The sequence below is a fragment of the Mus musculus genome, chromosome 8, assembly GCF_000001635.26.
Source record: "Mus musculus strain C57BL/6J chromosome 8, GRCm38.p6 C57BL/6J".
NCBI classification, from domain to species: Eukaryota; Metazoa; Chordata; class Mammalia; order Rodentia; family Muridae; genus Mus; species Mus musculus.
Genome location: NC_000074.6, coordinates 88488148 through 88630745, shown reverse-complemented (window position 1 = coordinate 88630745; position 142598 = coordinate 88488148). Strand labels below are relative to the sequence as shown.

At 50.5% G+C, this 142598-nt stretch overlaps 2 protein-coding genes and 2 long non-coding RNA genes across 10 annotated transcripts in view; 2 read left to right on the top strand and 2 right to left on the bottom strand.

The window, feature by feature from the left end:
• Positions 1 to 4185, top strand: part of Snx20 (sorting nexin 20) — a 9573-nt gene extending 5388 nt beyond the window's left edge. Inside the window, exons 3-5 of one of the 3 annotated variants that reach the window (XM_011248503.3) lie at positions 681 to 832; positions 2919 to 3319; positions 3392 to 4185. In XM_011248503.3, coding sequence (XP_011246805.1) covers positions 681 to 832; positions 2919 to 3319; positions 3392 to 3587 — 749 coding nt within the window. In that variant the 3' untranslated portion in view covers positions 3588 to 4185. Of the gene's footprint in view, positions 1 to 680; positions 833 to 2918 lie in introns of all 3 variants that reach the window. The other 2 variants (XM_006531371.3, NM_027840.3) reach the window with 2 other exon arrangements.
• A 31673-nt stretch (positions 4186 to 35858) lies between these two features.
• Nkd1 (naked cuticle 1) lies at positions 35859 to 109404 on the bottom strand. 3 transcript variants are annotated; one of them, NM_027280.3, is made up of 10 exons: positions 109215 to 109402; positions 109067 to 109099; positions 108326 to 108459; positions 56482 to 56548; positions 47437 to 47543; positions 45497 to 45592; positions 41445 to 41592; positions 40934 to 41018; positions 39896 to 40023; positions 35859 to 39186 (listed from the first exon to the last, which is right to left on the bottom strand). In NM_027280.3, exons 1-10 carry the CDS (start codon positions 109237 to 109239, stop codon positions 38594 to 38596), a joined length of 1416 nt encoding a protein of 471 aa, NP_081556.3. In that variant the 5' UTR covers positions 109240 to 109402; the 3' UTR covers positions 35859 to 38593. The 3 variants fall into 3 exon arrangements, with proteins under 3 accessions (NP_081556.3, NP_001157132.1, XP_030099733.1); XM_030243873.1 differs by lacking the exon at positions 56482 to 56548 and having other exon boundaries at positions 37694 to 39186; positions 109215 to 109404; NM_001163660.1 differs by lacking the exons at positions 108326 to 108459; positions 109067 to 109099; positions 109215 to 109402 and adding an exon at positions 102969 to 103113.
• Positions 109405 to 109624: 220 nt separating this feature from the next.
• Positions 109625 to 111175, top strand: Gm35162 (predicted gene, 35162). The gene is made up of 2 exons (NR_168470.1): positions 109625 to 109776; positions 110948 to 111175. It is a non-coding gene; the product is annotated as a predicted gene, 35162 (long non-coding RNA).
• A 25-nt stretch (positions 111176 to 111200) lies between these two features.
• Positions 111201 to 118188, bottom strand: Gm35076. Of its 3 annotated transcripts, XR_387886.4 has the most exons (6): positions 118005 to 118188; positions 117355 to 117402; positions 114370 to 114456; positions 112608 to 112641; positions 111831 to 111951; positions 111201 to 111624 (listed from the first exon to the last, which is right to left on the bottom strand). It is a non-coding gene; the product is annotated as a predicted gene, 35076 (long non-coding RNA). The 3 variants fall into 3 exon arrangements; XR_879058.3 differs by lacking the exon at positions 111831 to 111951 and having other exon boundaries at positions 117964 to 118188; XR_387885.4 differs by lacking the exon at positions 111831 to 111951.
• Positions 118189 to 142598: the final 24410 nt, after the last annotated feature.

The following is a 142598-nucleotide window of genomic DNA, read 5'->3' as shown; positions in this document are numbered from 1 at the left end:
AAGACAAGACAAGACAAGACAAGACAAGACAAGACAAGACAAGACAAGACAAGACAAGACAAGACAAGACAAGACAAGACAAGACAGAACAGAACAGAACAGAACAGAACAAAACAAAACAAAACAAAACAAAACAAAACAAAACAAAACAAAACAAAACAAAACAAAACACCACTGTTGGTTTTCAGACAAGGAATCAGGAATTCAGAGCCGAGAAAGGCAGCTGCACCCTGAGATAAAGTGTTTGTGTAGTCAGAGCCTCCCAGGCTCAGGCTGAAATACGACTTCCTCAGGGCTTCCCCTGCACACTGATGTGCCCTAAGGAGCTCCATGGCCCCAAGTCAGTGCCCTAGGGAGTACATGGGTGTGGGCCCTGCTTGGCAGGAGCACATGATTACAAAATGGTCCATCAGCAGGCCGGATGTGTACAGACTGGATCCTACCCCACAGTGCACTTCATAATAATAAGAAGCAGTCGGAGTGTTGGATTGAGGTCAATACACAAGGTAGTTTCACAGGGGTCTAGCTGATGTCCCCACAGGGAGGGTGGCAGGAAGGGATAGATAAACTCTTCCAGAACTCTGATATCCATTCCATCCCACGCCTCCAGTCATCTCCTTCCATCCCTGGCCTGCAGGGCACTTCAGAATACAGATTCTTTAAAGGCAATGTCTTTCCAGAAGCCCAAGATGGCCCCAGCTCTAACTCCAGCATGACCACAAGGGAACTCCAGGAACACTGGCAGAAGGAGAAGAGCCGCTGGAAACATGTCAGGCTGCTCTTTGAGATCGCCTCAGCCCGCATAGAGGAGAGGAAAGTCTCCAAGTTTGTGGTAAGCAGAGCTTAGAATGATGGGGCTCCTCCCATCAGTCACCTCCTGCGTGGTCGGGGAAGGCCTTGGGAGATCACAGCTTTCCACTTCTAATATGGCACACTAACTCACAGTCTTCCAGAGAAAGGGAGGTTGCACGGTCCCACATGAAGGTAGGGTGCCACGAGGACTGTGAGTCATGTTCCCATGATGCCAGGTGTCAGTCATCTGCACCCCTTCACACCCCTTCTCTGCTGATTCTGAAATCTCCTTTAATTGTTAATATGTTTCTGGCTTTTTATTTGACTTGCTTTTAAAATACATGTCAGGGAAAGATCAGTTTCACAGGACATTAAGAAAAAAAAAAAAACAATTACAAAAGTAAACCCAAAAGAAAGCTGAGCTCTGTTATTTAATTCTAGCTGCTAGTCCTGGTTTGTGGGGAGTTCCCAATGGGAGTGCCGTCTGAGTGAGATTGGCCTGTTCTAGGAAGATGGACGAGTAATACCAAGTATTCCCACCTCACTGGGACCTGTGAGGTCCCACTCACCACTCCTCCTTACTGGGACCAGTACAGTTACCATAGCTACCAGCTTGTACTGGGTACAGCTCTCCCTCGAATCAATGAGTTCACTCAGCTATTTAACCCTCGTGCAGAAGACAGGAACTATTCCTATCCTGTTGTGTTGTATAAACCGGAGGTACAGTGCAGCAGCAGGAGGGAGGACCTCCGTGGGCCCATGTTCAGGAGTCTCCTGAACAATCAGCTGTTTGACAGGCCTAATACAAAAGCAAGTTTGTTGAGGGAAGGGGATATGGAAAAGGGGTAGAGGTAGGGAAAGGAGGGGGACAGAGAAGGACAGAAAGTGAGAGAGACTGAGAGACATAGAGAAAGACAATGAAAAAGAGGGGGGAGAGCAAGGGAGCTGGGGTGCAAGAAATCTTCTTATAGCCTGGCTGGTACCTGGCTTGCAGCCCCCACAAGCTGTTACTAGGTAGCTGTTTGGACGGAGCCTAGAAGAATTGCCAACACATCCTCAAGTTAAAGATGAGACAACTGAAGCTCAAGGAGGTTAAATTCCCAATCTAAGACCAATGCGTTATGCCTGAAACAAATGCTCAGGTGTTCCAGATGGGCCCTTCCTGACTCCAGCCCACGCTTCCCAATTTAGGACACGGAGCCCCAGTTTTTGATGATAAAAAGCCAAGAGAGACACCAGCCCCATCAGCAACTCCCGGTGCCTTTTCTTCCAAGGTGCATCTAAGCACTGCTATTCTAGAGCCAACATTTGCCAGGGACCGCCTTTCTACCTTTACTCATAGTACAGCAGGAGAGTAGGTGTGCCTGTGTGTGCGCGTATGTGTGTGTGTGTGCGCGTGTGTGAGAGTGTGAGATGAACTTCAAAGTATGCTATGTGTATGCGTGAAAATGGCAGAGGGCCAGCCAGATGGCTCAGCCTGTACAAGCACCTACTGCCAAGCCTGTCCACCTGACTTTGACACCCAGAAGCCACATGCTGGAAAATGAGAACCAACTCTCACAAGTTGTCCTCTGATCTACACAAACCACACACACACACCGCAGACACATGTAAAAATGTTTTTTAAAGAAAATGTAAAAGGTAATATTATTACTTCGTACAAAATGTGACTTTAAAAATGGCACAGGGGCAGGTGTGTAGAGGGAGAGGGGGAAAGGAGACACTGTTGCCAAGCAGGGCACGCCTACAACCGCAGAATTTGCAAGACTAAGGCTGGAATATCAGGGTCCATCTGTAAACTACAAGGCTAGTTCATATTTCAAAAACAGATGGCCTGGGACAGGGGAGGGGAAAGGATTGTGGGAGAGGGTACAAGGAGGGGGCGGTGAGCGGGATTTAAAGTGAGTAATTAAAAAGGAAAAAAAATTAAATTAAATTTAAAATAACCAAATGACCTGGGGCGAGGCTGTATAGCTCAATGGCAGACCACTTGCCAGACTTGTGCACGGTCCCTGGGTTCCAGCCCCAGCAGGGTTGAGCGCGTGCGCGTGCACACAGCCGCGGGGGTGCGGGTGCGGCGCGCACTCAGGCTGTCCTGAGGCTCATCCTCTCCGGTCTGCCTGCAGATGTACCAAGTCGTGGTCATCCAGACCGGGAGCTTCGACAGCGACAAGGCGGTGGTGGAACGGCGCTACTCGGACTTCGAGAGGCTGCAGAAGGCCCTCCTCAAGCGCTTCGGGCCGGAGCTGGAGGACGTGGCGTTCCCGCGGAAGCGCCTGACCGGGAACCTGTCGGCCGAGACCATCTGCGAGCGGCGCCGGGAGCTGCGCGAGTACCTGCGGCTGCTTTACGCCGTGCGCGCCGTGCGCCGCTCGCGCGAGTTCCTCGACTTCCTCACGCGGCCCGAGCTGCGCGAGGCCTTCGGCTGCCTGCGCGCCGGCCAGTACGCGCGCGCGCTCGAGCTGCTGGGCCGCGCGCTGCCGCTGCAGGAGAAGCTGACGGCGCACTGCCCGAGCGCCGCCGTGCCCGCGCTTTGCGCCGCGCTCGTCTGCTTGCGCGACCTCGAGCGGCCGGCCGAGGCCTTCGCAGTCGGCGAGCGCGCGCTGCGATGCCTGCGGACGCGCGAGAACCACCGCTACTACGCGCCACTGCTGGACGCCATGGTGCGCCTGGCCTACGCGCTGGGCAAGGACTTCGCGGCGCTGCAGAGCCGCCTGGACGAGAACCAGCTCCGGAGGCCCACGCACAGGGACGCCACCCTGAAGGAGCTCACGGTGCGGGAGTATCTGTCCTGAGGCGGCCCGACAGGTGCCCTGGCATCCAGGCTGCGCAGACAGTGTCGTGGGTCGCCATCGCCTGGGGGCTTTGCTGGACGGCTTTGGACAAGCCTGGCTTGAGGGGCTCCTGGGACCTCTGGAAGAGCCATCTTGTGACCCTTGAGTGCCAGGTTCTCTAAATCCTAAGCCGACAAGCTCAGCTATCAAAACTTTGCAAGTACTATGGACCTTACGTGCCATCTCGGAATGGGAAGGACTTGCCTACCGCACAGAATGTGTTCAAGGCCAGCCTAAAAAGTTTGCTGAGACTGGCTCCAAATAAAGAGGTCTGAGGATGTGACTTAATGGCACAGTGCTTGTGAGACTCCATTGCTTCAATCTAAAGTACTACCAAAAAAGAAAAAGAAGCACCTATTTTTGTAGACAGCCAGAGGAGAAATTTACACAAACATGCAATGCACTTCCTTAAAGACTACCCCCTCCTATAGCCCCAGATCTTCCCTTCGCTCCTGTACCCCACCCCCCAATCAGTTGCAAGTATTTGCATCCATTAACCCACAGACCTAGTTCCTCCTTTTGGTGTCACGCTTTCAGTAAAACAAGCTCTTCAGGGGAAGCCTGCAGGATGGAGAGTATATGATTCTTTGAAGTTACAAGGATGCTGGGAAGTCAGGTGTGGTAGACGAGGAGGGGAGGGTAGAAACTTACTATATCCAAATATGGTGTCTGCAGGCAGCCCCTTTGGGAAGTACTTATTATTACACCAGAGCATGAGGAGACCATATAACTGCACTGGTGACCTCGTTCGAGGAGCCTACCTGTTGTGTCTTGCCTTGTGATTCCCTGCTCAGCCTTGGGACTCTTGAGTCCCACCATTTAGAAGGCTCTTATCCTGCACAGGCCCTTAACTTTGGACTTCCAGAACCAAGTGCTGAATAAGCCCCTGTTCTTTAGGAATGATGCGGTCCATAGTATCCAGCTATGAAACAGAAAATGGGCCAAGTCTTAGACATGCCACGCCCTGCAGCTGAGGACAATTCCAAACACCAGTGATGTTGGAAACCTCTGAGAATTTGGGCTGCAGACGAGCACTCAGCCACACCTGAGGGCTGAGGAAGCACAGTTTGGTCTAAATGGCTCAAGCAAAGAGGCTGGGCTCAAGTGCTCTGCGATGAAGGTGTCCTTGGTGCTGTAAAGCAAATAAATAAGGACCTCATTCAAAAAGCGAGCTCAGCATCTCAAAACTCGAGTGGGGAGTTTGTGGATGAGCAGATATGATGCTGGGGGATATTCAGTGTGTACACCAGGAAGAGCTACAGCGTCTCGGGGGAGGGGGGAGGGGAGTTCCCCTCGGTGCCCCTGACGAAGGGAGGTCCAGTCCCACATACTGTGCAGGGAAGGATGTGTCCTGCTTACTGGAAGAGGGACTGATAACAGTTCAGCTTTGGGACCCTGCACCCATCTTCTTAATGGTGCCCTCCTACAGTGTGCACCTTTGGGAGACATTTGAACGAACATCTGTCACAGTACATAGCGCTCCACCAAGAGACCAAAGTTTGATCCCACCCAAGTTCAGTTTGAGGAGCCAATGAATGAATTTATTGAGCTTCCTCAACACGGGTGAGAGGTTACTTCCAGGGTGTGTGACCCCAAAGCAGTGGCTCCAGAATAGATGGAATCCTCCTTCACTTGACTCAGACACACTGCATGTGTCTATGCTCTGGTACCTTCTGAGACCACAAGACCATCTGCAAGCCTGGGCAGAAGTACATACCATACAGCTGGGAGGGAGGCATGGGAAGAGTGTCTGGAACCTCGGGTGAGGGTCTAACCACCCTTCCTACCCACTTCTATGAGGAAAGGTCCTTGGACAGGGCTGGATCTTGAGGGTCTGTTGCTTCTGAGTTCAGCTGCTCTGATGGAGATGGTAATAGCTACTATGCTTGAAAGACTGTACTGTACAGTACCTGCCCAGGTCTTTCAGTAGCTACAGCCATTGTAGTGTCTGCTGCTCATGCTGTGTTCGGCCTCTGTGATAGCTCAGAGGTCTGGCCTGTGATAACTGCCATGTCAGGCATCTCTTCCCAGCAGCTGGAGTCAAAGACCTTGTTCTGTGGATTCCTGGAAGAGACCCGTGAGTCTCTAGGTGACTCCTCAAGGCCCAGTACGGCACTGCAGAGGCAGCCTACTCCCACTGTGACCCCACACAGCATTCCACTTCTGGGCTTCCAGAGTCCCCCATTTTACCTGCCTTATTTAGTCCTTGTTCCACAGGACATTAGGAATGGTAGCAACTGGGACTCTACTTTCTCAAACCGGCTCCCAAGGAGGGTCACAGAAGAGAATGAGAGGAGCAGATTTACTCCACCACACCCCCTACACCATCGTGTCCTCACCACAGCCTGGAAATAGAGCCAGAATGCCATACACTGGCAGTACCAGGAGAGAGGCATGCCGTACAGCCTCCATGGTCACAGGACCCAGTGAGATGCCCAACCTCACCCAAAGAGATACATAGACTATGGCCTTCTCAAACCCTGAGCCAAACCCAATTCTTTCTTCCTTGTTTCTCTCGGGTGTTCATCAGTGAGACAAACACATCAGCATGCAGGCCCATAGCTATGCTCAGGAGCTGGCTCTGGCTAGTTGGCCCGAAGCCTGGGGTATCCCCTTTGGATGGAGATGGGCAGTCCCATTACACCCTGCGTCCATGGATGCTATGCTCCAGGCTACTCTCCTGTTCCTGCCAGCCCTACCCTGCCCAGGCCACACTCTCATCCCATTTACAGCTGAGGACAGACACCCTGAGGTGACTTTCCTAGGGTCACATGACTCCCATTCAGTCACAGCTTAGACCATCTGTCTGGCCCAAGCAAGCCATAGAATTTGTTACCTACTGTTCATTCCTGAGCACTGGTCTCGGCCCCGTTGACTGTCTCTGAGATTTTATTTTTACTCTGGCTTTGATTGGCTGTCCTTGGCCCTCGGTGAAGCTTAGGCTGTTTGGCCCTCACCTTCCTCATGGGATCCCATGCTAGGTGACAGAGGTTGGGTATTTACAGATGGGGAAACCACTCAAGTGCATTGCATGGTGTCTGAATGAGACTTGGATGCCCATAGCATGGTGGCATCCTCCAACAAGCAAGGCAGATGGAAAAATCCTGCTTTCAAATTCTAGATGCACTTGGTGGTCACCTCACTGGACTTGGGAGGTGCTGTGTTGAGGTGGGTGCCTGGCCTCTGGGCTCCAGGTTGCAGGTTTCATTGGGGGTGGGTCCCCAACCATGCTCCCCAATGCTCCTGTGACTCTCTGCCCCTGCTGATTCTGTCCCGGTTGGACAAGAGCTGGGCTACACTGGCCCACTGTCACCCTCAGGTTTGCCACCTCCTATGTGCTGTTTTCCTTCTTGCAGCCTGTCTTAAGTATGCAAATTTGTTTGCAAAAGAAACTTCCAAGTGGAACATCAGAATCCCTTGCTCTAATTAGAAGCAACTCTAAGGATAAACACAGCGGCACCTGCCAACCTCATTACACATCCAACAGGCCTTGCCCCGAGGCAGGTTGGCCTCTGTGGATGAGCTCCATCTGTGATGATAGACTGGGGACCAGCAAGCACTGCTCAGTGGCTAGGAGTGTCCACCATGTGGTCCCTCCTGCCAGTGCTGTCCTAGGCCATCTGGGTCTGGCCTACATTATCCTAAGCCATCTGTCTGGCCCAAGCAAGCGGTAGAAATTGCTGCCTACTGTTCATTCCTGAGCCCTGGTCTCAGCCCTGTGTACTGTCTGCAAGATTTAGTTTTTGCTCTGACTTTGATCAGATGTCCTTGGCCCTCAGCGTCCTGTTAGGAGCTGGTATTCAAGTTGTGGTGCCTGATTTCAAGCTGATTCCAGATAAAAGCACCCACGGGATGAAGTGATCATATGGGAAGTGAAGCATCATGGGAGAAGCGATCTGGGCTGGCCAAAGCCTGATTGACCCTGCAGTGTGTCCTCTGAGAAAGGTCTTGGCCCAGCTAGCCGTGCTCCACAATGAGAGGAAAAACTTCCTCCTCCATAAATACCAGTCTCTATCAGACTCACACAGCCCACTTGCTAGCCAGGTACCTATGCACACGTCTTCTCACATCAGGAATATCCAAGACACTTTATATCTTTGGAACCTGAGAGCTGAATGCAGCTGTGACAGGACCAGTGCCTTTGCTAGTGCTGGCATGACAGGCAGCCAGTCACAGAGCAAGCAGAAAGATGTGTCTCAGCCAGGTGGCTGGAGGAGGAAGTCCTCAGAGGAAGCCCAGAGTCTCCAAGGGTGCAAAGGAACCAGGGTGGGTCCTAGAAGATCGAGGGAAAGCAGAAGGCCAGCGCACAGGCCAGAATCTACGCAACACGCATCAGCAGATAAAAGCCATCTCTCGTGATTGGCTCGATGAAAGTAAAGGGGCTGAAGAGCTCGGGTTTGGAGATGTGGATCCATCCTTTCAGGCACAGGAGCAAAACCACAAGTTAACCTGACAGGGAAAGAATCTCCTGTCTGACAGTCCCAGCAGAGGACTGGCTGCCGGTCATACTGGATCTGATCACAGGCACACATGCTTATTCGCTCAGCTCAGTCCTGCTGCTCTCTGCTTCATCTTCTCTCCTCTCCAGAGGACTGCAGCCTCTCCGAGATCACATACTCTTTCCTTGCAACTCCAGATGACTGTCTCATGCAGGCTTCTTCCGAGGTCTCTGCCTGTAGGATCTGTAGGAAAGCACACACCTGTTCCTTCCTGAGAAAGCCAAAGAGGATACCTCTCTCACACAGTATACAGCCTCGAACCTCTAGATACCTCTCTCACACAGTATACAGCCTAGAACCTCTAGATACCTCTCTCACACAATATACAGCCTAGAACCTCTAGATACCTCTCTCATACAGCCTAGAATGGGCGCCTGGCAGACTTGACATGAAAGTTCTGCTGTATATGGCTCTGCGATCTACTTTGTAAGGCGCAGTTGAACATAACTAGCATTTCTCTATAGTGTATAACATGATGACAGTCTGGTTTTCATGGTTCCACTGTACTCTGACACAAATGCCACATCTTACCACCTCTTACTATGGCATGCTTTCTTTTGGCAGAGGATTAAGCCAAATAGATCTTTCTGCAACTGGTGCACCCTCCCATTGGTCTCTTACAGTGGCATTTATGAGTTTTTAGACACTTCTTTAGACTCTTTTTAAAAACACTGTCTTTTATTTTACTTTTATCCTGACCAAAGCTGCCTGTTTTATGAAGCACTCACACTTGCAATGGTTTTAATAATCCCATTTCATTTCTCCTCATAAAGGCTCCTCCAATACTCTTCCACTTGGTAATCGGGAGAGCTATCCCATGGACCTGCCATGGTGCTGTCGTATTATATTGATTAAGCTAGCTCTCTGACAACTTCATACATGTAACTAACACTGTCATTCTAAACCAGCATTAAGTTCAAAGTTTGTTCCTTTTCTGGCAGGCTTGATCCGGCCGTTCACTAGATGACCAGCAGAGGTCGCTCAAAACCCAGTGCTCTGTGCTGAAAGAGACCATGGAAAAAGACAGCAATCCAGGAGGTTGGGGAGAGTGAGGCACACCGCGACTTGGCAAAGCTTTTAAAAGAGACAATACTAGAAACACGGTTGCTATGTTGCCTCCGTCACTGTCCCTCATGTTTGTTAGGGTGCCCCCAGGTGAGTCCCAGAGCTCTGGGGTCCCTGTCTCTCTGCCTGCTGTGCTGGGGAAAGGAAAGAGTTTGTGCTCCCAGGAAAGCACACCTGACCTCCCAGGGCCCAGTCCAGACACTCTACTACAAACTGGAAAGAAAGAGGTGTGGATATGAGATAGTCCTTCCTCACTTGTTAGTTAGGCCTCTTAAGAAATGTACTTATCTTCCCCCTCCGACCCCCAAACATAAACTGTGAGGCATGGACCTAAAATTCCACTGGAGGAACAGACTGTAAAGACAGTTGAGACACTCCCCTGGTGACCAGCTGGAATCGCCCAGCAAGACGGTCTTCAACCCCCTCCTGGAGAGCATCCAGATGCCCACTCCAACACTGTTACAGCCAACAGCCATGGAAAGGGCCCTCCATTTGTCACTGGGATATTTTACAACCATGCAAGCAGACACTGTGATAAAACACAGCGGACAAGTGTCACATCTCTAGACACACACAGTCTTTGGCACCCTCCGGGTGATGGGAAGCCAAGGTGGCAGGTAAAACATTTTGAGAAGCAACTGTGAGACCCAGCTCCACTGGGCTATGCAGAGGTAAAGGCAGTGGACACAGCAGGTAACCCCCAACAGAAGAGGGTGCAGGAACACAGCTCTTCTAGAAAAGGGGTTTGTTCAAAGGTTTGGACTCACAAACTTATGGCAGTTAAGAAGTCCCACAGCCTTTGCAAACTGGAGGCCCAGAAAATAAGGGACACAAGGCAGGGGAAGATGGGGACCCTGCTTAGTAGTCAGGCAGAGGGAGGTCAATGCAGCCTTCTTTACTTTTCTTTGTTGGGCTCTAGCAGGACTGGATGCTGCCACCCCCTTCCTCATGTGGTCCACAAAACTCTGCTGTTTCTTCTGAAATGGCCCTCGAAGACACGGATTAGTTAGTTATCTGGGCATCCCAGGACCCAGGCAAGTGCACATAGAAAGTTGGCCACCACGAATTCTGAGATTATAAGGGTAACAATAGAAGTTGAAGTGGTGGTTTTCCCTTTTAGAGAGTAAAGAGCCTTTCACTGGAGGGAGACATTGAGAGGTCTCAGAGGGTTGAGGGTGTCCTGGCTCTTCATCTTAGGGCTTGTGTCCGAGGACTATTGTGTAGTTTTGCCTTTAGGTTTCATGCCCTTACCTTCCTGTGTGCATGGGTAGATGCAGGAAATGTGATTTGGTCTATATAAGCACCTCCCAAGGACCCTGTTGTCCCCATCACAACTGGGAGGTGGAAAAATCTTTAAGAGGTGGGGTCTAGGGCTGGAGAGGTGGCTCAGTGGTTAAGAGCACTTGCTGTTTTTGCAGAGAACCCAGATTTAGTTCCCAGGTCTAGGGACTCTGATGCCCTCTTCAAACCAGGCATGTACATGGTGCACAGGTCTTTGTACAGGCAAACACTCGCACACATAAAATAAAAATAAAAGTTTTTAAAATAAAGGAAGTGATGTCATTGGGATGAGCCTTTAAAGAGGGTCCTGGCACTCCAGCCCTGTTCTTTCTCATCTCATCTGTGAGGTGAACAGTTTTGTCACCTACTGCCACCATGATTTTCCTCAAATCACCAGAGGAAATTCACCACGGAATGAAGTGTCCAGAATCGTGAGCCAAAATAAATAAACATCCCCTTTTGTTGTTGTTGCTGCTGTTGTTGTTTCCTTTTTAAAAAAATTATTTATTTACTGTATGAGTGCTGTGTTGCATATACATCTGCCTGCCAGAAGAGGGCACCAGATCCTCTGATAGATGGTTGTGAGCCACTGTGTGGTTGCTGGGACTTGAACTCAGGACCTCTGGAAGGGTAGCCAATGCTCTTAACTGCTGAGCCATCTCACTAGCTCCCTACTATTTCTTTTTCGTTTGTTTTTGTTATTGCATTTGTTTTATTATTGTTATTTCTTTTCTTTTGCTGTTGTTGTTGTTATTATTATTATTTTCTCTTTTTTCCCTCTTGAAACATGACCTTGCTATGTCGCTAAGGCTGACCCCTAGCTGGAGGTTCCCCTTCCTTCTGAGTGATGTATTACGGGGAAGTGGCATCATCTCCAACCCCTTTCCTCTTTGTAAGCTGATTACCTGACATATTCCTTACAGAAGCAAAAAGCTACCGAGTGATGTACTGGGCACCCTGAGGTTTTAACCTGAGGCTCCTGCCCTCTCTGAGGTGCCTCAGGGCTGAGGTGGTGATGGGGCACAGGGCTGATTCAGTGAGCGTGAAGCTATAGGGAACAAATCAGGCCAGCAGTTCCAGTGGGATGAACCCATCACCGTCATGGTGGAGTAGTGTACATGCCAGCAAGCAGGCGCCAAGAGGAACAGCGAGCTGAGCGCTGGCCTCCTAAACTGAGAGCACAAAGCGACAGCAAACGGGGGCTGTTGAAACCTCAAAGCTGCCTCCCAGGGACACAGTTCCTCCTGCAAGGCCACATTGCTAAGCCTCCCAGAAACTGACCTGAGCATTCAAATATCACCTCATTCAAATCACCATTCAACTACCCATGCTGACTCTTCTGCCCCAAGTTCTCTAAGCCACCGGTGATGTGTGAACACACCCTAAATTATTGGTTTAAGCCACAGATTTGTAGTGTTGGAACAGAAGAGCCAATTGACAGCTGTAAGCTCTTAGCTGTGGGGACCTGTTGGGGTTTGTCAAACAGGTCAGGAAGTGGCCGGCACCCTCTATTCTTGTTCTTGGTGATAACCCCTGGCCACATCCTCTCTGCAGAGACACCGGATTCTCCACACAAGGACTGGACTCCTGGCATGGTGTCCAGAGTCTGATGGTGTCTGTAGGTAAAGGAGAGGTGTTTGCAGGAGACGGGCGGGAAAGCAGCTTCACACAAGCTTGCAGAAAGGCACAGTGGACCGGATGGCATCTGTCATTCCGACAGAAAGCCCAGGGGAGGGGGAGTGCGGCATTCAGTGCACATTTCCAACCTTTTGGAAGCCAGAGGCTTCCCTTCAAGTGAGATGTGGTACAACACAGAGGCCAAGGCTGAGATTCTGGGACAGGCACGATACCATGGAACCCGACCCCAGGGCGACCCAGCCCAGTAACTCTGCTTATAGGAAGAATCCCAAAGTCACAGAAGACATGAATAGAACTTGAACTCAGTCCTCCGATATCTTAGCCTCCCAATCTGGGCTTATTCTGTTCCAAGTGCACGGGGTGGGAGTGGGATATTAAACACTCATTTTTTTCCCCTTCAAAATGGCACACTGGTCTCTAGCTTGTCATGAGGACAGAATCAACCAGTCATCGTATTTCAGGGCCACATTCACAGCATTACCATGTCTAGTTTTGGGTCCCCTGGGACCCTGTGCCCTTCTCCTTGGGGTCATCACTGGCTCTATTGCTGTCATCTCTCTGCACAGGTCTGCACGGCTGGATTCTTCAGGGCAGCTGCCTCTTGGAATGCTTTCTTTGTTTGACCTCTTGAGTTCCTGCCAATGGAGTGACAGAGGCTGCATGGGGCTACAGGTGGGGTAAGATGCTTCTGGAATGTTCTCTGGGTCCGTGAGGAGGCAGAGAAGGTAGCTCCATTCCAAAGATGTGTGCGCGTGTGGCTGCTGTGGCCCACCCATCTCTTTCTGGAGTTAGCACCTGGCTATTTCCCTCTGGTGAATCACCTCTCCTGGTGGGTGTCCTTTGGGTGGGAAGGGACACTGAAGGCTTCACAGCTGCCACAGCCTCCACTCACTTCACCTCAGTTTCCCTGTTTGTAGGGGATATTCTTTCCCTAGAACAAATGACCACAAATGAGGAGATTTGAGGCAGGTTCTGGGGACTGAAGTCTGGCACCCGGATACAGTAAGGTTATGTTTCTTCTGAGGTCAGGAAGGGGTCTGTCCCCTGCCTTTCTCCTCCCCCAGCTTCTGAGGGATTTCAGCAAGCCTCAGCTTTCTTTATAGGAGTGGATATTCCCACTGGATTCTCTTAGATGCAGTATCTTGCCCTCAGAAGCCCTCCATGCCTGTCACCTTCCCATCTTCAAGACTTCCTCTTTCTGGCCATCCCTCTGCCTGTCTCCCTCCTTGATTAATTGTTTGTTTGTTTGTTTGTCAAGACAGGGTTTCTCTGTGTAACCCTGGATGTCCTGTAACTCACTCTGTAGACCAAGCTAGTCTCAAACTCACAAAGATCTGCCTGCCTCTGCTTCCCGAGTGCTGGGACTAAAAGCGTGCACCACGGTCAGACTTCCCTTCTTGCTTTCTCCATCCTGACATTCCCCCCTCCCCTCTCCCCCCTCTCCCCCCTGTGTGTGTGTGTGTGTGTGTGTATGTGTGTGTGTGTGTGTATGTGTGTGTGTATATGTGTGTGTGTGAGTGTATGTGTGTATGTATCTGTGTGTGTGTATGTGTGTGTATGTGTGTGTATATATGTGTGTGTGTGTGTGTGTATGTATGTGTGTATGTGTGTGTGTATGTGTGTGTATGTATCTGTGTGTGTATGTATCTGTGTGTATGTATCTGTGTGTATGTGTGTGTGTATGTGTGTGTGTATGTGTGTGTATGTATGTGTGTGTATGTGTGTGTGTATGTGTGTGTATGTATCTGTGTGTATGTGTGTGTGTATGTGTGTGTGTATGTGTGTGTATGTATCTGTGTGTATGTGTGTGTGTGTGTGTGCATTCTCTCTCCACTTCTTGCTGGATTTGCTTTGATATGTGCTGTGACAGAGCCCAGGGCATCACCCGGGCTAATGCTCTGACCCTGAGGTACACTCCACCCAGACCTGCTTATTTTTAATAGCCTGTGCTCTAGGTGGCCTATTAGGAGGTGACAGAAGCTTCTAGTGTGGGGTCTGGGAGGGGACTGTGGGACCCCAGTCACTTTCTTTTTCCTGATTCGTGGCCGTGCTCTGAATGACTTCCTCCACTGTTTCCCCACACACCTTTGGACCCCAAAAGAAGCTGAGAGGAATGAGTTGTCCTGTCTGCAGGCGCCTGTAACCTCTAATGTATGAATTTTTCTTCCTTATAAAGTAAATTTTCTTTCCTTATAAGTTGGTCATCTTGGATGTTTGTTATACTGATGGAAGGCTGACTGGCAGCCATATCCCATGGAAATAATCTAGGGGCGCCTTTGGGGTACCTACCTTACCTCTGCACTCCTACCTCTGTTCCTAAATAACTAAGGACACCTCAGAATCAGAGGCCAGGAGCCAAAGGGGCCCTGGGAACTCAGCCGCTGCCAGGTGAGGTCTTAGGCCCTTAGCTCTTAGGATTAGATTTGTGCTGCCCTCCATACACGGCTCACCCCCACCCTTCACCCTCACCCCTTCCCGTGCACACTTGGATGCTAGCACGAGGAGGGCCTGTAGCTTTTCTGGTCCAGGCTGTTTCAGGACGGAAGTTCAGTCTACCCAGTGGCTGGTCCCTAAATGCCCTGGGCCCTAACGCACCCCAAAATGCACCAAGAAAAGCTTCCGAGACTCTCCTCAAACTTGCCAGATTCTAGTTTGGATTTGGCTTTTGTACTGGTTGTGTTTCATACCACTATTCTGGGGTGCTCGAGCAGAGGGCCACGAACATGTCAGTCAGGGACTCCTCACCACAGCCTCCCAAGGAGAGCGGAAACTTCTGCATCTTTTCATCTACAGAAAATTCTAGAGCTGCGGTTCTCAACCTGTGGGGTGCGACCCCTTTGGGGGTCAGACGACCTTTCACAGGGGTCGCCTAAGACCGTCAGGAAACACAACAGCAATTTACATTAGGATTCCTAACAGTAGCAAAATCACAGTTATGAAGTAGCAAAGCACATAATTTTATAGTTGGGGGTCACTACAACATGAGGAACTGTATTAAAGGGTCACAGCACTGGGATCTAGAAAGACGCAGCAAGGCAGGTGGCTCTCCAATATGTCTATTTGCATGGCTTCTCTTACTGTCTCATGGGTGATGTTCTCTCTGTGGTGGGAAGACAAGACCCTCACTACCATAATGAACGCAATGTATTTGTTTGGAAAGGCGATTTCTGTAAATACTGGACAGGTGGATGGCAATTGTGAAGGAAACCATGACGGAGGTCCCAAGGACAGTTCTGTCCCAAGACCTGCTGCAGAATGGACACTGAGTCTCAGAGGGGAAGGGACAGTAGAGTCAGGGAGGGTGGGAATCTGCACACAGGAGAACTTCAGCTCCAAGCCTAGGGTTCTATTCCCACTGGACGCAGCCTTTTCAGGCTGCGATTCCTGATGCATCAAAGGCTCTGACTTCTGTCATTATGGAAATCCCTTTGGCCAGGACCCATCCCTGGCTCCTTTAGCCAACCAAAGCAGCTGCAGGGCTGAGAGGTGAGGGGCTCCCTCCTTGGAACGGAACTCAGATATACAAGCAAGGCTGCAGCTGCAAATTCATGTTTCTACCCAGAAGCTGCCAGCGACTGCCTTGGCAGAGGCTCTGCCAGGAGAATCTTCCTGGCTGCGTTTTAAACATTCTCTCCTTTTGCTGTGATCAAAGGAGTTGCTTGTTCCCCTGATAGGTGACATAAGATGTCGAAGAGATTAATGAGATAACACGGGCACCACCCTTTCTTTTTGCCTAGAGGGGAGAGACTGAGGACTGGGTGGCTTTTAGGACATGGGGTGGGTGTGGGTGGGCATGGTGCAGATGTAAGGGTCACCAGGGGTACAGAGAAGAGTATCCCCACCTAGCAGGCTATAGCAGGCGGCAGCTATATAGTTGGGTGGTCTTGAACTAATTTTTTACATCCTCTTGTAAAAGCATCTTGGTTTGTTGTTTGTAACACGTTCTCTATCACAGCTCTGAGGCAGCCTTTGTGACTCAGGACTGCCTTCCAGTGCACACTTCTGGCCTTAGTGGCTGACTCTGAAGTGATTTATTCAGAACCAAAGAGAAGTGGTCTTGGGGCTCCTTTGGACTGGCTGTTGGGGGATGCCTTTTTTTCTGTTGATCTTGGGGTGGCAAGGCAAGGCTGGAGCCCCTCCAGAAGCTTGACCAAGAACAATTAAAGAAACAAGAGCTCTACGCAGAAGGAGAAAGACACTGAGCTCAGCTGATTTTAGCACCTAGCTCAAGCTGCACCTGACCGGAAGGTTTTCTCATTACTTCGTTTGCTTAGGCAGTTGAGATTTTTTTTTTCCGTTCATGATTGTAAAACAACAGTCATTTCATTACCTTTTATCACAGGAGCATCCAGACACCACACCTGTATGGCATGTGCCTTCTGCAAGTTCCCTAAGAACTTAGCAAATAGATCCACTCATCTATCTACACTTCTAGACATTGTGTTTTTAATGATTTAATTTCTCTATTCATCTATCTATCTATCTATCTATCTATCTATCTATCTATCTATCTATCTATTTATATGGGCATACTGTAGCTGTCTCCAGACACACCAGAAGAGGGCATCATTGGATCCCATTACAGATGGTTGTGAGCCACCATGTAGTTGCTGGGAATTGAACTCAAGACCTCTGGACGAGCAGTCAGTGCTCTTAACCGCTGAGCCATCTCTCTGGCCCTCTAGAGATTGTTTTAACCCTCTCTGGGCTCATCACACACCAACATAATAGACCTCCTGCAGCTGAATATGACACTACAAGCCTGTAATCCTATTACAAGGAAGGTTAAAGCAGAAGAATTGGACGTTCAAGGCCAACCTGGGGCTCCATAGTGAGACTCAGTCCCCTCCTCAAAAGGACCATCGCGATAACTCATAGGGGAAGGTTGGCTACCAGGCTTGAAACCTGAGTATGTTCCCCAGGACCCACATGGTAGAAGGAGAGAACCGACTCATGTAAGCTGTCCTCTGGCCTCTACATGTGTGCTGTGGTTCATGTGCAGGAATCTATGCATACATATACATAAATATAATAAATGTGATTTTTAAAAAAAATCTCTGTTAGCAGTTCCATGTCTAGATAAGGGAACTGAGCCGTGCTCAGTCAGGTGCACAGGACAAGCTCCTGGCAGAGGCCACATCTGTGTAGTCCTCCCGGTCTAAAGTCTTCCTACAGAAAGAGACCCAGGAGAGTGGACCCGAAGTCCTGAAAGTCTGTAGCTGCTACGATCTCTGTCTCTCTTGAACTTCATAGCTCCATCCAGAAACAGAGGTAGCAGAGATGTTTGACATTCCTACTGTTTTAAGCAAGATTCCCTAGATGAAAAGAGCTGAGTGTGTGTGTGTGTGTGTGTGAGTGAGTGAGAGAGAGAGAGAGAGAGAGAGAGAGAGAGAGAGAGAGAGAACAAGATAGAGACATAACATATATGGTCTATATTTTCATTATAATCATATATACATTAAATTCAATGCTATTTTATATATACAATAAAAAGGTATCTTTTAGCCTGACTTACATGAATTGGGTCTGGGCAGTCCAAATACCATTTGCACACTGAGCGGGGAGTGGCTTAGAACATGATAGCTGCCCACCCCCTAAAGCCCCAACCTGGTGCGAAGGCTTGGAGGATTCCTGAAAAGCCACTGGCCTTCAGTCTGAATTCTGATGTCAGCAAAGGACAGTCGCAGGAGTGGTGGTGTCAGAGTGGCATGCTCTCCATGAAGGGTAAAGGCAGGCAACCCTGCCTCCCACTGGGGTGGGGTGGGGTGGGGGGGATTCTTTATATCCAGGTCACCCCGGTGGAAGGTGCCAGACACTAGGAGGAAGGGTTGAGTCTCACAGTGGCTCTCACTGGGAAGGCTCTTCACTGGGAACCAGTTAGTTCCTCAGGCCACAAGGTTGTAAGCATAGGCAGTCCCAGTCTTCTGATGTCGAAAACCTGGGTGTTGTTTCCTGGAGAGCTGCTGGTCCCTAGTCCATGATGGGAGCCTGGAAACACAGGCTCTGAAATCAGTGATGGGATTATCATCATCATCATCATCATCATCATCATCATCATCACCATCATCATCTTTGTCTGCAGCAGCAGCAGCAGCAGCAATGGGGTAAGTCAGCTCCAGGGCAAGAGGGGGGCCCAGCTATCAAAGGCAGCGTCTTCCTTCTGCCTTGCCTTGCTGTCTAGACTGCTACCAGAAGGGCCACTCAGACAGAGTTCAGGTGTGTGTGTGCGTGTGTGCGTGTGTGTGTGTGTGTGTGTGTTTCCACAACAGTGTAAGCAATCAGGACAGGTCTTCAGGTGTTACTTCCCACTCAGGTAATTCTACTCTGTGGCAGGTTGACATTAACATCAACTGTGATAGGTATGGTGGTAAATCCTGGCTGTCAGCTTAACACGATTTGAAATCAACTGAGACACCATATTTGAAACCTGGGCCCATGACCAAATGGATGCTTACTGCTGCAATTTGCTTCCCTGTCGCTGTGACAAAACACTAACCAAAAGTGGGAGAGGAGAGTTTCAGTTTACAGCTTATATGATGCAGTTCTTGTTGGCATTCCTTCTAGGCTCCACCCAACAGTTACCTAGCAACAGCCAGGTAGGCCTGGCTTGCTATAAAAGGGGCTGTTTGGCCTCCCCGCCCCACACTCTTTCTCTGACCTCCTCGCTCTCCCTGATCCATTTCTCTCCTTTCTCCCCCTCTCCTCTTCTCTCCCCCTCACCCCCATGTTCCTGGTCAGTCTCTTCTCTCCTATTCCTTCTCTCTGTCTGTCTGTCTGTCTGTCTGTCTGTCTCCTTCTCTGTCTCCTTTCTTTCTCTGCCTCCACTCCCTTCTCAACTCCCCTTCCCATGTCCCCAAATAAATTCTCTCCTATACTAGACCCATGGTATGGCTGGTACCTCAGGGGGAAGGAATGCCTCAGCATGGGCTCACCAAGGCACCCCTTCTACCACACCATACCATGCTTTGTAAAACATCTTCGGCTTTTTAAAAACACATTTGGCACCCAGACACAACAGTCGTCATCCAGGGAGCCAGAGTTTTTGCTGCTGCTATTGTGTGCTTGTGTTTGTGTTGGAGTGTGTGGGGGGGAGCAGGCTCCGGTTGTTTTGCTTAGGCTAGCCTTATACTCTTGATCCTCTTGTCTCAGCCTCTCACTGAGGGCTGGAATCAGGAGCCTGAGCCGTCACACCTGACCATGGCCCCATCCTTAGGGAGGACGTCACAGTAGGGAAGAAGAGGACCAGGCAGATCCTCACTGAACCCTTCCCCAGATTTCTGTACTGCTTTTTCTTGGCAGTCCTTCTATTCTTCCTGTCAGACAGGCTCAGCTCTCACTCATCAAGCCAGCCTCAGTCTTCTTGTCTGTTTAATGGGGATGATAAGAGTCTCATAGGGTGCAGCTGATAATGAGGCAAGAGAATCTCACATAGGTGAGGGTCGTAGGATCTGAGCACACTTAGCACTCAGCCTCCACCATCTGCATTTGGCCCTACAGTGACTGTTCCCCCCTGATCCCAGGGAGAGGTGTACCTTACAGTGCTTCCTTCAGACTTTCAAAGTTTCTACCAGCAAGAAGCCTCCAAGCCACAAAATTTAGCTGGGCCTTGCTTTCGGCCAGTTTAGGTGACCAAGGAGGCAACCCTGGACCTTCTTTCCAGCTCGTGTGGTTCAAGGAAAGCTGCTTAGGTAATTTTGTATCCCAGGTCCCAGGTTAGCCACCTAAGTAAGCTTGTATTCCGGAACACAGACAGGGCCGGCTCCCTGGCCCACTGATGTTTGTCCATACACAGATATGGTTGCAAAGCTTACCATAGGACAAGCCAGGCCACCATGAGAAAGCTGAGCTGAGTGACTGACTGGTTAAAACCTGTAAGGGTTGTAACTGCCAGGCTGGACACTATTTAAGCAAGAATGAAGGCACAGACAGCAAGCATCATCATCTCCCAGAAGATGTCTCAGACAGATGAGCAAAGCAATAATTGGTTTCTTTTCTCCTAGCCTCGCTCAACCCCTCACCAGGTTCTCATCAGGCTGTGAGCCTCGTCTACTGCATGAGCTATTGGACAGGATTTGGGATGCTGCTGTGTTGGACTCTGGCTCCTCAGCCTGTGTCGTATTAGACGTCTAAATAGACGAGTGCTTATTAATTACAGTTTGCAAATCAGCAAAGTGAGCCCTCATTAGCTTAATTGCCTCTCTGAGTCTATCAGGAAGTTGCATTCCTCGGTTCTTAACCCCCATTTCTGATGCTGCCAGCTGTTAGCATGTGATGCTTGCAGACTGTTTAAAAGGATGCTGTCTGTCCTGCCATCCCCACATCCTCCCTACTTACCTTCTTCAGAAAGGAGCTGGCAGCATCCATGCCCGGTGCGGGGCAATCTGGCCTCCAGGTCAGAAAGAACTGGATCTAGATTAACCTGTGTTAGAAGACAGAGAGGAGACGCTGAGGTCATGGCCTTCGGCATCACTGTGGACTGTGGACACCCACGTTCTTGCCAATGGCAGTGTGGGGGTGGTCCTCCCTGCTCACAATGGCCAGTGGCTTATATGTTATCATTGAATAGTAGAAAGACACTAAGATTTGCAAAAGAAGAAAAGGACTACATAGCCAACGGGTGGCCATGGAAGGTCTCTATCAAGCAGGGTGTCACCCAGAACATGCCTACATGTGAGGCAGAGGCAGGAGGCACTGCTCTTTGATGTCACCCTTCACCTCCTCCACTGTGGGCTGGGTCATGTGACTTGCTTCGACCCAAGTCACAGGAGCCATTGAGATGACCATAATAGCGCTACGTCTAAGTGGTCAAAAGATACTCAGAGAGGGGAAGGATGGGAGAAGACCTGAGAAAGGAGGCTGGGGTGTGGGAGCAAATGCAAGCACATATCACAGGGCAAGAGCTTTTGAACTGACTGGGCAACTACTGTAGGCAAGTGATATCATCTCCTGGCCTTACATTCCTCATCTGTAAAATGGACATGATAGAAAACCTGCCCAACTATAGCAGCTTCAAGGATCAAATGGCAGGTTTCCCAAGGGCTGCTTTATCTCCGACAGGCATTGGGCACCAGAGGAAGGAAGGGCCAAATAGCAGGATCACAAACCTGTCTGCCCACTCTCAGGCCTGGAATAGGGCATCTGCCTGAGCTTAGCTGGGGTTCACCCAGAAGAGTTGAGTGTTCAGTGAAGCGCACCCCAGACCCATAGAGCTGCAACAGCTGAAGGCAAGTTAACACCCTGCTATAGCCAACTTGCATCTAATCTTCCCACTAATTCTTCTTCGAAGCTGCCTTCTTCCCAGCAGGAAGTGAGCGGGCCACACCCCTAGCAGCACACAAGTCACAGGCCAGAACAACAGGTACCTACAGTTACCCTGCTTCCAACCGCTGAGCATCCAGAAATAGCTAGTCCTGGTCTGAGAAGGCCACCGTCCCCAGCGGGGGCCCTCCGCAGCACATCCTCACACTGACTGGTTACCTCCGACCTCACTCTCTGTTCAGTCTGCATCTTGGAGAACTCAAGCTAAGACCAGGGGTGGGAAAGGCAGGACAAGAGTAGGCAGCACAGGGCGGACCCCATGTGCTGGGATGAGGGTGTATGGTACCAGAGGATGCCAGAAGGTGCAAGTGAGAGAGATGAGCTGGGAGAAGGCAAGGGAGTTACCCTTAGGCCCAGCCTGCTGTGTGAGGAGCTGAGCCCCCATCCCCAGGGCCATGGGAAGAGTCTATGTGGGGAAACATGATCATATTGGTGTTCGGAACATGCTTTCTGTCTGTAATGTGGGTGAAGAGGTCAGCTCAGGGCATTTAGAAAATTCCACCAGACCCCTCCCCTCCTGGAAGAGAAAGGTCATGAAGCACTTTGGCACCCCCCTCCCAGAAGGGAAAGGCTTAATTACATTCATCAGACCACTGGAGGAGGCAGTGGCCCGACCATTAGCCACCTGTGGGTGGAGGAGGCCCAGAGTGCGGAGACACATTCTGTGACCTTTGGCCACCTACAGACAAGGGAAGTTCTTGCCACTTCATTCCCTAAAGGCCAATCAGTTTAAAAATCACACTGTTCTGCCAATCACATTGCGCCTAATGGCTTCTGCTCTGAAAACTGTATAAATACTCGCCAAATGTGCTTCGTCGAGGAGTCGTTCTATCCCACCTTCATGTGTGGGATGACCCCAAAGCTTTGGAACAATAAATTCCTCTTGCTTTTTGCATTGATTCCCAGAAGCTCCACATCATTCACTCAGGGAGTCCCTGGTGGGCTAAGGCTTGCCAGAATCTTACATGGGAACCGAGAGAAGGGAGCTAGTCTTTAATGTAGCTGTCCCCAGGCTGAGAGACAAGGGAGGAATTGGGGATAGGCTACTAGGAGGACTGTCTTTGTCACTTGCTAAAGTGGGAACAAGTTTTAGTCTAAGAGAGTGAGTTCAAGGCACATGTTATTAGAACTCTTTGTTAGCCTGAAGTTGGTTGCCGGAGTCATGGACAAGGTGAGACCCAGGAAGTGGCGTCTGTGGGAAAACCAAGGGCAGCCTGGCCTGGAGTCTGAATGGTATCTCTATGCTAAGAGTTTTCTATTTATAAATAATTATATGGGTACAGGAACCAGCAAAGATACTACAGACAGGTGCCATGTGCCTGTGGTAGTTTGAATATGCTTGACCCATGGGAAATGACACTATTTCCCAGTAAGTGTGGCCTTGTTAGAGGAAGTGCTTTACAATGGGGGTGGGTTTTGAAGTCCTATGCTTAAACTCTGCCCAGTATACAAGAGACATCTCTCCTGGTTGCCTTCAGACAAAGATGTAACTCCTTCTCCTGCACCATGTCTGCCTTCATGATGCCATACTTTCTACTATGATGATAATGGACTGAAGCTCTAAAATTGGAAACTAGCCCCAATTAAATGTTTGCCTTTGTGAGAGTTGCCTTGGTCATGGTGTCTCTTCATAGCAATGGAAACCCTAACTAAGATAGCACCCATATATGACATCATGTCGTAAGGAAGTCTAGGTAAAGTCAAATGCTACATACCCCGGATTGGAAGAAATGGAATAGCCTATGATATCAAAAAAGCAATTTCAGTTGGGATTTGGTTTGGCTGCAAGTGAGTGTTCAAGCAAGAATGGAGCTGATTTCTTCCTCACAGAATAGTCTAAACACAGACACCCACCGCTGACATCGAGGCCTTGCTCCTCCATGTCCTTAGAGACACAGCCTTCTTCCCACCACCCCAGCATCTCCATATAGTCTTTGTCTCCATGTTCCATTTTGGTGGCTAGAACTGTAGCCATTACATCTGCTTTCCAGATAGCCAAATGGAGAGAGGGGGAGGGTAGAAGAGATGATTGAGCATGCTATGCCATGTCTAAGGGAGAATCCCAGGAACTGCCCTATTGACCAGATGTTAGTCACCAAATTTAATTGTGAGGTGGCCTGAGAAGCGTCTTCATTCTTGAACTCCGAACCAAAGGCTGCATTACTAAAGAGGGAGAAGAGAGCCTGGGAGCAGAGCAGGTGGGCACCTTTGTTGAGTCTAAGTGCAAGTGACGAGCTAAGAAGAGCTGAGGTCTGCATCCTGACAAGAAGCCTTAAGACCAGGAGGCCTAGTTATGGAAGTTCCCACAGGTTCAGAGACAAGGAAGTCCAAAGCAACCTGGATGAGATGATAACCACTGTCCATCTGACCTGATGGTAACCACTGTCCATCTGACCTGATGATAACCACTGCCCATCTGACCTGATGGTAACCACTGTCCATCTGACCTGATGATAACCACTGTCCATCTGACCTGATGGTAACCACTGTCCATCTGACCTGATGATAACCACTGTCCATCTGACCTGATGGTAACCACTGTCCATCTGACCTGATGGTAACCACTGTCCATCTGACCTGATGATAACCACTGCCCATCTGACCTGATGGTAACCATTGTCCATCTGACCTGATGGTAACCACTGTCCATCTGACCTGATGATAACCACTGCCCATCTGACCTGATGGTAACCACTGTCCATCTGACCTGATGATAACCACTGTCCATCTGACCTGATGATAACCACTGTCCATCTGACCTGATGATAACCACTGTCCATCTGACCTGAGAGCACTGGACTCTAAGCACCTTATTCATGGCATTTATTCTAAATACCATGAAGACAAGGAGGTGAGAATAATTTTTAAACAGAGAATGTAACTATAGATCCCAAAGACTCCAGGAGAGAACAAGCAGAAGATGAAGAGGATGGGAGTGGGGGGGGGGGGAAGAGATGGAGGACCTTGTGCCTTCTTTGGAGGTGGGTCCAGAATGGGGCCCAGGACTGGGTGGCTATGGGAGAATGGGGAGTATTTGTGGAGACATTATGTTATAAAATTGAGACTGGGGACCAGGTTTGTTGGAAACCTCTTAACAGGATGTCTGATGGTGGGGGGTGGGGGTGGGGGGGGTGGGGGGGGGTCAAGACTCTCCCAAGTCATCTCAGCATCTCCAGCCTACTACTGAATACACTTCAATCTTCTCAGGCTCATTAGGATGCCTCTCCTACACTTGGATGGGCTCCCCAGGAAACAGACTCCCCCTTACCCAACTTCCCCTCCCCTCCTTGGTCCTCTGAGCCCACCCACCCACCAGCCTTCTAGGAAGCAAGGATTAGTATCTCCAGCAACCCCTCAGCAAGGACTCCCGAGCCATCCATCCAGGATCATTTGCACGTTTGCCTCACTTCCATTGCCCACACCTGTTTAAGCCTCTCTGTATCACCACAGCGCTTCCTGTGCCGGGTGAGCTAAGCTGCCCTCAACAAGCCACTGACAGGAATCAGTGGATAATCACCCAGCTTCTTGGCTCTGTTAGGGTGGGCGGGAGCAACAGGGGGTGGGGTAACTCCCAGGAGATTTTCATACTCTCCTGGGAACAAGGTTATGATGAAGTGACCCTCAGCTGCTCCCCGCCTTCCGTCTTGCTTCCTCGCCTCCCTCAAAGTAAACATGTACCCAAATTATTGTCTTGAAGCCCTCTCCAGAGAAAAGCCACATAACTGGGCGGCTGCCAGCTATGGCAGAAGCTAGGAGCAGTAACTCAGTGGCAGCCTCTAGGCTGCTCTACTGACTCCCTATTATGCGAGGGCAGCTGGTCAGATGGCTGCAGCCTTGGCATTTTTTAAGTACCTCCTGGGCTGCACCTTTACAACTCATAGGCCCCGATCCGGCCACATGACCTTACCCAAATCAATCACTAGCAAAACTAATCGTTTTGCCTGGGCTGGCTTAACATACATACCCACCAAGAGAAAGGGTCGCAGGGTCAAACATAAGTGTGGGGAACACAGCCATTTTCATCCATGGTGGGACAGAAACTCACGGCAAGGCAGCTGGTTGACCCTTGCTGCCAGGAAGCTCCATTTTCTCACTTCTTTCTTTCTTTCTTTCTTTCTTTCTTTCTTTCTTTCTTTCTTTCTTTCTTTCTTTCATTAATTCATTCATTCATTCATTCACTGAGCACATCTAGGGTGCTTATTAGGCCCCCACTTAGGAACTGGCTAATTGACAGCACAGGGGTCAGGTGGAGGGGGATTGAGGGTAGAGTAGGGGTTGGGGGTGAGGTAGGGCAGACAAAAACAACATGGGAAACTGTGTACAGAGGGTGTGGGGTGCATGATCACGCTGCTCCCACAAAATGCCTCTCCCAAGGCTTCCCCAAATCCTTTTTGCCTGTGGGCCCCATGGGTGTTCCAGGCCTTGTGTTGACTAATCCTTGGCTGGCCTAAAACTGTCCTAATGTCCTGGGTGCAGTGAGGGTACCTTAGAAGCCAAGGCCATACTTCTGCCTGGACAGCATACATTGCCACTTCAGACCCCACAGGGGGACTCCCCCACACTCTCCATCGAGTTTTCATAAAAATCAATTTCTGTCCCGTTTTTTTGCAATGTACATAAAAGGCTGTGGCATCAATTAGCCTTTGGTCCCTCCCATCCTTTCCTCCTGTCTTTTTTGGAAGCCTCTTTGTAGGAAAATCTCATATTTCAGCAATTTGCATCATCCACACATCCTGCTTTGAAGTTCTAAGTTATGGGAAGAAAACGACCCACTTATCTGCCCATAAAAAATGTTCAAAGCTTATAAAGTCCTGAAACAGATGTACATTATCATTGGATTTGCGGCCTTTTTGCTGGAGCGTGCCTAATAGTTTCCGCCGCCCCTGGCCCCTTTCCCACCCCCATGAGCATAGCCTCTTCATAGAAGCCCGACCGCCCCTCCCCCGCCCCCCAGCCCTCCTGCATCCAGTCTGCTCAGAACCCCGCCCCCAGCTCCTCCCCGCATCTCTTCTTCACAGAAGCCCGCCCCTTGGCCCTTCTCAGCATCTCCTTTCCACAAAAGCTGGACCCCGCCCCTCCCACATCGCCTCTCCACAGAAGCCCTCCCCTTCCTGCATCTCTCTCAGCAGAAGCTGCTCCCCACTGGGCCAGGCAGACTTCAAAGGTCCTGGCCTGCCCGTGAGAAGCGAAGCACAAAGTGGGAACATAGGGGCTTTTAAAATCCCCCGCGTTAAAGTCAATATTGTACCTTCCCCTCCCCCACTTTGCTGACAGAGGGGCGCAAGTCCATTCTTTCCTTCATGCCTCCTACCGCCAATTCAGCAATTACCAGGTGGATAGGCAGGCTCCAGATGTCCGTCCTTGCACGCCCCACCCCCTTCTTTTAAAAAGATTTTGTGCTTTGACAATTTCTTATATGTATATAATGTATTTTGATCCAATTCAACTCCATCTCTCAAGTCTCTTATCCTCTCCCACGCCCTTTGGAACTCTTCCCAGTAACCCACCGAATTTGTTTTGGATGATTGCATGGATATGGGCTGTTTACTGCACCATGGGCGACTTACCAGCATCTGTGTCCTTAAAAAAAAAAAAAAAAGACTCCCCCTCCCCCATTGTTCATTAACTGTCACTAACTCCTTAATAGGGCTGTGGTTTCCGGTACCCTGCTCCACCGAGGATGAAACGCTCACGGGCTCAATCTCACGTCTCATGCAGGTAAGCACAGCCTCTCACAGTGGCTGCAACATGTCCAGAAGACAGCATCTCACAGTGCTCATTCCTCTCCTCTGTTCTTAACACCTTTTTTCTTGTCCCCTCTTCTGAAATGTTTCTTGAGCCTTAGGGGCAGGGATTCAATGCAGATGTCCTATTTAGGGATAAACACTCAACAGTCACTTATTTTCGGCACTAACCAATTATGAGTCCACATTCACAGCTGACCCCGGCAAAACGGAGCTTCCCTCCCTGGCTTTTGAGAGCAGGGAAGACGCTTTGACAGTGTGTTCATTTAGCATCATCAGTAGTAGGGTCGTCCTGCCCCCACCCCAGGGCTGATGACACCCTCAGCCATGGGCTTTCCATGGGTTTACAGTGCCAGACATGAATTCTCTCCTGCAGAGCAGGCCTCAAAGGTAAGCAAAAGACAGTTGGCTATCCCTGTAACTTCAGGACATTGTTGTGCTGGTAGGCACATCTTCCTGCAAGGTCAGTATTGAAATATTCAGGGTTTGATGCTGGGTAATATTGATGATTTCTCTCCCTAAGTAGTCTGAAGAGCACCGCTGGCCCTGTGAAAGCAAATCACCAGGGAAGAAATTTGCAGGAGGTCAGTTCCAGTTTGACTTCTCTATGTCTCGAATCTAAAGCATTTTTTTAAAAAAGATTTATTTTATCTATGTGAGCATACTGTAGCTGTACTGATGGTTGTGAGCCTTCATGTGGTTGTTGGGAATTGAATTTTAGGACTTCTGCTTGCTCCAGCCCAAAGATTTATTTATTATTATACATAAGTACACTGTAGTTGACTTCAGATGTACCAGAAGAGGGCATCAGATCTCATTACGGGTGGTTGTGAGCCACCATGTGGTTGCTGAGATTTGAACTCTGGACCTTTGGAAGAGCAGTCAGTGCTCTTACCCACTGAGCCATCTCGCCAGCCCTGAATCTAAAGCATCTGTGTCTTCAGCTGTAGGGTCTTAGTATCCAGTTATGAAAGCAACTAGAAGCCATGGCAATAGCTGTATTTTAGGCATCTCCAGGTAGCCCCAAACATGGCACTGGGATTCTCACTTAAAAAAATTATGGCTTCTGGGAATGGCATTAACCACTCATACAGAGTACCTCTGTTCAAACTCCTTTTTCAAACGATTTATTTTTAATGTTCTTACAAAGCAATGAGTTTTTACCAGCTTTTTCATACACCCCTAATTTTATTTAACCTTCTCTATACTCTTCCTTCTCTCTGTAGCCCCGACTGTGGTGGTTTGAACAGGTATGGCCCCCATAGACTGATAGGCTTGAATGCTTGGCCCATGGAGAGTGGCACTATTAGGTGTGGCCTTGTTAGAGAAAGTGTGTCACTATGGAGGCAGGTTTGAGGTAATATATGTGCTCAGGCTCTGCCTAGTGTGAAACACAGTAGTCTCCTCCTGGCTGCCTTCGGATCAAGATGTAGAACTCTTGTCTCCTCCAGCTCCAAGTTTGCCTGCACGATGCCATACTTCCCACCATAATGATAGTGAACTGAACCTCTGAAACTGTAAACCAGCCCTAATTAAATGTTTGCCTTTATAGGAGTTTCCTAGGTCATGGTGTCTCTTCACAGCAATAAAACCCTAAGACAGAAGTTGGTACCAGGAGTGGGGTATTGCTGTGATAGGCCTGACTGTGCTTTTGTTTGGAGGAGTGTGGATTTTGGGACTTTGTATTAAGAAAGCAATGAAATGCTTTAATCCATGCTTAATGGGTCATCCTAACAGTAACATGGAAGACAGCTATACTGAGGGTGATTTGACCCATGGGGTTTGGCTCAAGAGGTTTCAGGTGAGAAGAATTTTAGTATGTTGCCTACATATCATTCTTGTGATATTTTGGTGAAGAATGTGGTTATGTTTTGCCCTTGTCTGGAGTCTGTCTGAGGCTAATGTAAAAGGATTTAGATTAACTGCACCAACAAAAGAAATCCCCACCCCCACCCCCAAGTCTAACAGAGGTTGCCCTGTGGTTCACACTTATGAAGAACGCTTTGGTCAAGCATAGCAAGACAGTAAGCAGCACCTCTCCATGGCCTTTGCATCAGCTCTTTCCTCCAGGTTCCAGCCCTGCTTGAGTTCCTGGCTGACTTCCTCCAACGATGGTCTATGATTTGGAAATGTAAGCCAAAAATCCCTTTCCTCCTCGCCTTGCTTTTTGGTCATGGTGTTTTGTCGAAGCAACAGAAACTCTCACTAAGACAACCTCTCTGCCTCCATCTTGCTTAGACTCATCTACATCTTTATGTTTTTTTCCTACACTTAAAGAGATGTGGTTTGAGATCAGGAGCAGTAGCACAGGCCCAGGATGGAAACAGACAAGTATACCCTGAGTACCTTCACGGGGAAGCATGTCACAGATATCCACAGTAGAGGGTGTTGAGTCGCCATGTGCCTTGCCTGTCCAGGGCGGTTTCCAATACTTCCACGTGTATTGCCAGTGACATGTGCTGTCTTGGCCTACTGACCTTCCAATTTTTTATGTCTCTTAAATTAAAGAGGACACCATCCATCACACCCCATTCCAGATCCTACCAGCTCTAGCTGGCTCCCTTGCCAACACTGATCCATTCAATGTCTCACCCTCTCTTTTATCAAGCCAGGGTCTTGGCTGGGTTTCTGCCTGGGTAATTCTTCATCAGTCTTGCAGTCTTCACCTACCTACACATGGTTCTAAGGAATGCTCTCCCTCCCTTAGTCTGTTATGTGCTTTGTTATCCTTCCATGTTCCCATGGAAGATATTCCAGAATGTACCTATGCAACCATGTGACACCTGCCCCTATCCCTACTAGCCCATGAGCTCTGCGAAATCCCATCAATATGGAGTCTGTTTTGTCTGATATGAGCATTTTTTGATTGACACAAGCACTCTTTCTGACTCACCTGTCGATTACTACATAGTTAAAAAGTATATGGACAGAGGACTCTGGAGATAAATGTGGTATGGGTATGGCCCAGGGAATGGCCAGCTGAATCTGAGATGGCCATCTCTGAGCACTGAAGCCCAAATTTGGGAGTCTTTCTTCTGCCCAAATCTTGCACCAAAAGCTCAAGTTTGGGGCTGGTGAGATGGCTCAGTGGGTTAGAGCACCCGACTGCTCTTCCGAAGGTCCAGAGTTCAAATCCCAGCAACCACATGGTGGCTCACAACCATCCGTAAGGAGATCTGACTCCCTCTTCTGGAGTGTCTGAAGACAGCTACAATGTACTTACATATAATAAATAAATAAATCTTTAAAAAAAAAAAAAGCTCAAGTTTGGCCGCTCCTTATAACCACAGACTGATAGGTTATAAGTAAACAGCAATAAGAAAGTCAGGACATGCACAAACCAGTGCTCAGAGAAGGAACAGAGAAAGGGATGGTTGGACCGAGAGTCTTAGGACGAACCATATCACAATCAGATGCTGTACTTTGAGGTCAGTGTTAGGGGATGTGGGGCAAGTGACCTCAGCTAGGACAGCCAGTCTCTCTCCCCTAATCCCAACACAGGACTTGGTGGGGTCTTCCAGGGCCCCTACAACATGGACCCTGCTAAGATCCTACAAGCTAACATCGAGGCTACTGTTCCTCTCTTCTGCACCCCAAAACATCCACACCAGAGTCCTAGTTTTCAGCCTGTGCCAACTGCCTGGAAGCAGACAGGGTCTGGGTAGCAGTGACAGCAATGGCACTGCCCATATGTGCCCCTAAAGCCAATTAGCAAAAACACTTCTCAGACTGACATTAGGCTACATGCTGGATCTGCCTGGAGGCTATGCAAGAGCCTAGAAGTGAGAATCCTTTAGTCCTTTTACAGGTTTTTTACTAGTACTCAGCTGGGCCCTTGATCTCTGGCGAACAGATGGGAGATTTGGTGGAAACCACGTAATTGGCACAAACAGGTAGGAACAGAGCGTTCCATCCTTCACAGGTGCTGAACTGTGCTTCCAGCAACCCGTAGAGCTTCATGTGCAGCCCCAGCGTTAAGATCTATGGCGTTTTCGTGGTCATTCATGAACACAAGAAAGTAGTGAAACCAAGTTTCCTGGTGCTCATGCCCAGCTGGTGCTGAACAGGGTGATGCCCTGTTCTCTGATTCCGGCTTGCATCTCATAAACCCAAGTTCTTGTCGCAGTTTCTTCCTGGGTTTTGCTCCACACTGGGGATTTTGCTGTTTAAAATGGTCCTTGGCCCTAGAGCAGGACCGTGCCTGGTTCCTAAGCACAGGCTGGAGATGTGGTGTTATAGCCAAGCTGTGAATGTCACTATCCACGAAACGAGTGTCTGTGAGCAGTGACTGTACAGAGTAACGTGCTCGGACTGGATGCTGCCAGTACTGTGACAGGCTGGCAGGAACCTCACCCTCTGTTGTCCCAAAAGCAGCAGATAAGCACTCACAAGTTGAGTACTTACTGCTCAAGGCAACTTGGTGGGCTAACGGCAGAGGTGAATGAGCGCAGGCTAGCCATAAACATGATCAGCACTGGGAAAGAAGGAACCACAAGATTCATGAGCTGGGGGCCCCTGGGGAGGCTGAAGTGTTTCCAGAACTTTCTCTTCTAGTTGTCTGGATTGTGAGAGTCGTGGTGGCCCACAGAGGATGGTCCTGGTTAGTCTTGATCAATGCCTGCTGACCATGCAGTTGAAAGCTTACGAAGGGTACTATTTCCCTGAAGAAGGGTCCCAGAGGCTTCGACTCTCCAGTGCTCTCCACCTCTGTGGGCTTAGAGCTGTCTGTCACTCCTTAGGACCAGGGAGGCTCAGTGTGAGAGAAAATGTCCCAAGAGCTCGGAGGTGTCTGGGCCAGGCTGAGAAGGCTTGAAGCCAGCTGACAGGCCCCCCCCGAGTCCTAGGAGGCCTGATCTCTACTTAAAGGGCCAGACGCTACTCAGCTTCTTTAGATTGCTTCAAGGAGGAATTTGATCTTGACTTTTTTGGATCCTTATGGAAAGACAAAAACCAACCAACCAAGTAAGCTAGAAGCCTTGATATTTTTTAGGTGAAAACTTTAGATTTTGGACATTCATTCAAAGTCTTTGAAACCCCCAAAGGAGGTATGCTGGATCTTTGTAGGTCTGCCCCAGCCATTGGGGGTTAGCATAAGAGCTGAGTAGGCAGAGTGGGAGAGGGAGAGAGAGGCAGAGCTTGGGAAGCCTGGGCCCATGTCTGTTCTATCCACCCTCTGCTGTGTACTACATGAGTATGCGGTCTAGGGTCCACTGACATGGCCTGATCATCACCAGCGTGGCATTGACTAGGTCTTATCAACACCAGCAAGGCCACCTTAGCTTCTATAGTCCTGACCAGGCCCCTCCCCAGGTTCCAGACACTGGAACAAATGTGCTCCTTTATATAGTCAATGAGTGCCTTTGGTAGGAAAAAGGTCTTGAGGTGTTCTGGGGTTGGCTTCTGGGGACAAGTGTCAATCTGGTTAAGTCTGCCTACTGGAGTCGCTGTTCTCCTGTTGCTATGGTGGAAAGATCTTTCTTACCCAATCGCAATTGCATGTTCAAAAACACAAAGAATACTTGACTGGATTTTTACTAGTTCCCAAGGTTAAGGGAGAGGGGTGGGGCAACCAACCAAACAGGGAAAAAGAGAAGAAGACAACACAATGGTGGTTTGTTTCTTTTTAAATAAACTAAATCATTGCTTTTGTTGTTTTGTTTTATTGGCTTTTTGTTGTTGTTCTAGAGATTAAACCCAGGGCCTTGCATTAGGCTAAGCAAGAGCTCTACTACTGAGCTACATCCTAAGCATGTTTTAGAAAACACAATAAAAAAATAGCAATGCTGTTGCTGTGCCCACTTTTATTCCTGAGGCCCCAGTGAGGGAGGATGCCACGGCTCAGCGAGGCCATTGTCCTGCAGCAGGAGTCTTCCCTCTGTGTCTCTCTGTTTCTGACTCTGTCTCTGTCTCATCTTTCTCCACACCACGCTCACGCTCCTGTCTATTAACCTCCTACTGCACACTGGGCCCTGAAGAACCCCACTTCAGGAGGTGCTCCGTCTTCAGGGTCTGCAGACAGGACACGACACTCAGGACCAGGTTCTGAGGCTCACACTGCTCACTGCCTTCTGCTGGACTTGCTAAGGCTCCAGGAAGAGCAGCCTGGCTCAAAAAGGATGAACAGGTTTGGGGGTCAGCTTTGATAGAACACACCCGAATTCTGCTTTCAGAAATACCAAGAGAAGAGTGATGTTAGTGACACCGGGCATCAGTACTCTGGTGAAGGGGAGTGTAACCCTTTCAGTGCTGTGGGCCTCTAAGGTCTTTGACCTTCTTCTCTGCTTCTCACTCTGAGAACTAAACCCCAAATGGCTTCCCCATCTACCTTTCTAACTGTAGAGAGGGGTCTGCCCAAATGTGATTCCCAAAGCAGGCTCTCACAGTGAGTGACCGAGCAGCCATAGACTTGGAAACAAAGTAGCAGTCACACTGAGTTCTAGGCTGCAGAGCTAACATTGGCCCCGGGTCCCATGGCCAAGTGCAGAAATCAGGATGAGGGGATTTTAAGACTGCACACACATCTTATTAACTCCAGATCTAATCTCGAGTGACAAAGGGCAAAGACTGTCCATGTCAATGTCATGTGGACCAACTGGGGCCACTGCGTCTCAGTTAGCCCAGTTCTCTGTAAAGTCCATGGTTTTGTGATAATGGAGTATGGGTGGGTTACTCAGAGCCAATGGCAGCACAGCGAGGAGAGAAACTTGGCTTATACAAATGGAGGTGCAGAGCCCCCTCTGGTCCTCTGCTGAAGTAATAGTCATTTGTTCTGATTTCTGTGGAGTTTTGGGGCCCCTGTTGGAGCAGGGCCAGGGGGTTCTGTTCTTGCTCCCCTCCTACCCCAGTACGCATGCTCCTTGAGGCACAGGCTTCTGGGGTTTTTGGACTGACCTGTGGGCCAGATACACCACCATCTCCAGAGGTGGGAGCTTGTTAAGAACCACTATCCCTATACCCTAACCCTAAGCCACCTATGCCCCTAATCCTGGACGGGCCTAAGAGTCTATTAACATGCTTCTCCAGTCCTAGAACTCAGGTATCTCTCTCAAAGGGCCTTCTGAAGTCATCTAGGGGATGGTGCAAGGCTCCAGAGTATGGCCTTGCCTGTGTAGGATACCATCTCGGATCTTGCGTTTGTAATGCTCAGGCTTCATCCCGACCCCCAAATCAGCATCATAAAAGGTGGGACCAAAATCCTGGCCTGTGAAACCATCTCTGGGTGATTCTGAATGAGGCTTCCACACATCGACAGGCTGGCCTATGCCCAAGTCACATCGGGAGCGACGTAGGCCTGAGTGAGTGACTCGTAGCTGCCAGGCTGATGGACTCTGTAGCAGCAGGATTGCTTCTTCTATTGCTTGGAAGGCTGCGGGGAGAGCAAACTGCCCGGCGGGTCAGCCGGACAGGCTAGACTCAGCCACTTCCTCCTTGGGAACAGATGCTGGGCATTGGAAGCCCTTCAAAGGAAAGTATTTGTCAGGAAAAACATTCTAGAGCACGGGCTCCTAAGAAGAGCTGGCGTCAAGGGCAGCACCAGGAGACAGGTTGCAAGAGTGAGCCTGGGCTAAGGGCAAGCTTGTCTTGGAGAATCCGGGGTGTGCGGTCCCTTGGTGCCAGTCATGAGGCTGGCAGCCCTGACCTTTACAGGGAGCTGAGGGCCCTGGGTAGCATCCATAGTCAAGCATTCCTGGCAGGTCAGGAGTAGTGGGGACTGCTCACTAGTATGGCATTGGACAGGTAGCCCACTTCCCAATTCTCTGGTTGCTGATCTTCAGGCCCAGTAGCAATCTGAGAGGTGACTGCCTGCCTGGGAAAGGAGAAAGCCAAACAGGTCCTGGCTATTTCCCTTTGCCAAAATGTCTAATTAGCATGGCTGGGTGTGTGATGCTCCCCAGACAGGGGAGGTGAGAGCACAGTGGATATCCATCCTCCACCAAGCAGCTAGTGCTGTGCACATGTGTGCCCAAAGCTGCAAGACCATGATGCCTTAAATCCACAGAACTACTAACACTTCTCCAGGCCCCAGGGAGGCTGCGTGCTCAGAGCCCAGGAACTGGGTCACATCTACACACAGGATCCAACCCTGTTTCTTTTAGCTTCCTCCCTCTCTTTTCTTTCTTCTTCATGCTCCTTCTAATTATTTGCTACCCCTGCTTTTACGGGGTCACTCACAATAGCTTCAAAACGGGAAACAAACACTTGCTCTTGAAACCAGCAGTTCTGTGACGGCCGGCACCTTCCTTCTCTTGCTTTCTGTCTTGTGAGTAGACAGCGAGATGAGTTACATACAAGGACCCTCTATGCAGTGTGTCCCAGCAAATGATGAGAAGATGAGCCAGAGGCCTGCCAGGAGATGACAGTGTCTCTGAGCAAGAGTGGGCTGAGCAGCTGCTAGGCGAGCGGAGTTCAGTGACTGGGGAGGGGGTCCCCAAGTACACTGGGATGCAGAGAAAGAACCCAAGAATGAACACGAAGCTGGTCGTTGGGTAAAAATAAAAGAGCAGGGTGGGGAGGGGCTTGCGCGTATCTGCAGGGTTTTCTCTCTTAAAAATAGATCAGAAAGAAACAGCACAGTGTCAGCATCTGAAACCTTCTGGGTGGGTGAGCGCAAGGTTGCCGTCACACAATTGTTTCCTACTGTGTTGGGGGGGGGAAAGCTTTTTAGATTAAAACATTTAAATGGGAGATATTCTATAAAAATGCTTTTATTCCGGGAATGAAGACAACTAACATCTGGGGAGGACTCACAAGGGGGAAACCAAGGCACAGCACCTCACTTGCAGTGCATGCTTTGAGGAAGGGGAGTCAGGCCTGGAGCACCCATGGCCAGACACCAGTCTGTGTTACAACCGCTACACCACGCTCATGGTCCTGGAGGGGAGGATGGGGGGAGGGCATCTGGACATGGATGGATGCTGGGGTGGGTTTCTGGAGACTGAGCATGTGAGATGGAGCCTGCTGACTTACCTTTGACTCTAAGCCTTTATGCGCTACCTTGATCTCTTACAGGTGAACACGTGGTACTATTTTTATAAGTGACTTTTAAGAGTTAGAGCAAGAAGTTAACAAAAATCCTAAAGCAGCAGGGGACCTCCTTCCCCAGGCTGAGGATCTGTGTTCTAAAACCAGTGGCTTCCACTCCCTAGGCAGCTGCCCATGGCAATTGTGGCCCTGGAGGCCATTGGTTTTTGTTTGTGTTTGCGGGTTCCCCTATCCCTGTCCTCATTGCGGTGACCTTGCCTCCTGAGGCAGGTGGTCACATACCAGATGATCTGTGTAACTGGTCCAGGGGTGACTACCTTCCCCAAGCCCAGTCAATCACAATTCCCTCATCAAGCTCTTGTCTCCCAGAAATTCTTTCCTCCTGGTCCTGGACCCAGAATGTCAGTTGCTCAGGCCTGTGGACACAGGGTGACTCAAGGACAAAAACTACTTCATTCATACCAGATCCTATCATCTCAAGCCAAGCTCCCACAATGCCTTGCCCATTTGGTGTGGTTGCAGTCACATGGTAGGTGGCAGTGTCCCCTCTGAGTTGGAATCTAGCCAAATAGAAACACAGCTTCCCAGGAGGAAAACTTAGGGCTCATATCCTTCAGTGTTAGGGACCCTGAAGGCTAGGACCCAGCACTGCCATCTGCCATGTGTGTCAAACAGGTTCTTGACCTCTCTGTGCCTCAGACACATTCCCAGGACTCCTACTTCGTCACAGTGATGTCCTGAGGATGGCACCAACCAGACCCAGGCACACCAGCAATCAGGAAAATTAACACCATGAAAACAACGAATGCTCACTATCTGCAAAGTGCATGCTTACCAACCGTGCTAAACTCAGGAGACAGGCAGGCAGACTTCCTTCTGGGGTCAGACTCTTTCTGGACCCTCAAGAATAAAAGTCCCACCCCCTCTCAAGGCCTTCAGCTGAGGCTACTAGAGAAGGATGTGAAACAGGCATGGGAGGGTATAGGGGCATTCATCCCCTGGATAAATTCATTTATTCATTCATTCATTCATTCATTCATTCATTCATTCATTCATTCACACAGCCTGCTATGCTCTCTGAATGAATGCCATGGCTCCTAGGTGCCTCTCGATCTTCACCCTTCATGTATGGAGCTAGGTACAGTGGTAGCTCAGTGATGGTCTGGGTTCTGCTGCCTCCCAGTCTTTGCTCCAGTGTTGGCAGCCATCCCCGTTGAGCCCTCCTCAAATAATTAAACCTGGGAGTGTAATCTGAGTTTTGTTGGGGCCCCAACTATTTGACAGTAAACCTTTTTTGGTCCCCTGGACCCTTGTCTGATAAAAACCTATTCTGTCAAGGATGCTGCTCAGTGGCTACCCCCATTCCACCCTAAGTCTCTCTACCCAAGCAGGTCTCTCCAAAACCACAGACTTCAGACCCCAGGAAGTGAGACGGAGGTGGCTGTTTTCATCTGATGGACGGGCAGCCTTTGGGAACCACACGGGTACATCTGGGTTGCAGGAGCTTCCATAGAGCAGGGCAGTGATTTCTGCACACCAGAAAGGATACCTGAGAGTGTATTTATAGAAAGATACAGAGACATGGACAGGCAGCATCTACCTAGCTACAAAGGCGGCTAGAGAGCCACAAACCATTTGCTGACGGCAAACTCAGGTTTCACACCCTCCGTCACACAATGGTGCCATCTTGGGAAACCACACTACTTTTTTTTTTTTTTTAATGTGGCTGCTTCTCTCTGTAGTTGTTCCCAAACTGAGAAGGCTGGCTACAAGGACAATCCTTAAACACAGGTGCATCCTTCCAAAGCCAACGGGGGCACAGGAAGAGAGGGCGCTTCCACACTGTGCATGGCAAAGGACAAAAGAAAGCACAGGGCTGGCTTGGGCCAAGGGCTAGTTCCCTTTAGATAGGGGAGGCGGTAACTCCCGGAAACACAGCTAAGGTGTCTAGGTTGAGGTGTCAGAACACAAGGGGAGAGAGGGTGCAATGGCAGTCCACTGAAATCTCCTGTAGCGTGTTACAATCAATTAAGGGCAAAGTTGAACCAGATAACACTGAGAGGTAGCAGCTGTTGTCCTCTGGGGCTCTTGAGGGTCTCCGAAGCTGGATTAGGCAAGGGTGCTCTCCTGGAAGAACTGAAGTGGGGGGGTTGAGCCCAGGGCTCCTGTGGTTTGGGGAGACCTGTGTAGACCCTGCAGCTGGGGTGGCCCAAGGACCCTCCAAACCCAGAGTCACTTCTTGGTGAGTTACATGATCCCCACAACGTATAAATAAAAGTTTACTTCTGTGTTTCCATGTGTCTTCTACATGAAGGCTGGCTAAATATTAGTGGAGTAACAATAATTATTAATAACAATAATTGCCATAATAACAATAATTAATAGAATAATAATGCCTTAGGGTGTGGGCTGGGTCCTTCCCGTGGCAGCCTGCTGGGGTCTAGGGCTGATAGAAGTGGTGGTAATGGTGGTGATGTTCGTGGTGGTGATGGTGTTCGTGTCTCTGGACGGCCTGCCCAGCCTGGCTCTCGTACACCACCACGGCAGGCAGCTCCCTCACCTGCTCCCGCCCCATGACGGTGGAGCCTCCTGCAGCCAGGGGGCCCTGCAGGCCCCGGCAGCTCGCCTGGCTCTCCTTGGCTCGATGCTTGTGTTTCTTGTGCCCCAGGGGTGCCAGGGTGGGGAGAAGGGCTGGGCTGGTGGCCAGATGGGCAGAGGGGGAGACAGTATGGGTGGTGGGTACCAGTGGAGGCTTGCTTCTTGCACCTCTGGCCCCGTGGCCCATACCCATGTTCTTGCCCTGGGCCTTGGGGGACCTCACAAAGTGCTTGCTCCCATCCTGAGTGCCCCGGAGCCGTTGCTGGAGCTCTGATGCCTTGGCAAATGGGGTGTCAAGGAGGTGGAAGGAGCCTGGGTCCACACCTTGGGGCCTCCGGTGTGGGATGTGGGCAGCTTCTGGCTCGTGGGAGCGAGAGCGAGTGGGGTTGGAGATTCGAGGGGGCAGCTCTGACTTCTGGGCCACCGAAGGGGATCCTAGGAACCAATCCGACAGATACTTCATGAGCACCCACTGTGTGCACTGGGCTACCCTGGGTTACCAGGGACCATCGCCTCTCTGTCTGAGCTACCAGCCCTCTAATGCCCTCGCAGTCCTGTAGGGAGAAACATGTTCCTATCTGCTGAGAGGTGAGGAGAGAGAAGGAAGGGACTAAAGGAGGTGGGCAGAGCCTTCTAAATAGATAAAGGGAAATGCAGGGTGAACTCAGAGAGAGCTCAACATTAAGAGGAAGCAGGACTGGCACAAGGTCAGGGGGCACAGAGGCTGGCAGAGCAGCACATTCCTGGACCAAGCAGCCGCTGGGGCTGGGGCTGGGGCTGGGGCTGGGGCTGGGGCTGGGGCTGGGGCTGGGGCTGGGGCTGGGGCTGGGGCTGGGGCTGGGGCTGGGGCTGGGGCTGGGGCTGGGGCTGGGGCTGGGGCTGATGTGGGCCCGGGGCTGGGCTGGCTTGAGCGGGGCTACTGCTTTTGCTGGACTCTCAGTCTTCTCTTGCTCTTGGATTTTTGCCCAGCTTTATCTAAGTATTACTTTGATTTTTGAAAATGTCTTCAGTGCTTGGTTAGGGGCTCTGAGACGAGCCTCTGACCTGTCCAGTAGAAAGCTACCTATCTCCCCAGTCCTCAGGGATCAGTGGCTACTACCCAGCACTGTGTGTCCAGACTATGCCCCACACAGCAGCCCCTTACCCGGTCCAAACTGAGACGTGTAGTTCTCTATCCCCGCCAGGTCTAGGTAGTGGTTTCTCCTCTCAATGTTCTCATCCACGCAATGGTGGTAGCAGTCTGGCTGCTCCAGGTGGCTGTCACCCTGGAACCTGTGACAAAAAGGACATTATGTAGGAAGGCACAGACCCTGAGGCCTGCTGGGAAGCCATGAGGCCAAACCGGCAGCTTCATCACTTCTTCACGTTTCCTGTGACTTGGGAGAAGGGCGTCTGAGGCAGAATCCTGTCTGTGCCTTCATTTCCCCAGTGCCCACCACCATCTGCCTCACCACTGCAAGGTCTGTTCAATGCCCCCAGCCCCACCCATCTCCAGCCAGCCTGCCCACTGCCCACTTAGCATGGTCTGTCTTATCCACGCTCACATGAAGGACTAGCCGATCTCTGGCCACGCCTTCTTTGGCACAGATGTTGAAGATCCCTACGCTTGCTTGCTGCCCTGCTGCTGCTGTTAGGTGCTTTTCTTTAAACATCCCTCCTTCCCTCTGTGTATGCAGAAGTGACAACGGGACAGATAACTGCAGATCTATAAGCTCTTACTCACAATTCTGAGAGCAACCTGCAAATGGAGGTTTCCCATAGCCCACTGAACAGCCAGGCCATCTTAAGGGACAGGAGGCTTGGAAGTTTTGTCCCTCTGCTGTGATGGCTTATGCACATACTCCCCAGTAGAAATCCCAGTGTGTTAGACCCCCAAGGTGCTACCCTAACTATCTACAGTGGAAATACATCAGGAATACCCAATACGTGCTAAATCCAAACCACATGGAGAAAATCTAAAGAATTTTTATATGGAATACAGTGATGAGCTATATCTAGGGTTTTGATTTTTTTTTCCTGTTTTGTTTGTAAATTTAGAGTCTGATTTGTAAATCTGTGCTTTCTGAAATAAATCCATGGCCCCTGCAGAGGACCCAGGATGGAACCTGCTACTCAAAGTCCTTCAGATGTACATATCCAGCTGGCGCTCAATGCATGTTCACGGGCACACAGCATGTCATACCTGAGTGGGGCTCGCTGCTTCTTCTCCCAGCCACGCAGCTCCTCAGCGGGTTTGGTGTCTGCTCGGGGCCTTGTGCTCTGCAGATCTGAGTCCCAGAAGTCCAAGAGAGACTCGTCAGTGCCTCCTCCAACTCGGCCAGGGCTTCCTGGCATTGTGTCCTCAAAAGCCACTCAAAGTAGTTCACAACAGCTCTGCAGCAGGGTTGCCCAGCAAGGAGCAAACTAGTTGCCTGTCCCACACACCTCTCCAGATTCATAAGCTGCCCTCCTAAGCCTGGCCTGCATCCTCTCCAGTCTCAACTCTATGCCTTTGCTTACACTGGGCCTTCTTCCATCTGTGATTCCGTCCCCTCTCCTTCCCCAGAGGCCTAGTCCTTCAAGGGTTTGCTGAAGCCTTGCAGTACACCAACACCAAGCAACTGTCTATGGTAGCTGGGTCTCTCCCCACCCTCCCAGGCTGACTTAGATCCTCCCTGTCTTTCCCATAGTGGGCACTGCTCCGCCCCTCTTACCGGTATGGTTGAAAAGGACGCTCCTCTTACTCTGGCTCCCGTCAGGAGCCACGGTGAGCTTCACCCGCAGTGTCTTGCTTGATGTGGGGGAATGGTTCACAGAGGAGTCAACCACTTCATAGATGGTATGCAGCAAGCTGGTAATGTCCTGTTTGGGAGGAAGCAGACACCCCGAAGACTTTAGCCACAATGTCCTGCCACCAGCAACCTGAGAGCTGGGTACCACTGCTGTGCTGAAGGCCCAGGCTCCTTCAAAGAGATCTGGAGGCAAGATGGTGGGCGTGGGGAAAAAGCCCCAGGAAGAAGGAATGAAGAGCCGGGGTCAGAGGAGGTAAACTCATGAATTCAGGGTGGCTTGTGAGCCCCTGGGCCCTTAACAGGCTATGTGGAACCTCCCTAGATAGCCTTATCCAGGTAAGGGAAGAGTTTACAAACCAGTTCTCAACCCTCCTAGGCGAGAGGCTCCCAGGGAAGCTACATACCGTGCTCTTAGAGGGAGAAATAGAAATGTGATTATGTCCTTACACTTGACTGGACTATGCCCCTGCATTCCTGTGCAGGCATCCCCATGGACACCATAGCAGGATTCAGTGAGCAATGGAGAGAGGAAGGTTGCTGACGGTGACGGAGGAGGGGCGTGTGGGAACAGGTGCTGCTGTTCTGTGGCTCCTGGAACTCACTTGCTCTCTCCCTGGGAGAAGGCAGCTGTCCACTGACTAGGAAGGGAGTTCTCACCAGAACCATGCAGGCTGATACCTCAGCCCTAAATTCCAGTCTCCAGGATGTGAGGAGGTCACTTTCTATGATGGAAGTCCCTCCGCCTTGGTAGTGTGACGTAAGCGGCACTGAAGACAAACTGGTCTGTGAGAAACCTGACCAAGTGTGTCATCTGGGCCTATTACCTATTAAACTGAAATGGGGCCTCCAGCAGTGTTCTCTGAGGAGCCTCAGAGACTTCTGACTGGGGAAGGGGTTACAAGCACCCTTACTAGGACTCCTGTGCTCTGGGTCTTTATCTGTAGTCAGCTGTCTGAGGGGCAGCCACTTCCTTAAAAAAAAAAAAAACACTGTATCACTAGGCACACTCAACAGTTATCTTGGCCAGCAATTCTTCGTGAATTCTGACATACTGGGCCCCTCTTCTACCTTCCCTCAGCTGAGGCAGAGGTGACCGCAGCTATGCCGTAGCCAGGCTGATGTGTGATGGGTAAAACGTATGTAGGGTCTATGGTGGGGTGGGGGACAGGTATACCTGTGAAACACGGTGGACATTGCTCTAGGCTGACTCTACAGGATGAGGCCACTCGGGGGACCCAGAAAGCCAGAGTCTTCTGAAAAATATTCCAAACCATCAATGCTGACTACTAATTTAGGTTTTAGCCTCTGAAAGACTAGACCATGAGATGTGGAGAGAGATTGTGGAGGGCAGCAGTTTGAGACCCAGCCGCCACTATTCACCCCCACTCACTCAGCTGTCTCAGTTCCTCCTGGTGAGACTATACAGGAGTCCTTTTCTCCCCGTTCTTCCCAGGGCTCCCTGCAGAGCCATGCCATCCATTCTCAGAACTGCTCCTTCTTCAGGAGATGATGGTGACATCATCATGATGGAGGTGACAAACAAGGAGACTGAGGGCCACTGACAACATTCTTCAAGTGCTGTATAGCTCAGGAGCTGAAGAGGCGCTTTGCTACCATCTGGCACAGAAATGGGGGCTGCTACAGTTTGTTTCTAAACCAACGCAAGAAAGGTGTGGTCTTGGGGTAGCTATTGGGAGCTTTTAGGGAATGCACTTTAAAAGGCCCTTGTGGTGGGCCTTTAGGTCACTGGAGGCATGTTCCCAACGGGGACTGTGGGACCTAGTCCGCTCTTCTTTCTGGCCTCCTTTCCAGGTTAGGGTTAGGGTTAGGGTTAGGGTTAGGGTTAGGGTTAGGGTTAGGGTTAGGTTTTGCTTTGTCATGCACAGCTGCCAGATTATGCTGACTTGCCATGGGCCCAAAACAACAGAAACAACTGATCACGAACTGGAGTAAGCCTGTTCTCTCTGTAAGTTGAACAGCTCAGTATTTGCTACAGTGACAGAAAGCTGACTGACACAGGTGACCATCACAACTGCTTCCTATGTGATTGAGAGCTCAGGTTCACAAGTTCAGACCTGGAGGATTAGCCCAGACATGGGCTCCAGACAGCAGATGCAGTTAAGGTATTCCTGAGCACACCAAAACATGCATACTCACACTACGAAGAAGAGAGGGAGAGGTAGGTACTGCAGGTTTAAAAAAGGCATTTGTGGGTAGAGATGAGGAGACCCACCAGACAGGGGCCTTAACTCAACCAGGATCTCAGATCTTCAGAAAGAAAACACAATGCAAATGTTCACTTCAGGCCACATGGACCCACCTCCCATAGGCAGCCTTTGGCTCCTTCCTTTGGCTCCTTCCTCTCATCACCAAGGACACAAGTGACAAAAGAGATATGAGTGTCTGTCCATGTCTCTTCTTGCAAGGACTTTGTAGTAGGGGATGCACACAGGACGCCCCTAAGCATCTCTGAGCTGGGAAGAAAGGAAGAGGGCAGCCACCCAGGGCTGGCCATCTTCACTGTGGCTCTCATGACAAAGATGCCACAGATGGTCCTGTATGTCCTATGACATTCAGGCTGGCTGGCCGGGAAGCCAATGAGATTTGGCTCTGGACCGTGTATGGAAATTCTGAATGGGAGGGAATCCTGAGAGGGAGGGATCTGGGCTAGAGCTGACAGTGCCATAAAGAGTCTGCACAGAAGGAAGAGATCGGAGAGGGACCATCCATGGGTAAGGCTTGGGCCTGCTTGCACATACTGAGCCTCTGGATTCAACCACACTTGAAGTAAGCCTCCCAGAACTGAAACTCAGAGATGCATGAGCCAACAACGCATTGCTCTTGTTGTTGCCTAGGACGGGGTGAACTATGACTGTAGCACAGGCTCCTCCTCCTACTGGTTTCTCATGTCCCCCAAGTTACAGCCTACGACAGAGGCATGCTTTGTAAGCCAGATCTCCCTCCAAGTACGTAAAGATGACTTCCTATCTATGCTGTGGAAAACCTAATACTTGTCCCACCCTGGACAGGATAAGGAGATACAGAGGCCAAGCACCAATACCTCTGGAGTCACTGGCAGGTCCACATGCTGGGCTACAAGAGGACACAAAGCCCACCCACCTGGTCTTCTATCTCCACACAGGTGCAGGCCTCACCCCATAATGCAGGCCTCCTGGAGAGGCAGAGGAAAGGACTAAGCCTGAGCCGGGCTAGGCTTTCCTGGCACCCGGATGGAATCTGGGTTTCTTGCAGGGCCTTAAGTACCTACTATATCTATTCTGCAAAGGGGCCACGGCCGGTCTCCTTCGGTTAGTAACCAGGGATCAGCTGCACAGGCGCTCCTCCCTAGGGCAGCACGATGCCTGGCTGAGGTCAGCTTTGCACGGGCTGTCCCTCTGACAAGCCATTTCCCAAACCTCTGCTCACTTCTGCCCCATCAATTGCCAGAGCGACACATGGAGAACTGACACTCTCCTCCCTGCTAAGTGCTCCGCCTGGTGCAGAGGCAGAGGCATAGAGAGGGTGAGGGGGCCTTGGGGAGGGGTCGTGGGAGGACTCTGAATGGGGAGAGGGGGCCTGGGGCCAGCCGTAGTCACTGCTTGCCCCTGTTCCGTGTGGCCTTGGGGGCTCATGGAGGCAGTCAAGGATGGCTGCTAGAGCTTTGGGACTGCAGAGAGAAGGACGCAGGGGGAAATGGCTGGAACCTGGGGTCCTCTCTGGGAAGGCCTTGGACTTTGCCACTGTCTTCCACCTCTCCCTGGAGGGGTACCCCCAGCCCCAGTCTTTGTGAGGTGCCAGGACCCTTCCAACAACCTTTCACTACAAGTCCTTTCCTAGCCTTGCCCCTATCAGGCAGGATGAGGGGACAGCAGACTCAGGCCAAGGCCAAGCCCTGTGCCTGAGGGCTGCAGCAGTCTCAGGCCAAGGCCAAGCCCTGTGCCTGAGGGCTGCCACTGGGCAGGAAGTACACTCACCTCACGGGTCACTTTGCCATTGTTGTCGAAGTCATATAGAGTGAAAGTCCACTCTTGCCGGCTGTCCTCCTCCACAGAGACATCACACTGCAGCTCCTGGACAGACAGACATGTGGCTTGTTTAACTGTCAGCCAGAGCATCACCGAGGGCCCCATGGTAAGGCCATGAGCACCCCTGGCTATCCCTGACTCTGGCGAAGGGAGACTAAGACATGATCAGCCAGGGAAAGAGGCCAGAGCCTGGGCAGGGCATACAGGACCCAGGGCACAGGTAATCTCTAGTGTTCAAAGACAAAGGAGACGCATGGACTCAGACAGGAGACTGGCCTCACAAGGCAAGCTTCAACCAGGGCTGAGAAGCTTTGGGAAGGCAACAGGGACCAATGACTTGGGACACCCGGCAAGACCTCAGGATGAGCAATCAAACTGGGCAGCAGCAGGGGGGACATGAAGAGGTCAAACTCCAGAGTCTGCCCAGACTCCTCCTGGGATATGTTTCTGATGCTTCATTTTCCTCTCATATAAGTGACAGAAAGTGGTCATATCCATCCTCTATCCCATAAAGTCCTCAGAATAATTATGTCCTTTGCCATATGGCCATTCATCAGTTCAGAGTTCCCAGGCCCCCTGAAGTTATGGAGACAGTTCCCATACTCCCACCTCAAGTGTCTGCTGAGGGCAGCGCTTCGATAAAAGGCCAGGCATCAAAGACCCAGGTGACCTGGACAATGGAATGACACCCATGCCCCGGCTCACAGAGCATGGAGACAGGCCTCTGCACCATGTAGGAAAAGAGCTGCTGACTGGAGTGTGCATGGCAGACAAGGGGTTCCTGCTTGCAGTGGCCGCAGCCCGAAGCTGCTTCCCTCTCGTTCTCAAGTGGACCATGCTGAGTTCAAAGCCAGTCTTCCCTCATCTGTGACATGCTAATCTGACACCTGCCAAGTGCCCACCCCTCCTGGGAAGTATTTGATGTGAACACACACACACACACACACACACACACACACACACACACACACACACACACACACACACCCCTGCACATAAGCACCACACACTGCGTTGGCTAACTATGTCATTTTGTCTGTCCTTGACTACACTGCTCGCAGCTCAAGGGCAGGAGCCAGGAACCATACTTATTTTACTGTTGTTCTCCTGGCAAGCAACAGGGCTCCATTAGCACCGGGGGAAAGAAAAAAGCCCCAGCTCTGCCAAGCAAGACAACCCACTATATACTGTAGAATGGGAGCACCAAAAGGTCCCAGAACCCCCAGCAGATACCCACAGTCCAGGGAAGGCTGGAATGGGAAGGGCCTTGGCCTGAATTCATAGCTTTGTGCCAACAGTGGAGCTGTGCCCTGTGGCCTCTGAAAGGGAGGGACAGGGAAGGTGTGAAGCAGTGAGGACAAGGGATGCCAGCATCCTCCGCTGCACCAGACCTCACTCTGAGCCCTCACCCTGCGCCTGGTGCCTGAGAGGAGCAGGAGGATGAGCAGATAGCCACCCCCCCTCCTTGTGTTGATCACGTGGTTTGTAAATGGAGGCCCAGATAGAACTGGGGCTCTGCCCAGGGCTCTTGCCTTAGCTTCTTACATACCATAGGAGACCCCCACCCCACCCCATATGTCCCAGGTCAGCCTCTGGGGGGGGTGAAAGGGAAGCTTTGAGGACTCGGAAGATCCCATAAGAGGGCAACAGGCCCAAGGACCAGAGTTCAATCTCCCCGTGTGCACTCATGGGGTCCTGGTGGTGTGTACTGGCCACCACTCATGTGGTGAAGCTGGGGCTGAAGTGTCATGGCTCAGGGGCAGCAGGAAGGGTCTCCCCCAGAAGCAATTATCCACATAAGAGGTGAGAACTCCTCCCATTTAGATGGGCCTCCGTTTCCCCCTTCCCGGACACTGCCGTCAAGTCACAGCCCTCAGAAGGAAACTCACTTCAAACTTGAGCTGCTTCTTGGAGGCCTGGCCAGGTTCGCTCAGTCTCTCCATTCTCTTCTCATCTCCACTACCTAGGCTGTCAATCTTCTCAGGCGGCAGGGCCACTGCGGGGAGGCACAGGGAGAGAAGAACAAGTCGGGATCAGGTGGCTGTGCTGTGTCCTCAGGCCAAGAGTGCTGGCCCCTCCTGCCCTGCCTATTGGCCATGCTCCACATCCTTCCATTCTTTGGCCTGGTGATGCCACAGGCCGTCCTGGAGAAAGCCTTTGAGGTGCAGTCACACCAGTTACTCAGGTTTCTCTGTAGCCTCTCAGACTCCTACGGCCCCAGCTTTCTAGGCTGGGTAAGTAGCCTATAGGCAGATTCAGTACCTTGCAGAGACTACCAACCACTTCAGCAGGGTAGGGCACACGGAGAAGTATTTGGGGTCCCAGGGACCACAGCCTTCTGTATTCGCTGCCTCCTATTCCGACATTGGCACCCTCAGAGATGCAGACGTGCTGAGTGGGTAGAGCGGAGGGAGAACTGAATGAAGAGTCTGAGGGCAGGATTATGTGCACATGCTGAAGGGCATTGGCCTCTTGAGGGATTGCAATCACCCTGACCCTTGCCCTTGGCCTCCGCTCACCTGGAGTTCTCCCCTCTGCCAAAGGACATGGTCTTCTGTGTGCCCGCCCTTCAGGAGCAGAGCAGGAGTATGAGGTGTAGACCCATCATCCTAGACCCAGAGCCCAGGTGATGGCTTCCACCACGTAATGGAATGTCCCAGAGGAATCCTATGACCCTTCCTGTATGACACAAAGAAGCTCCAGTGCACTAACCTAGAAGATGCTCCCACCTCTTCCCTCCTCAAACGCCCCGTACAGTGACTTTGTTGTTGTTCTATTTTGTAGGGAAACCAACGGCGGAGGGCCCCTGACCTAAGAGGCTGGCATGCCTGGAGGACAGTTGAGGAGACCTGAGATGGCTTGACCAGACTGAACTGTCTTGGGATGTCAGGATCCTGGTGACAGGAGGCACAGCTTGGACACTGGGGCTCTGTCCCCACCTCATTCGATCCATATATCCCAGTACTGCGATGAGCACCTAAGAGCAACAGCTGGGCGTGGGGAGTTCAGTGAGGGAGGGGCACACCACCTTTCTTAGTTCATATTCTCCAGGTCAGAACTCTCTTCCTGGCAGCTATCTGCAGCGGTTCATATGGTACCCTGGAACCAGTGTTCACAGCCTGGGCAACAGGCTCGTATAGTACCGGGCCCCATAGCCCTCAGCACTGGGCTATGAATTGTGTCTTCACTGGGACCTTTTGAAGCAGTTACTACTATTAGCTCCATTTTCTAGATGGAAAAACCAAGACACAGGAACAGTCCAGGTTCCCAGAGACTTGAGCAGCTACAGACAGACCTGGGGCAGTAGTCCATTCCCCAGGGAGCTTCTCTCTTCTCTCTCTTCCTGTCTCAGCACAGCTAGGACCCGCAGGGCCTCCAGCCCACGCTGCCAGAGAGGACACAGCTCCCTAAGGTCTTCAAGGATGCTGACTGTGGAGTGGTCTGTTATCGCAACGTAAAGCCAAAGGAGCACATAACCAGGAGGGCCCCCTCCTCACAAGGCTCCTGGGGACCGGCATCGGCCCCAAGTACTTTGTATTCCATCCCTAACTGTCTGATCCTATTGGTCAGACACCCTCCTCTGGCGGACTCTGAATCCAGGAAGGCCAGGCTAGTAACTGGCCAGGGACTCAGAGACAGTCAAGCACCGACTACTAAATCTATTCAGTGCCCACTGGGCCATAGATGCTACCATGAGTCCAGACAAGGCACAAGGTATGGCTTTGCCATTCAGGCCTTGGGGAAAGGTGGTCCTCCTGCTACTCCTTGAACCAGGGAGCTCTGCTGAGGCCCTGGCTTTAGTTGTCACCAGCATGTCCCCCAGACACAGCTGGACTGCACAGGAGCATCATGGGAGAGAGTGGCATTTGGTGCTCCTACTTTTCCAACCTAGGCAGCTTTAAGAGTCTGTATAGTGGAGGAGAGGTGGTATCTCCCTCACAGGGATATTGGTTCTCAGTAGACAGCATCCTCAGTTTCAGGAGGGGTCTGTGAGGAGACTGCTGGTCAGATACTATGATGGGTATTCAGTAAGTGCTCAATAAGTGCTGACTGTCCCCTAGCCCCTGCCCGTAGCTCAGGCGTGAACAATCTCCCTTGCTCCACTCAACCCCTGTGTAGAAACTATAGAGACATCACAGCCTGCAGACTCCCCCCCACCCCCAGAGAGAGAAGGGGAAGTAGAAAGCAAAACAAAGCCTAGTTCCATCTTCAAAGCCACTGCCTGGCTCTGCAGAGGTCCTGCTGATGTGAGCTGGCCAGGTTTATCGAAACCCGACTTCAAGTTCAAAGGGAAGTTATCAGACAAGCACCTCCAGGTTCAATGTTGCCTTTCATGTTCCACTTGATAAGCCCAAAGACAAGGAACCGCTGTTCCGTTCTCTCCTCTGGAGCGCTCTTGCTGCCATGCTAGAGAGCCTGTCTTCCTTCAGATCCTCCCCCACTCCTTCCTTTGTCCTCACCCGAGGTGGACATCACCCCCTCTTTCTTTCCTCATGTTTACTCTCTAGAGAACTGAGTGGCTTAGACTGTCCTCTCTTCCCTTGCTGGTCCATCATGATGTCCTAGCTCATCAAGCCTCCAGGATATCCCCGGTAACCAAATTAGTGAATATTCAGAGCACCCCAGCCTGGACAGGGCAGAAATAAACAGTAAGCCTGGAAGACATGCTGCCAGGGTAAGACTCCTTGACACCCTGTGCCTTATCAAAGAAGACCTTTCACCCCTACTGTCCCCTGATCAAGTGCAGGAAGAGGTGGCAGAGAACCCACAGAAAGCCATGAATGCATAGGGTCAGAGCCAAGGGCTAGGATTCTGGCAGCCGGCATGGGATCTGCAGATGACTTCTCCAAAGCAAACCAAGGCAACCTGTATTGTAGCCCAGCAGCTGAGCAGAGCATCTCCACCTGGCTACGGCCCCTGGCATCAGGGCTAGGCAGCAAATGCTGCTCACTGCAGGCCACCCAAGTCATCTACCCAGGGATCAGAAGGATGCCATGCTGCCAAGGAGGGCTCTGGTGGCCAAGTCTTCACTCGGCTGCTTGTCCCTGCTTCACCAGCTGCCAGTCTGAGACATCTTTCAAAGGCACCCCGAGCAGACTCCAGCTGCCAGGGAGAGCCACAGCACGGCGCATGGCCAGGGAGACGGGAGAACGGGAAGCACAGAAAAGGGAGCAGAGGAAGGAACGCAGTAAGATGTTCCAGTGCCTAAGAAGCATGTCTGGGCGATAAAGAACAGGATGCCAGGAGGCCTTGTGAGCTGCTGGGCCTGCAGCCCAGCTTTCCAAGTGAAGTTTAATGAGACATGTCACACGTACTAGTCCCTGGCTGCTTCTGCTGCACACAGGAGAGCTGTATCAAGTCACCACAGCTAGGAACCGTCTGGCCCTTCGCGTATTGCTTAGGTGAAGGCAGCCCTCCGATCCTTCGCAAGCGAATGCTTGCTCGATAGGGCACAGCCTGGAAGTTACCTGTGACTGGCTGTTCAGCTAACTGGAAACCCTGTGCGGGACCCAACCTGCTCAACCATTCAGAGTGGCCACAGAAGGGAGAAAATGTCATTTCTACGTCCTTAAAATTGCTTCTTAGCCCAGAAGACGGTGAGGGGCTGTGTTATGGGGCTCCTGCTCTCTGTCCATCTCACACCGAGGCCATGGCCAGCGAGCAGAGCTGGCTGGCTGACTTAGCAGAAGAGTCTCTCTAAGCATCAGCTCCAGCCTGGCTGCTCTCCACCCCCCAGCCACTGCCAGATTAAATGCATTACTTGACCATCTTCACCCGGCTCCCTTTGAAGTTCCTTTCTCAAGCTTCAAAATACCTTTTGGAGGGAGATCAGACAGCATTAAACAGAATTACTAATTAATTAAGCAAAGTTAAATTTTAAACACTGTTTGTTGTGTTAGCCAAAAGCCCGAACAGAACAGACTTCTTTCCTCCGCTGAGATCAAAGACAGCCTCGTTCCCTCTCCCCTCCCCCAGTTTAAAAAAAGGAGAGGAGGAGGAGGAGGAGGAAGAGGAGGAGGAGGAAGAGAAAGGGAAGAGACTTGGGAACCAGGGAAAGGGGGCAGCTGTGATTAGAACCTGGATTCCCAAAGCATCCCAGGGCCAATAGGAGGCACCTCTGGGATCACATGCTGTGAGAGGTCCCCATCACTTTCTGGGGACTGTTTACCCTGGCAAACAGCAGTGACCTAGAGAGCAGCCTGGCACAGCCCACCCAGCCTGAGCACTGACAGCTGGCGCCATCTAAACAGCAGGGGGAGAAGAGGACTTGGAAGCCAAGTGGGCCCTCCTTATGCAGCAGCTCCATCCGAAGCTGCAAGGGTGCATGCTCACCTAGGGCTCTTGCCCCGTGGCTAGGGTCACTTGGGGTCATCTGAAGTTGCTGGGAGAGAGGCTTTGAGAAGCACACTGTTCAGTTCCAGAAGTGTCATGCGTGTGGCACCAGAGATACGTGCAGCGTATTATTTCTGACATTTCTCACACGCATGAGAGGCAGGTGTGGAAGGAGGAGTACTGAGCTGTGTCTCGTAATTGGTACAAATGCATCCATGCTGGCAGGACCCGGTCTACCTCCATTCAATCTGGCAGCCTATCCTGCTCAGTCCCAGATGGGGCCCTCTGATGACCTACCGCACAGCAGGCTCCATATCTGCACAGACAGAACTCTAACTTTCTGGAGGCTGGTCCCGCTAGCTGCGTGGGGCTGGCGCATCTATTCATCTCTACAGAGGAGGGTTCTCATAAGCATGAACCCAGCTGTGCCACGTCCTACACACAGGTATTGGTAAGCTAAGACAGACAGATGCTATTAGTCCTGGCTTAAGCAACTTGGGGACCTAGTGTAGAAGGAGATGGTTGAAATTCAGAGCAAAAATTCAAACTCAGGGGACAGTAGCCAATGCTAGCTTATTTTAACACAACCCACAAGAGCCTAGTTAACAGCAAGCTTGGATAAAAGCAAGAAGCTGTAAACCCGGCTATGACCAAGGCAGTAAAGATGCAGGTAAAGTGCAGAAATGACCGTCAAGAGTGTGACACACACCTTTTCTACCTGGAGAGCCAGCAAGTCTCCAAGCAGACACGATAGAAGACTGGGTACAAGCTGGGGTTTCCATGCTGAAGTCTGGATACACGCCCTAACATGCTCCTGATCCCCTGCAACTGTCCACACAAAGATATCTGTGACAAATATTCTGGTCTGAGGGTGGCTTGCCAGGCTGTTTCTGGGCCTCCAAGCCTCCAGCGAGCAGCTGTCAGGGGAAATGCAGATGGATTTTAATATTAGCCTATGCCAAAAATAATTAGGAGGGTAAATCTGCGGCCACGAGGAGAAAGATCGTGTGTGCATTCCAGGCCAAATGGTTTCTTGCATGATTGGCACAGGCCTCAGGAGGAAAAAGGCTCCAGAGATGCACAGATGTGCCAGCCTGGCACTGCCAGTCAAGTTGGCAGGTACACGTGTTGTCTCATTAAGTCCTTGCTAACACAGAGTACAAGTGTCACCATTTGCATTTCACAACATTGGGAATGAAGCTTTAGAAGCTACATGGAAAGCTGGATGTGGTGGCACACTCATGTCATGCCAGGCAGGACTGTGAATCTGAGCCCTCCACCCCAACCTCACCAGGCTATGGAATCAAGACTCTGTCTTAGAAAAAAGAAAAAAGAAAAAAGAAAAAAGAAAAAAGAAAAAAGAAAAAAGAAAAAAGAAAAAAGAAAAAAGAAGAGGAGAGGAGAGGAGAGGAGAGGAGAGGAGAGGAGAGGAGAGGAGAGGAGAGGAGAGGAGAGGAGAGGAGAGGAGAGGAGAGGAGAGGAGAGGAGAGGAGAGGAGAGGAGAGGAGAGGAGAGGAGAGGAGAGGAGAGGAGAGGAGAGGAGAGGAGAGGAGAGGAGAGGAGAGGAGAGGAGAGGAGAGGAGAGGAGAGGAGAGGAGAGGAGAGGAGAAGAGAAGAGAAGAGAAGAGAAGAGAAGAGAAGAGAAGAGAAGAGAAGAGAAGAGAAGAGAAGAGAAGAGAAGAGAAGAGAAGAGAAGAGAAGAGAAGAGAAGAGAAAAAGGATGTATTTTTCACAGCCTCTATCTACCCACACCATTACACTATAGTCAGGTCTCACAAGCCTAGAGTTTTCCTGGTTATAAAAGTGAGAGCAGAATTTCTGCAAAGAATCCCATGACCCAGAAGCCATGCCTTGCTTGAGACAGCCCCACACATTCCGCATTCAAAGGGGAGAGAGCTTAGGGGTGGAGTTTTGTATCATTGCTCAAATTTAGATGAGAGGGAAGTTGGGCCAAGTAATCCTCCCTGACAGGAAAGAAGCCAGGAGTGTCACTAATGTACCCTTTCATGGGTAGACATTCCTGATGCTCCCCAAAACTCATCTCAGACTTTCAGGGACAGGGGACAGAAAGAGATGGAGAGGGTGAGAGGGTGTGTGTGTGTGTGTGTGCGCGCGCATCTGCTTGTACGGTGTGGCCAACTACATTCCTAGATCCAGCCAGGCCTTTTTAGGCAATCCTATCTGAGAATTTTCAATTTCAAGAGCCTCAAGTTCAAACAAGTTTGGTTGAACATCTGAAAGAGCCCGGAGTCCTGGCTTAAGGAGTGTGTGCTGTGAGCCTCTGCTTTTCAGGGAACCAAGGCCACCTCCCAGCAGCAGTGATCTGGCCAGCAGAGCCCCCAAACATTCCCCGGCTCGCCTCCAAATATGCACACTGCCCTCCCACACGCCACTCCTGGGCCCACGTCCCAGGATTCTGCTTTAGAAACACTTGTGACTGAGAGGGAACAGGCAAAGGGGAAACAGGCAAAGGAGGCAACTGTCTACCAACAGTGTCTGGTCCTCACACTCTGGGGCCTGAAGAGAAGGCAGGGACCCTGGACAAAGAGAGAGCTGTAAGAGTCAGCTGTGGTCCATCCACTTTGCCCCTGTCCTTCCCCCATGTGAAAGGCCATGAAGGAGATTAGCTTTCTAACCTGGCCACTGGGGACACAGCTAAACCTCCCTGGCACAGCAGAGCCACAACCTCCACTGTCCATGCGACACTTCTGTGGACAGCAGAAGGGAAGACACCAAGCCATGTTCACTCAGTGGAAAGGGCTTAGAGGTGCTGGGGACTAAGGTGTGACTGAGGAGCTTGTGGGGAGCCCAAGCTGGAAGAGGAGCCAGGGCAGCCACCTGCTGCTCCCCAGAGGCCCCCTCAGACCTCAGGCACTGCCAGCTAGCCTTGCCCACGGGCCTGCCCTAGAGGAGGGAGTGGAACCGCCTGAAGCCGTTCCTTGAGAAGCCCTTCCCCTCCCGCTCCAGTCTCCCCAACAGCTAGGTGGTTCCATGTATATTCTTTGGTTGGTGGTTCAATCTCCGGGAACTCCAGGGGGAGGGGGGAATCTGGCCTGTTGACACTGTTGCTGGCACCCTCAACCGAATGCCCTGCACCCAGAGTTTCTTCCTTTTACTCAGGCTTCTCTTTAGCCAGATACAAAGCTCTAGTGGGCTCTGTTTGCAAGGCCTGGAGGGAGCCCTGGCCCAATGAGAGGGGTCATACTTTGGTAGCCTTGACAGCCTTACTAGGTGGGACATTGGCCTGCTAGGTTCTACAAAACTAGGTTTCTGCAGCAGATGCCAAGTGGGCACCAGGGTCAATAGAGACACTGCTTGGAGTCCCTGAGACAGAAGTGAGCCAGAAGGCTGGGGTGCACCCTGGGCATAGGGGACACTCATCATAAGTCAGGGGAGCCCATGAAGGACCCCCTTGGATGCATCCTGGGCCTGCCCACCACACCAGTACTGACTCATGCGTACTCAGAGCACGGACCTCAGAAGTGTACAAGGGGTTTGGCCCTCCTGTGCTTAGCTGCTTCTGGATCTCCAGAAGGAGGGTCCCTCTGCTTTCCACACCCTGCCACACAGGCCTGCGGTCAGCTTGGAACCTCTGATGTTTACTTTGTTCTTTCCCAAGTTCAAAAGGAGCTCACAGCCCTGCACACCAAGCCAGCCCTAATCTCCTGCTCCGCTCCCAGCTGGCCAGTTAAGGCGGCTAAGACTCGGGATTAGGGGTAGCTTTACAGAACAACCCAGGAGCCAAAGCCCTCCTCTCCTGGGATGGCCAGAGACTCCTTTTCATCTTCACGCCTCACAAGGCCCCTTCCCCTCCCTTAAACAGCTAGCTCTCTAACAGCCAAGAGGCAATGAGCTTGACCAACAGAAAGACAAAGATGACATTCAGGAACCAGTTTTTTCCCCTGGCCAGGAGCATAGAGGGATGTCACAACCTAGGCCCAGCAGGTGTATAACTAGGGCTCAGAAGCATCTGCCCTTGGCAGCTTGCCATGCACAGCTATAACCCTGCCCTAGTGTGGGTGGGCTTGGGCCATGGCACTAGGAATGGCAGGAGAGCCCCTGGTGGGTACTGGGTCCAGGGTCCTTCCAAGGGTCTGAAAGGGCAGACAGGGTCCTTGCTCTCCTGGGCTGCTCAACGTTGGCCAGGCTCTCCTTCCATGGTGAGTAACAGGCAGATGAAGCCCTCTCTATTGCTGGTCATAGTCATGGGAGGTCAGCTGAGTCACGTGGGCAGCTGCAAAGCATCTATGCATCAAGGCACAGGCTCTGCCGGAAACAAACCAGCAGGCGAGAGGTTGGGTTTGTGCCACTCTCCCTAGCTCTACAGCAAGGCGTTTCTGCTGGAGAAAGGAGGGTTCTTGCATAAGGGACAGGAGAAGAGAGGGCAGAGGCCAGATACTCACTCACTATGACTGACACCACGACAGGGGGTTAGCCCTGTGATGGCCTTCTTGAAGTCTGATAGCCCCTGAGCACAGGGTGTGGATGTAACCCTGAGTGCTGAGAAGGGTTCCTCATCCCCTGCTTACACCCTCTGAGCTCTGTGGGCCTTTCCCTGACCCTAGTGCCATACATAGGCAGAGCTACTGAAACCCACATACCTTCTAGGGGGAAGTCGTCCTCGTCCTCCTCACCGAGAGCCTCTCTAGAAGTGTCACCCACGAGTTCCTGGGGAAGACAGAGCAGCAGGTTACAAGACAGTGGGGGGTGTGGGGTGCAGTAGGAACCAACCTGGCTAGACTGCACAGGTGGTGGTAAGGACACAGGGCTGAGCAGATGAGACAGGACCTAGTCATATGATAATGCAAGTGGCTTCTCGGTGCACAGCACCCTGGGAAGAGCTGCCCAGGACCTACAGAGGCCAATTCCATGCCCCCACTGGAACGCCAGGTAAGGTCAGTGTCCCTTGTCCTTCCCGTCCAGCCAACTTCACAGCCACAGACTCAGCAAGGCTCCAAAGAGAGACCTCAGTCTAGATTCTTCCTCCAAACAAGGTGGGGCCCTCTGCACTCTCTTCTCTAATCAATCTGTTACCCTCAAGGCCAAAGCGCCAATGCCCTGGGCCTGCATGCTGTGGCCCCAGTGGTCTTCACTAGGACCTCCGTATCTTGTCCACACCCCATCATCCCAGACGTTAATCTGATCTTGGCACGTGCCTGGTCTATCCCCTCAATGAGCTGTTGATTTGGGATCCAACATGGCCGGGGTCCTTCCCACAGCCTTGTCAAGCTGCCATTCAGATCCTGTCATACTGGCAAAGGGAATGTTGCTGTCCTACAGGCTTGGAAAGGTCTGAGACGCCAAGGGACGACCGCTCCAACTATCCTGACTCGTCCCAGAAGAATAGATACAGAAAGAATTAGACTGTAGCTTACTAAATGACTAGTTTTTGGTACTCAGCCAAAAGTTTCCAAGCCTAAGATTATTTAGATAAAGTTAAATAAGACCTTTAATGCAAGACTTCCCGGGGCCTTCACTGCAGTCAGCAACACGTGAATCTCCATTGCCGTATACTGCAGTGTGGGGCTCACATCCCAAGGACCACATTGCCAACATTAGGAAAATACTTGGAAAATAAAGAGCTCGGGGATGGGCACGCCATATTCTATTTCCTAATGTGGTTGGTGTGACGACGCTTCTAAATCCCAGCAAATGGTAAGAGCTAAAAAGCCCAAACACGGCAGCTGCTACCAGAGCCTCATTGTGACAACAAAAACCTTTGCATTGGCAAAGCTTCCACAGAATACAAACTACCCAAACTCTGCACTTCAGATGTTTAAAGAACATCCAGGCTTGTTCTGACAAGGCACAGAAAGGGATGCTGCACAGAGCGGGTTGCTCAATGGTTAGAGCAACAGGGTGGCTTCCAGCCTCAACTGTCGTTTTAGAGACAAAAAGCTCTCTGTTTGCATGTAGCTCTCTAGACCATTCTAGGCACTACACTCCTTCTTCAAGGTAGTTGAAGCATGGCTGTGCCTGCCCTGGTGCCCCATTTACTAAAACCCTAGTGACTTTCTTCACACCCCTTCTTGTCAATTATCATAATCACTGAACATTTCCCAGGCTTGTAATCTGGCTGTTTGTGTTAACAGGACCAGCGTTGACAGGGAATCTGCAGACACTGACAGGAAAGGGACACACACAGGTGGCATCATCAGATGGCGGGGACGCCCCAGCAGCCAATTAAAGTCCAACTTTCATGCCACAGAGACTGCTGCCATCTCTTCAGTCCTAAACTGCTGGCAGGCAGTGCTTGCAATAGGAGCAGGCAGCAGGCTTTAAGGGGACAAAGGCCCTTCACGCTGGGTCCTCTAGGAAAGAGTGGTCTCAGCACTGACCTCAGTAGCCCTCATAGCACCACAGCAAGGATGCTGACAATGACGAGCCTTTGAGGTCCTGGGACTTTCTATTGGTGTTACTGCCACATCACCCCAACGGAGCAGCCAAGGAAGCCATGCACTGATGCTGTACACCAGCCAGCACGGCCGTGAGTGACAGGCACAGCAAACCCGCAGAGGACTGAGCTCACACAAAGTATATGCTCCCTAGCACACGGTGGTGCTTCCTGGGCCGCTCAGGGTCTCAGTATAGAGTGTTCGTGGTCTCTAGACCCAGGGAAATGTGGCATAGTGAGCCAACCCAGGGTTAGGAGAGCCCTGGCTTCTGGGCTAACACTGGACACTCCCTGCCCAGTAGGCAGTGGGGACGTTGTATTAAATAACCTCCTCTGGCCATCTCAACAGTCCTGCTCTGTCCTTCTCTCAAGAAGAGATTGATTTGCAAATATCACGGTGCATGTATGAGCACCGTCATCCCATGGCGATGGGACAGCAAACAAGGATGCTGACAGCAGCTGAAGTGATAGCAGCTGCCACGTGTGCGGCACTTGTGCTACACGTGCAGCGGGTGCAAGGCCCAGATCTCACCCATGGCACTGCAAAAAGGGAAGCATCAGATGGCAAAGAAAAGGCACCGAACAGAGCTCTCTCTACTGTAAGTCTGATACCAGCCTGGGCTACACCTTATCTTGAAACAGACAGACAGACAGATTCGTGAATCAGGACCTGGCCATCAGCTCTGGTGGGTTAGAGGCCAAGTGCTCCAATCTACCCAGTGGGACTCAGAACAGCACAGCTCCTTGCTCTCTGTGGTATGGGCTTGGTCCAGGCTGCAGCCTGGCTGAAAGCCCAGTCCACACAGCCACAGACCTGAAGCAGGAACATGGTTCCTGCAGGAACGTGGATGCTGCTGGAACTGTGCCCTCTGACTCATCGCTCTAACAAGCCCCATGGGGGCTGCAGCAGAGGGTACGGAAGTAGAATCAGGGGGTCACGGGCAGCACAAACACAACTCACTGCACCAGCTAAGCCACAGAGGTTCAGCTCTACCTCCCAAGGTGCCTTGGTTCTCCCTCCACAGGCAGGGTCCATAGCACACTGTCTCAGAGTGACTCTGGGGGGCAAGGAAGTGCTCCACCTCTGTGCTGAAAGATCAATCAGCAGGTACTGTTCATTGTGTCCTCGGTGCTCACCACCAAGCAGCTATGGGCAAATGCCTGAAATGCTGGAACTGACCAATCCTAGCTGCCCTCTCAATGACAACCACTGTGTGGTATCCTGCTATTATACCCACTTTATGGATGAGAAAACTAAGTCAGAGCAGTCCTGTGACTGGCCAGGGCTACAATTCTTACATACTAGAGAGTCCAACCCTTACCACTGCACCTCCTTAAGAGGCTTGTGTAGGACGCCTAGACAGAGAGCTATCTAATTAGTAGGATCCAGGACCTAGGCCCCTCTCCCCTGACCTCCAGGACTGTGGGCCTCAGACTTATTCCAAATTCTAAGATCAGAGGCCTGACTTGGTAGTTTGTCAGGACATATGGCCTACATGTGCCTCTAAAGTTCCAGCACTGCCCCTCTGCTGCCCCTGGGAGCCCAGCCTCTACCCCTCACTGGGCCCCAGGAAGAGCAACTTCTCCTCTGGTCACTGGTGTGCAGCCGGCCCAGCCCTGAGCTAAGCAGCAGGCACACTGCCTTATAAGGCCTCAGGGACGGAAAACCACATCAAAGCGGGGCCTTGGGGGACGCTGGCGCGGGCTAGGGATTTTCCTCTTTGTCACTGGGACCTCATACTCCTGAACTCAGTCTCCCCCACGCAAGGCCCCAGCAGGTCTCTGTCAATCTTTCTGCTCCCTAAGAGGTAACAGATGTGGGTGCCACACACTTTCCAAGCAAACTCTTGGTGCCCACAGAACACGGTACCGTATAGACTTCGGGAGTGCACAGGATTGAGACATTCCAGGAAGAGGGGGTGCAGCTCAGGCCACCCCAGAACCCTTAGATCCAAGTAGCCTGTCCCACTTAGCTCCTGAAATGAATGCACAGCAAACTTTCTCTTCCATGAACTCTGCAGACTTGGCCCAGCCCCACTAATGGCAAGCTCCACCTCCTGTTGTCAGAGCTGGGACAAAGCCAGACCATGCTCCAGTGCCCAGGTGGGCCCAGCAAGGGCTCTAGCCCCTCTCCACAGCTGAGTGGCAATAAAAGTGTCACTACACTTGTCTGCCCCTATTTTCCTCCTCTGAGAAATGGAGATTTTTATGTCAAAGAGGAGCCAGGGAGAAAGTGGGGTCAAAATGTCCAGGCATTTTGTGGCATCTGTTACAAGATTTACATCATCTTGTCAAGAGCCTAAATGTCACTTCTCCCATTCTTCTGCCACAGCCTCCCCTCACAGGTGCTCTCAGATATTCTCATGCCCTATCCTGAAAACCAGTTGGCTCCTGCCCAGCAACCCCACCCCCTCTGAGAGCCCATCCAAGTTCCGTAGCATCTGGGGCTAAGATATCCCCCAAAGGCCAGCAAAAGATACAGTATGACTCTTCATAGTAAGACTCCTCTGCCTGCCACACAATGTACATCCCCTGGAAGGACCAAAGGAGCACATGCAGGGGACCCGATGTCACTACAGTGACTGAGTAAGGAAGCACGAGGCACCCAACAGGCCAGAGAGCATACAGAACAGATGCCCTGGTCACTCACTGGAAGGGGAAGGAGTGACTTTAGTCAAAACCCCAGCCTTATCAGAGTCCTTCCAATTCCCAAGGATGAGATAGTGGTCCTTGGGCTCCATGGGGGCTGATTCCAAAGACACCCAAATCCTAGGACTCTGGAAGCCCTTAGGTAAAACAGCACGGTATCTGTACGGAGCCTAGACCCCTCCCTTGGAGTCTTCCAGCCATCTCTAGATGACTCGTAGTTCCGACAAGTGCAGCTGTGGAAGCAGCTGTCACACTGCTCTGTTTAGAGAATAACAGCCAAGAAAAGAGTCTGTCCTTGCTCAATACAAAGGTTGTTTTTCCATGTGTATCTTCTATGGGATGAATGGGTGGGTGTGGGACCCACAGAAAGAGGGCCAGCTGAACATGCACGTGTCACCCAGGGAATGAAATCCCGACTTAGCAAGACCTCGGATGATCCCCTACTTCCCAGAAGAGGGGTCTGGAGCTCAGACAGACGGAAAGGGTTGAACTGGTTGGAGAAGCTGGCAGACGAGGCTGGGATCTTCTGGGCCAGGAGGAGTCCATGGTCTCCTAGATCCAGGAAATCTGGGGTACCCAGCCCCCAACAGCCCCAGTGGCTGGTTGCTTTTCTGTGGCATATCCAACAGAGATGGGATAACCAAGGCAGCTCACCATCTGGCCCTCGTCTCTAACTTCTCAGTCCCCCAGGCTTCTCTACCCTCAGAATCCACTCATGAGCACCATAGGCCATAGGTGCTAGGAACTGCCCACTCAGGCTAATAACGAGGGACATTCAGGCCAGGAGACAAAAACAGTCACCATCCAAGGGCTAAGGAGATGGAGACAGACAAGGCTCCCCAAAGCACTGGCAGAAAGTCAGTGACAGAAAGTCAGAGAACCCCCTCCCCCAGGGAAGAGGAACCCAAGTTCATTCTACCCCAGAAGAGTATCAGAACCAAGATCTCAGGCAGCTGCTTCCAGAGCCAGGCGACATCTCTCTGCAAGCGTATAAGGCCCAGCCCTCAGCTCCTCCAGCTCTACCAGCCGAGGGTCACAGGTAATGGATCCTGGGTCTCCTGGGAGCTGACGAAGACACCTGCCTCCCTGGCTGCATCTTGCCTCCCTTCCGGCCCCTAAAGTGCACCATTTCTGCCCAGATGGAGGTCAGAGAGAGAGGCCAGTGAAGGGAAGGTTGTGAACCACCATCTCTTGAGAGCAGGCTCTGGGACGACCCGGCTGGTTTTGTTCTGGAATTGTACCTGACATTCATTATGTGTGTGTCCCACCTTTGACTATTTCAACCCAGTGTTAACAAGAAACACTTCTGTGTTTGTTCCAAGTAGGTTTGCCATTCCGTGTTAAGCTGCATACATAGCTCCCTGGGAATGCGGACAATCTGTGGGCTATGGGTTGGCACATCTGTTAGGTGCTAGACAAATGTGGTAAGTGTGTTTTGGGTGGACTCTGGCTCTGAGAACACTGTCCCTGCCCATCCTCACACACTGCCACCTAGGATGGTGACAAATCCCAACTCATTAACCTGTTTACTGCAACAACTCAGGCTAAACTTGTCTCTGGCTGTAAAAATCCTGACACTTACAGACCAGGACCAAGCCAGAGCCTACTATAACTGGAATGTGAGACCTCTGCCACGCTCAGAGGCTTATGCCACCCTTGCCCATAGCCCCTCTGGTTTCCCCAGCTGGTTCAACTGTGCTGCTCAGAGGAGAGAGGCACCTCTCAGGCACTGGCAGGGCTGGCTTTCTGCCTAGGCTCACAAGAAACAGCCTCCGTGGCTCCAAAGACACGGAGTGGTGATTAAAATTCCTCCCCTCGCTCCTATTTTTATCTGCCTAGAATGTAGTCGGAGTGCTCCATGTGGCGCCCCCAGCTGGCCCCCCACAGCTAAGCATGCAGCCTGAACACCTAGTCTCCTGCTAGGGAGATGGACATCAGATATCAGGGAGGACCCCACGGGACACAAATGACCCTCAGGGATGGTGGCCTTGCCAACTTCTGGCATCAGCCAGCCACAGATTAACAAAGTACACTGCCCAGGCTATCAGTCGGCAAGCTGTGGACATTTGCATGCCACCATCACCACAACTTCCTTCAAGACAGTCCCAAGCTAAACTACTTGATACTCCTCCTCCTCCCCGCCCCTTACTAGAGTAGTGAGAGATAGAACCCAGGGTTTCTACATACTAGGCATTCTAACCACTGAGATTCCCAGTCTTCTTTTTAAATGGTCACTTTTTATTTTGAGATAGAGTTTCGATTGCCGGGCTAGCCTTAAACTGACATTCCTCCTGTCTTGGCTGTTGAGTAACTGGGATTACAGATGTGCAGCTGGCTAATACTCAAACTTCTCTAAGTATGTTAAATATTCTCATTCTCTCCTCTCTTCCTCCCCCCTCCCAACCCTCCAACCTTGCAAGAAGATCAGCGACTGCAGGGCTGTGAGTCCTCGTTACATTCAAGGCTTTTGAGGCATATCGTACATTAAACAGATATAGTCATTACAATGCCAGATGTCCACTACTTACCACCCCAAGTCCTACCCCACAGAAGAGTGATGCCCAGGCTTTGAGAATGGAAAGATGTGACAAGCCCCATTGGTGCCCCTATGGCAAGGCTGGTTCTAACAGGAGGAGAGGGAGAAGAGACACACAGAGCAAGACACGGAGGGATGCCCAGGCTCTTTTCATAGACAACAGCTATTACATTTATAATTCGATGTCTATGGACGGAGAAAAGAAGGCTGAGGCGGGGAACAAGCTCTAACTCAAAGGTGGTAAACTTGTATGCTTTCTTATGGTGAATGTCAAGAGTTTGAGGCAGATGTCCTGGGCCAGGAGAGGCTTATGCAGAATAGTCAGGGCGTAGACCTAGCCCAAGCTCAGCGCCCAGGAGCTTACTGGCATGGGAGTACAAGGTCATACAGACTAAGGACCAAGGATGATACAACGAACATTGACTGAGTGTGACAGCTACCTCGTCCCATGCTGAGCCTGGTACCTCCACTGAACCTTCCTCAGCATGGGGTCTGATGCCTGCTGCTGTCCCAGCATGACACTCTAGAGTCACCATTGTGTGCTATGAGACTCCATGCAAGCAATGTCCCCTGACTGCTCACCGGTGTCCCCAGCTGCTGTTACAGGGAAACGACTTATACACAAAGCAGTGAGCTCACATCTGGAACAGTGGCTGTGACCTTCTGCTCCCTGGCTCCCAAGGGGCCTTCGCTGTCACCCACTACACTCTCCTCTCTGAGGTCTTCAGGGATCAGGCAGCTGTGCTGTCCCAAAAGGTATATGGTCAGGCTGCTGTCCTTCCTAACTCCTAGGTTTCCCTGCCCTTTGGCTGCCTGTCACATTGCTCACCTGCCCAGCTACTGGCCTACTGCTACATGGCTGAGAGTGGATGACGGAAGCGGTCAAGAGTACCTGAACACCTCTGACCACCTGGCAGCTGTAGCGGCTGCTCTAGTGTCCTCCAGTCTGCTGCCAGGATACAGCCCATGTGCCTTGCGGGGTAAGTTGGCTGTAAGCCAGGCCACTTGTGGCAGGTGGCACTGTCATCTGTTAACCTGATCACAATGACTCTGCTGCCCCCAAGCTACCTTGTGGAGGGGAAGGAGGTGTGCTCTGACCTAAGACAGTAAGCAGTGAGGCCAGGAGCTGGGAGAGGGGAGATCAGAAGCCAGGGTTCCCCACTCAGCCTCAGAAGTGAGGCCCTAGAAGTGAAATGTACACATTAAGCAAGAATTTTTCTTTCTGCCCTCAACAAATGCAAGAACATCTGGAGATGACAGGCAAACAAATGTGTTGGTCAGACTCTGGGATATTCTTATCTGTACAGACACATAGATACAAAGAGACAGACAGGCAGGCAGATAGACACACACACACACACACACACATATACGGGGAGGGGGAAGGAAGGGGGAGGGAGGGGGAGGGGGAGGGGGGAGACTGTCCAGCTTGAAAGGGCTCTGGGATTGTGCCTGCAGAGATCACTTCCTGCTGGTCTTGCTCCCAGCATCCCAGGCCTCCCTTTCCAGCCACCCATTTTACAATCCATCTTGGTCTTCAATCCAGCATTGAAAAAGCACGTCAGCCAAGGTCTGGTAGTGCCTACCTTGTATCTCAGCACTCAGGAGGCAGAAGCAGGCAGATCTCAAAGTTTGATGCTGGCCTGGTCTACAGAGTGAGTTCCAGGACAGCCAGGCCTATGTAGGAGAGACCATGTCTCCAAAAAGAAAACAAATACAAAACCAGAAAAAGAAAAAGGAAAAAAAAAAGAAAGGCAGGCAGGTTTCTTGTAACTCTCCCCCAGACCAATGTACCCAGCCCACCTGGGTTGTGCTTCTCAGAGCCCTCTGCCCTTCATGAGCACACAAGTCTCATGGCTCCCTGCACTAGTAGGGGGCAATCATCTTATTGTCCTAGACACCCATTTGGGCAGCATCAACAGTTTCAGCCCTGGGCTCTCAGAGGACTGATCTGAGTCTCAGAGCCCACTCAACCTTACACACAGGTGCACCAGGGTCACACGGAGGCAAACATGGAGGAAGGACTGGCTGCTGGGGAGGCTAGCGAGCACAGATGAGCACCAGTCTGCAGCCCTTCCTGCTAAGGGATGAGTGGGCAGCTTAGAAGTGCCCGTCTGGATCCAGCAGACCGAGTACCCTGTGCCTCCTCCAGCAGTCTCCACGCCCTGTATTGTGAGAGTTGGTACGCCCTCTCCCCACTCTCTGAACATGCACTGCCTTTACACTAAAATATTGAATTTTTAAAGTTTTATTTTTAAAACAAAGATGTAGCTTCTGTCAGATTCACATCGAGCTTCATGCATCCCAAACCAAGCCACGGCTTCTACAAGGCCATCTTCCCAAGCCTTCCCTTCCTTCTTGGGTGTATCTGTCTGTCTGTCAGTTCTCCGCTGCTGCTCAGGCCAGACCACCGGAGCAAGCCAATGTTTCTGAGGCTTCCCTTCTGTCCATCAGCAGATAGTGCTGGCTCCACCCTCACGCCATGGGCTGACACTGCACTCTCACCTCCTTCTTGTCCCCAGTGTGTCCCAGCGCTGACTCGGCACCAGGACAGCCCCCCCCCCCCCGCCCACTGCTTCCCATTCACTGTCTCCTGCAGTCATGTTAGACACCCCGCCCCTTGCTATTTCTGGTATTTGGCACATTGCTTACACTGGCCACTGCACCTACAGCATCCTCTGCCTGGGTTTTTCTTTCTCCAGAAAGCCCCTCTCTCCTTAGGGTTCTTCTATTAAATCTATTTAAAACTGCACTCTCTGCCATGACAAACACTCACTCCCTTCCTCATCCTTATCTGGGGCTCACTGCCATGTGTAATTCTATACCAGGCCTGACAGGAGGCATGCAGCAGGCACGTGCTGCGCAACCAAGGCAGCTCTCTATTTACAGACTAAGAAAACATTCCCTGCATTTTCTCCCAAGAAGAAAGCACTGGCCCAAGAGCCCAAAGAACGTGATTGTCTCTGCTAAAATTATCCACCGTGTTCCCATACATCAAGGTTACAGAGATGGCACCAAAAATGCTCTCTGAGGCTGTGACAGCTGCATGCGGGTTGCCTGATGTCCATCGCCATCAGGCAGAGAGAAGGTAAGGTAGTGTACCAGAACCAGTACCTATGTGGTAGGTAGGCTTTACAGTAGTCAGCTGGAAGGGTGCCAAGCTCAAGGCGACAGGGTCTTTAGCCACCACACAGTGTAGAACTTTTCTGTGTCCTTAGCCACCTGGGAGTCCTGAACACTCCACCTGCTTCTTGCTCTTGGCTGCACACATGTGGGAAGCCAAGGACTAACCGCTGGTCCGTTAGATGCTGAGAACTTGGAATCCAAGTATCAGGGGACCAATGGAGCATGTCAGGGAAGAGGAGGGCACAGTTGCCACCACACACCAGGTTTTACTGTTACATTCCAGGTTTACATTCCAGAAAACCCAAAAGCCAGAAGAATAGTGTACTGGCTAGTTTTGTGTCAACTTGACACAGCTGGAGTTATCACAGAGAAAGGAGCTTCAGTTGAGGAAATGCCTCCATGAGATCCAACTCTAAGGCATTTTCTCAATTAGTGATCAAGGGGGAAAGGCCCCTTGTGGGTGGGACCATCTCTGGGCTGGTAGTCTTGGGTTCTATAAGAGAGCAGGCTGAGCAAGCCAGGGGAGGCAAGCCAGTAAAGAACATCCCTCCATGGCCTCTGCATCAGCTCCTGCTCCCTGACCTGCTTGAGTTCCAGTCCTGACTTCCTTGGTGATGAACAGCAGTGTGGAAGTGTAAGCTGAATAAACCCTTTCCTCCCCAACTTGCTTCTTGGTCATGTTTGTGCATGAATAGAAACCCTGACTAAGACAAATAGCCTGGGTTCAAGAAGTCACTGCTTGCCCTTGCACACACATCAGGACCCCATGTCATTGGTGGCCTAAGGAGGACTGTGAAGGACTGGCAGATGCTGTGTGGCCAGCAGAGAGGAAGGAGACTGCTCAGGTCCAGGGATGGAAGGCATCCACAGCTGAGGCTTTCTCTATCATCCCCTTACTCCAAGTAACCCAGAGAGACCAATGGGCAATTATCACCCCTCCCTGATTACATGTTAGGGGTTAAGGATCTGCAAGGGGAAGCAAGAAAGAGGTGCAGCTGGGAAGGACCGCGTCCTTCTGTGTAGGCCAGGCCTGAGAACTACAGTGATCTAGGGACACTACAGCAGAGGCCCAGACAGCCTCTCATCAAGGGCTGGCATCAGCCCAGGCAGGACCAGAGACCCACTGAGGATGCCCCTGCCGTGGAAATGGCACATTGACTACATAGGTTTTGTGAACCAGTCAATTTGTAGACTTTTATTTTTTTCTATTTGTAGATGTTTATAAGAACCAGAGTATAGGTGGGAAAAGAGGCCGCAAAAAGAGACAGAACATGCCAGGGTTACAGAGCCCAGTAGCAGCAGAGCCACCATCAGTACCCCAAAGACCCAAAGTAGGAGCAAGAGATCAGCTCAGGAGTTTCCCCAACCCATTTACAGCCAGGAGCAGGTTCTGTATGCAGCCAGTTCAGCCCCGGCAGTCAGAAAGACCACACAACGTATCCAGGGGTCTCCCCACGGAGGGTCTGACACACTCTACTGACCCCTGTGTTAGCACTGTGAGAGCCTTTGATAGGGTGACTAGCTCACCACTCTGGAGCCTCAGCACACAAGGCTCCTTGAGGCCTCCCAGCTGCCACTCTTATGAGGCTTCCTCAAAACCCACCCTGGCACCTGATCTGAAGGCTCAGAACTGTGTGGCCCTGAGAAGAGCAGAGGGGGCTAAAGCCCCTGTTGAGTCTGGACAAACTCTAGAGAGAAGTCATAATCTATAGAGGTCCTCACAGGACCAAGCTAGAGTCCAGAGCCCCACCCAGAAATGGAACCTTTGCATCTTAGTTCCTTCATTTGACTGCCTTGGGACAACCTCGAGACCAGAGACAATCCTTGCCTTTGACCTAAGACAGGTTCCCACTTAAGTATCTGCAGTTGGGGAGCTCCGACCTCACGCGGTGACTTCCCAGACAGCAGACAGGCTGCTCGGTCTTGTGTAAACCAGAAAGAGCACAGGTTCGGGCCCAGAAATCATAGTAATGACAGTGTAGCCAGCGAAGGGTAGGACCTCACACCAGAACTCAGTCTCTGCTGGCAGAGAGAAGGGACATTTCCACCCTTCATCTCCTCAGAGCGCTCATCTACAGCTCTAGGCTGAACTTCAGACCATTCTCTGGGGGACCCAAGTATCTTTGTCCCTCCTTCTGACTCTATGTGCTCGCTATAGAATCTGTGAGTGAGAATCTCCTGTCCAGCCCCTCCCAGTGTCCATGCATAGCTCCTCCCTCCAGAGTTACTGATCATCTTTGGATGTCTATCCTGGGCTGTCCGACTCCACCCAGAGCACTGGGCATCTCAGACACAACACAGAACTGCTTAGTGTGAGGCTTGCCTGTGCAAGATTTGGAACAGATTTAAAATAAAACTTCTCTGTCTTCTATCTGGAATTCCTATGTATCAAGGAAATCCTGGTTCTCCCCTACTCTCATCCACCTGCAGGTCAGGGCTGACTTCTCCCCCTAACCATGACGACAGGCACAGAACATGACCCAACCAATGGGAACTGTATCCCAAGCCAGGCCAAGGAGCCCCAGTGCATTCTCAGGACATCTGCGATAATGAGGCTTGGAATTTGCAACTGCTGGAAACATTTACTTCCTTACAGGAAGATCCTAGCTGAATAAGAAGGGAACCCAGGAAAGTAGGGGTCAGTGAAGCAAGAAAAAACAGGTTACACCACCATCAGAGCCCCTAGATCAAACGATGGCTGAAGCTGGGACCCCTTAGACACTTCAGTGATGTGAACTGTAAATCTCCTCCTTCCTATTCACGCCTACTTGAGCTTGTTTTCCATCATGGCTGCCAAGTCCTAGTTAATGTACCTTCGTCTCATCACCAACACATTCTGCCAGGCCCAGAATGTATGTCCCCAAAACTCCCAAGTTCACCCTTCACCATGAGGGACAGGAACGCTCAGGTGACAGAAGGGCTCAGCTCACCCACCCTCACTCTGGGGCCTGAAGCCTCAGCCTTGGCCTTCCCTGCTATAAATAAATGAACGAACACACACACCACTTCCCATTACTGTCACAAATATCAAGTACAAAGAGAAGAAACTTATTTAGGCTCGTAGCTTGTAAGCTCATCCAGCCTGCTGGCCACCGACCACATTCAGCCAAGGGTAGCCACAAATGCATGTCACACAAAGTCATGAACTTTCTCAAAACATTAATCTTCTTGTGATTCCTTTGGCGGGGGGAAGAGTACCTGATTGAGCAGTTCTTGAGCATGAACTTTGTGAATGACAGACATCATGTAGGTAGGACACATCTGCTAGAGAGCCCACGCTGTGGCGAGGCTCAGACTCCTGCTAGTGAACCCTGGCTAGGCTGCCCTGGGGACCAAGCACTCAACACTCACTCCAGGTGTCCTTATGATTAAAGCGCCTCAAGCAGAGCACCTTCAAGAGAGAGGAGTATTATGCCCAAGGCAAGGAACGCAAGAGCAACTGGCACTGTCTAGGGTAACTGACCTGGGGGCACGCCGTCCACCGCTTTCTGCTGCCCCTTCTCTGAGAGGTCACCCCCACCTTGTGGGCCCATCTTCCTTAGCTTCCTGCCCTCTGCACATGTGCTTCCTTCTTCCTCGTGTCACTTCCTGATTGCTTCCTGCAGACTTCCAGAGAAGCCATCCTGAGATATGACATTCCCGCTCAGCCCTCGGCCCTGGTATGTCCAGTCTCCCGCTTCACTCCCTCCCCATGCCAGAAGCCCTTCAGACTCACAACCTAGCATGCACGTGCACATGCGCACATACACACAGCTGGCAGTGGAGACAAGGGCCCTCCTTCTTTCATGCAGACTGAGTTTTCTCTGTGTTGAAGAAACCATCATCAGTAGGGTGCTGGACAGAGGCAGAGACTGGGGATGGGGCATCACGAGTCAGGGAGGGCAGCAGAGGCAAAGCACTGGGCCTCCAACAGGTCTTCGCTGACAGTGAGGCCAGGGACAGGCACCAGCTGAGCTGGCCTCTGCCGGCATCTAGCTCTGGCTCCTATTCAAAATGCAGGCCAGTGATGTTGGCGATGTGGCCAGCCTCCAGCAACCCAAGCTGTTGCCCAAGAATGCAAACAAGACAGAAGACCACTCATGGAGACCAGCACCCCATATGGAAACAAACACCCCAAGCCTAGATTCCACTCCCAGGCAAGTGGTTACCTCTAGGGCCTGGTTCTTCAAGTGGCCATTTGGGGCTAGCCTCTACCTGTTTCTAGCTTGGCAGGGTTATAGCCTGAGGCCAGCTACTTGCTCACAGCCGAGGTCAGGCTGATGATCTCTGCACAGGTAGGACCCCTCCACTGCTTTCCAGGCTAAAGGGTAGAGTGGACATGGCTGAGAATCCTGCTTCCAAAAGGCTTGCGGTCATTTTCCCAGACTGGCCCTAAGCTCATGGGTCTTCCCACTCAGCCTCCTGAGTGGCCGGATGGCGGGCCTTCATATAACATCCAGTTTTAGATTTCTTTTTAGCAGTGAAGTCATACAGCAGCACATGAGGAAGGGCTCAAATGTGGGCATTAATGGGATCTGTGTTTAACTCTGTCCTGGATATAAGAGGTGGGCACTACCGCCTGAGGAAACCAAGACCAAGATCTGCTCAAAACAAACAAACAAAGAAACCCTCCAGCAAGTGGCTGAGAAGCAGCAGCAGGCCAGAGCCTGAGCCAGGACTCCACACTCTCCCAAGGCTGTGATTTAGCTTGGGAACTGAGGGCCAGTGCAGCTGAAGCAGCTCTGTGGCCCCAGAAACAACTCAGAAGCTAGGGCCAGCACTGGAATAGGGCAACCTGGTGATATGACAAGCTGGTAGCAGAGCCCCAGCTGTAGGATCCCCTTGCCAACCTCGGCTGGAGTGCTCAGCCTCTCCATTCTCAGGAATTTCCCTTCTGCAAATTGTTTTCCTTCTCAAGCAAGCATGCTGCAGGACCTCGTAGGACACCAGAACCCCTACAATCCAGATGTCAGAGGCTGGTTCACCCACTGGAAACTCAGATAGACCATCCCTGAGAAGGTGTACCACCCTTCAGGACCCTGGGGTCCCAGCAGCTCTGGTTTGTCATTTGATTCATCCCAGGTGCTGCAGAAGGAAATGAATGGTGTTCTAGTTTGAGTCTGTTGCTGTGGTGAAACGCTATGGCTAAAAGCAAATAGGGAAAGAGAGGTTTATTTGGCTCCTGCTTCCAGGCTACAATACATCACTGATGGGCATCAGGGCAGAAACCGTGGAGGGATGCTGATGCTGGCTTGCTCTCTGGCTTATGCTTAACTAGCATTGTTTTAGGTAGCCCTGGACCACTTGCCCCAGGAACGGTATTGCCTACAGTGGGCTGGGCCTTCCCACATTATTACACAACCAAGACAATCCACCATAGTCCACGTAGGAGGATTCCTCCATTGAGACGCCCCCTCTCGGATGAGTAGTTGAGAGTCAAGATTACCCAGGAAAATCAGTAAGCTCTCTCTCCCTATAGAGACTCTCAGATCCATCAAGACATGCAAACTGCAGAACAACTTGCCTATAGTGACTACTTCCAACTATTCCAAGAAAAGGAATAACAATTACCTTAATATCAATAATTAGTCTTTTAAACAATATACCCTAAGCTGCATTATAGTAAGTATGGTAAACTCTGGGTAACATCCTCTATAAAATAATGTGGATAGCAATTTGGACAGACATCTAGTGTCAACTTGGGGCCTCCACGTGCATATGCAAACACGTGCATGCATGTACACATGCCTACCCACATGCATGTGATGGTGCATGCACTCATGCATGAGCATCCCCCCCCCCACACACACACACTACAACAGCCATACCATGGGAGGTAACCTCATCTGGAAAATGAAATTTCACACCGAAGAAAGATAGACTGTTTTTCTCTTCAGAGTCTGAGTTGAGGCCTAGCAGTCTCCACAGAGTTAAGGAATCTGTCGGGCTGCCACCTGATCCTCATGCAAGTCATGAATTACTCCTGCAACTCATGCACGTTCTAGTTGGAGAAGCCCTGGTCTAGTGACGAGCTGGCATTCTCAACTTAGTACACGGTACTACTTTATATGTCTTAGCCCATTTGACAGTCATGAAAAGTCTACATTTGGAACTACTGAAGTGGGCAGTTCTGATGCTAAGGTCCTGTTCCCCAATTGGTTCTTGATTTGTTAGCAAAGAAAGCCAGGGGCCAATTGCTGGGCGGAAAGCACGGGCAGGACTTCTGGGTGCCAGGAGGAAAAGTCATATGCAAGGAAGGAGAGAGGAGTTTCTGCTATGCTTTGGAGGGAGAAGAATGCAGCAGCCATGAAAGGTCTTGGGGCTGGCACCTGGGGCCTGTGACCATTGCTACAGGTGGGTGGCCAGGGATGTTTGACAGGGGCTAGGTGGGACTAACCACTGAAGTTTAGGGCAAGTGGAGAGACGGAGATAATAAATTGGTAAGGGCATGCTTTTCCAGGCAGGAGATATCAGCGCCCAGCATTGTGCCAAGAAGGCAAGTTGTAAAAATGTGTGTGTGTGTGTGTGTGTGTGTGTGTGTGTGTGTGTGTGTGTGTGTGTTGTCCAAGGATTCCATGAAGGCCAGATGGGGCTGGTAGCACTGCCCACCCCCTGGAGCAAAAGGGAAGCTGGGGAGGGGCTGGTAACACGGCCAATCCCAGAGCAAAGGCAGTAGCATAAATCGACACACAGCAACTATAGCTATCTCCATTTCATTCGCTTGCTCATTCATTCATCCATCCATTCATTCATTATTGTCTGAAACAGTGTTTCATGTAGCCCAGGCTGGCCTCAAACTGCTGATCCTCCTTTGCCTCTCCAATCCCGGGATTACAAGTCTATGTCATCATGCCCAGCTGCCATCCCTATCCCATAGAGGAAGAAGCAAAGACTCAGAGAGGCCAAGTAACTCCCTCCAGGACACAGAGCTGGCAGAAAGATGAAGATAGGGACTTGAGGAGCAGCTGACAATCTGATGACCCAAGAGGAGAAATAACTAGTAGCCTGTTTCCCCATGGGGAGGAATGACTCCTCTGAAGAGGAAGAAGGCCAATTCAATGTTTCTTGAATCTAAACAAGATTAGTGGGAGGGAGGACCCAAATTCTCTATACCTAGCTCTAAGAACCAGGACAGTCCCACAAGAAAAGGACTGATCATAAAGCACTGCTCTCTGTCACAGGAGGCATCCAAGCACAGGTGAGAAGCCTTCTATTTTGGATACATGGGAAGCAACTCCTAGCTCATCACGGAGTATATCTTAACAGGTTGGGCTTTCCTCTCCAAACCAAAGACAGGAAAATTCTTTCTGTAACACTGAGATGAAGCCAGAGGCAACACAAAGGAGATTAAAAGATACTACGAGAGTCAACAGCCCTTGAGAGCATCCAAGGCCATAGAAGCCTTAGCAGATAGTCTTTAACACTTCAGACCAAACACCATCCAGATCCCTGACACGGGGCACAGGTGGCCCTCAGCAGATCTGCAGGCCTGTGGTTTAGAAGTCTACTGTTCTTAAACTTAGTGGCTAGGGCTGAGCAGACCCAATTTACTAGCATCTTCAGTAATACAGCACCATTCTGGTACTCCAACAGGAGGCCTGTCTTCTAAGATGTCAAAAGCAGGAAGATACTACACAGGTGTGCGAGGTGTGTGCGGAGGTAGCAGGGCTGGGGCAGGGCCAGCCACAGATGAGCCGAGCCCCACAGAGTAGTGTGTTGGCCTCAGCCTCTGTCCCGCTGAAGATGACTCTCATCCATGTAGGGATGTGCTGGTCTGAAGAAGTCCACCCCATCAAGATGGAAAGGGCCAGAGGGCAGATTTGAACAAGTGTCAGCTCCAATGAAGATGTAGATGATTAAGCTTGTGTCTGCTGCACAAGCAAGCCTGTCTTGATGGCAGCTGTCATTTTCCTGTCACTGCCAACTCTAACTGGAGAAGAAGCAGTACTGCCAGGCCAGTGTGGTAGCACATGCCTGCAACCTTAGCATGTGAGGGTTCCAGGCCAGCCTGGACGACACGGTGACCCCATCTCAAAAATAAACACACAAAACCCCAGAGCACTTCCAGTGTCACAGACCCCAGCATCCTGGCCAGGCAGAGCTGTGGAGCCAAACATCCAGGCCTGGAGTCCAGCATCAGGACTGGACTAAGCCACAAAGCCCAGTGTCCGGGTCCAGCTGAGCACAGAGCCCAGGGTGTGCGCTTGAGGGCAAGGGGCAGGCCTGGCTGTGTAAACGTTTGGCTGCTGGATTCTGGAGGCAGGGAGGCCTCCAGAGAGCCAGCTCCGCAGTGTTAGAAGTCAGGCCAGCTTTCCATTCCCAACATTCCAGCCCCAAGTCCCTGGGCAGGCCTGCTGGCCAGAGCTCTCAGCTCCTTCCAGGCCTGGATATACTTCCAAGACAGCCTCTTCTCAGGCACAGGCCAGAATTCTTTGGCCAGCTATCCATGCTGACAGACCCCAGCTGCTGGGTACCACTCCTTTCTCCTCCCACCCTCATAGAGTTCCTTAGAAGACACCCTGGAAAGGCCAGCTCAACCCTGCCCCTGCCCAATATTCAGTATCAACACTTGGACTTCAGTGACTCTTATTGGTCCTTAATGTCACAGGTCAAAATCTGAATGACGAATGGTTTTACCATCTACCCACTGGGACTCTCTCCAAAGCCTGAGAAGGAATCCCATGAAGAGAGGTCATGTGTTTCCTGAGGCATTTGAGGCTCAGTACTGGCTATGCACATTGCCAATGAGCCCTCAAGATAGTCAGATGTGACAGAATGTGTTTGAAAGAGAAGGTATTGATAGCCCTTGCTGTCCAGTCACAGAGGACTCAGTAGAGCCCTAAGATAGTTCAGGTTCTTGGCTTTCCATGAAGGCCAAAGAAAAGACACCAAATGGCCCCAATAGAGACCAAATATCCATGTGCCTGTGACCTACAATGGCTTCTCTGATGGCTGGTCTTTGAATAATTGTCCCCATCTGCCACGCGCTCATCTGGCCAGACACTGCTGCATGCCTTCTTTTACCCTTGCCTTCCTTTGAAACCCTTGCAACACCCCAGATTCTATGACTACACCAGTTTGGTTGTTTTGTTTTAAATTGTATGTGTATGAGTATTTTGCCTTGCATATATCTGCACCCCACATACACTCCTGGTGCTCACGGAGGCCAGAAGCGGGCACCGTATCCCTTGGAACTGCAAGTCACAGATGGTTGTGAGCTTCTATGTGGGTGATGAGGATCAAAATCAGGTCCTTTGGAAGAGCAACATGTGCTCTTAACCACGGAGCCATCTCTCAACCTCGACTCTGTAAGTTTCAAAGAGAAGAAAGCTGAGATTCCAGATAAATAGTGGCCAAAGCCACATTCAGAACGTTGTTAAAACAACACTCTACCCAACTCCAGAGCTGTGAGCAGTAAAGGACCTCTTCCCCAAGCTGGGGATGACCCCCAGGTCAGAGGCCTCATCTTCTCACATCTTGACTTCACTTTCTTTGCCACAGCCTCACATCTGCATCTTTGATTAGCCACACGACCTGCCAGCAGGACAGGGATAAGAATAATACAAAACCTGACAAGGGATAGGGGACTTCACTTTGTCCAAGGCCTGTCACTGTGATGAGAAGCATCTGTGAAACACACATGAAGAGGCAACTGGTCTAAGTCAATCTTCTTCTAGCCCAATCCAGATCAGCCCAGTTGAGTTTGGACCAGTCTAAACGAGCCCACCTCAGCCCCATTAGAGGTGCCCCACCCAGACCAGCCAATCCTGATCAGCCCAGAGTCAGCTTCCCAACCCAGACCAGCCCACAACAGTGCAACCTAGAACGATACTGAGCCAGCCAGTTTGCCCATGTGAAGGAGAACAAATGTTGTTTTAAAACACTAAATATTGGGATAATTTATTACATAGCAACAATTAAGAACTAAACAAAGTATAATGACCATCCTCTTCTGACATAGGAGAAAAATCTCTTTCACTTGATCTTAGCCAAAGGCCAAGAAGTAATGGGAACCCAATTCTGGCACTATAGAAGAAAGCCAACAGCAGCCTTAACCGCTGGGCCATCTCTCCAGCTCTAAGAGGCAATGTTATCTTTTATTTCTTTGTTTTGGAATGTTTACATCCATGTAGGTAGATATTCTAGAAAGGAGGCCCATGTGTAAACATGACAAAGTTCATCTGTCTCATCCATGCTCCATACACAGTCTAAAGGGAGCCTAATTCAATGTTCTTAGGGTGCTGTGGTTCAAGTACAACCTGCCCACATGATGAGAAATTTCCCCACTGTGGCACAATGCTGATGCTCAAAGGTTTCAGGGATAAGGAGGAAGCTCAGGCTGGAAATTATTTGCCCCACAAGTATGAAAACCTAAGTTTACCCCCCCCCAAAAAAAGCCCACATAAAACATCCAGGAATGGTGGTTCACACCTATAGCCCCAGTTTTGGAGAAGGAGAGATGAAAAGAGGCCCTGAAGCTTATTGCTGGCCTGCTTGGACCGCTCCAGCCAATGAAAGACCCTGCCTTATAAATAAATAAATAAATAAATAAATAAATAAATAAATAAATAAATAAATAAAAATGGCTTGACAGTACCTGAGGACTGGTGCTTGAAGTTAACCTCTCTCCTTCTCTCTCTCTCTCTCTCTCTCTCTCTCTCTCCCTCTCCCCCTTCTCTCTCTTCTCTCTTCCATATGTTTCCCCTACCCCTCTAAAACACACACACACACACACACACACACACACACGCACACACACACACAGAGTTTTAGACTTTGAGGCATTTTGGATCTCAGATCTCCAGACTACTGATGCTGCAGCCATTCCCTACTTGGAGAATAAACTCATTAAACCACAGAGGGCTTTGTGTGTGTCCTGGCTGTACTCGTGTCACAAGAAGAGGTGATCTTCAACTCTAGCACATGACTGTTGGCCTGCCACACATGTGCACAGCCCGGAACTAGAAGCATGGGTTACTCAGTTACTCAGGAGGCAATGTTCCGCAGGACAAGTGACAGGACACACTTCTTCCACACCCTACTGACATGAAGCCAAAGGTTTTGGATCTGTTGTACAAGAACCACTTCGAATCTAGAGGCTTACCCTGGCCCTGTAGCCATCTCTGGATGCTTCGGACTACTCGGCTTCACTGAGAAATGCTGCAGGTTCCAGTTGAGTCACTGGGAGCTTGGCCTGACTGGCACCCTGAAGTGGTTCACTTTGTTTCTGGCACACTACTGGGACAGCTAAAAGGCCGAGATAATTGGGCTTCTCTCTGCTCCATTCAGCCTTGGAGTCCCCACACACAGCTCTTCTAGCAAGATGACTCAACTTCTCCATTGGCCAATATGGACAACAGGACCACAGAGGAGAATATTCCCAAGCCTCCCTGGGCATCCCTTTCCATGGCCTCCTCCTATTGGTTAAAATAGTTCCAGGTCTGCCCAAGTTCAAAATGAGAAAAAAACATTCTTCCAAGGACAGCAAGTTCATCAACCACAACTTCTGACCTCCTGCATGTGGTCTAGCCCCAGGTCCTTACAGCTGGGGTCCTAAGGCACAGCCCCAGTACCTTTTGTCCCCTCATCCCCACCAGGCAGAAAGCTTGCATTGAGTCCCACAGCAAATTCAACTTAGTGAGTAATTGGTATGTTTCCATCTGACCCAAGATGAAGGCAGTGGCCTCAGCCAGGACAGCTGCCAGAATCCTCCAGAATGAATTCCTGCAAGGCCCATTGAGTAACAATGACCCCCTCCCAACACACACAGGTGTCTACAGACAATGCAGCACTGTGCTCTCTGCCAAGACCTCCCTTTGGAAATGAGTACAGCAAGATCTAGACTCCTTGGGGACCTAGAGTAGGGCTCTCTCACCCAGGACAAAAGTGACTCTCCTCTTGGCCAAGCTCTGGACCTGGCTGAGGATGCCCACACTGAGCAGCCTGGGAGAGCTTATATCAGTTAACCACAACAGCAATCAAGGGATAATTAGCAATCGGCTCCAAGTGTGAGATCTGAGGCTCACTTGGTTCTAATGGACTAATTAGCTGAGATATCCTTGGGCAGGCAGTGCACTCTGGCCTTCCAGAAACATATCAGGGAGATCTGCACATCAAGGCTAGCATTTCTATAGCTCCTATAGGCACCTTTCTATAGCTGGGCAGGTAATGCTCTCTGGCGTGATCACCAGGCAACCTTGCCACCTCTGCTCCCACTGCCACCCTGAGCCTCTGGTCCTTCAGCATTTGATTGCTAGACACTTAGGGGTCCTCCTGCCTCCGGATCTACTTGACTCTCTCCAAATTAATGCCAGTCAGGATAAGGGATTCACACCTATACACAACCATTTTGTCTTCCTAGGTCCCAATTTGCTCCTGTAGGCTCACAGTCAGTCACTAAGAGCCATTACATTGTCATGAAGAAGAAAATGACTCAGCAGGCTGGACAGATGGCTTAGTGGTTAAGAGCACTGATTACTTTCAGAGGACCTGAGACTCCTAGCTACACAGTGGCTCACAACCATCTGTAACTCCAGTTCCAGGGGAGTCGACTCTTTCTTCTGATTTCCATGGGCACATGGTACACATACATCCAATCAGGCATTCAGACACATAAAATAAATAAGTCTTTTTAAAAATAGGAAAGACTGGTCAGCTCCGTGTAGCCCAATAGCACAGAGCCGCAAACTCAGAGAGCAGGCACTTGCTGCTTGTCTAACTCTCTCAATCCAACTGCTCTGAGTTGATGGTAGAAATCCTCCCATGAGGCAAGAAGAATTGGAAACCTCTGCTGGAAGGTGACAGAAGGCGGAGGCTCCGCAGAGGTGATTCTGGGTCTCTGCAAAGTCCTCGGTGCAACAGGAACCCCAGCAGGTGCACTCAGAGAACAACGGCACACGTGAGGTGAGCACAGAGCCCAGGGGAGAGTACTCTCACCCCTGTGGTCCTGTTTCAGGGCTTCTCAGGCCAGACGAGCTTGGAAAAGGAGTCACTTAACTGGGAGCAACACTGAGCTGAGCTAAAGCGCCCAGCTGATATTCACAGCATGCACTGGCACCATGAAGGCACTGAGAAGCCCCGCAGAAAAAATTTAACTGATCATTGTATCTGACGTTTCCCAAACTTATTTTCACACAGAATCTGTCTTTCCCCAGAATCTAGTCGGATCATATATTGGGGGAAGACTGTCTAGGAGATAGGGCAGAAGTGGCAAGTTCTACTTCAACCCTCAGGAGCTAGGTTACTCAAACACAAAAAGCAGGACCTTAAATATTTGTTCAGGAGCCAGTATGGTTCTTTATTTTTAATAAATAAAGAATTAATTATTTTTAATTTAATTAATTTTAATAGAGAATTATTAAGATTAAAAAAAAATAAGGCAAGAAACAGAGAGAGAAACAAGCAATACTACTACTGAGCACCATGGGCCTCTGGGGGACACAGGCCTGCCAGGGCATGGCTGCCCTCAGCTCCAGCTATATCTAATGAGGCTTAGAAATGAGGGTGTGGGGTACAATCTCAGCACTCAGGAGGCCGTGGTAGAAGAGCATTCATTCAAGGCCAACCTGGGGTACACGGTGAGACATTTAAGACTGGGGATAGAGCTCCGGGCCAGAACACTTGTTCCACACATGCATAGTGGCACAAAGGAGAAGTTGTTGTTATGGCTAGAGACAGACATGTTCCTGTCTTTATACAAAAGTCCAAAATCTAGACTTCTAAGTAAACTTGGCATTTTAAAATGTGGGTCAAGGAGCTAGAGAGGTGGTTAAGAGCATTTGCTCTTCTTGCAGAGGACCATGTTATGTTATGTTATGGTTTCCATAACCCACATCATAACTAACAACCATCCATAGCTCTTGTTCCTGGGGATCCGATGCCTTCTTCTGAACTCTGTGGGTAGCAGGAATGAACATGAAGCACGGACATACATGTATGCAGAACAGTTACACATAAAATACAATAAATAAATCTAAAATGTGGATCAAACGAGTCCTTCATGGGGATTATAGCGCCCACCAGGCTGCAAGCTCTGCAGAGCAGGACACATGTGCTCAGGATTGGTGCTGCTGTCAAGTGTGCCTCCAGACGACCCCCTGGGCAACTGTGCCATTGTGCCAGGGTATGTGAGAGCTGCCCTCAGATGCTATGATGCGTTTGTGCACAGCTACCCTTCTTTAATGCCACATTCCTGAATGCCTCCCACAGACACCATGCTTGCTCCTGACACACATGGGAAGGGGCAAGCCAGGAGAGCAGCACGCAGATGGCCAGTCCATCACAGGGACCCATCATGGTGCCACATCAACACTCCTGAGGTACTTGTCAGAAACATGATTTGTTCTCAAACTCAAAGTGACACAGACAAAATCCTGACAGACCATCAATGGCACTACACACACACACAGACACATGCACTGTCCTTGGTCAGGTGGTTAGACAGTAGCACAATGCACAGGGAACACCTTTCAGGGACCTCTTAGAGGTCACTATAATGCATGGCCAGGGCTTCCAATACTCTACTCCATCACACCCCATTCTGAGACAGGGCTTCACCTTGTTGCACAGGTTGATCTCCTGTCTCATCCTTCTGTCTCAGTCTTCCTACTGCTGGGATTACAGGGATGTGTAGCCTTAAATCTTAAATCCAAGGTCATGGATATAAAGTAATTTTCCAGGGAGTCCCAATGGTATCTGCATTTCCAGAGAGAAACAGGGTTCCTTCAAGATGAGGCATTACCATAGGGACCCAAACTAACAGTGATGCCATAGCAAACCGTTAGCCAGTTCTGACACACACAGTGCTAATGGTATGCGTATGGAGGGTGTCCAGAGTGTGGAGAGTGAGTCCAACAGCAAAGCATCAGCAGGCCTCAGATGCAATGCCACACAGTGTGGTAGAAGAGGCGGATGTACAATGTAGAGTTAGACACAGGCAGCTGAGAAAGTGACAGAGGAAGCCAGACATCTGCAAAGGGTACCAAGCTGGGTCTTGAGAAGAAGTAACTGCAGCCCCATGATCCTGCTTCCTCTCATAAGATGCAGGCTCAGATGGACCACCACCTAGCCCATCTTTCCTCTAAGTGAGGCTGGCATTAATTTCCACTCAGGGACTCTGGGCAGAAATGGGACCTGCACCTGGTGGTCATGAATCCAAGCAGATGAAGAGATCTGGCAACTGAAAGCAAGCAGAATGAGCCACAAGATGGAAGTCACCTGGGCCACCAAATCACTTAGAGGCCAAAAGCCACCTTTTGATCCACACACTTGCTTGTTGGGACTGGTGAATGATAAAATTCTAATGTACTGGGCCACTGCAGTGCCAAGGTTTATTTGTGCTAGTGCTGGTTCATCTAAAACCAGAGCAAAAGGAAAGAAAAATACCAGGGGTGGAGAGACGACTCCTCAGTGGCAGAGAAGAGCTCAGGCAAGAAACAGCAAAGGAAAAACCTGCTAGAGAGGATCGGCTCCCACCTCCTCCCTGCAGCCCTCCCAGAACAAGGTCAGCTCCCAAACTCCAGGTCCAGTTCTGCCTGCCTTGATCAAAAGGGACTTCCAGGGGCGGGGAGATGGCTCCGTTGTTGGTAAAGCCTCTGCTGCACAGGCATAAAGCCTGAAATTCAACCCCGAGAAGCCATGTAAAAAGTTAGCACTGCGGGCACAGGTGTGTAATCCTGGTACTCCAGAAGCATGGACAGGTAGATTCCTGGAGCTTACTGGCCTAATAAGCAAGCCCCAATTCCAGGGAGAGGGAGAGTTATCGTTAAAAGAAAACAAACAACAAACAAACAAAACAAGGTGGACTGTACCCGAGGAAGGATACCTGAGGTTGATCTCTGTCCTCAACAAGCACACACACCCCCAGCACAAGCAACTTATAGAGAAATGGTGAGGAGGTATCTCCTGAGACAGACACTAAGCCCACAGCCAGACATGAGAATGGTGGCTGCCAGAGGAAGGGCCAGGATAGAGGACGAGATCTATTACTCTGTAACAATATTGTATCAAGATTGTAACGAATAGTGTATCAAAGCAAACAAGAGCTAGCAATATTATATCAGAGCCATAACATTTCCTGAGCTTTCTGCGGGAACTAATGCACCATCCAGATCTTTATGGTTGGCCAATGTGGGTGTCTCTTGACTCACACCCTAAATCTAGCCCTGAAATGTTAGCACAGACAGACCCAATCCCCTCCCGTTCTATTACGGCACAATCGAAGCAATTTGGCAAAGAATCTACATGTGTTAAAGCCAGGGATTCTCATGTTTGGAGTCTCTCACTCCCTGGGGGAGAAGTGACCAAATGCCTTCATGTCACTGAACTTGGCCACAGAGAGCGGCTCCTCTAGGCTCTAATATGGGCCCACTTGTGCAATACACACAACTGCCAGTTACCAAGAACCCATAATGTGTTCAAGGCAAGGGTAGGAGGGCCCTGAGAGGGGTTAAATAAGTATATAATCCCAGTTTTGAATAAAAGGCAGCTAGAGACCAAGAGGCTAGCTACCAATTGTAGGGATTCCAATTTTTGAGAAAATTCTGAAGCCCCGGGGAGAGGGATGGGCATGGCGGGCTCTGCTGCCAAGTGGGGTGCCAGGTGCACCCCAGAGTAGGCTTCTCTACCTTGGCCCTTCTGAAAGTAGGCACCAAAGCATTCTGTTATGGATGGCTATCCTTGGCATTGTAGGATACTAGAGAACCCCCTTCCTCCCCACCAGCTGTACCAGGGTACTCCACCCAGGCCGGGCAGAGCGCACTAGCCAAGGGCTCAGGCTCTCCTTGTCAACCCTGCTACAACGAGCACAAAGACAGATGCCCAGGCCAAAACCTAAACCTGCTGCTTTCTCTCCATTTGTTACATTTGGGTAACTAATTCAATTCACATTTTTTTCATGCTGGGGATAGAATACAGGTTCTCACACACTAGACCCACACTTTTCCCACAGAGCGGGTTACACTCCAAACGCAATTAAATTGTTTTATGCAGTCAGAGCCATAAAACACAGGTGTGACGCGAGCTGCCACCTCCACCAGCTCTCCCCTGGCTCCACAAGGAAAAGCAGCGTCTACTTCCTGACATCAAGTTCCCGAAAGGCCACACTGTGACCCATGGTCAAGGAAGAAGACAGGCAGGTGAGGATGCCACCCACTTCCGGGGATACCACTCCTCTCTCCCCTGCCAACCCTTGTCCTACACCATTTCCCAGGAGCCCAGGCCCGGAAGTCCAAAGTCAACTTTGAATGGGTGACACCTCCCCTCCCTGCCTTCTCCCCCACTATGACCACCTCGTGCTGATGCTCTGCAGCAGACCTGGGCCTGTGGCACTCTGTGGAGCAAATGACACCGGCCCATAAGTACATGAACATTTAGTGTGGACAGGCCTCCTTCAGGAAGGCTCTCTCATCATCCCGATCCTGCTCTCAAAGCTGCAGAGGCAGAATCTGGGTTACTAGTGGAGAGGCAGAAGAGCCTAATAAATCTCAGACTACACTTCTTGGCTTAGAAACACACACACACACACACACACACACACACACACACACACACACACAACCACCCCACTTACTGAGTGTTGAAACAGCTTTGCAGGCCTCTGAAGCATGGCCCTCAGAAGTCCTTACAGGACCCAGCTGCATCAAATCAAGCTGTGAGGAGCGCCAGGCTACGCTCTGAGAGCGCACCCTGAGCCGATCTGATGTTTAAAGGGAAAAAAAGGGGGGAAAGTTTCCGAGGCATCCATAAATCCCGAGGAGAGGAAGTTTCAACCTTGGGTGTTCGCCGTCCGTGGCTCCCGCATGGAAACAGCTTGGTTTCGTGTATTTAGTTTTACTGTTCAAACTTTAGGCCTTTTAACTTTTTATTTTTACAGGGCTCGGAAGAAAAGAGAGAGACGGAGCCATTTGCTCAGTGGATGCCAAAGAAAACCCTAGCGGCTCCCTCCAAGGGCCTCTGCCTGAGAAGCAGCGAGGCGGGACGTGGGGGGCTCCTGGCACACCTCTTATAGCTCCTCCTGTCCACAGAAGGCCAGGCCTGTGAGGCCAGCTACTCATCAGCTCCAACAAGATCAACTGAGGCCAGTTCTGGGGAGCAGAGACCAGGCAAGGCGATCACTGAGCTGTGGTCACCACCAGCACCAGCACCAGCAGCAGCAGCAGCAGCAGCAGCAGGAACAAAATGGAGCCTCTCTCAAAACAAGACAAGGACTGCCTGGCCCCAAGGAATCCTAAATTTAGTCTCTGGGGAAAGACGGCTGGTATGTGCCCAGCCAGAGAGGCCCAGAGAAGGCAACCAAGCTAAACCAGCTCCCAGGGCCCTTCAGCCCCAGCCTCAACTTGTGGGTGACTCATACCCCTTTCCTATCTTCCCACTTCCTTCATTCTCCAGGTACTGTCTACCCAGGCTGGGCAAGTCTACCCATTTGCTAGCTGAGAAAACTGAGACCCTTAAGTATAGTAGTGAGACAGGACGGGCATAGGCAGCCCAGGGTTCATACCCGATCAGGGTCTACACTGACTGATCCAGGAAAAGGGCACTCTGCCACCCAGTGCCTCAGTTCTGTGGTCTGTGAAATGGACGCGAGAATGCCCACTTCGGAATGGTGTAAAAAGGTACACCGTGTTAGGATGTATGTATACACACATGCCTTTTGTTTCTGTTTGTGTGGTTTATGTGTATGCTTGTTGAGGGGATGGTACACGCATGTGTGCACCTTTAGGCCTGAAGCTCAGTGTCTTCCTCCATTGCTTCCCATTTGAATTTTAAGACAGGCCTCACCAATTCAGCAAGACTCGTTCCTGGGAGCCTCCTCCTTCTGCCTTTCTTTAGCTCATATTACAGGCCTAGCCTTTTGTTGCTGTTTTATACGGGTGCTAGGGAATCCAAATTCAGGTCTTCCTGCTTGCTTAGCAAGCACATTCCTGACTGAGCCATCTTCCCAGCCATGTGCACACTTTTTATGGATGTGTTTGTGCAACTGTGTGTCTGTGGGTTAAGGCTGTCCCCAGGTCCTCTCCAGATACATACCATATGCGGCCATTGTTTCGGGCCATTCAGCCTGTCCCCCACTTGGTGACAACTGTGCCCTGCTGCTCCTCTGGGTGGTCTTCCGTCTTGCAATCCTCCACTGAGCAGCAGAGAATAGGAAGGGCCCAGAACCCCTACCCTTACATCCCCAGCCTCCATGCCTTGACTTGGAAGCATCCCTACAGGCTCAGGTTACACACATGCCTCAGCTGCTGGCACTTTGGAGGAGGCTGTGGAACCTCAAGGAGGTGGAGCCTGAACAGGGTTAGTAGGGCACTGGGCCAGGCCTTTGAAGACTATACCTGCTCTAGTTCTTAGCGACCTCCTCCTCCCGGTCTGCACTGATGTGAACAGCCTCCTCGCTCTGCACACTCTACCTACCCTGAACTGAGCCCCACCCTCAGGGCTGACCCTCACCCTCCTGCATCCATGTGGAGCTGCTAGGTAGGGCTCAGGAGCAGAGACCAACAGAGTTCAAGTGTGATCCTACAAGGCACAGGCTAATGTCAATGGATCAAAATCAAGTTCTCTGTGTCAACAAGGAGGGCTACAGGGTAAAGGTGCTTGCTGCCGAAACCGTACAACCTGGGTTCAATCCCACTCCTGACAATGGGAGAAGAGACCAATGCCAAAGGTTGTCCTTTGACCTCTACACACATACCACGGCAGACACACACTCACGAGCATGTGCGTATCAGTACAACGTGCGGTTCTATTTCAATAAATCTGTCTTCTTTAAAAGTAACATAAACTTGCCCACACAGCAACTTTAGCACAAGGAGGCTCTTCAGCCACTTTCTACCTTGAGTCACCTGATGACCAGAGGGAGACCTGGAGGTTGGGGATCTAAAGGGCAGGAGCAGGTGAAACACAGAAGGAAATAGCATGTGGTCACAAGGACAGCTTTATTGAGCACCTGGGTTTTACATGAACATTGGAGTAACACCTTATATACACCACTGCCTGAGGAGAGGAGGTCCACTGACAGCCCCATTTCACAGATGGGAAAACTGAGATCTCAAGACAGTAAAGCTGCCTAAGCTTGCATTAACAGGCAGCAAGCTCTGGATTTAAATATATACAAGTATAGAGTCCTCTTTCTGCTTCTGTGTGGGGAGGTTGGCACCATGATTATAATACAGCCATGCCAGTGAAGAGCCATGGGCTATGGGCTCACTGGTGCCCTCCAAATTTCTGTCTCCATGGGTCAACCAGCCGACCCTGACACACACCTCCTACTCATCTAGAGCACAAAGGACAGGTATGGCAAGCCACTTCCCATTGAGCTGAAAGCCCTGGGGCAGTCCACAGAAACCCCAAAATCTACCACCACCAAAGTTTAGTCAGGAGCACAGAGGGGGAACTGCACTTACAAAGACACACAGCAAAGCAAGTTCATTTCCTAAGTACAAATCCATGCCTGTTACATGTCCAGCATTCTCGTGGGCCTAGTGGCGATAAACTGAAGGCAGCAGAGTGGACAGTTCCACAGTGGACAGTTCCTTCAGCTGTCACAGGAAGAAGTCACGCGTGCACGCAGCCAGTGGTGACGACCACAGAGAAGTGGAGAGGAAGGTCTGATAAGGATCCACTGTCTCTCAGGCTCTGGGGAAAGCTGCTCCGGCTAAACCCCCAAAGGGTGGGCAGGGAAGAGTCAGGGAAGCAAGTGAGAAGAATTTCAAGCAGACAGGAGCATGTGCAGAGGCTCAGAGGTGGGGCCAGGAGGTCTGGGGCAGAGCGAGTGAGGAACGGGCTCTAGGGAGGGGCAGGAGAGAAGCTCGTCACAGACATCAGACATGCAAGTGACAGGGGAAAGTGACACAGTGCGTGCATGCCTGCCTGCCTCTGTCTGTGTCTCTCTCTCCTCTTGTTTGTTTGTTCTTATGTTCCTGAGTCCTGGAACTTACTCCATAGACCAGGTTGGCTTGAACTCAGAGATCCTCCTGCTTCTGGCTCCCAAGTGCCAGAATTAAAGGCGTGTGCTCCACACGCAGTGGTGATGCCTTTCTGTACTGTGTATGTGGCCTGCCTGGAATGCAGGTGGGGACAGAAGAGCCCCCCATGGGCCATATGACAGTGGCTGACTCTAGGCTGGGAACAGTGTGGCCATCTGTTGCTCAATCAGGAGCAGTGCCAGGTCTGAGCCCAGTCAGGCCTCTCAGACACAGAGGGCTACATTGGACAGGCTGGGTTCCTATGAGTGAAGGGAGAGAGTCTGCAGACACTGGAACTAACTCCCTTCTCCCAACCTACAAGCCTGATACACACACGTGCCCTGCTTCCACCAGGCTCTGGACAGCAGACTGTGTTCCTCCTGGATGTGCTGTGGCTGGCTACCTCCAGATCACATGTCCGCAGGAGGCACACGGTTGGTCTCTCGTAAGTGACAGCAGCGTATAGCCCGTTTATACTGTGAGGCTGCCTCTGCATTTCCAGGACAGGGTCCAAGTCACCACCAATTCTCAAAGCCTTGATAAGGACCTTGAATCCAACTTCTGGACAGAACACTCAACAGTCAGCGGTCCCCTTCTGCACCCTTGCACAGCCCTCCCATTGAAGGCAGCCCTGGGGAGAATTGCCGGCATATCCTGGCCCAGAGAGCTGGACAGAACACGACCAGGAGGTTCTGTTTGAGCCAAGCGTGGAAATCTCTAGAAATACCCCAGCGATGTGCAGAACCTTCCCACAAATGCTCTCAGCAACCCATTCCCCACATGAGAACACAGACGCTAACAGATGTGGTCACTCGGGAAGCAGAGTCCTCCCTTCAGACCTTTATGTACACTGTGAGTAACTGCCTGGAGCTGCCATCTTTCCGAGGGACTCAGAGCTGCCTACACCAGAGCTCTGTCCTCATGTCAGGGTCTGGATAAGCACAGATTTATAGAGATGAGAGGGCATCTGCCCAAAGACACACAACCAGAGTGGTGGGGGTGACACCAGCGTCAGGCCTGACTGTGGAAGGCCTGCTTCTCGTTGTCCACCCTCCCCCATACAAGCCCCGCCCTTCCCAGTACAAGGCCCGGTTCATGTCCTCACCCTCCCTCGGAAAATGTTAATGCCACAGGTAACAGAGCATTTGTTCACTAATGGCACGTCCCTCACAATTTAAGAGAATAAGATCTTTAAAGTCTAGAGAACCAACCTTCACTGCCTTAGGGACAACAGCTAGCCTCTTTGCGAACAGTACTGAGTAGACAGTAGTGCTGTCCAAGAAAACACGAGGGATGGAAGTTCAAATTCCTACAAGCTACATTTTTTAAGTGAACTTAATTCTGACGTTACTAAAGCCAGCATATCCAAATATTTACATTTCAAAAGTGTCACCACATATAAAAAATTATTTTAAAACAAACGTTACTGCAGGGGAATGACTGGGGGTAGGGAGATGGCTCAGTACTTGAGGGCATAGACATCTCTTGCAGAGGACCAGAGTTCAGTTCCCACTGAAGCTACTGGTCCTCAGGAGCACCTGCCTTCCTGTGAATATGCACACAAGTGGTAAAAATAATGTAACTGGCAAAGGGACACCTCATTAGTGGTGTTGCTCTTACGTCAGTCAGGGGCAGAGCAGATGACAGTCCTCTGTTCATCCTAGCTTGATGCCTGGCTTGGTGGCCAAAGCGGGCTTATGCCTAGGACTCCTAAAAACCAAATCAAATCAAATCCAGGCAGCACAGCATGGGAAGAGGAAGATACACAGAGACCTGTGGACCACCATGCCACTCTTTGACATGACGTCCAGTGCACAGCATAGGCGGGACACATCACCTGTGTGTCACCACACAGCACAGTACACATGGAGGATGTCACCCAGGGGCCCACCAGCTGTGTGGCCAGCCTTCGGCGGGACCCATCACAGTGTGGGAGCATGTGGTAGTCAGGTGGGAGAGACAGGGAAGTGGAGCAGCTTGAACATGATGAAGGAGATGGATCTGGAGACTCGAGGGTGGAGAGTAGCAGCCAGCTGTGAGAGGCTAGCCCTGCCACCTGAGGCCATGGTAAGGTCCAGCCCAAGCTGCTGCTGAGGGCCATGATGGAGTCTGAGGCTAGCCCAAGCTGCTGCTGAGGGCCATGATGGAGTCCGAGGCTAGACAACAGCAGGGGTTGGTGTTGATGTCCACACTCATATTACCACTAGAGAACATGGTTGGGGTAACCTCCAGAGACTGTGGGTGTCCAGAGGATGTGCATAACTGGCCCCGCCCCTCACTGGATGCTGCACTCTGGAGATCTTGCCCCATCTCTCCCTGGCAGCAGCACTCTTCCCTCACACAGGCAGCACAGTGGAGCCGACCCTGATGGCAGGGGTATGGGCGAGCTGGCCCCTAGGGTAAGAATATGAGCTGACTCTGATACTGGCAAGGGGTGGCTCGGGCACACAGAGGATGCCCCCCACCTTTCTACCCCTTGATACCCCCAGCCGTTGGGAAAGCTGCCCACAGTCATGAGCTCAGGAGAGCTAGAGGGTTAGAGCTAGCCCTGCCCCTCACCAACTGCAGCACTCCTGGGTCCTGTACCTTGTCTGGGTAGCACAGAAGAGCTGGCCCTGATGGAGTGGGCACAGGTGAGCTGAGGCTGAGAGCACGGGAGGACTAACCCTGGCACGAGGTGCCATGGATGTGTGGGTGATGCCTTCCACCTCAACCTGCCTCGACACCTGCGGTAGCTGGGAGAGCTGACTTTGCACCTCACCAGCTGTAGTACCAGAAGAGCAGGCCCTGAACCATGCCTGGGCCACACAGTGGAGCTGGCCCTGATGGCAAAGGCATGGGTAAGCCAGCCCCGAGGGTGTGAGAGCGGGAGAGTTGGCCCAGCCCCTCATAGGCTGCAGCACTTGGAGAGTGGGGCCAGCATCTTGACTGGGCACCACAATGGAGCTTGCTCTGGAGGAGGGGGTGCAGGTGAGCCAGACCAAGGACATGAGAGCAGGAGGGCTGAGCCTGACTTCTGACAGGAAGTCAGATGATGGCAGCACTGGGTGGCCTACTCAGAGCAGTGCTGGAGAGCTCACCCTGGTGGTACAGATAAGAGACAGCCAGCAGGCTGACCAGCTCAGCTACCACCCAGGCCCAGACCAAGGGCTCTGAGTTGACACTGGGATGTGTGAAAGGGATCAGTTCTACGGATCAAAACCTACAGGATCTTCATGACACAGTGCGACAGGATATCCAGGAGGAGTCCCAGTGACGATCCAATATTGATGGGGTCACAGAAGCCAGAGATCTCGAGCCAGACCAACGACTCATTGCCATGAATATTGGCAAGTGAAGACGCATGGACAGAGGGATACTCTGTGACACACCACAGCTTCCAGGATGACATGTTTTCTATGCTTTGATGTTGTTGGTTGGTTGTGGGTGGGTTTAATTTGGGGGGTTACAAGGGCATATATGGAAGGATGGGGAGATGAGCAGGATTGGGGGCACATGATATGAAACTCACAAAGAATCAATGAAAGTTTGCAAAAAATAGTAAACATAAATCTTTTTTAAATTGTTAACTAGGAACTCTCATGTTTCCTTCCCACACAAAACCTTTGGGATACCCTGTGTCAGCCATATTTCTTTGCCCATCAACCCTGCAAAAGACAGAGGAGGCCTTCATAGTTGGCAGGGCCCATAGACTCCAGCCACTCTGCTGAAGCAAGGCTGTGTGTGTATCTTCCCTAAAACTCTCTCTATAGTCAAGCTCTAAGGGACATTTGACACCTAAGAACCCTGGATAGAGAATATCAAGTCCCAACTGGCAGGTTCCACTCTGGTCCTTAGCACCCGCTGTGTGCAAGACAACATGAGGACCAGCTCTTGGGTACGATACAAGGAATGCAGGACATCTCTGCAGGGAAGAGCGGAACTGCAGTGCAGCCTGAGGCCAACCAGGGAAGACCCTGGGGAAGTGGCTTCTCTGAGAGCATGCTTACACTGTCTTTATCGCTAGCCCTAGACACAGGGAGACAATCGCTTCAGGCATTTCCTTGTCTCCGGCATTACAAATCTTCAGTGTTGGTTAAAAGAATAGGAGGGTGTGGTGTGCCTAAGTTACATGCTCATCTTGTCATTTTGTATAAGGGACTTGAGGAGACGCCCCAGGGACCAATGTCATAGGAAGGCTATATTTACTAAAAGCTACTGGCCACCAGGCCCTGAGGTTCCCTGCTCGCCTCTTTTAATTCTCATTACCAGGAGAGTTCTTATTGACTATTTCATTTTACTGCTGGGGAACCGAGGACCTGCATATCATCCACACCCCTCTGACTCGCACAACCCAGAAAACATCAGCAAAGCAGTGTGAAAGCTTCCCTGAGGGAGGAGGGTCAGCTGAGAGAGAGCTTCCAGAAGAGGGAGGGACATGGTATCTCAGTGTCCTGGTCCGGAAGAAGGAAGCAGGTCCCCAGGATAAGGCAGGGCACACATGGGACCAGGCCTGCCTGGTACAAATGGAGCCAGGGAGAAATGGGAATTCTGGTGCTGACACGGAAGTCTTACCACTAGTCTGCTCACAGGCACTGTGTGAGAAGGGTCCAGATTCAACCATCTAGTCCTGAACAGCACCCACTACCCACTCCTGAGCCATGATGCCAGCTGAATTCAACTTCCCAAAATATTTACCAGAAGGCTCTGGGCACAGACTCCGTTCTGTAAACTTGGATGCAATTCCAGAGCTGAAGAGACAGATCTCCCGGAAAACCAGATAAACGTTCCCTCACATTCTAAATAACGAGAGGGAGGTGGGGAGGACAAGGAAATAAATCAACCCTTCCCACTGCCCAACTTAAAAGGGATTATGGTCCGGAGCAAGGAGGGAGCAAAGATGCCGTGTCCTTATCGGGCACAAGGCCGCTCCAGACACAAACAAAACTTTTGGCAGGCATCCTTCTTCCTCGTCGGAAGGGGAGCAAGCAGTCCTTATACGCAGGCTCAAAGCCACTCTGAGCACATGCAGGCTCAGCTTCCCCTACATTTCTGAAAAAAGAAGGGTCCCTTCTGGGAACCAGGACACCAGCTGGAGCCGGAGCAGCAGAATGAGGCCCGTGAACCTCCAAGTCCCAAGGGTAGCTAACCCAGAGGTCAAATCTCTCACTACATAGGCCCTGATAATGGGAAGGGGCGGGGTGAGCTGACTCAGTAGTGTGGGGAGAGGAAGTCGTGTTCCTTGCCTCTGAACCATTACCCTCAGCATCAAGGGTGGGATAAAAGAGATAGCAACCATAGGATAATAACCCTCCCTCCTGAGGACGTACCGTGAGGCAGGTACTGCTGCTGTCTCCAGATGACAGATAAGCCCGAGTCGCATGACAGTAAAGACAGCACCAGATCGGACCAGACCTCCAGATCTCATCTGGTCCCTCCTTGCTGGTGTACCCTCCTCCAGTTTCTGGCTCCATCTTCCAGCTCGGCCTGTCTCCATCCCTGCCTGACACCCTTAAGTTGCATAGCCCTAAATCCCCCCCTCCAAAGGAGAAGAGAACATGGTTGCATGTTCACCCTCACCCTCCCCACCCCATGCCATCTCCTGGCACCCACTCCCACTCTAGAAATGCAGTCTGGTCTCCCCAGTGGCCCATCCAAGAAGCAAGCTTTCCAACATAACATTTTCCTCCCACAGAACGTGAGAATAAAGGGCTCTTTGCTTGTCTCCTGAAATAACTGGCTCTCGCCATAAAGCAACCTCTGCCCAGTAAAAATATTTCTGTAAAACTTGGTAACTCTATCTGCAGCTCCTTTTCTGAAAGTCAAAACCCTTGGAGAATGAAATACAGCCAAGGCAGACGTTCTGACAAGCTCATGAAGTCATGTCTACCCCAGGCAGTCCTCCCGGGCACAGTGATTAATTTGCTGTTAACCACAGGGACTTTGTGTCTTAATACACTCAAAGCAAAACACCAGTTCACATTTCTGCTGAAACAATACCCACCACCCCAGCTCAGGGGGCAGCCAAGTGGGCAGCAGCACCATGGCTGGACTCAGGGGCCTGGGAGGATTCTGGAGAGCAGAGAACCCCTAAGATAGCCACACTACACAGGTGAGTCACCCTCTGTGGCTTGGCCTTGCTCACAGAGGCAGTGAGCATTATCAAATAAGTTAGGGTTATTGGGCTGAGATTGGGGATCCCTACAGAAGAGTTAGAGGGAGGATTAAAGGAATGGAAGGAGATGACAACCCCATAGGAAGACTAACAGTGTCAACTAACCTGAACCCCTAAGAACTCCCAGACACTCAGCCACCAACCAAAGAGCATACATAGGCTGGTTGGAGGCCCCAGAACCCCTGTACATATACCAGAGGACTGCCTTATCTAGCCTCAATGGGAGAGGATGTGCCTAATCCTGTAGAGACTTGATGCCCAGGGAAGGGAGATGCTAGGGGAGGGGCACCCTCTCAGAGGCAAAGGGGAGAGGAGAATGGGGGAGAAGAACTCTGGGAGGAGGGACTAGGAGGTAGAGCAACACTTGGAATGTAAATAAAAAAATAATTAATAATTTTTTTTTAAGTTAGGGGTGCTTAGGTGAGTGTATAAACACTTAAACCTAACTCACTCCAGGACACTAGGGAAGGCACAGGGCTTGCACAGACCTCAATCTTCCAACTTGTCAACGTGGAAGGCTCACTCTGGAGAAACAGGATCCCAGTTGACAGGTCCCTCTGAGCCTCTGTACCCACCCCACAGCAGGTGAGACTTGGAAATGCTGTTTTAGGTCCAAAGAGATAGAGATAGGCATACATATTCGGCTACCAGCATAGGCATTACCTCATTGAATCCTAAAACAAGGTGGGGACTCCCCCTCCCCACTACACAGGAAAAACAATGAAAACCCCAGTTCAAAGCTGCACCCCAAGCTCTGTGTCCCCTAGAATTGGCAGATCCACACATAGGAAGGCAAGATTAAATGAGGCATGCGTGCATGTGAAGAGAGGATAAATAGAAGTATCAAAATATTATATTACTATTACTATTATTATTACTATTGTATTATTTTTATTTGTTTGTTCATTTGTTTAAAGTATTTTTACTGTAATTTTAGCTGGCCTGAACTTGCTATGTATATCAGACTGGCCTCCACTAGCTCGGCCTCCCAAGTGCTGGGATTAAAGGCATGTGCTACCATGCCTGGCTCAAACATTTCAAATGTATATATGAAAATGTCACAATTAAAATCATCTGTCGTTTGGGTGTGTTATTTGCAGTGCTGGGAATCAAATCCAGGACTAGCCTTCTATATTCCATGCAAATCAAGGGAGAGTTTCTGACCTGGGAACTTTGGCTACACTAGCCCAACAGTAAGGACGAAGGGCACACATCCAAGGTGGAGATTACATGGGCTTCAGAGGGCTGCCATCAGCACTCTGAGTGGGAGGGATTTCCTGGTAGCCCCATGCAGAGGTTGGGAGCTGGGAAGGAAGGAGGCTCCTGTGGACCACATGGGGGAAATGGCAAACCACCCAGGCTCTCTGAAACCCAATGGCCAGCCATATTTCTCCCCAAAGCTTAGCTACTTTACCTGGTAGCCCTGTCCCCAACTGCTAGCCATCCTTTGTTTGGAGAGTCTTGGGCCCACGCACACTCTAGGCTCTACCCACTCATCAGCACGTGCAGCCTTCCCATCAATCCCTATGGACTTCTCTTATTGACACACCCAAGGGACATAGCATGAGACAGAGAGCCAGGGTGACTCAACTCTGCAGGAAAGTATATGGCCCGGGTCAAAATGATGGGAGTGTATCCTGGAATTTTCTGGAGCTTTCAGATGGAGGCAGAAGCTTGAACTGCTAAGACCTGCTCACACTGGCCTATGAATGAAGCAACGTGAAGTGGGCAGAGACAAACACTGCCATCCTGCTCTGGGGACAGGCACTCTGAGCTCCTGACCAGCCACGTTCACCCAACGACATACCCGAGCAACAGAGGATTTTAATTGTGACATTTTCATACATGCATTTAAAAAGTTTGAGCCAGGCATGGGAGCACATGCCTTTAGTCTCGGCATTCGGGAGGCCAAGCTAGGTGGATTGCCACAGACATGATTTAGGAGAAAGGTGAGGCACTGCTCACAGAGCAAGGGAGAAGCAACCCAAAGCCCTATGCAAAGACCCAGAACAGAAACTGGGGCTGAAAGGCACAGAGCCTGAACCCCAGCCCCCTGCACACCTGTGACCATCTCTCCACGCCACCGGGATCCTCCAAACCTCAGATATTCTTTGAGTATATCTGAGTATCGACAGCCTGCCAAGCAGTGCCCAGCCTACAAGAGATTATTCCATGGAATCTGAGTGTGAGTTCAGTTTCCCCATGCAAATAATCCTGGCCCATTAATGTATTACTTGAACAAGGCTTTGGGAGCCAGAAAACCTCTGGTTAATACCAGTGGGGGTGGGGGTGGGCTGCTGCTCCAGTCCAGGGGTTTGCCTTCCAGTACCCTACAGCAAACTCTGTGGTAGGTACCCACTCCAGTCCATACTTAGAAAAAGTCTCACCCCACAGCTGCACAAGGAGTAGCCTGTAGGAGATCCAGACTTAAGTATTTGTAATGTAGGGCTCAAGTTCTCCCTCCCACTCTTCCAGAAGGAAGAACACTGGAAACCATGACTGTGGCTGTCAGTGGCCAGTGGGGGACACAGCCATGCCTCTTACGCCTCTTATGGTCCTCAGGGGAGGGTGGACCTGGGCTTCCTTTCAAAGGTGTAGAGAGCATTCTCATTCCCACTACAAATCTGCCTTACACACACACACACACACACACACACACACACACACACACAGGGGCAGGGGATAGGGATGAGTCAGGTACAAGGTGATGTTTAGCCATGTGCACGGCCCCAGTCTTCCTCCTCAGACCAGAGTTGGGGGATGTAGGAAGCAGCCAGTTTTCTGGAGGATCTTTAAATTCACATGTCAATCCTCTCAAACCAAGCTTATCTTATTAGAGCTCAGTTGCTGGACCATGCTCCCACACAGCACACACATACAGTAGCCCAGGACACTCTAATCACAAGAAAACCCATCAGACTGAGCTACACTGCCCACTTCTCCTTTTAACAGTTCAGAGTACCCCCGTATCAAAACTGTCCGTGGAAGTCTAAGCCCTCGTGGAAGCTTAGCTACAGCCACAGGAGTGGGAAGAGGGAGCCTGACACCAGTCAGAGTCACACAGGGCCACCTATTGGGTCCCCTACACCCAGCATCTGCCGCTCTCATTTGGTCTTTCGCAGGCCAGCTCTGAATTCACACGATCCTCCTGCCTCAGCTTACCAAGTACACAAATGTGTACCACACCTGCTGGACTCTGCGCTTGAATGAGCACCCAGGAGGCTCAGAAGCAGCAAGTCACCCCAACCCCCCGCCCCTTCTGGCACCTCCCCTCCCCTCGCTTTCCTTAGTAAACGTATAGTTTTTCTGAAAAGTATGAGTGTTACACACTCATTCACCTAAAAAAAGCCAAAGAAGGGAGTGTGCAGTGTGAAAAGTCTCTGCTCCTTCCAGATCTTTATATATCTAACAACACTCAGAAACAGGCCTGGGCAGACGTGTGCACAGCTGTCCCCCAATATCCCCGGAGACTGGCTTTAGGACTCCCCTGCTGTGGACACCAAAACCTGTCAACACTCAGGCCCTTCTTCACAAGGACCCACTCATCCTGCTGTTACCTGGGGCAGTCAGTGAAATGGCCACATGGCCAGGGACTGACCTGGTGAGGGACGGGTGCCTTGTAACCAGATTTTCTTACTCTATGCACATAGCTGAACATGCATGAGGCACACCTCAGTTCTGTTGGGACTCTCTGACCTCTCGGCACCAAGTCAGCACCTGTAAAACCCAACTGTGACAATCCCAACAATCCTATCCTACCTGCATCTCATGGATACTGGCCCCTCCCCTCTTAAAAAAAAAGGCTGCCTATCAGTGGCTTTCTCTCTACACACACTCTATGGTAAGCTACAATCCCTGATAGAGATCTCATGTCCAGTATTTAGATACCTGTGGTCCCTTCCCTTGAGTCTGGGCTAAAGCTGTGGCCTGTTGTACCGAAAAGAATATGGGACCACTAACCCTGAGCTACTGCCTGGGCACTTGGAGAAGTCAAGTAATAGTCCATGGGTACCCGAAGCTCCTCAAGCCATCATCACGGCTGCTCAGCCACATCCCCTCTGAGATGTGACTCCTGCCCTTCAGGTTCAGATGGTGACCTCAGTCCAAGGCCACTGGCTTCCTCTTCCTCTTCCTCCCCAGTGAGGAGGCGGCAGGCTCTGTGTGAAAGCACCCTCCCAACCCCTAGGAGCTCCTGCCTTGGGAAGAAAAATGAAGTCAAAGGCCCTGAAGCCAAGAAACCAGAGAGAGGCACAGAGAGGTCAGGAAACTTGGCCAAGGCTTACAGCTTTCGAGAGCCGAGCTGGGGCTTGAACCCAGGTATTCACATTCTGAATCTAGGGCAGCGACCAAACACCAGTGTTTTTCTAACACTTTGATCACGATCTAGCTACCATAAAAGCTACATTATAACGGGCTTCTGTATATATAAACATGAGTGTTTAAACCAATACCAAACAGTAGTTTTACAGTAAATGATAGCTTGTCTTAGTTTTGTAATTTTTCTATTTCATTTTTCTGGCCGCCGGTTGATTTCGCGAATGGAGCCATAACATATAATTTTGAACCCACTGGCATGTCTCTAAGACAACTCAACAATTTGCCAGCCTGACTTGAGTCTTGCTCTAACGAGGTCCTACCTTCACATCAGGTGAGCCTCAGCGCGGTAGCCAGCTGGACCGGTTTGGGCAGCATTAGTCTGCCCACTAGGCTGGTGGTTCTCATCCTTCCCAGTGCTGCCACCCGAAATTTACTACAGTTCCTCGGGGTGTGCTGACCCCAAACTGTAAACTCAGTCTTGTTGCTACTTCATGACTGTAATGTTGCTACTGTTAGTAGTCGTACTGCAAATATCTGATATGCAGGATATCTGATATGCAACCTCTGAAGGGGTGATAGCCCAGGCTAAGAACCACTGTGCTAGAGGAAGAGGGACTGCCTCTCTTCAGATATGAAATGCTGTCCCCCAAACACTCATGTACTAAAGCTTTGATCCCTAGGTAATAGCACCGAAATCTAAACGGAGTAGAGTATAGCTAAGAGAAGCAGGTTTCGGAGGGGACGGTCCTTAGGGATGTCTGATCTCCGACTCCTGCCTCTGCTTGCTGTCCTACTATGTTCCTCCACCCTTCCCCAGCTGAGGGTCTACACCTTCTGACACTGTAAGCAAAATACATCCTCCCTTGTTATTTTCCTCTGGCATTCTGCCATTAAAGTAACAAGAAAACTGATTAGTGTCAGGGAAAATAACAGCGCCCACATCACCAGGATGCTGACAGAAGCAAGTGCTGAGGACAAGGACGGCTCGGCCTCCTCAGGTGCTCTGTAGGCAGCAGCTACGCTACAGCACCTCCTCTTGGTGGGCACCCATGCTTACCACGGAGCTCTGTTCCCAGGCTGCAGCTACAGAGCATGTGCCCAGGGCTACCCCAGACACAGACTCCCACGGGCAGGGCAGGAACAGAGGGCTCCAGCACCCACAGAGATGCCAACTGTGCTCCCAGGTAACCCAAGTTTCCTGGAGTCCTCTTTCTACTCTTGCAATCTGTCTAAGCCACTGGGAGAAAGGGTGCTACGAGAAAAGTTCAAGGTCATAAAGCAGTCCTGTAACATGACGCCCTACAGAAGCCAGGTGTGGCACAGCACAGGTGCGGATCCCTAACCAACACCCACAGCAAAGGCCTCTGAGTGAGGTTCCCTGGCCAAGCTTCTGAGGCTAGGCAAAGGAGAAGCCCCCTGGATGGCTGTGGGTCTCTCCCACAGCCCTAGGGCAGACTAACTCTGCTGTGCCTAACCCACTCCATAGTCAAAACTAGGTGCTCAGAGAGCCACAGCAAGGGCAGCAGCTGGAGTCGGGAAGGTTTGCAGTAGATAGCTGATCTCCCCACAGGATGTGGCACACCCCACCCCACCCCAGCAGGCATGGCCCGCTCCTCTGCTGGTTCGAAGACTGCTGACCTGACATCTGGGAGGCTAGAATCAGACTCCAGGAGGAGGCTAAGGACTTTGTGCTATTCATATGGCCTTTGTGCCTTTGCACATCGCCTACCCTGTGCCTGGAAGGCATATCTCCTACTTGTTCCCTGGGGCTCAACAGCCTCAACATCACTTTCTAACCTAATCCCTCACTCTCTTTCATGCCCCTGTTCTCAAGCATCCTCAGATGCCCACTCTCGGGATGCAACTGTTTGATCATGAGTGGACACACCAGAAAGCTTTGGGACGCTGAGTATCTGCTCCATTTCCCAACTTGCTGGCATACACTTATTTCACCCCCGGAGAACTCCATGTGGCTGGAACCATTTCCACATGTCACAGATGTGAGGATGGAGGACCTGAGCCATTGCTGGCCCCAGGCCACCCATCAGGAAGCCCACGTGGGATGCAGGTCTAAGATGTCAGACTCTACAAACCCATCACACCTGTAACCAGCAGCCCACACAGCTGGTTCTCAGCACTGATTCACACCTCTACTTCTGTCACTGTCTGCCCTCCTGTTGTCCTGCCTGTCACAGAAACAAGCTGTGGGTTCCCAGCTCAGGGGGCTACCTGCTCTGTTCTGTTTGCAGCCAAAGCCAGCCTTTCCTGTCAGGTAGCAGTTTTAGCTTAGAAGTAGCTGTTTCGTCCACAAGGTAAAAGTGCCCTCAAGAGGCAGATACAAAGATCTCACAAGAAGATGCAGGCCATTCAGTTCCATGCATCATCCAGCCTGCATGCACATGTCTTATCACTAACTCCCTGCGCCCATGGGGCGGAGGTGGAAGCAATGACAAGTACAGTGTGCAGGCCAAATCCAGCTACCTGCCCATCCATAGGAAGTGATCCCTAAAACTTTCTTTAGTTGACTTGGATTTTGTTTGTTTGTTTGGTTGGTTGGTTTGGTTTTTTGGAAATGAGTTCTCATATATAGCCCAAGCTGACCTCAAGTTGTAATCCTCCTGTCTCAGCCTCCTGAGTAGATGGGATCATAGAGGCATGCCATCATGCCCACAATGTTTTAAATCCAGACCTTTTCTAAACCAACGTCTAGACCATGTTCCCCAGAGGCTATGAGTTGGCTGGGCCTAAGTGGCACTGCCCTCTTGAGGCAGGGTGTGTATTCAGATGTGAATGCCTTCCACCCAGCCTGCTGCACCTAAGCAATGTGACTTCTCTAGCTGCACAGGTTACTGAGGTCAGTATTAGCATCCCGCAAAGCCTCCACTCTAACCGTACCCCGAGTCCCACCCTTGTCTATGGATTGCAACTTAAAGAGCCCCATGTGGGGTTCCTCCAAACTGTGCTAGGGAGTGAAGAATACTACCACCACCGTTCCCAGCTGTGAAAACTGAGGCAGCCATAGCTTATGCTACTACCACAGCATGAATACCCGGTCCCTACCTTCTCTATGGTACCCTAGGACCTGTTTGCATGCTGGCTTCTGAATTCAGGTAAAAGAACGACCTGGAAGGTAGAGAGAAAGTGAAATCGTTCTTCCAACTCTTTGCTACCCCCATACCATGGCTATGACCTCAGTGATCACCTGGACCTTAGCGGAGGCTGGTGCCAGACCACAGTTGTTTCAACACCCAGCAGGTTTCTCCCAACCTCGCTTGCAACTTTCAGACCTCAGGGATCTTCTTTAAATTATCAACAACGTATCTGTGCACCGGCTTAGTACCTGAAGTCTCAGTGAGAAAGCTTGCAGGCAGAATTAGAACCCAGACTGTGGGCCTCCACAGCCCTGCTCACCTTGATCCTACTCTATTTCTCCTGACGTTTTGCCTGCCTGCAGCCTCCCCAAGGGCCCCTGGGTGTTCCCCCAGAGAGCCAAGAGCTGTGCTTATCCCAGTGCAGACCTGCGATCCTCACAGAGCCCGTGAAACCTTCTATCCCATCTTCATCATCCAAAGTATTTTTACAGAGAGCCCTTCCTCACACTCTTCCTCCTCCACAGAACCGATCATAGGCTTCTTTCATCACACCGACCTCACACAAGGCTACATCAACTTTTCTCTCTAGACAAAGACCTGACTGAGTCCATAACACAGTGGGAAGGTGGCCAGGAGCTGGGTATGGTGCCTTGTGCTTTAAATCCCAGCACTCAGCGGAAAGATCTCTCTGAGTCTAAAGCCAATCTTGTAAACATGGAAGATGACCAGGTCAGCCACGACGTCCACCAATATCTCCAACAAACCATGCTCTGTGGCTTTCTCCCTGACACTTATCAAACCTGCAACCACTCTGACATTCCCCCTCTGCCGTCCTACACATACTAAATTAGAGTGACATCATCCCACTTCTCAGATGGAGAGGCCAAAGTTCAGGGGAGGGAAAGGCCCTTTAGCTGATGTCACGGGATGCAGCAAAGCCCACCTTACCTTAGGGCCCTCTAATAACCATCAGCCACACACAGGGACACATGCCACAGCCAATGTGGCTCAGCAAGCCTGAACAGTGACGCCCAAACTAATTCCTCAGGGCTGCTAAGCAAACATGGCCCTGGACAGGCCCCTCGGACAGAGCCACACTGGCTGGCCGGGGTTCCTGCATGCCCTGCTGAAGCTGAGGGTGACTTCAGCTGAAGGACCTACGGCTTTCCTCCTGAGCCTTGTGGCTGGTGCCCACATGGATAAACATCCCTCTCAGCTTGCCCAGGCATCTATCAAAGAATTACTTATGCCTCTGGAAGTGCGTGTTTAGAAAAGGCTCCCCACCCACCTGGGCTTGGCAGGGTGCGGCCTGGCCGGACTCTCGGGCTACCCTTCATAGAGGACTACCCTTCATGGAGTGGGCATGCCTCTCCTCTGATCCAGCCTGAGAGCTTGCCCCTGTCCATGCAGAGAGGCCGAGGCAGCTTCCCAGGATAAACGGAGCAGGGTGACATCAAAGCCCAGCTTCCAGATCCAACAAGTGAGGCCTTCAGTTCTCTCTGGCCTTTCGTCCAGGGTGTTCTCAGCTCCTTCCTTGCTTCTCTCCATCAGGAGGGCAGATATTTGGGTTGTGAGGGACTATGTTCTTTCCTTTCTCAGGAGAGAGGGCTAGGGAAGAAGCCAGGGGAAGAAAGCAAGGGGGGGGGGGGAGACCCTGACTGTGAGCAACGAGCTGCAAGAGGAAACATGGGAGCCAGCAAGAGAAGGAAGCCCAGAGGCTGCCGCAGGAAGTACCTGGATCCAACAAGCAGCCAAAAAGATTTCAAAGTTTGTATAGCTAAGCAGAGTAAATTCACAGCTCTGGCACCCAACTCATCAACATGATGGCCGCCCTTCCCCCCTCCCCACCCCCATCCCCCTGCCGCGGGCTCCATCCCTTACTCTGAGAAGCCTGAGCAGGGATGCTCTTCTCTCAGCTCCACCACACAGTGAGCTCTCTGGGGTTGCCTGTCAGCAGCCTCTTTTCCCCAAGCCCTGAGGGGCTCTTCCCTGCCCTTCAGCAGCCAATGTCATCCCTCAGTTCTCTACAGGCACAGCTGAGCTTCCACCTACAACCTGGCTCCAGAAGCCACCAACCCAACTGACAGCTGGGTAACAGCCCATCCTCGAACAGCAGGTTAAGTTAATTCCAAGGCATAAGCAGGCGGCCTCACACACCTGTCCCTGGACAGGGAGCCCAAGCACGCCAAGAGCTGCTCACCCACAGGGCTTCCAAGACGGAGTCCCAGGGACACTTCCACTCCCCGTGAGCTACCAAGCCACAGTCTCGGTGTAAGGCTTGGTTCTACGATTCCACTAAGGATGATGGACTCGGGAAAGATAAACCTAGCATCAGGAATACAGGTTTAAAAAGTTGGCTAGAAGGAAGGAGGCAGCAAGGATGATGATCAAATTTTCTTTCTCCACTCATACACGGCGAGTGCCTGTTATGCACTTCAGAAAAGAAATTGCATTTGGTGGCTGACTCTTTTGTCAATGACAGTTCAACTCTGACCACTCTGTCCAAGGAGACAGGTGGTTACTGGTGGGGGTGGGGGAGGTGGGGAAGTGAGCTTCCTGGTCCAAACAAGGATACTCTCACCATCCCATCGCCTCCCCCACCTCCCCAACTCTAGCCTCAGCCACAGGTAGGAGATGCTGCCGGGATTGTGAATGGAGGCTCGTAGGGTACAGACAGCACACACGGGCTGGCTCAAGAAGACCCAGTGTCCTCCTTAAAGAAGTTTCAGAGGGAGAGAAGGTACTAGTTAAAGTGGCTCTTCTAAGCAGTCCCATCACACAGATGTACCACCGCAGCAGGTGATGGTACCCACTTGGAAAGATACAGAGCAGGAGCAGCCTGCAGTGATGTCTGGCACCTGGCACAGCCCAGACTTCCCAGGCTCCCTTCCTTGCTGGCTCCCACGTAGAGGTAGCTCTCAGGCCTGTGAGACTGTTCCCAAGGAGACCCTTCCTAGACCACTCAAAGATGCCTGTGAGTGAAGGCACAATGCCTCTGCCCTGAAACCCAGGCATCCTCAGAGCAAATCGTCTTTCGAGTCTTAAACACCGAGTATTTAATTTATGCTCTACCTCAAATGTCAAGTCCACCTCCCAACACATAGCTTTGAAACCACGTAAGGAGGCCTAACACTTTCCATATGGTGAAGACATGGGGCCTTTTAATTGTGCCAACTGGTATCATTCAAGGGTAATTCCCCTGGAATCCAGGATCCCAGCAGCAGCTGGGCCAGCTCCCAATCTCATCACACAGCCCCACCTGGCCCCATGTGGCATGCCTGCACCCTCCTAATCTCCTCCAAATATCAAAATGTGCTAGGTGCCCCCTAATCAAATTACCCAAGTGCCTGGCAGCCGCCTTTGATCTACAGGGGGCTTGCCTGCCCCAAGCCCCAGCCTATTTCTGCAAGCAGTCTTGCTATAAAAGAACAAAAGGATCATGGTTCAAGGAGTCAAGGTTGTTTGGAGCCTGGTTACACGCATCCCTGTGTACATGCGTGCCCATGCTCACAGCATGGACATTAGGCAAGGTGTCCTCCCTCACGCCTGAGCCCACTGCTCCACTGACCTAGAGAGCTTCACTATGATGCCTCTGCTCACCTAGCATTGGCCCTGGGCCTTCTCTTGCTGCCTGATGCTTTGTTTCTGCCGGCCCTCGGAGACCACTGGCTAGCCTCTACTACCGCTCAGTACATTCGTCTCAACCATGGCCTTGGTTCAGTCGACTGTCCTTCCTTCACGTGTTTTCCTGTCCCCAGTCATTCATGCCTCTTCTCCTTTGAGCTTATACTCCCTTGTACCTCATCAAGTATCCCTGGAAAAGCAGAAGCCCAGACCTTAGCCTGGTCCCCCCCACCCCCCCGCCAGAGGCGCCTGCAGTAGAAGGGTGCAGAGAGCATGAGCACACACATCAGGATCCCTAGGTAAAGATCAACTCTCAACCCAGGCCCTATTCTTATCAAGATTTATCTTCAGCAGCTCTGCTATGGATGATATTACTGTGCCCGTCTTACAGATGTGCTAACAAAGACACGGAACGTTAATGTGACTTGCACAGGTGACAATGTCCTGTGCAGAGCCTGACCTCATTCACTTCTGTATGGGGGTGGGGGGATAGGCTGAGTTTCATGTCTGTGTGGCTGCCCTCACACTTTATGGCTATGTCTGCAACTCGGCTCCTGTCACAGACACAGGAAAGGCAGAGTCCCTCTTGCTTTTTCCTACCCTGCAACCAGCTCATGTGGACATGGTAGCAACTGTCCGTGAGCCCCTGACTGGAAACAAGGCAAGGCTTGGCTTCACACGACTCAAGTTTACACCAGCTGAGTGCAACTCCAGAGGGCTATGGGGAGATTAAGGTCAGAGAAGCAATGTGCTGGGCACATCCAGGCTCTCAGGCAACAGCAGTTCTCATGGCAACAATAATGTTGTCAGTTTGATAAGCCAGTAATGTGTCCCTCAGCCTCTTCGGTGACAGGACAGGTAGAGAAATAGACACAAAGTCCTTCCCTAAGATAGGCCTGGAACAGGCCTACAGGAAACTGTCAGCCCTGGAAGCCAGCAGACTTCGAGAGCCCACACCCATCTACATCCTGATGATATCATAGAAGGACCCTGCCAGCCACCCCTCCCATGCCAGTGGGATCCATGGAAATGGCAGGACTTCAACGCGCTCCTCACTGGCCTGTCGCCACTCTCAGTGCCCCTGCCGTGTGAGCAGTGCTCCTGACATTCCCAATTCTGACCGCTTGAACTCAGTATTTTCCCCTGTATTGACTTTGAACTCACCTACCTCTTTCAACTTTGATTCATCCTAAGTGATAGAACATCCAGGAAATCATGCGTTTGATGTCCTAGTTATTTTTCACTGATTAAAAAAGATAAGTATCTATAAAGATTAAAGATAGCCCCTCTAAAGACCACCTGAATGGCTTCACGGGCTGCTACCATGCAGACCCACACTTAGGCTCAGCCTGGTCATTCTCTAGGGTGGATGCACGACCCCACTACTGTGGCCACCACAGGCAGGCAGGGACCCAGGCATCCCGGTCTGCTATTAAGATCGACTCTCAAGGAAACAGAGACCTCCCTCCCCCCACTCAACATCTTTGATGGCTGGGCCCACCCTCTAACTATCCGACACATGTCACACTGATGGCTCTATGCCTCACATCTTCAAAAGGACTTTGAACAAATATTAATGACCCCTCCTTTTCTGAGAGGGGGGTGAGGCAGGAAGGCAGGCAAGCAAGCACATCCATCCCATGCTGTCCTCAGCTGGGGGAAGAAACCAGGCAACAGAATTCCGTGACTTCAGCAAAGCCACAGGCTTAAGCAGGGGCCCCCTCCCCCTGCTTCATTTCCCCCAATGGCAACTTTTACTGGCTTGCATTCCTCTTGCTGGGAACACTACTATTTAATTAAAAACGACAGACTTTTGTTTTCCTCTCCTTCTTCCACCCTCCCTCCCTCCCATCCTCCCAGCCTGGATGCCAAGGAGACCCACCAAAAACATGCGGGTAACATTTGTTATGGCTTTGAAGATAAAAGTCAATGGAAGCAAGCCCTTGCTGTATTTCAAGTTTCCCCTCTAGCATGAAGCAAAAGCTGCCTGGCACTTTAGGGGGAAGAGGTGGGGGGAGAGAAGTGAGAGAGAAGGGGGAGAGAGAGGAGAGAGGAGAGAGAGAGAGACAGAGCCTAAATAAATGTCATTCTGCAGGAATACTTTATGGAAATAAACAGGCTGAAAAAAAAAACAAAACAAAACTTGATTAATGGAAATCCTCGTTCGGCCTGTGTTGAGCTGCAAATGCATTTGTTCACGTGTCTAAATTGGATTGTTTTCATTGGTCCTTAAATAAATAAGTACATCACAAACTGAGAATGGTGGGGGAGGAAAAGTTTGCGGTCCTGCTGAAAGGCTCCAATGCAGTCCCCCCACCCCCACCTCAGACCAGTTTTGACCTTTCTACTAGGATAGCAGCTCCAGTCCCAGTCAGCAGCAAACTGGAAGGCCAGGAAGAGGAAGCCTGAGCCATGGAGTGGAAGGAGAGAAGTATCCAGAGAGAGAAGACATTTAACACACATGCACAGACAAACACACATGCCCCCTCCCTGCAATCATGCTGCCAGGTGCCAACACACACACACAGACTCTCACACACACTCACACACACACTCACACAGACTCTCACACACATTCACACACACATACATACTCACACACACACACTCACACATGCATACACACGCCACCTGTCTACAATAGTGCTGCCAGGTGCAATACACACATACTAACACACATGCATACACACATACACCCCTGTACACACACATACACACACACATCTGAAGACTCTACCACCCTCACCCAAAGAACAAGACCAAAGAACTAGCCAGACCTGAGGCTCAGTCTTTTCCCCCTCTAAGTTAAAAAAAAAAAAAAATTAAATGTCACATCAAAAAGTTGATTCATCCTTTGATCCTCAGCTTGCAAGAGTTCCACGCAGACCATCTGAAAGCCTCGTGCGGAGTTCTGGAGCTCACAGGACATCTGTGAACACCAGTCCCAGGCCAGGCGCAGGGGCTGGAGTCACTCACTCCCCCAACCCACTTGCTCCCACAGAACACCTCTAGCCTCAAGAACCCCCTGGGTGAAGAAAGAGGGTGCACCCAGACCACACTACAGAGAAGCCCCCTCCCTCTCAGGGCCACACTAAGGGGGCAGCCAGGTCTCAGTGCCTCCAAACTCTACACTCAGATGGCAGATGGCACTGATGAATGCCACAGACACAGTTGGAGGTAGCCACAGATCCTGGGCCAGCAGAGCCCTGCCCTCTACCCAGACACTCCTGTCTGCCTTTAGTCTTAACCCCTCCCTGTGGAAAAGCTGGCCACAAAAGCAAAGTAGAGGAGCCCCCCCAGCCCCCGACACACACACAGAAACACAGCATAGTTTCCCCACCCCACTGGACCTGTATCATCGCCTCCCTGGCACTTCCTCCCCAAGCAACCCTCTGTGCCCAGCTGGGCAGGAGACTGGTGCCCACTTGATCGACAAGGGTCCTCCAAAGCATAGGGCACAAGTAGGGCTAGTGGGGCACACAGTGGCTGAGAAGGGATTTTTGGACTTAGAACAATGTGCAAGCGGGATGCTAAAAGTTGGAGTAGGGGGAGATCCTCAGACTCTCCCCAAGGCTAAAAGGGGTGAAAGGATGGAACGGAGTGGGGGGCCATACCCGAGTGCCTCGACCAACAGTGCCTGCCAATCTCAGCTGACGGGGTCCTGAGACGCTGCCTGGACAGCGCTGCCTCCCGATCCACTCCTCGATGCCTTTCCTTGCCCAAGCAGCGCTTACAGCAAAGCTGTCACCTGAGGCGGGAAGAACACGAAGACATTGAGTCTGGGCCCCCCCGGCTGGCAAAAAGTTACCAGAGAGTGAAGGGAAGGAGACAAGGCGGCACAGCCCGGAGAGTAAAGACTTGGCAAGAGGGTCAAGCACCAGACGGAGCAGAATCCAAAAGAGCGAAATAGCCAAGGAAGGGGGCTCGGCGAGATCCTAAGTGCTAGGAGGATTCAGAGGGTGAAAGGGAGGAGGCAATATACCCTGACTGAAGGAGTTCGGGGATCAGAGAGGAAGGAGCGCGGGAGGCAGGGATTGCGAAGGAGAGAGATGAGGGTCAGCAGAGAGGGTGCAGTGAGACCAGAGACCAAGTTCTCCGGAGTAGGGGCTGGCGACTAGAGGAAGGCGCAAGATCTTGGGGAGCTGAAGGGAAGACGCCGCCGCCAAAGTGGAGGGGGTTAGGGTCAGCAGTGGGAGCACCGGGCTGTGGGGAACGGGTAGGAGGGACAGAGGGGCCCCAAAGAGCGCTCCCGGGGCGGGGCTGGGGGCTGAGGCAACCCTGGTAATGAGATCCAGCGGCAGGGCGGTCCGCGCCGCCTCCCTCGCGCCCCCCGGGCTGGTGGCCCGCACGCCTACCTTCCGGGCTCTCCCTGCGCTTGCACACGGCGGCTGCGGGCACATCGCGCGCGGCGGCGGCGGCGGGAGCCGGAAAGAAAGGAGAGGGAGAGTTAGCACCGGCGAGAGGACGCGGGGCCGCGGCCGGCGCGCAGGCGAGGACACTGACCCGGCTTCGAGTGAAGTTTCCCCATGCTGGGGCGCGGCGGCGGAGCGTCCTAAGCCATGCGTCCGGCCGCCGACCCCGCGCCAGCCTCGCTCGCCTCCTCCTCACAGTCCGCGCGCCGAGCGCAGCCTTAGGCGGCGCCGGGACGCGCTCCTGCCGCCGTCGCCGCGGCCGGACTGACGCCCGGGCGCGCCGAGCCCCCTGCCCGCCGCCGCGGCCCCGCGCCTCCCTGAGCGCCCATTGGCCGGCAGCGGCCCATCAAAGGCGAGGCGGACGCGGCGGGGCGGGTAGAGGCGGGGCCTGCGGGTAGGGGCTGGCCGATGGGCGGGACCACAGAGGGCGTGGCCTGTGGGCGGGGAGGGGTGGAGCCTCGATGGGGAGGGGCTTTGGGTGTGCTGGGCCCCAAGCCCCCCGTGCGAACCTCGGGGCCTGAGTCGGGACCGGGCGGAGGCTTTGGCCGCTGGGTGGTGGAACAGCGCTGCCCTCGCTGGTGACACTGAGACTTCCCTCTTCTCTGCATTTCCTCGAAGCTGCCAGAGTGGGACTGGATGGCTCGAGTTCACAGGTGGGGAAACTGAGGTTATAACTGGCGACCTCAGATGCCCTAGCATACGTGTCTACTGCTCTCCCATGGTGCTGTCCCTTCCCAGACTTACAGTGCTCAATCCCTGTTTTCAGCTGCCTGCCCTTTTCTTTGACTACTCTGGGTTTTGGGTTTGTTTGATTTTGTTTTTTGGGTTTTTCTTTTTTTTTTTTTTTTCCCATTTGGGAGTCCAGTAGAAATCAACTGGACACCTTGCTGGCTAGAGGGAGTTCAGGCCCACTCCTGTTAACAACAAGTGTACAGGAACCCCGAGCTGTCCCCTTGTCACTCGCAACTCTTCTTCGCCCATGGGCTCCTGAGTGCCCAACTGGGATCGGGGCGAGCTGCCAAGCTATGAGGCCAGGAGCGGTGAACCGCCGGATCTTTGATCTTTCTTAGTTTCCGTTTCCCCCTTCCCCCCTGCAGTTCTGCAGACCCCAAGGGCCTGTTTGTTTTGTCTGGGGAGGTCTCTGCAAAGGGGAAGGCGACTTAAAGGCTTCCACTATATACCTTTGTGGTCCTTAGAAGGACGTTCTCTGCTGTCCCCGCGCTAAGCTTATCCTGGTATCTGAGCCTGGGCATGGGAAAGAACCAGTTCTGCTCTTAGAGCTAGACTCACTGCTTCAGCCTCAGTTTTATGATCTGTACAATGGAGACTTAGTTCTCCTCATTTTTTTAAAACCTGCTCCCCTGTGCTGCGATACTCAATATAAACAGGTGACCTACAGTGGTTGGTCGTTTTTAGACTTACAAGTAAGCACTTTGTGGGAAGGGATCTGGGAGTCAATCCCAGAGCACTGCTTTGACAAGCCGGTGCTAGGCAAGCAAACACTGTGATTGAGCTATGTCCTGAGCCCTAGGCGCTACAATTTTTAAAAAGTTAAACAGGTGTGTCATCCAGATGGCTCAGCTGCTAAAGTTGCTTGCCACCAAGCCTGAGGATCTGAGTTCCATCCCCAGAGACCACATGGTGAAAGGAATGGCCAACCTGCTACAAAATTATCCCCTACACACACACCTCCACCAAAAAAAAAAAAAAAAAAAGTAAGTTTCACATTAAAAGTAAAGGGCAAAGTTGGTTTGACTCAAGATAGCAAAAATCACATCAATACTTAGTAAGATGTCACGTTCTTTGTTTTCCACTGTCTTTAAGGTCTGGTGTGCATATTACACTTGAAACACATCTCAAACAGAAGAGCCACACTGCAAGAGACCTTGGCATGTGGCTGGTGGCTGCTGTGCTGTGAAGTACGACTCTGAGCACCTCCTTGTCTCAGAGGACAAGGGAACCCGGAGCTGTGTGACCCTCTGAAATTCTTCATCCCTCTTCTTGCTTATATACCCTGTCTGGAGGAAATAAAAGCTAATCTAAGCACACCCCTAAATCTCATGTGGCATGCCTTTATCCAAGTATGGCTGGGACCTCACAAAACAGCAAAATAATACTGTTTCTTTGTTTGTTTTGAGTCAAGGACCTTCTACCAGGTTAGCCTGGAACTCACCACGTAGGCCAGGCTGATCTTGGAATCGAAGCGATGTTAGTGCTTTAGCCTCCCTGCAGACTGGGATTGTAGGTGTGAGCCACCACACTTGGACTGTTGTCAGCTGTGTATGCCACATCTTTAGTGCCTGTTGGATTTCTGTGCCCTCAATGAAGGCTTTTGTACTTGTAGAAAGGACAGATCCTGCTAGGTAGCCTCAGAGAAGTAGGGTTACCTGCCCAAGGAGTTACCCATCATGCAGCTGATTCATGATCTAGTTGAGAACCAAGTTGCTTTGCTGACGTGCATTTCACTACCCCAGGTTTCCAGCACATTCCAAGCATAACATCTGGAAAGAAAGAATAAGTGCCAGCTGTGTGGTAGGCATTGTTCTAGCACTTCAGTGAACAAGTGGAACAGTACCACATGCACAAACCTGCTCCCCCCACCCCCCACGCCCCCATCCCCCACCCCCCACCCCCGCCATGACCTGGGTGGAAGAGAGACGAAAAACAGTGCCCATGATGAAACCCAAGAGGACAGAAGGCAGCTTACATCCAGGAAAGGGTTAGTATTGTCCAAGACACCAGGCAAGCTGCTAAACACCGACTGTACCCAGGACACCCCCAGAATCACATGGCCCAGATGTCTAGGGTGTAGTGGTAAAGCATGCGAACTGTGTGGGAATGGAAGAGAAGACCCTGAGACTAGACGAGAGTGGCCGAGGTCACAGGTCCCGAGCTGACAGGGAACATCCCGCAGAGTGTCTGCTATAGAAGTGGAGTTCCTGTGGGGTCCCTGCTTGTCTTTCTCACCCACACCCACACCAGTGCCAGGGGCTTCGAAATCAAAGCAAAACCCTTTCTCACAGAGCTTAGAACGTTGGTTACTTCCTTAAACCTGTCATGGCTTTCTTCTTTCATGAGAAAACAGTATCCCCTCTGCCCCTTGGGAATGTCTCTTTGCAGTTCAAAAAGAGATAAAAGCAAAGACTAAAACTCTGTAGTTACCAGCTTGAGTCTTAGGGGAAGTAAATCCCAAACGGCTGGCCAGACACAGAGGCCCCACCAGGCGCCTGGGACTTTGCCACTGTCGGACCCTCACGGCTTCTACAAACACACACCTCTGACCCTGGCATGAGAAGCCAGAGAGTGGGCCGGGTGGGGACTGGATCACCTGTCCAGGATTCAGAGGACGAACTCCCTAGCAGCCACCAGGGCACCATCCAGCTAGAGTGGCTCTTTGCCCTCTGCGGGCTCCCCACCCCATCGCTTGCTGTCTTTTTCTGTTTTAATAATTTATCTGGCCCATTTTCTTGGGCTGTATACTTACAGTGACACATCGCTTTCTTTGAAGCTTTCCCATCCTTTGGGGGAGGAGAGCAGGAGAGGAAGGCCATGAAGAGATAAGACAGAGAGGTTAGACCCACCGCCTGCATGGGCTGCAGATTTCCCAAGACTGATTTGGGGAAATCTGTCAGATGAAAGGCTAGGAGGTTTTTTTTTTTTTTTTCAAAAGCCCCATCATCCTGGTTGGCTGCCCATATCCCAGGTTAAGCTATCTGATCTGGCTCCCGTCAAACACCACTTCCTAGGTTAGAAACCCTCTTTGGCCTTCCGCACACAAGACACGCTCTCTAAACATCAAGGAGCCTACCCCTCTGCATCCAGTTGGTACTCCTTCATTTTTAATACAGAGCTGCCTTCCCTTCTGAGTCTCCTTGAGGGCAGGACTCTCATTGCTTTACGTATCCTGATGTCATCCATAAGAAGTAGAAATATAATCTGGAGACAGGCATACTGGCTCAGGTTTGAAATTCCAGCGCTTGGGAAGCTAAGGCAGGGGTATTGTGAGTTGGGGACCAGCCTGGGCTACATAATGAGACTATGATCAAGGGAATGATACCAGTTCGTCTGGTTCCTTGCGGGCCCCTGCGTTTGCCGCATCTTCATGTCCCTGGGAAGCTATGACTGCTGGGGCCTGGAGACCTCTTGTGGGTGGGGGTGGGGCAGATGGATGAGGTGGGTAACCCAGGAGGAAGAATGGAGGTCTCAAGATCAGCAGAGCATGAAACAAGAGTGCTCCTTGAAGGTGGAAAGTGGGGGGTGGGGGGGATCAAAGGAAAACAGGGGGCAGCTGCTGCTTGCTTGGACCTGGGCTATAGCCTCTCTCCACTGCTCTATACCCTGGGTGAATCCTCACTACATCCCTGAGTCAGTGACAGGGCTCACCCATAGGGCACTAACCACAGCTATCATCCAGGGAGGCAGTTGGCTGAAGAAAAGCTTGAGAGAGGTTGCCAGGAGCTACATGGCCCCAGCATTGGCTCCTGGAAATGCAATGGGAGAAAATGGGGTGCCCAGAACAGGCACGGGGGTTCCCTCTGTAATTGGACCTTAAAGAGGCCAGAAGACAGAGACCCATCTCCTCCAAATGCTGGCTGAGTTAGACATTTGTGGCAGGAACTCTCCCTGGCCTGGAATGTTGTCTCACACTCAGAGCACAGGCATCCCCTGCCCATCTGAGAAACTAGCTCTCTAGGCATTCTTTCATGAGAGAAAGAGGGAGGGAGGGAGGGAGGGAGGGAGAGAGAGAGAGAGAGAGAGAGAGAGAGAGAGAGAGAGAGAGAGAGAGAGAGAGAGAGAGAGAGAGAGCCTTTGGGGTTTCTTCGTTTCTATTAAATGCAAACACAGGCTTGACCCCATACCCAGTACCCCTGAAGGACAGGAAAGATGCACAGTTCTTATTTTGTGTATTTATGTAAACGTGGTGCATGTGTATGGCAAGGGATGTACGTGTGTATGTGTACACAGAAAAGAGGTGGGAGGGGGCGGTGATCAATGTAGGTGTCTTTTCCCAATCACTCTCCAATTTGAGACAGGATCCCTAGGGAACCTGGAGCTTGCTGATGCTGAGAGAGTACCCTGTGATCAGCAAGCTCCAGGCATCTGCCTGTCTCCCTTCAGAGTTGGGATTGCAGGAGTGCATACCTTTGCACCTTAAAAACAAACGAACAAACAACAGTTGCTGTGGACAAAGTGAGTCCTCATACTTCCACAGGAAGCCCTTTTTGAGAAATGAGAAATTAGATTACCAGTTGAGCTATCTCCCCAGCTCTCTCCAGTTCTTTATCTTCAGGATTTGTCAGGTCCCTCAACAAACCGCCAAGTTTCCCAATTGCCTAAGAGAAAGGGAAAGAAACAGAGTTTCTTGAACTTGCTGACCAAGGAAACTTTTGAGAAATATCAGTGTAAGCGAGCATTTCTGAATCATGCTGGATGAAGTTAGTTCTAGATCTCCTTCCAGGTTCCACATTCGAGGCTAAACTGAGAGGGGAGTGCAGCAGAGGGTTACTGGGGACAGAGCTGGCATAGAGAGGGCTCCTAGGGTCGAGAATCCATTCATGTCACCATATCCTTGGGACATCCTTGATCCCTTACAGCCTCGGAAACCCTCTGTCTGAAACTCTGTGTTGGCACACAGGCATTTTAAGGGCTCAGCTTGGGGCGTGTATTGGTTTTTAAATTTTCATCCGGTGTGATAAAATACCATTACCACAAAAGGAAGTTTGGAGCTTACAGTTTCAGAGGGACAGAAGTTCATAACTTCTGTCATGGTGGGGAGCATGACACCAGGCAGGCTTGGTCCTGGAATAGCAGCTGAAAGTTCACATCTTGACTCCCAAGCAGGAGGCAGAGAAAGCATACTGTAAATGGTGGGAAGCCTTTGAAGCCAGAAGCTCACTCCCAGTGACACACCTCCTCCAACAAAACCACACCTCCTAATTCTTCTCAAACAGTGCCACCAACTTGGGACCAAGTATTTAAACGTATGAGCCCATTAGGGAAGAGAATATTCTCATCCAAATATCAAAGGGGGTGAAGAGAAAGTTCTCACTGCAAAGATCACCAGCAATGCCCTGCGCCACCAGCCCTCCCTCCTGGCTCAGTTTCTTCCTCCTTCCATCCCACAAACAGGGGATTGGATGGCCCCACCCCCATGTTGGCAGCATCGAACACTTCATTCCTTGAACACAGCTGATTGGATGCCTCACCCATGAATCTGACCAATGAGTCAGCATTTGAAGGGGCAGTGGCAGCTGTCTGGGTACCATGTAGGCTGATGGGGAAAAAAAAAGTATGGAGAGGAAGCAGAGATGGGGACAGAGGTGATATTGGGGTTTGGATATGAATGGATCTCTTGGCTGGTGCTTCTGTGAGGGGTGATTAGTTGCATAGATGCATCTTAGCTAGACAGGCTGTTGAAAGCCCCTGGGAAGGTGGCGGGGGTTCACTGCTGGTGTGCCTCTGAAGGAATCAGTTCTTTCTGCTTCCTGGATGCACACAGTAAGCAGCTTCTCCTATCATGCCTTCTGCCTACTTACCATAGGCCCAGAAACCTAGAGCCATGTAACCGTGAAATAAATTCTCAGAAACAATGAGCTAAAGTAAATCTTTCCTTTTTTTTTTTTTTTTTTTTTGGTTGGTTGGTTGGTTGGTTTATCCAGACAGGGCTTCTCTGTATAGCCCTGGAACTCTCTCTATAGACTAAGCTGACCTCAAAGTCAGAGATCTACCTGCCTCTGCCTCCTGAGTGCTGGGATTAAAGGTGTGTGCCACCACCTCCCAGTCATCTTTTCTCATTTTAAATTGCTTATGTTCAATATTTTGTCACAGTGACAAAAGGCCAGCTAACGTTAAGTGGAGACATATAGACACAGGCATATAGACAGGTGACTGTCATGGTCCCTGATCTTGCCTGTGTTTGGATCTTAGAACCCTAAAAGCCAGGCTTCCTTGTTGGGCTGATGTCAACCACTGAAGCCTCATGTATAGAACATTTATACCAGTCCCCAAGGCCTTGTTAAGATACAATGCCAGTGTGGCCTGAAGATTGCCTTTCTGACAGGTCCCAGATGAGTGTGAGGCTTTAGAGTGGTGAACCATCTATGGGGGCCATGAACGGTCAGTCGCTCTCAGTGAGTGGCAACAGGGCAGGCAGCCAGGGCTGCGACTGAAGGTGGAAAGGGACCTAGAGACACATGCGCTTCTTTTCCCTTAATTCCGTTGTGCAATGAAGATGACTAGATACCTCGCTTACACCAGACTTCCATGTGCACAACATAGGTAAAAATGTCTCCCATCGTGAAGCTCACTGGCTGATGAGGACGGCATCGGGATCAGGTAAGTCGGTGAATTTAGACGGTTAAAAATAACATCAAGTAAGGAGCGGGAGGAAGGTACAACAGGACACACCATAGACGGGACAAAGTGGGCGAAAAAAATTCAAAAGCTTGGGCCAGCAAGATGACTCAGTGAGCAAAACACCAGTCACACAAGCCTGATGATCTCGTAGTAATAATAAATTAATAAAGTTTTAAAACTTCAAAATGCTCAAGGGAAATACCACTCTCTCCCCCCTCAGCATCTCCTGGCTTAAGCTAAGCTCTATATATCTATAGATATATCACTCTGTTTCTTTTCAGTGCGTGTCCAAGAGGAGGACAACACACTGAGAAAGCAGAGCTCAGCACGTGCAAAGGGCCTGAGGCCGCAACAAACCATAAATGCTTGGAAATAACAAGATGGCACAGGCTCTGCAGAAGAGACCATGAAGCTGAAGATAACATGGGATGAGCATGGGTCTTTTATGGGTCACAGTGAAAGCTTTAGCTTCACTCAAGCAAGACAGTAGCCACCTGAGAGGGGCTAGATTGGGGGCGAGGTGACAATAAGAGGTTAGCCCCAAGATGGCGGTCACTTAGACTAGAGTGACAGCAGTGGAGGCGGAGGGGTTACATGCTAAAAATTCTGGGAAGTTAGAGGTCACAAGATTAGCTGACATAAAGGACCTGGAGAGAGAGAAAGAGAGGGCAAAGCCTGAAGTAAGATTCAGAGGTTGGAGACAGCAACTGCCAGGGGCTGATGGGACACACACAGTGTGGCTGGCTGGTGGAAGTCTCAGACTGAGGAGAGGGTTGTTTGGAGCAAACTATTCTGAGAGCACTGGTAGGTATCTGAGTGCAGGGATCTGCAGATAGACAGTTGGAACCACAGAGTTCAGATGCAAGCCACCTTACCTGCTGTCGGCAGGTGTCATAAAGCAAGACTCAAGCCTGGAGAGATACCTAAGGAGTGAGTGGGAACAGAGAGAAGTCAGAGATAGACTGTCGGAGAGACAGTCAGGGATAGAGCCTAGGGCTGCCAGTCGCTGCTCATCCTCTAGTCAATTCCTCCTGTCTTCTAGCCTCACAGCACCACTGCAGCGACTGGAGCCTCACTCAGTCCTTGTGGAGCCCGTTCCTAGTGACCCTTTCCATACCTGCCCTTCACCCCTCCTCTTCAGTGCCGTTGGCAGGCAAGTTCTAAGAAGAGCTGAGCTCTCAAAGCAGCACTTTGTTCTGTCCTCTCTGGAGACAGATAAGAACCTGTGTGTGACCTCTGTATCTGGCACGGGGCAGATGGGGAGGACGGCAGCTCGTTGTAATGCCCAGCATCCTGCCATCACTGGGGTCCTGATCCAACTCCCCTCCCTAAATAAATAGCAGAAAGGCAGGCCACCTAGCCAGATAAATAGCAGAAAGGCAGGCCACCTAGCCAGAGTTGACACCATGCATGCCTGCCCTCAGCATCTCCACGCCCTGCTTCAGGCTTCCCCACCATCCCCACTTTGCTTCATCTGGCTGTACCGTCCTAAGACTCCAAGTAGCCAGGGCTGATATCACAGCACCTCGGCAAGGGCCGGAGAGCAGATGGAGGCTGATGCTCTGCAGACCACTGCCGTCTCTCGCCTGGGAAACCCGAAGGGACCAGAAGCAAGGACTGTCCATCTGCATCCCAGCAGCAAGCCGCCGGCCTCCACCTGGCGCCTTTTTAACACCATCTTCCGAAGGCTTCTCCGAGTGACAAGTATCTTTGTGCAGAGCCCCTCCACCCCTCCCTGTCTCCTTGGATCCTAACTCTCTCTGGCTTCCTTCTGCACAAAGGGTCCATTGAGAGGCAGGCAGTGGGGTGCTGCCTTTGATCTGGGCTTCTAATAACGTGTGTGTTTTCGTCCCAAAGCAAGGCAGCAGCCTGGCTGGCTCAGGGAGGCAGGGAAGAGAAAGTCTGGAGATGGTACCCCAGTGTGCACATGGAGGGCACTCTGCAGATTGATGAGGGATGCCCGTTGCAGAGGCAACCATGCAACCATAAACCACCCAGACAGTGCTGCAGCTATCCACAGGGCTATCCTGAGTTCCAGATTCACCCCAGGGGAGGGGCCATGTAAACTCGGGAGCAACTAAGTGCCATGCCCAGCATAAGGGAGTGGCACTGCCACACTTTCCAAGGGCAAAGCAAATTAGGGGAAGGGGCAACTACACTTTAGAATATGAGTGGCCAGGTGTCATGGTGCATGTAAGCCAGCACTCAAGAGGCTAAACTGGGGGAGTCATAAGTTCAAGACCAACCTGTGCTATAGAGTAAAACCCTGTCTTGAAAGAAAAGGAAAGTGGCCAAGCACGGTGGTGCACGCCTTTAAACCCAGCACTCAGGAGACAGAGGCAGGTGGATCTCTGAGATCAAGGCCAGCCTGGTCTACAAAGTGAGTTTCAGGACAGCCAGGGCTACAAAGAGAAACCCTGTTCAAAAGGATGAGAGAGAGAGGGGGAGAGAGAGAGAGAGAGAGAGAGAGAGAGAGAGAGAGAGAGGAGCAGCAAACGCAGTGAGAGACGATGACCCTGCAGTCCCCTGGATGGTTCATGATCATCAGCCCCTCCCTGAACTCATCCCAGAGAAAAAGCATGAGGATTCGGGGGAAATCGAGGCAGAGCGCCATGGAGGAAACAACTGCCTGCTACCCGTCTCCCAGGAGTCCTTGCTGTCCTCAGGTTGACTCTGCTGGGCCCTTGGCAGATGGCACCCAGTCCTATATGCCAGGCAGAGCTGGACACAGAGGGTAATGTATTTGATATGAAGGTGGAAGTATGGGAGCTGATTTCCCCATGCATAGAGGTTCGTGCAAAGGTCTGTACATGGCTTGTGACTGAGGAAATCCCAGGAGAGATGGGAGTGACAGTCACCATCTCTGCTTTGTGATTGAGGAAATAGGTGAGGGGTGAATGATGGGATTTCTGAGCAAAGTAGCCAAGAGCAGATTTCAACCCCACGGTTAGTTGGCGATATGGTTGGCTGCCACTGTCCAGTGTCCTAGGCAGCAAGGCCAGGTGCCCAGTGTCTGATTAGCATATGAAGTGCTCCCTGCAAGGCTTGGATGTTGAAGGCTAAGTACCCAGTGTTGGAGGGAAATAAGGCACCAAAGGTGTATTCTTGGGGTCTCTCTTGTCTCCGTACCATGCACCCTTCCTGGCCATCAGGACGGGCGTTCCTCTTTTCTTCCACTCTCTGCACCACAGTGTCCTGTTTCACAGCAGGCTCAGAACCAACAGCCAAGTCATCATAGGTTCAAGCCTTTTGAACCATGAGCCAAATACATCTCCTGCCTCAATCCCTATGTCTCAAGTAGGACGTAAGAGCTAATTAACACACGGTCAGGTTTCTGGCATATAGCTCCTGGGTATATGCAGTATGTGATCTAGACTACGGCTGCTAACAGGTGACAGGACAGACAGATGACAAGTTAAGTGTTCCTCAAGGTATGCACCAAGCCTAGGCTTAGCCCAGGAAGGAGAGGTGTCCCACCCCATCCCTCTTCCTAGCTCAGCTCCTGCTTCCAAGGGGAAACATCATCCTCATTAGCCCAGATCTTCTGCCTGTCTTGGGTATTAGAAGCAGAGAAGGTGAGGAACAATAGTTCTTGAAGTTCTCGGTCTTCTCATCTGTCAATGGGAATCTTCAGTCAGCATCACAGATTTACTGCTAGGATATGAAGCAAGCATCCCTGGAACTGCTGGAGAGTGATTCTAGGCTGCAGAGAGGCCAATGCCTGTCTCTACCTCCTGGCTGAGCACAGATAATTTACGTCACTCACTGAGGCATCTTCAGTGCCCTGCTCAGCAGGCCACAGTAGGAGCTAGCAACCATGACTGTTGGGTTATAATTCCATAACTTATAATACACCCAAGCTCATTTCCTACATACCCCCCCCATGGCTCTCTTTTTCTTCAGGGATCAAGCCAGTTCCTTCCAGAGCTCTGGTAGCATTTGTGACACAGAAGCAAAATGGCAGATTCCCATTCCACGAGACATGAGACAAGCTCACACTGCCTGTTGCCATCCATCCAGGATCTACATGGTAGAAGAAGAAAACCCAAAATTTCCAAAAGTTGTCCTCTGACCTCCATGCCCAATGACAAATAATAAAAATTTAATATAAAAAATTGTTAAGATTAATATTAGAGGCTAGAAAGATGGTTCTGCAGTTAAGAGCTCTGGCTGCTCTTCCAGAAGATCCAAATTCAATTCCCACCATTCACATAGCAGCTCACAGACATCTGTAATTCTCCTTCCAGGAGTTTCTACTTCCTCTTCTGTCCCTACAGTCAGTGCACACAGTACTACATACAGGAAGACAAAACATTCATACACATAAATACAATTTTTAAAAAATTAAAGATGAGCCAGGCAGTGGTGGTAGTGTTTATGGTTTTAATTTCAGCAGTCGGGAGGCAGAGGCAGGCAGATCTCTGAGTTTGAGACCAGCCTGATCTACAGGTGAGTTCCAAGACACTCAGAGCTACACAGAGAAACCCTGTCTTAAAAAACCAAGAAAGAGGGGGAAGAGGAGAAGGAAGGAGGAGGAAAAGGAGGAAGAGGAAGAAGAGGAGGAAGAGGGAAAGAAAGAAAAGGAGGAAGAGGAGGAAGAAGAAAAAAGGAGGAGGAGGAAGAGAAGGAAGAGGAGGAGGAACAGGACAAGGATGAGGAAAAGGAGGAGGAAGAGGAATGGGAGGGACAAGGATGTTACCCTGCACTGACACCCCACCCAATTTACAATTCACAATGGATGCCACATTCTTCACTCTAAGGTGACTTACTAAGTGGCTGTCCTTAGGCTCCCATGCACCTTCTACAAGGTACCCAAAGGTTCACCAAACAATGCTGAGACAAATCCAGCCTCAAGGAAATCAGATGCAGGGGGATTGCCACCATGCAAAGACATGAAAGATGGACGAATATCAGGAGCTGGTGTCTGCCAGCACTCGGCACAGAGCTAGGGAAACAGCAGGCTTGTGGTGAAGGTGACTCTTATTTGTCTTCTATTAACATATTTAGCATCAAAGAAATAATTTTTTCTTTAAGATTTTTTGTTTGTAAGGTGAAGTGATTTGAGTGAGCTGAGACAAGCTGAAGGGTAAAGGAACTTCATGGAATCACATGACCCAGGTGTTGAAAGAGGCAGGTAATGAACAGCTTCAGGCCAATAATCTGGGGAAGAGTGTCAAGAGTGTGAAAAGAGAGCTTTGGGGTTTGTTTTTTGAGATGGGTGGGGCTCACGTAGCCCAGGCTAGCCCTGAATTACAAATTCAGCTGCCTCTGTCCCCTGAGAGATGGGATCACAGGTGTGCACCACCACACAGGACATAAGAGAACTATCCTTCCCCAGCCTCTGTGAGAAAAATCCCGGGAAAGAACTCTGACTGGCCTAGCTTGAACTGTATGCTCATTCCTGGACCAATCACAATAGGAGTTTGATCACTCTACCTTGAGCCAGGTGCCCAGCCCTGTGACCAGAGTGATGGGCAGCCACATCTCAGTCAAGTGGGAGATGGGAAGGAGGAAGTAGCCTAAGAGAAGGGAAAGCAAGAGGAGTGTGGTGGGATATCCTTACTGTCGCGCCCGCTCTAGACCAGCAAGAACGACGCGACCACCAGTCCTTCTAACAGCAGTTTATTCAGTCCTGATTCTTCTTGTTTATATCTCCCCCGAACCCTGGGCCTCTCACTCCTTTTATACTCTCTCTCATCCACGCACCGCAGGCCACGCCCCCTCGCCAGTCACGAGGCTTCAGCTAATCAGGGCAGCAGGGGCAAATCTCCACCAAATTGGATTCACCTGTATCCTGGTACACCTGCGCAGCACTCAAGATGTTTGTGTCTTATATGAGGAAGTCAGGTGCAAGTCATATGACTTAGCTGCAGTCCCTGGCGCCTTTGGGACTGCCGTCACACCCGCTCCCCACACCTTACAACTCAACCCATTTTACAGGTAGGGAAAGTGAGTCTCAAAGCTGTAGAGTAGCTTGTCCACGGTCATGTGACGACACAATGGTGACCTTGGAACTCAGTCTAGATGTGTAGGCTTCCACCATTCCCTAGTGCTGCCCTTCTGAGGAGGGAGGGGTACCCTGAACAGAATGCACTTTCCCTCCATGCCACGACCTGCCTCTGCCAGCCCTGCCCTGTACACCAGCCTTTAGTGATCATGTAGGTAACCATAACAACAGAAATGAGATCCGAAGGGAAGCCAGCTTTGTAAGGCAGCGATTGATTACTTCAACCCCAAAAGGTAGGACCAGATTATGACACTGTGTCTGCCCTCCGCAGCCAGGTCCCAGTGGGCCTCAGCAAAGTGACTTTAGAAGTTTTTCTCTCTGAACAGAACCATGTGAACTCATCCTGGCCTGAGGTCTCTCAGAATCAAAGGAAACCTTGAAGGGGTGCCCCATCAAGGCCTGCCCCACTGGATAGAAACCACTGTCTCAGGCTTTGATAGTGTTGGGGTCTGGAGGTCATGGGAGCTCACCTTATCCATCCCCCAACTGTTCACATCCCATCTCATTCTGACACCTGTAGCCTGCTTCTCTGGGAATAGCCTGGAGTTTCCCTCTTCTGCCTCTTTGTCGTCGACATTTCCGGTCCTTCGTCCTCATTGTGAGTGTTGCATGAGGGACACAGCTCCTCCAGTGAGCTGATGACCCCGTATGTCCTTCCCACCCTGATCCCCAACCCATAACAGTAGAGTCACCTGTGATCACAACCTGAGGCCTGAGAAAGAGAGGGGGCTGGGGGTGATGAGACCTCAGCGGGTGGCGAGCACAGAGAGAAACAGACTCATGGGAGGCAGCTTCAGTAAGACAACCCTATAATTAGGAGGAGCACAACCTTTTTAAATTTTTGGAAGTGAGCAGGGGCTATCAGGTAGGTGTACACTGCTCGTTGGGGCCAGGGTGCTGGGGACACCTCATTTGCATAAGGAGGAATTGCAGGTGCTGCTGGACATGACCTTATAAGGAGAGGAGAAGTGTAACCTGGCTACAACTACGTGACCTCCTCTAGTGTGGGCAAAGGTTAGTGGACACAAGACTATGTGAGCCAAGACATGCAGGTCCAGGGCAGGGGAGGGAGTGTCCCCACTCCTTCCACTCTAGAGATGGCACTTCAGGAGTTGGGCACGGCTTGACCCCCATTCCTGCTCTAAACCGGCTCCTCCTGGTTCCACAGTTCTCCGGCCCCACACCTGGAGTGACTGTGAGCACCTTTCCCTCTAAAGGTACACAGAACACCAAACTGAGGGGCCAACATCAAATGCTGGAGCTCCAGAAGTGGCTGTCCTGGAAACCATCAAGAGTGAGACTCGTGTGCAACCCCACTAATTCCTTGCATAGCTTCATAAAGCAGCTAGCCTTCTCCCTTGGCATAACAAAATATGTACCCTAGAAAATCAGCTTCCAAGAAGGAGAGATGTATCCGGGTTCATAGTTCCAAGGGCTCCTGGCAGTGGTCACTTGGCTCTGTTGCCTTTGGGCCTACAATGAGGCAGAGATTCCTGGTAGAAAACTGAGGTGAAGGAAACTGCTTACTTCATAGTGGCCAGGAAGCAAAGACAAAGGAGGGCCCCGTTTCCCAGCATTCCCTTCTGGGGAAGTTCCAGAGATAGGACCCTAGGTGGAAGAAGTACCCCGCTGGAGCACGACTTACATCTTGACCCTCTTGGAGTCTCATATCAGATATTCTACATATCAGATATTTACATTAAAATTCATAACAGTAGCAAAATTATACTTTTGAAGTAGCAACAAAATAATTTTATAGTTGGGGGGTCCCCACAACATGAGGAGCTGTATTAAAGGGTCGGAAGGTAAGAAGGCTGAGAAGCAGGGCTCTAGAGAGACATTTAAGATCTAAGCACAATAACAACTATGTCCACTCTGACTAAATCTCCTGAGAGACTGCAGCCATTCCCTCTGCCCAACACTGCCCAGCTGTGGCTGATTAAAACAGCTAAAGTAAATTACCCAGGAATCCCTTGGGTCACTGCTGGCCCTGTAGGCACAGAGCCCAGGAAGTCAGTAAGACCCGGGGGACAGTGGATGCCCTAGGAGTAGTTTGAAGATTCCAGTGCATCTCAAAAATGGATGGATAGATGGATGGATGGATGGATGGATGGATGGATGGATGGATGGATGGATGGATGGATGGATGGACGGATGGACAGACAGACAGATAGACAGACAGATGATAGATGACAGACAGATAGAATGAATGGATAGACTGACAGACTGAGAAACTGATAGATGGATGGATGGATGGATGGACAGACAGATGATAGATAGATGGATAGATGGATAGATGGATCAACAGACACACAGGCAGATGGATGGACAGACAGCCAAAAACAGAAAAATGAGGGCTTTTATTGTTGATTAGGCAAAGTTGGGATTGAGGGACTGAGGATGTAGCTGAGTTGGATGAGAGCCTACCTAAGCAAGCATAACTCAGGGGCAGTGGATGAAGCATAAAGTCAAGGTTCCCTACTGCCTGGTTTCCGACCAGGGAAGTTGCTGAGGGAGAGCTGGTAGGAATGAGGCTGGGCAAAAACCTGGGTCCAGCCTGCTGGCAGGTGAACCCCCGTTGTTCTCCTTCTGTGCATGCTCACTTACTGGGCACCCTCTCTGAGAACCCAGCTGCCAGACTGCAAGTCCAAGCTAAATGGGAAGGTCATGTATGGGTGTCATTCACTAGCTCCCACTGCCAGCCAGCAGCATCTGCTCACCATGGGCGTGTGACACTTTCAATTTCCAGCATCAGCAAATCTCCAGGTGACTGCATCTGAGGGTAAAGAGCTGCCCCACTGAATGACCCTGTGTCCAAAGTCAGCAGGGAAAATCAGTTGGTGTCTTAAGACACCAAATTTTGTGGATGTTTGTCACACAGCCTGAGATGAAGAACACCAGGTTCAAGTTCCCAGTCTCCACAGCCACATGCTTCCCGGCCATCTTGCAAGCCCAGTACTAGCCATGCCATTCTTCCGCTGGATGCCTCCCATCACCACTCAGTGGCCCCACACAGTCTTTTTGTGTGTGGGAATGCAGGTCAAAACCACCAGGGCAGTTGCAGAATGCAGGCAGCTGCTCAGAGCCTTGGAACCTAGCATCACTCTACAGCAAACACCACACTCCCCTCTCTCTCTGTATCATGACTTCCCATGAGCAGAGGGACTGTTCTACACCAATGTGTTTGACTCAGTCACGCGATTCATTAGTTTAAGTGAATACGAGCAGAAATGACAGGGTTCCAGTTCCAAGCCATGGACTTGAGAGGCAACGCATACTTCTGTGCCTTCCTTTTCCATTCTTGCTATTTACATGGAAGGCTTTGCTCAGGCAGCCTGGGTCCAAATATGAAAAATATACATGTGATGGTTTGTATATGCTCGGCCCAGGGAATGACACTATTAGAAGGGGTGGCCTGTTGGAATAGGTATGTCACGGTGGGCTTTAAGACCCTCGTCCTAGTTGTTCTGAAGTCAGTCTTCCACTAGCAGCCTTCAGAAAATGTTGTAGAACTCTCAGCTCCTCCTGCACCACACCTGCCTGGATGCTACCATGCTCCCACCTTGATGATAATAGACTAAACCTCTGAACCTGTAAGCCAGCCCCTTCTAAGAGTTGGCTTGGTCATGGTGTCTGTTCACAGCAGTAAAACCCTAACTAAGACAGTACAAAACAGCTCCAAACCCAGACCCTATCCTAGACCCATGTGCCACCAACTCTAGTCAGGTTCATTAGTTACCTCAGCCAGCATGAAGATCGAGAGAGAGAGAGAGAGAGAGAGAGAGAGAGAGAGAGAGAGAGAGAGAGAGAGGTGATGATTGATACAATACTGATTCTGGAGTCCATCCCTGGTTAAGAACCGTTAGAGCAAAAATAAGCACACGGAACATTGAGCATCCCTTTTTCGGTCCAGCTCCTGTATGCTTCTAGCCTCATCTTCCAGCTCCCCCACCCCTTCTGAATCAGCTATGGTTTGGATGCCAAATCCAACCATCACTAACCCTACCAAAAAAGGATTCAGAAGTAGCTATAAAATCAGACTGAAAAAAAAAAAAAAACCAAAACCCAAGACAAAAACCCAAAAAATGTTAGGCAGCTGGGACCAGAGCCACAGATATGTGGCCTAATGTATAGGTCGAATGTATAGGGACTCATCCCTGGGGACCTATAGACCTGGGGACTGGGTCCTGAAGCTTTTGTTTACAAGGCTCACCAGCTGCTCCCTTCCTGTCTTAGTGGGGGCTCCTATTGTTATAATGAGACACCATGGCTAAAAGCAAGCTGAGGCAGCAAAGGTTTATGTGGCTTACACTTCCATCACTGAAGGAAGCCAGGACAGGAACTCCAGCAGGGCAGGAACCTGGAGGCAGGAGCTGATGCAGAGGCCATGGTGGAGTGCTGCTTACTAGCTTGCTCATCATGGCTTGCTTAGACTGCCTTCTTATAGAACCCAGGGCCACCAGCCCAGGGATGGCACCACTCACAGTGAGCTTGACCCTGCCCCATAAATCACTAATTAAGACAATGCCTTATTAAGGCCTACCTACAACTAACTCAGTCTCATGGATTTGACAGAGGAATCTTCTTAATTAAGGTTCCCTCTTCTAAGATGACTTTGGCTTGTGACAAGTTGACATAAAACTATCCAGTACACTTCCCAAGTGAAGAAGCACCCCCACCCCAAGTAGAGAAGCCTGAGTTTGTGAGCTCTGGCCACAGGGGCAAGGCTGCCTAACCTAGAGCTGAGAGCAGTCTGGTGCTGCAGCCATGTTTCCAGAGCATCTTTTTCCCTGACCTTGATGTCCTTCATCTCCCATTCTCAGCAGGCTGCCTCAGCATTCCAGGGCCCGGAACCAAAGGCTAGCATGGCAGAGCTATCAATACCCCAGGTCCCTTGTTTCCTGACCATGCAACCCCAACAGTGACTTCTACCCTCTGAAGGACTCTACGTGGCCTCTCCATGCCACACTTTGTCACTTACTGCATGTCTCCTCCTCTCTGAAACTTAACCTAAGAGAGGGAAAGGGAAGAAAAGTTAGATCCTTAAACCCCCTATGCTCGCTGCCATGCTCACTCAGCTCCTGGACCCTTCCCGTACTTGCTGCTTTAATTAGCTCACCCACCCTATAAGACGTCTCGATCCCCGCTTTAAAGATTAGAAAACTGAGTCTCTGGGAAGCTAAGTAGCTTGCTTGACGCAATGTAGTTCATGGGTTTTGAGATGAGGTTGTGTATGCTATCTTCCATGATAAACACATCACCGAAAAGGCCTATACACATTTTTCTGCATTAACACTTGGGATAAAACTACAATTTAGGGCCAGCAAGATGGCTCAGCGCTTGTTGTGAAGCTTGGCAATGTGAGTTCAAGCCTCAGAAGCCTTTTAAAGATAGAAGGACAGAACCAACTCCATAAAGACGTCCTCTGACCTCTACTCTTGAGCCATGACTCTCAAACCAACACATAGGCATAAATACAACAACAAGCAAACAAATAAATAAAATCCATCTACTGGGTCTGGAGCTCCATGGTAGACTACTTGGTTAGCATTTACAACACCCTGGGTTCAGTCCCTAGTGCTAAAGATAAAAATGGCAACCCAAAACCTAATCTACTAAACAGACCTGAATAATCATTGCATCAGGATCCCAGGTACTGCGATTGACTTCACTTATCGCAACCCGTCCCCCACCCCAAGCTGATTTCTTTTCTAATCCCATAGGATAAGTGTACAGTTTTTCTCATACCCAACCCTGGTGCAGAGTCTTGGAGACTGAAAGTAGCTTCTCTGAGATCATCAGAGTGGGAGGTGGCACGTCTTGGCTCTGGCCCTGGCATCCTCTGGCATGAAGCTCCAGGTCTGCCTCCTCAGCCCTTCCCTCCACTCTTGGATTCATTCCAACAACAGCCCAAAGGGCTCAGATTTTCCTCAGCCTGCACTGTGGCTATCTACAAGACACCACCGGTGACAGAGAAACTGGTGCCAAGAGAAGCCAAAAGATTCATGAGTGACATATGAATAGAGAGAGAGGGTTCGGTAACCTGCTGGAAGCCATAGTCCTCTGCTGCTTCTCATGATGCAAGCATGGCCTTTGCTGTTTAAAATGTGCTGGCACCCATCAAGGTGAGCACCCCAGCTCGAGTGGGGTGTTACCTCATTCAGGTAGGAACTGGCCTGATACATCATCAAAGAGACAACTGGGGGAGGGGAGGAGATGCCAGCTCTAGCTATATCCTGACTCTGATTTTACTGAGCCCCTTGGTTGAGACAGGGGATTCTCCAAGGTCTTCTAGACCCCATGGGTTTGGAGTTTTCAAAAATCTGAGGACCCCTGCCTGGCCTAGATCATTGCAAACTGTCTGGATGGGAAGAGCCCAAGTGGCCACCAGCCTGGGGACACTGTTGTGACTTGAGAGTCCACTGATGCCATGGTCCTGTCCTTCCAGTTCTTTCTTAAGGTCCTGAACCTCTCCTCCTTGTGTCTGCCAACGTCTGTCTTCCCTTGCTCTTTCCTAGCAATGGTTGGTCCTGTGGTGAGATCATACTTTTGGTCTCCCTAGCAGTGATGAGTGAATAAGAATGTCCCTTACAGGTTTCCGTATTTGATCCTGGTCCCTAATTGGTGGGACTATTTGGGGAGGTTCAGGAGGTGGAGCTTTGCTCTAGGAAGTGTGTCACTGGAGGCGGATGTTCAGAGCTAAACTCCTCCTTCCACTTACATTTGGTTATCTCAATGTCCCTTTCCTGATGCCCCGCCCACTGCCTGCTATCCTATTGTCTCCACCACTCCTGTGGAATGGTCTGTAAGCCCAAACAAACTCTTCCTTCTACAACTTGTCTTGGTCATGGTGTTTTAGTACAGCAACAGAAAAAAAAACCCATCACACTGTGCAAATGGGACCCGAAAAGTGTGAGTCTAAGTCTGGGTTTTACTGTTGCTGTGAAGAGACACCATGACCAAGACAACTCTTATAAGCCCACGCCCATAGTGACACACTTCCTCCAACAAGGCCACACCTCCTAATATTGCCACTCCCTGGGCCAAGCATATTCAAATCACCACAATGTGGGTTATGCTAGCTTTCCATTCCTTCCAAGGTTCTGTACAGAGTAAACCCCAGCTCCAGTTCTGGGCTAGGCACAGAACAGCGTGGGAGTGCTTAGGTCCTTGGCCCACAGTATGGACTCCTATCACCCTCTTGGCTCCTCACTTGGAGCTTCATACGAGAAAAAGAGCCTCTTCTTTGGTCTAAGTCACATGCAAGGTACTTTCCTCAAAGCAGCTCACTGGCCCCTAACAGGTACCTCTGCATCTCATGCCCTGTTCTCAAATGACTTACCTACCAAGCCAAAGGGCCAACCTGCACCGAGTAAACAATGGGAAATAAAGGGGGGGGGGGACCTAGAAAGACAGCACTTGGTGGATTCCCAATTCCATTTCAGTCATTAGCACTGTTATCTTAAAAGCTATCACGTTATCATTAGACACAACAAGCCCACCAGTTTTTCTTAAAGTGACAGACACTATGTTCATTTTTGAGAAAACATCTGCTCGGGTCTGAAATCCATGATTTCTCAGCCTTTCCCCCATGGCCTCAGGTAAACAGTTGCTGGGGTAGGGGGAGCTCTGCACTCCTGCTTGGTTACGCTAAAAGTTAAGACAGACTGTCCTCACACGCAGAGAAAAGAACAAATTCACAAATTTTCCAGCTTTGGGAACACTGCAAGCGAGTCTCTCTCCTAAACTAGCTTTTGTATGACAGAAACCACATCTCTGCCTGACATGCCCTGCACACAACACCGGCAGGTGTGCCCGCCTTTGTTCAAGCACCATCCATGCAAATGTCAACTGCCTAGGACAGATGACATCTCACTGCTGTAGGAAAATACTTTGACCTTAGCAACCCCTGAGAGGGCTTTGGGGTCCCCCAGCCACGTTTCAGTAAGTCATGTTGCAGTCTCTGCACACTGTCCTTTGTCACCAGCATACACATGCACACCCACAGAACCTCACTCATTTGATTCTTAAAGTGATATTTGAATATCAAAAAGAGGAAGGACGTCATCTCAGAAGAAAGGACAGCCTTTAACATAAGCTCATTTAGTGTCACAAACAACTCCACATTGTCCTCCGGCTTCTGGTTTGCCAAGGCCAGGGGCAGATGTTGGCATGGAAGGCCAGTATTTGGAAACAGCCTTCAGCCTCCCTGGCATGCCTCCCCTCGTGCATAGGAGGGTCCCAGCAGGACACACTGCTGGAAAGGGTTCCGCTGGTACCTCTAGCCTGGGTACCGACCCACAGGAGAGCTTGGGCTCCCCTCCCCAGTCTCCCAGGACTGGGAGCAGACTCACCTGCTCCTGTGTGAGGTTTGCAAAGAATAGGCTGAGGCTGGAGTGGGTGGGGCCACTCCAGGAGCCTGGATTGGCTTCATTCATTAACTATCACACAGTTGTGCCTCAGCCCAGTCAGTGCAGGCTCGGTGGCCTGAGTCACACTGGAGGGACCACACAGCCAAATGTTCTCTCACACACCATCCCCCTCATGGTGCTTGCCTTCCCCAGCCCACATCCACTGTTCTTAGGGACAGTCATAAAGACCAAACTCTGAGGAGTAAAAAGAAAAAGGGTATGTATGGTGTGTGTCTGGTGTGTTTGTGTGTATGTGTGTGATATGTGACATGTTTGTGTATATGTGGTATGTGGTGTGTGTGTAGTGTATGTGTGTGGTGTGTGTGTGTGTGTGTGTGTGTGTGTGTGTGTGTAGTGTATGTGTGTGGTGTGGTGTGTGTGGTGTGGTGTGTGTGTGTATGTGTGTGTAGTATATGTGTGTGTGGTGTGGTGTGGTGTGGTGTGGTGTGGTGTGGTGTGTGTGTGTGTGTGTGTGTGTGTGTGTGTGTGTGTGTAGTATATGTGTGTGTGGTGTGGTGTGGTGTGGTGTGTGTGTGTGTGTATGTGATATGCGTGTGGTATGTGTGTGGTATGTGTGTGATGTATGTGTGTGTGGTATGTGTTTAGCATGTGTGTGTGGTGTGTGTATGCATGTGATATGTGTGGTGTGTATGATATGTATGTGTATGGTGTGTGGGTGTGTGTAGTGTATGTGTGTGTATATGGTGTGTGTGGTATGTGTGTTGTGTGTGTGTATATGATATGTGTGTGGTATGTGTGTGTATGTGGTATGTATATGGTGTGTGTGTGCGTGGTGTGTATGTGTGTGGTGTGTTTGTGTGTATGTGTATGATGTGTTTGTGTATATGTGGTATGTGGTGTGTGTGTGTGTAGTGTATGTATGTGTATATGGTGTGTGTGTGATGTGGTGTGTGTGTATGTGATATGTGTGTGGTACGTGGTGTGTGTGTGTGTGTGTGTGCGGTATGTGGTATGTGTGTAGCATGTGTGTGTGGTGTGTGTATGCATGTGATATATGTGGTGTATATGATATGTATGTGCATGAATATGGTATGTGTGTGGTGTGTGGGTGTGTGTGGTGTATGTGTGTGCATATGGTGTGTGTGTGGTATGTGTGTGTGCAGTGTGTGTATATGATATATGTGGTGTGTGTGTATGATGTATATATGTGTATGTGGTATGTGTGTGTGTGTGTGTGTGGTGTATATGTGTTTGTATGGTGTGTGTGGTATGTCTGTGTGTGGTGTGTGTGTATGTATGTGGTATGTGTGTGGTGTGTGGGTGTGTTGTGGTGTATGTGTGTGTATATGGTGTGTTTGTGTATGTGTGTGTATATGTATGTGTGTGATGTGTGTGGTGTGTGTGTGGTATGTGTGTGTGTGATGTGTGTGGTGTATGTGTGATATGTGTGTCTGTGATGTGTGTGGTGTGTGTGTATGTGCTACGTATGTGGTGTGAGTGTGTGTATGTGTATGTATGTGGTGTGTGTGTGTATGTGTGTGGTATGTGTGTGTGTATGTGGGTGTGTATGGTGTGTGTGTGGTATGTCTGTGTGTGGTATGTGTGTGTATGTGGTATATGTGTGGTGTGTGGATGTGTTGTGGTGTATGTGTGTGTATATGGTGTGTGTAGTATGTGTGTGGTATGTGTGTGTGTGATGTGTGTGGTGTGTGTATGTGATATGTTTGTGGTGTGTGTGTATGTGTATGTATGTGGTGTGTGTGTGTGTGTATGTGTGTGTGTGGGTGGGTGTGCGTGTATGTGTGTTTACCTCCAGGATGTCCTCCTACATTCACATGTCTTTTCTCAGGAAAAAAAAGCCTTGATCGCTCAGTCTCTGTGATTAGTATTTGTTCTCATTTGCTGAATGAGAGAGTCCCAGTGTCAGTGCCGCCTCCCACAAACCTCACCTTCCCCAGATGCTCAGAGGGTACGGCAAGGATGTGCTGGCCAGTTTTATGTCAAGTTGACACAAACTAGAGTCACCTGAAAGGAAGGAACCTCAGTTTAAGAGAATGCCTCCAGAAGACCCAGATATAAAGCAGCTCTTTTCTTTTCTCTCCTTTTCTTTTCTTTTCTCTTCTCTTCTCTTCTCTTCTCTTCTCTTCTCTTCTCTTCTCTTCTCTTCTCTTCTCTTCTCTTCTCTCCTCTCCTCTCCTCTCCTCTCCTCTCCTCTCCTCTCCTATTCTCTCCTTTTCTTTTCTTTTCTTTTCCTTTCTTTTCTTTTCTTTTCTTTTCTTTTCTTTTCTTTTCTTTTCTTTTCTTTTCTTTTCTCTTTGTTTCTTCCGAGACAGGTTTTCACTGTGTAGTCCTAGCTGTCCTGGAACTCACTCTGTAGACCAGGCTGGCCTCGAACTCAGAAATCCGCCTGCCTCTGCCTCCCTAGTGCTGGGATTAAAGGCGTGCACCACTGCTCGGCAGGCATTTTCTTAATTAGTTATCAATGGGGGAAGGCATAGCCCATTGTGGGTTGTGCCATCCCTGGGTTGGTGATCCTGGGGTCTATAAGAAAGCAGGCTGAACAAGCCATGATAAGCAAGCTAGCAAGCAGCATCCTTCCATGGCCTCTGCATCAGCTCCTGCCTCCAGGATCCTGCCCTGCTTGAGTTCCCATCCTGGCTTCCTTTGGGGATTGGGCATTGGTGTGGAAGAGTAAGCCAAATTAACCCTTTCCTCCCTAAACTTAGTGTTTCATCGCAACAATAGAAACCCTAATTAAGACAATGTTTCTTGGGTATCCTTCTCTCTTAAACATACTTCTCAGATGGCTGTGGTGGTTCTTCCTTGTAATCGTAGCACTTAGGAGGAGGCGACAAGAGGACCAGGAGCTCAAGGCCAGTCTGGGCTAAGTGGGTAAGACTTTGTCTCAAAACAACAGAAATTATTTCTCATGGTATGGAACAAACAGAAACAGGGTGAATGCCTCAGATAGTTCTGGTCAGCACAAATCGGAAGCAACAGATGGGGAAGTGTAGGAAACAGGTAGAAACTCATCCTTAGAAAAACCCAGATTAAAGGGTCCTGCCCAAAGAAAGAGCAGCCGTGTTCCTTATGTAACCTATGTAACCAGTACATCCAGGACACACATGGGAAGGTTCCCTCGAAAGCAGGGTCCTTTGAAGGAACACAGAGAAAGCAGAAGAGTACATGTTATCCCTGGCACGAACACACACACACACACACACACACACACACACACAGAGAGAGAGAGAGAGAGAGAGAGAGAGAGAGAGAGAGAGAGAGAGAGAGCAGCCATCCCCAAAGAGAGATGTGCCAGACAATTGTGGTATCAGAAGGAAGGATCCACTGTCCCAACAAGTTCCTAAGAGATCTCTGTCCATTTAGATGAATCTGATGTGGCCTGGGACAGAATAAACAGAATAAACAGTTTTTGCAGGCTTTCTCGAGTGAACGGAGTCTCCGGGTTATAAATGGTAACAGCCGACCAGCCCAGAGAATGGAAGTGAACTGTGTGACAGATGCATGGTCCACATCTAGACTTTGGGGTCCAGCTACTCAAGCTCAGATATTCCCAGCCCTGCTTCCCAAGTGTGCCTGAGCCTCACTGACTTCACAACAAGCAGATGGATGCTACCTGTAATGACACCCACAGGATTCGCAAAGAGTGGACCTCGAGACACGCAAACCCCGAGGTGTCTGCTGGATCCTCCCTTGGTACTAAACACCTTGGTAGGGCTGTATCCTGAGCTGGTGGCACAGAGGGAAGGCCCCGGGTAGCTTCACTTTCCCAGGGCAAACAGAGTGTTTGGGTGATGTCTAACCCTCCTAGGGCCTCAGTTTTCTCATTTGGAAACCAAAAGTGGCTGTCTTATAGTCTTCAAGTCATGAAGAAGAATAAACGTATGGGGGAAAAAATCATCTCCTGGCTGCCTATAACTCTTCCTGTGGTCTTATACAACACATAATCTGAGCAGCCAGAAGATTATAAAACATTCAAAATACTGGAAGGTACCCCCTCATGCCTCTTTTAACAGTTCTGGCAGGAAGCAGGCAGGTCTTCCATTCTGCAATCCTGGACTCCACTAGGTTGCAGAAAGGCTAGGAATCCAGAGGCAGAGACATCTTCCAGAGGAAGGTCTTTGGGGACAGCCCTGCACCACACCAGATAAAGAAGGGCCACTCCAGCACAGGTGGCTACATCTGCAAAAGCACAGGGCCATGCTGCAGCAAATGGCACTGCTGTGTTTTTGGTGGCCCCTCCGTGTGCACCCAGGGCACCTCACCCCAGACTGGAGGAACCGAGAGGGGTCTGGATACTGGCCCTGCCCCTTCTCCCACAATTGGTTAATCCACTTCAAATAGGGCCACTCAGAGGGAATCCAGAATGACACTGTTTTTCTATTACCCTTCATTACGACCACTTAGATCTTTTATTTTACTGCAAACATTCTTTAGCCCAGTCACGGGCCAATCTCCTAATTGGAGCGGCTGCCTCCACCCACACTCGGATCAAAGCCGCCCTGTTTGTTTGTGGAGAATGGAGGATGAACGTCTTGCTGGCCTTTGAACATGAAGGCCCCTTTGTCTCTCAGCTGAAGTCATTCCTGGCACCAGGCAGGGGTGGAGGGTGCGGGGACAGGAATTCTCTGGCCCGGTCTGAGGCTTGGAGCAGACTGAGAGTGGGGACAGCTTTCAGAGGGAAGTCCTTAACATCTCTGATGCATCTGGGGACAGGTCTTATCCTGGGAGCCCAGGGTACATCTCATTTGACTCCATAACAAATTTTTATTTAAACACTCATTCAGATATTAAAACGTTTTTTGAAAGGATGAGAAAATGTGTCAGATCCCTAACTGCTTCTTAAAGAAATAGAACATATCTGCAGTACTAGACCTGCCCGGATAGAATGAGGGGCCAGTTTTCTGAGGCCTTTTCCTGGTCCTTGGGATATTTAATTAACTTTAACATGGAAGAAGGCTCGTTTGCTTGGTTTTGTTGTTGTTGTTGTTGTTGTTGTTGTTGTTGTTGTTGTTTTACTGTAATTGTAAACTACTGAATCTCTGGAAGGTCTTCCTTTTGTAGCGTCCCCTCCGGACCCCACAGTCTCTTACCCTAACTTTACTCCTCTCCACTGGCGATGCTGAGTGTGCCCCTTTGCACAGAGGAAAACCAAAACCCTGCAACATTCAGATAATTGACCTTAGATCACACAGAGGATAATGATGGACTCAGAACAAGAAGTGCAAAGTAAAAGCCATTAGACTTGTTTGCCTTTTGTAGTTTGGTAAAACAGTCAATGGCACTAGTTTGGAAAAGAAAGGCACAATGTTGCTTCTGTGACCTCAGGAACCTTGGCGTTCACACTGAAGATGCTAAGTGTAAGGGGCTGGATAGATGTTGCCCCTTGACTTATATTATACAAGAGACACTCAAGGCTGTAGAGGCTTAAGGACCGATACGAGGTTCTATAGTGAGGAAACTCTATTTGGCTCCAACCCCTCTCTAGCATCTCTGCACTGGATCCATCATGAGCTCAGTGAATCTCCAATGGAGGACTTCTTAGAGCCTGTGGTGCACCAGCCTTTCAACCTTATGTGCCATCCCTTCTCCTGCCAATTGGACCAGTGGTAGATACACAGGCCAAGTTTGGCCAGTCCTTCTTCTTCCTCTGGAGTTTGGTATCAAACTATGTGAAGCCACAGCAGGGTGAACAGACCTGCCCCCAGGCAAATGGGATAATAAAACATTGTGGATGAATGTAATGCAGAGAGAAATCCAGGTTCTGGGGCCATCAAGGACAGAGGTCTCCAATCTCCTAGTCAGACTCCCTATGAGGCAGACAGATAGGGAGTCATAGCTAAGTAATAAAGATGCCAAATTTTCAAGGTGGCCAGCTGCTCCCTCACCTCTTGACTCGAGACAAGCTCTTATCTCCTACCAGCAGGTCCCTGCAGATGGATTGGCTCGGCAAGTTCAAGTCAGCTCAAGACATGTCACACAACAGTTGTGGATCAATCAACCATTCTATCTATCTTTGAACGGAACAACCCTAAAGAATAAAGATTCTTCCTGTGTTTTAAAAGTCCCAGACCCTAAGAAGAGACTGTATTTTTCAGCCTCACATCCCACCTCTGCTTTGCATTCTCTGTGTGTCTGCAGCATACATGTGTTTCCTAGTGTCCAGTAAACCCCTTTCTCCAGCTGCTGATTCTGTCTGCAGTGCTTGAGACTTCTCTACTTGCCTATCATGTCCCAGGGTTTTGCTGCCTTTTAATTCTTTAACTGGCAGAGAAAATGACCCTGACCAAGACTCCCAGATTGCATAATGAAGGCCAGTGTTGCCTCCAATTCTTACCCTTGACCGCCTCTGCGGTGGATTGAAGAAGAATGGCCACCACAGGCTCATATATTTGAATGACTGGTCATTAGGGAGTGGAACTACTTGGCAGGGATTAGGAGGTGTGGCCTTGTTGGAGAAAGGTGGCCTTGTTGCAGGAAGTGTGTCACTGGAGAGTGGGCTTTGAGGTCTCAGGTGCTCAAGCCAGACCCAGTATCTCTCTTTTCCTGCTGCCTGTGGATCCAGATGTAGAGCTCTCAGCTCCTCTCCAGCACCATGGCTGCCTTCGTGCTGCCAAGCCTGTTGCCATGTCAACAGTGGAAGCTGTAAACCAGCCCCACTTAAATGCTTTCCTTTATAGGAGATGCTATGGTCATGGTGTCTCTTCACAGCAATTGAACACTCACTAAGACTCCCCTGTACTGCCAAAGTGTGGTGGTTTGAAAGGCTTTGAGCTCCTGGCATTGCACTAGGCACCATGTGAAGACACCAGACAGATTTGGGTTCAAAACCTACTTTTGTCCTTGCAATGAACTCCTAGATAAATCAGTTAACCTCAGTTTGTCAATGTAAAGCTTTAATGGGGCCTGGGAAGATTGTTCAGTGGTTAGGAGCATGTGTTGCTCGGGTCCTTAAATCACAGGGAGGCTTACAACCAGTGTCCACCTCCGAGTCTGCCAGTCACTTCTGAAGCTGAGCAGACTGTTCTTATTGTTGGTCACACTTCTGCAACTGTGAACACGAAGCTGCTCACAACTGAAACCCTTTAGAGCGGGCAGGGCATCGGCACCTCAGCAAAAGGTCTTTAGTTAGTCACATATTCTGGATTTCTCCAAAGGCCTATGAGGTGAGGCTTTATATTCTTGCTCGGGACACAGGAGAAACTGAGGTCAAATGGCTTGCCTGAAGTGTGAATTAGGAAGAGATTTTTATTCAACTCATGGTGGTTTCGTCAACAAGATGAGAGGAGTTTCAGCAAGTTCCTCACCCTCCAGGGACACAGTGTCAGCAACAGTCCCCACATGCTGTGACTTCACTGGGACCGAGGAACACAGGTGACAAGTCACAGTACTTAGGTGAAAGACAGAAGACACTAGGATGAGGCTGGCCTGCATCTGTCCGTGCTATCCAGTCATGCTTCCCCAAGCCTAGCCGCCGTTCTTACTTAGACCTGATAGTTCCTTGCTGTGTTCCCATTCTTTCTGGTTGAAATTAAATATTTCTTCTGTGCCATTGTATACTGGAGATATGTATTTTTTCTTTATTTTATTTATTTTATAGGCATTCACTCAGAAGAGAGTTGCAGTAAATGAATTTTGCACTCTGAGATGGCCATGAGTCTATGGGAATAAGAGGTCTCAGGTTATGGTTTAAGAGTAATATATTTGGGGGAATGAAGAGATCACTCAATAACTGAGTGTATACTCTTCTTGTAGAGAGAGGGCTGGAGTTTGGTTCTCAGAACCCGTGCTGTATGGCTTGCAATGGCCTCCAGCTCCAGGAATCCACCACCCCCTTCTGGATTCCACAGACACCTGCACACACACACACACACACACACACACACAAACCCACACAGAGACACATACACACATGCATAATTAAAAATTTTTTAAATTATAGGATGATATATTTGGGTGTCAAATTGCCTTGTGACAGTCAATCCTGAGTGTCAGTGTGACAGGCTGTAGGATAATCTAGGAGACAAATCTCACGCTATGTCTCAGGGAGAGTTTCTAGACTGGGTTAATTAAGAGCCACTCCGAGCTGGAGTCCCAAACTAAACAAAAGAGAAAAAGTAAGCACAGGCATTCTCCACCTCCACTGTGTGTGTGTGTGCAGATGCACACACACACGAGCACAGGAGCTTGCTGCCTGTAGTAATATGGTAATATTACCAGCTGCCTCAAGTTCCTATTCCCATGTTTCCCTGCCTTGACAGAAGGCACCTTTACCCTGTGGGTCAAAATAAACCTTTCTTCTTAAGTTGCTTTGTTAGGCATTTTTGACACAGTAACAACAACAAAACTAACCACTCCAGCCTCAGCACTTACATCAGACAAAAGCAGACCTTGAGTTAAAAGTATCAAAGAAACAGAGTTCATCGCATGAAGTTCATTATGTAACCTCATCAAAGGACATAGCAATTTTAACTATGTGTGCAAACTGTAGAGGAGCTCCTAAATATATCCAGCAAATCTAGCAAAACTCAAGGGGAAAATAACGCTAAGAGTAAGGGAGTCCAATACCCGTAATACCCTTTCAACAATTTCCTCTAGATGAAAAACCAACACTGAGTCACAGACTCCAATAACCCCGCAAGCAATGGTTTCCACCTGATAGCTTCAGGAGACAGATTCTTTTCAAGCATGCAGATCATATGTTAACCCATGGAATAAATCTTCAGATAGTTAACAAGATCAAAATTATATCGTGTGTGTGTGTGTGTGTGTGTGTGCGTGTTCAGAGAAATGAAACTATAAACACGATTTATCCTATAGAATGCAAAGAAAATTCAAAGGGAAACATTTGTAGTGACAAATGCCTCCATTAAGAGAATGGAAAGACCTCAAACAGCCTAATTTTGTGTTGTAAGAAACTATTAAAAGAAGAAAATACAGGCAAGCTTATCTGAGACAGGAAAGAGTAACCAATCTGAACAGATTTGACTGAACTAACACAGAGAACAATAGAAACTATCAGTGAAAGCTTAAATAGAAGTAGCACGGGCTCTAGCCATCCCAGCTCTGCGTCTATAAAGGAATGAAGTCTTACAGAGATCTCTATACCGCTGTGCTCCTTGGTGCAACTTTCACCATAGCCAAGTTGTGGGGACAGATTAACCCAGCACATGGAAAGGCACTCAGTGTGACTACCCATGGAAGAAAAACACTCCGTGTGACTAACCATCACAGAAAGGCAAATGGGAATGGCAAGCTAACACTAAGTGGCCTCAAAGATAGATTATTCAGCCAAGAAAATCAGCCGATACCAAGTGCCAACAAGTAGGTGGGGAGCCAGAACTCTCGCTGATAGTGAGAGTGAAAAATGGTCCCCTATGTTTTTTTTTAATGTTTTCTTTCTCGTAATTTATTTTTAAAAAGTTTCACTAAGAATACAAAATAATGCCCATGTGTCAGTATAATGACCTCGTATGTACTTCTCTTCTCTGGTCCCTCTCCCTGTTCTCAGGGCATCCTGTCCTCTTCCCAGATAGTGCTTCTTGCACTTTCTTGTCACCTCCATCTATGACAATAAATAGCATGTATTTACATATTCGTGCTTTTAGACCTATCCTCTGTGTCCTCGTGTCCTTGCGTCCTCGTGGGAGAGCACAGGCAAGGTCTAGTGCTCCTTTCCAGCTTGTCACAGCTCGTCACAGCTCGCCAAGTCTCTTCCTCCTCACCCCCACTTTCTGCTTTCCTATGTGCCATGTTACATGAGAGAGAAAACAAGATATTTGTCTTTCTGAATGTGGTTTATCTCCCTTCAAGCACCCAGGCACTGCCCTTGAGGGACATGGTCTAAGTGACCCCTGGCAGGACAAGCCTCAGGCCTGGAGCACTCACTCTAGACTAACACAGCAGCTCCTAAAGGAAGCAGGTCCTGCGAGCTCGGCACCAAATTCCTCCTGTGAAATGGGAGCAAACACCATCAGCATCACGGAGGCTTGTTCTTTTGGTTGGTAGGTTGGGTTTTTTTTAATTTTTATTTATTTATTTATTTATTTATTTATTTATTTATTTATTTATTTATTTTGGTTTTGCTTTTTTGTTTTTTTGTTTTTTTGTGTTTTGTCTTGTTTTGCAGCTTACTTACTTATTGTCATGTGGTAACAGAACCTAGTCTCAGGAGCCAGTTGTATACATCCTAACAAGGTCTTTGCTGCATTAGATTGAGCTTGTCCCCTATATCAATCAGCTCTTTGGGCCATTTCCTCTGTGCTATTTACCTATCTCCCACATCATGCCAAAAATAAATAAATAAAACACAGTTTTAAAAACAAAACAAAGCTGCATGCTGAAGTTTAATTCCCGAAGTTTTATCTTAATGGATTAAGAGGTAGAAACGTCATCCCCATGATGTTTAGAGATGGGTTTTAGAGATGGGAGAGCCCTGTGATTGAACCTGGGTGACTTCATAAGGAGCAGAAGAGACACCACCCAGAGAGAGGCAAACACATGCTCCTGCCACAGTGCCACTCAGACAAAGGGAACTCTCACTAGGAACAGCCTTCCAGTCTCAGAAACTGTGCTAAGGAAACTTCATTTCTTATAAAACGGCCAGGCTCTGGCATCTCAGTATAACAGCAAAACAGCGACAAATGCACCCAAGGTTTTGTTGTTGTTGTTGCTGTTGTTGTTGTTGTTTCAGCTAGAGAAGCTGTGGTCCCACTGCTCTCAAAGACTCCCACTAAGTGACAAGCTCAGACTCAAACCTCATCTCTCATCTCCTCAGGCCCCAGCTCTTCCAGTGACTCACTGAAGGAGTTCAGGAAAGTGCTTGGTCCTCTCTGGCCCTCAGTTTCCCCATCTTGATGATCACTGGCCAGCTTCCCAGGCCTTAAAGCCTCATACCCTAGAACTTCTGAGCTGCCCTTCTGCTCTGTAGGGAGCCCTCAGCTAGCTCTGGCACTGTCCCCAGGCCACTAGCCCCAGGGGGGGACCCCAGGTCTGAGCATTGGGCTTTCTGGAAGAATAACCCCATTCTCTCTGTTCACTGCGGCCCAGAGCTAGAGGTCCCTTCCTCCTCCCTGCCCCTCCAGACAATACCCCGGGCCAGGAGGGCCCCTTGCTTCCTGCCCAGCCCTCCCCCACCCTGATACACACTCCCTCCCTCAGCTCTCAGCACCAGGCATCTGCTGCCCTTCTGGAATCTGTGACAGCCAGGGCAAGGCAGGCAGGCCTCCAGCCCCAGAGGCCCAGAGCCCCTGAATGCCCTGTGGACCCCAGGGGCTGCCCAGGTTGCTTAGGAAACCATTTCAGGTCATTGGAGACAGCGAGGAGTCTCATCTCTGTTTAGAGCCCCACAGCATAAAGAAAGAAGGCACGGGAGTGCAGGGGCTCTGCAGCCTCCTTCAGGCCTGGTGTGCACCTCCTGGCTGAGGGGCAGGCTCTCCACTCTGCTGTCCTTAACTCCACAAACATTCACGCAGGGAACTGCTACTGGGCTAGTAGCAGTGTTGAGGGAGGTTGATGAGGGTATGGAAGGCTGCTGGGAGGAGAGGGGGAACCCTGATAATGCAGATTTAGTCTCTAATGGGGGGACGCTTTCTCAAAGTAGGGCATCTGACACCTGTGCTGTGAGAAGCCTAGCCGCTGTATCTCAGAGTAACCAGAATATCAAAGGGAAAGGCCTCAAGTAATACTTCCAGAAAGGAGGCTGTCTTAGAGTTTCCATTAC

Excerpts from the sequence above, each read along its gene's own strand:
- Nkd1 (NM_027280.3), bottom strand. The coding sequence starts at position 109,239 with ATGGGGAAACTTCACTCGAAGCCGG. Across the intron at positions 109,100-109,214 it reads GAAACTTCACTCGAAGCCGG|CCGCCGTGTGCAAGCGCAGG; the intron begins GTCAGTGTCCTC and ends ATGTGCCCGCAG. Across the intron at positions 108,460-109,066 it reads GCGCAGGGAGAGCCCGGAAG|GTGACAGCTTTGCTGTAAGC; the intron begins GTAGGCGTGCGG and ends TTCCCGCCTCAG.